At 39.2% G+C, this 135,779-nt stretch overlaps 2 protein-coding genes across 7 annotated transcripts in view; one reads left to right on the top strand and one right to left on the bottom strand.

The window, feature by feature from the left end:
• Window positions 1-26,914, bottom strand: part of chd6 (chromodomain helicase DNA binding protein 6) — a 107,331-nt gene extending 80,417 nt beyond the window's left edge. For 4 of the 6 annotated variants that reach the window (XM_044348034.1, XM_044348039.1, XM_044348040.1 and 1 more), the window contains exons 1-2: window positions 25,209-25,378; window positions 6,546-6,595 (exon numbers count right to left, since the gene is read on the bottom strand). In XM_044348034.1, coding sequence (XP_044203969.1) covers window positions 6,546-6,575 — 30 coding nt within the window. In that variant the 5' untranslated portion in view covers window positions 6,576-6,595; window positions 25,209-25,378. Of the gene's footprint in view, window positions 1-6,545; window positions 6,596-25,208; window positions 25,379-25,683; window positions 25,765-26,081 lie in introns of those variants that run through there. The other 2 variants (XM_044348036.1, XM_044348037.1) reach the window with 2 other exon arrangements.
• A 25,733-nt stretch (window positions 26,915-52,647) lies between these two features.
• ripor3 (RIPOR family member 3) lies at window positions 52,648-135,545 on the top strand. The gene is made up of 25 exons (XM_044349627.1): window positions 52,648-52,939; window positions 97,689-97,787; window positions 101,509-101,664; window positions 103,144-103,222; window positions 103,392-103,415; window positions 104,254-104,307; window positions 105,437-105,586; window positions 113,209-113,272; window positions 113,370-113,413; window positions 114,570-114,695; window positions 114,911-115,056; window positions 117,254-117,380; window positions 118,082-118,242; window positions 118,409-118,675; window positions 121,327-121,423; window positions 125,379-125,645; window positions 125,753-125,898; window positions 125,988-126,153; window positions 126,768-126,897; window positions 127,136-127,300; window positions 127,654-127,818; window positions 131,410-131,612; window positions 132,830-132,913; window positions 133,018-133,108; window positions 133,206-135,545. Exons 2-25 carry the CDS (start codon window positions 97,690-97,692, stop codon window positions 133,304-133,306), a joined length of 3,111 nt encoding a protein of 1,036 aa, XP_044205562.1. The 5' UTR covers window positions 52,648-52,939; window position 97,689; the 3' UTR covers window positions 133,307-135,545.
• Window positions 135,546-135,779: the final 234 nt, after the last annotated feature.

The raw sequence follows: 135,779 nt of genomic DNA, 5'->3' as shown, positions 1-135,779 counted from the left end.
GAGATGATTTGCATGTAATGCTGATGTCTTAGGGGGGGGGGGGGGATACGGTGCATGCACGTCTATGCTTCTGATGCATATTGTACGTTTTTCTATGTATTTTTATGCTCGCTGCAGCACATGTTGCCCACTTGGGACAAATAATAAAACTCGAAGTTGAACAAATCCCTTTTATCTCTCCATCTAGCAAAAAGCCATATGAAAAAATCCCAGATTAAACTGGAAAACAAGAGATGTATGGGCTCCACCGAATGGCCTGAGAAAAAGGAATTCCAGCTCAGAGGAGTTCTACATTCCTGTTGTTCCCTATTGGAAAAAAAAAAAAAAAAAAAAAAAAAGATGGAAGGAAAAGAGGAGGAGGAGGAGGAGGAGGGGAGAGAAAGAGCGTTTCAGCTGTTTGGGTGAGTAGAGCAAAGATGATCAAAGTGACTGAATCTGGGCCTCAGACAGACAAAAGAATCCAGTCTTTGTGTCTGCTTTACCTTGAAGTGTAGAAATCCCAGTTTCACACAGCGTTTGCTGATTCATAGATTGTGGTGGGAAAAAAAAAAAAAAAAAAAAATATTCAAGGGGGGAAGGAAAAAAAAAAAAACAAAAAAAAAAACTGCTATCTCAGTGTAGAGAACAGTTCCCTTTGTGTGTGTTCATCACAGTACGCTGGTGGGAACGCTGCCGTTACTCATACAGGTCGTTAGAGCTTTTAGATTAATTAGCGCCGAAACAATGAATCAATTACTTGATTAGTCCATTGACAGAAAAATGACCGTCAACGATTTTGACAATAGTCGTTTATCAAGGAAAAAAAAACGCCATAAATGTGTCAGTTCCAGCTTTTAAAACGTGAGGTTTTGCAGATTCTCTTTTTTTATATCATTGTAAACTGAATTTTGGGACAAACAAGCATTTTTGAAGACTTGCAAACAGCATCTCTTCTCTCTCTCTCTCTCTCTCATCCTCTTCTTCCTCTCGTATTTTAAAAAACGGAGAATATCAACTTCTTTCAGTCTTTGCTGTTGCTTAACCGAGATGTGTGTCAACTTCTTAAACAGAACTGCAGAAGGACGCAAAATAAATTTGATTGTAAGCTGACAATCATGTTGTATCGTATTATTAGACACCACCTTGACTTTTCAGGAATTCTTCACTATTTTCTAACATTTTATAGACCAAACGATTGATTCATCATATAAATAATCATTGAAAATAACAATTTCAGCCCCGCAATTAATTGAAAATAAAATAGTTGATAATTCTAAGCACCTGTAAGTCCGATTTTTCCTTGTATATAAGCCTTCTATAATCACCCGCCACAAAAAACTAGATTTCATGTAAGAGGAAATCGTTCCCTTTTGTCAAAAGGAGGAGCCTGAACCTCTTAAGCTTCCACACACACACACACACACACACACACACACACACACACAGAGGGATTTTCCCCTGACATTTTCAAGCACTGAAAAGGGGGGAAAAAAAAAAAGTACAAAAAGCTTCTTTCAGATCAAGCATATCATACTGCATAGACAATATTCATCTACACAACACATGTTTCCTGAATGCAGCACCGCAAATCCAGCACAATATACCTAACCACTCTGTCAATTATGTCAATCACAGAGCAAAAAAACGGTCACACAGACTTCAGAGAAAAGTGACAAATAGTCACCTCAAAGGAGACAAGGAAGTAACTAATGTCTGTTATTTGTACAGAGTAGTTCCTCCCTGTGATCACCTGTCGGATCGCTATTCAATAAAATGTTTCCTCTATCACCTCTATAGCAACCTGTCGCCACGGAGTACAACATCTCTATCTCCTCCTTTTGTTGTCATTCTTCCATCATGGTGGTACCGGCCTCCTCCAAAACTCCTACCAGACATACGATGACGTTATCGCTCTGTTGTTTTAAGATGCGGCGGGCAGATAACCAGATAACTTGATGGCCACTTGAAAATGTAGATGAGATACCAGACACTCCATCATCTGCATCATCACCTCCCCGCCGATGCAAACTGTTAAAACCTTCTCCACGCTCCAAAAAAAAAATACAGGCCGGATTATTTAAGGATGCAAGCCAGCGGGTTCTTTCTGCCCTGACATGCTCTTTTATAACTCCATCTTAAACACCATGTTTTGATGTGGTGCTGTAGGCTTATAATCGTTTAAACTGTGGCTGCGCTGCAACCGAACTTTCCCCTTCTGGGATAATAAAGCTCATGTGACTGAGGGAAAATGATCAATACAACCAGTATGATAGTGAAGTACGAGATCACGAAGACTAATTTCACCTGAAGAGTCACTGATTAAGCAGTTCAACCTTCTCAAGTCTCTGCAAATCAAATCAACACTCATTAAAAATGCAGCCACCGACAACATTTCAACACCTAAAACAGAAACCTTAAATGTATCTGCTAGTGTTTCCCAGTAAATACCTGCAGCCCGACACGGTTTCATAAAGAACTGAAATAGGGATGCACCATATTGGATTTTTTTGCCAACAACATCCTGTCAGCCAAGGTGTTTCCTATCTGTGCAGCCGAACTTAGCAGCTCTTCGAGAGACTGTTTCTCCCTGACGGTCCCGGTGTTTCCTCCGCAGGCTGCACTTCACTCAGCTGCCCGTCAGACCCGCTGCTTCTTCCCACTTTAACTTGAATAACAAACCGGGGGCTCGGTGCTCCGGTTGGATCCACATGGAGAGCCGGGGCTAACGTTAGCTGAGAGGCTAGCGGAGCGTTAGCAGCAGCATGGCCGGAGGGAAGCACAGCCAGCTAGCCTCCGCTATTTTTACTCTTTTCATAATAACATAAAATATCTCTAACGTCGTGTTTTGCGCTGTTGCTTCAGCGATGTTGAAGCTCGTGGTGCTGGGGACTTTGTTGTCAGGTTTGTCTGCAGGTGAGTTGTTTATGTGAAATGACTGAGGAGTGTTTTCACTCAGCTGTTCATACGGGTAGCTTTAGCTACTAGCAGCCGCTACTACCTATAGGCATGCTAAGCTAACCATCACGGCTCCAAGTTAACACAAAGCTGCAACTTCAGTACGTCATATTTCACCGATAAGGAGAGTAATTACTGAGAGAAAGCCTATTTTAACCTGGTAAAAAAAAGACTACAAAACAGTTAAATATTATCTGTTTTCAAGCATCGGTTTGCAATGCAAGACGACAGCATGACCAACTATAAATGTTAAAGTCTTATCTTAATGTTATCGAAGAGCAAAACTAGGAAACAAACGGCTCTTTTCTGTTTCTGTGCTCCGGTGCAGAGTGAAGCGAAGTCGGCTGGACTCATTTTGAACCAGACGGCGGTGCAGCCCGCTGTGGTCGGTTCCTTGGCCGCTCACATTGGCCTCAGCCCGGGTTTCCAGAGTGACTGACAGGCTGCGCAGCCTCTGAGCTGACAGCATGTTCAGTGACACCCTGGAAGTCTCAGTAATTGCAATTAAAACAACTGATATCTCTGAGCACAAAACATTAAATACAAATATATTCAGTTTATTATCATGTTTGACACAAAAAAGTTTAAAATCCTTATATTTGAGAAGCTGCAACAAATACATTTTTCCCTTAAAAAAATATTATTTGTTTAGGAAAATAGTTTCTGACTGATTTTCTGTCAATCAACTAATCGATTAATCATTGCAGCTTTAATTTTTTGACCTGCTGTTTTCTGCTGTTATATTTGCTGCGTCATCACCATTCATCTATACAACCAATGTGTTTATGATTAAACTGTTTACAAGAGCACAAAGTTCTTCATAGATCTAGCCTCTCAAAGTGCATCAGATTGATGCTTTTAACTTTAAAATGTACAAAAACTTTCTTCCGGGGGAGGAGAACGCCCCCCCCCCCCCCCCCCCCCCAGACCAGCATAGAGGGTCCGAGGTCCACCCACCACAGTCTCACAGAGTCCTGTGGGAAACGCTGGCTAAACTAACTGGATCTGATGAGCTTAAAAACACTTTTAACAAGGACAATCATGAAAAAATGTGTTTTAAAAGGCTGAAGGAGTATTTACACAGTCTGCACAAACTCACAATCATGAAAAAAGAGTTTTCAACTATTTGTTTGTCTTGAAAATGAAGGACATCATAAGCAGCATCGGTGGTTTTCTTTTTGTCTATTTTTTTCCACTGTAATCACAATGTTTAGTTTATATTAATGTTTGTGTGTTTAATCATTTTGACAATATAAAGTCATTAAGAAGAGAGCTTCAAAATCAAATTACACATTACAGCTTTTAGAGATCCAGCGTGTTCCTCATGAAACTTCACCGCGGCCGGACTTTAAAATTTATGACGATCTGTCGACTTTCTATCTGTAACTGCGGTCGGAGCAGGAATCCTCTTCATCGTGCTACAACACTGAGCTTTCACCTTCATAAAAAAAAAAAAAAAAAAACTGCTGAGATTGTAAAAGAAATCTCACAAAATGTCACAAGTGTGCAACGTCTTTGAAGTCATGCACCACAGCAATAAATAAAAAATCATGTGCTCCATTTGTACAAATGTGCCGTTTGTTAAGGAGAGAGAGATGTTGTGCATTAGAAAAACATGTCCTGGATGTTCTTTGTGGGTTTTTTTGTTCTTGTCTGCTAAAGAAACGTACGAGAAAAGGTTTCTGAAACAAATAAAAAAAAACAACACCGGCACTCGTGGATCTATCTACTTGTTTTTTTACTGTCTGTCCACAATTAAACAAAAAAAAAAAACACAAGAAGAAGAAGATAGATCCGTTTGTTTTGTTTGTTTTCATCTCTACAAGACATTAAAACCTACAATCTGTCATTTATCTGTTATTCTATATTAACCGACCGGATCACTGCGCCACATATGTGAACTATAAATATATAAGATGATGATAATGAGGGGGCACGACCATGTTTTGCTGTTGTGACAGTGCTAACACTGTGTCACTGCAGTACGGAGGCCTCGTGCCTCAGCTGAGAGACTGCTGTGTCACCTCGCACTAACAGAAACTCTGAGTCATCACTCCGCTCAGCTTGACTCATAAATATTACAAAACAGTGAGACATCATCCCGGCGCAAACCGAGGAATATTAAAATATCTCCGACAGAGAGAGAAATTATACGACGAGTAAAGACCTGGAAAATGTTAACGGAGGCTTTTCAGGGTTGCACCCTCTCTGTCGGTCGAGAGACACGCTGACCCTACGAGCTACGGACGTCCCGAGTCCATCCTAAAGACGACGATGATGTCACAGCCGAGCCTTTCGTTACTCTTCAGCCTGCTGCTCTACTTTACCACAGCTTACGGTGCAGCTTTTCCCCTCGTATATGAAACGTGGAAAAGAGAGTGAAAAATGAGCACAGCGGGGTGAGTGGTTGGTAAAATATATGGATTAAAGTCTGATTCTGACTCTCTCTTCCTCACTGGAAAAATCACTTTCTACAGTTAAAATGATCAGCTGTCGCAAATTAATGTTAAAATTGAACTTAACTGTTGTCAGTTTTTGTATGTCTGTAATCAGACAAAGATCATTTATGAAGGATGATCCTCCACTCTGTAACGATAGCGAGTGTTTTTGTAGTTCCCACAACTCTAAACGGGATCGCGTCGCTTCAATTTGACAAGTCTCCAGTTCAACTTCCTTTCATATCAGATCAATAATTTAATATGTGCTAGATACATATTAAATCAACACTGTAAATCTTCTGCTGCTATGAACATGTAAATATCAGATCAGATTCTGTGTCGGCAGATATTAAAGGTAATCCTTACTAAAAAAGGACAAGATGGGTTTTTTGTGTGAATTTTTGAGGGTATTACACCGTGCATGAATTTTACACTGAGAATTCATGCAGTTAAAAGTAAATGTAGTACATGAAAGGAGCAAATCAGGACTGATTAAAGACTCCAACATTAGACTCTGGGTGATTGGTTATAAAGTATTAACAAAATACTTCTTGTAAACGTAATAAATCAAAAATGCAGCTAAACGTTTGCCTTTTTTTTTGAAGATGAACTACATGATAACTCCTGGCAGGTGAGTTCCGCCTTTTTCCTTCCATCAATATACAATTATTCACTTTTTTTTTTTTGCCATCTGTGAATCAATTCAGAATCACAGAAGAGGACAACTTCCTCTGCTACTCTCTCACGTGTACGGCCGAGCTGAACGCCACGAATACCTTTGAGTAGGGACTGTCGGCGCGTCTCACCTGCCTCTGGTCTTTCAGAGCAGGTATATAAAGACTTCAGACGTGTACAGACATGTCTTTACAAACCGTTTAGTTTGAAGCACACCGAGACCTTCACTCAAGTGCTCTGTTGCCATCATAAAACAGTCGACAGCGTTCGTCATATCGATGTAGATCACGAGCCTCCACTCGTGTGTGTAAACGTACAACAACAGGATCTGATGTTAAGCTGCGTTAGAGAATAAAAAGCCTTGTGAATATGTCTCATTGAAGCTTAAAAATCATGTTGTGTTTGGTCTCCTGTGTGTACAGAGGTTTTTAAATGACCTACTTTTCCTTGTGTGCATGTGAATATGTGTGTGTGTGTGTGTGTGAATACAATACAAACCTGCTGCTTGTCCTTCTTGTGTATTTTCATCTTCTATCCCTTCACTGCATCTGTTAAAACACAAAACAACATCATTCATATTACTTCAGGAAACGCACCCAAAACAAATAAAACCTTATTTTACCCTCCGATGATTCAGCCGTACTTCTTCACATCACACATAAAATAAATACCCACCAGTATGAAGCACTGAAATCCCCCCCAAAAAAACAGAATTATGCATATGTATCCTTGAAAATGCAGATTACAACTTTATCCTTTCTAAACCATATTAGGAGAATGTTTTACTGAGCCAAATATTTCCCAGCAACAACCTTCTTCACATTCCAGTTACACACAATTACTTCTGGAAGCAACAGTCTTCTGCTGTCGGTGCCTTGCTAAAGGACATTAAGGCAGCGGCGACGACTTGTTTGACCGACCTTCCACTCTCCCTGCTTACAACGCCGCTGTCATCGAGGGGGCTTAAACCGGTGTTAAAAAGGACAAATCTGTTGTTTAACCGACCAATAGATGAAGAGGATTTCGCTTCACAAGGTTCAGCTTGAGATTTAACATTAAAAAACGGGATATTTTCAATTATTTGCACTGACTGAAAAATGAAAACTATCTGTTGGTTGTTCTCTGGGGGCAGCCACAGTGGGGGATTATTAGCACAGAAGCAGATTCAAGGTGAACTTAGGGTTTGTGGAGACGGACATTTACGAGACATTTACACCATGTGGTCTAAAAGAGCGCCGACCGCATTTAAAACACATGAGTTTGAATTAACTGGAGTAAAGGTTTTCCTGTCTTACCTCCCTCAGGGCTTTAAGAAATCTGATTCTAACCTCTACTGGGTTTATTTACTTGTACTTGAACGCAGCGGCGTCTCATCTAATCTGTAGTTTCATATTTCAGCTGGACTGCGGTGTGATTCTAACGTCAGGTGGAGTAAACGCAGCATAAATCTACAAAAACAACCTGCCGTAGTGACGCCGCCGAGCCTCGTCGGGTAGTCGGACGTCTCTGAATATATATACGTTGAGAACAGGTCAGACTGTGGGACAAGCAACTGGTTCCACAAGGATATCAATCCATTGACACTTCTCACCTCTCTGCCTTAAAGGCGAATACCAGTGACATCACGTCAGCCCCGAAACATCCTGAAAGCATTTCAAGGGTTTCAGTTCAGTGTGTTATACGGATATATTAAGCAACGACAGAGAATACAACTGAAAATAGTTTCCTGCACAACAAAGACAGAAAAAAAAAAACTTGCAGGTAAAGGAAGCTGAAACAGAATCACATGTAGGAGCTGCAGCCAACGATTATTCTCATGATCAATTTATCTGCAGATTAACTTCTCAATTAAATCACTGCATCTATAGAAATGTTGTGAAAAACGTTACAATTTCAATTTACTTCCACATAAATAAACAAAACCCACATGGAAAAACACCGGATCATATTTGAGAAGCTGGAACAAGAGAATATTTTGTGTTTTTGCTTGAAAAATTACTTAATTATCAATATATTCCATTTATTTTTGGTCAACAGATTACTTATTTCAGATCTAGTCATGTGACCCCTCTCATCCTAACATACAAACCTCAGCATTACAGAAAAATTAACATTGAGTATATTAAAGCAAATTCAGCTTATTAAAGCTACTAACTGGGCTGATCCTGGATGTTAATTAGGTTTGCAACAGATAATTTCTGGATATTATCGTGATAGATTAGCAGTTTTATCTATATAATGTCAGAAAATGGTGAAAAATGCTGATTATTGTTTCATTAAGACCGAGATGACGTCTTCACCGACAGTCCACAACACAAAAATATTCAGTTTTATATCACAGAAGATTAAAAAAAAACACATTTGAGAAGTTGGAAGTTGGGGATTTTTGGCAATTTTTGCTTAAAAAAAAAAAAATGGTTCAGTGATTCAACCAATTATCAAAATAGTTGACGATTAATTTTCTGCTGATCTATTAGTCGTTGAAGCTCTAACGTTATCAGATTGAAGATATTGTTATAATTCTTCTCACATCTCACCAGCACATGCAGCAGTGTGCAGCGCTATAAATAATAATAATATTTTACCTCTAACAGAACTTTTCTTACAGAGGTAAAAACTGCAGCTGCTATGACACAGATCTGATGTTTTCTAATCAGTGAGCAGAAAAAAAATCTGCATGGAGTCACATGTTTCCTCTAGTTTGTATCTGGACCACAAGGGTGTGAGGTACAAAAATCACATCCCTGGGCATGTGACCTACATGCAACTTACATTTGGACACTGAATATTAGAATCCGTCTGCACCACAGGAACGATGGGTAGAAGGTACAAACATAGAAATTTGTAGTTTACACATGCATATTAGCATAAGTTGTTTTTTGGAAAAATATGTGGGTTACATCCTTAAAATAGATATAATCATCCAAAACTCTAAAAGGAAAAAAAAAATGAGTTGCAGACGGAAATTTAGCTGTGAAAACCAGTGATGGATTACACATGTACAACCAGGAAGTTGTTTCATTAACACTCAATAGACTCGACTTGGACTGACATGTCTTCAGCTTATAGATCATCTGTGTTTTCTGCAGTTAGTTTCCAAACATACAGTATCTCATAAAGCCTGGTTTCATTGGATGCTGCCAAAGTTGCTTCCAACAAGTTCTCTACGACATAAACAGGAACACGAAGCACTTTCAGCTCTTCCAACAGCAGGTTCGGAGGTGCTGATCTTGCAGTCTAACAGTACAGACAGTACAGGTTCAGTACTGGTGCGGTGGAAACAACTAAATATCTCCAGTTCACTCTACGCTGTACATGATACAGTGTGTGTGTGTGTGTGTGTGTGTGTGTTGTCACAGAGTCGGGGTGGAACCGATTCATTCCGTTCATTTCTTTCTAGGGAAGATGAGGAACGAGTGTTGCCTATAACTTCACAACGTCTTCCAGATATCAACGCTTATTACGCAACTCCCTTTGCTTGAAAAATGCAAATATCACGGCTTTGCAGGGAGAGAGAACGTCTTAAAGAGCGCAAACTCAAACAAATAACGAGACGGGTTGTGTTGCTTTTCCTTGTACCGTCAATTAATCCAGACAGATGTTGATTTTCCAGCTGTTTAAACAAGCTCTGCAGGTTTTTTTCCCCCTCTAATCTAAATCTCCCCCCCCCTCAACCATTTCAGTCAAACTGGAAAAAAAAAAAAAAAAAGACACACTGCTCACAACGCATTAGCACAGAAAGTGCTGAGAGGAGCAGAAAACAATCATCAGAAATCAGGTGTGTGTGTGTGTACAGTTTAATACGCCGTTAATGCAAACTCGACACTTCCTGCAGCATCTTTACGGTAAAAGAGAAGCAGCTGCGGTCACTAGAGGACGGGGGGGGGAGGACGGGGGGGGGGGGCTGTGAAATTATCAAAATAAGATCACAAATCTGCACTCACTTTTATGTGACGATTCTGCGGTGTTTGTGTCAAATGAAAACTGAGCTGCATCAACAAATAAGGAACCATGCACAGGAAGTGAGGGGAGGGACCCCGGTCTAAATAAATCCAGACAGAGCAGTAAAATATGGGGTTGTTTTTTTTTTTAGGCAGAATAAAGACGTATCGGATACTTAGTTCTGACCAAAACACTAGACTTTTGCATCATCTGTTGTTTGGATCTGAACTCCAAGACGATGATGACAGTCAGAAGCATATATGTTGCTTAGCAACCGCCTAAAACGTCACAAAAAAAAGCCAAGAAAACTCTAAAATCTACATCTCCTGACCACTTAAACAGCCAGCAAAACATTTAAAAGACTACAGAGGCTTTTTACTACATGAGCCACAGACTTGGCTCCGGTCACCGCTTCACAAAAGAAAAGAATAAAAGGCTTCAGTAAGACAAACACACTCAGAGCCTCCCCGCAACTGTTGTGCTTCCTGCTCCGGTGTTACATTATTGTTAAGTGTGGAGGAGCGGCAACGGCAGCGGTCGAGGCAGAAATGTGAAAAATGCAAATCGTTTTGGAGGCCGAAAGCAGATTTATGGTCAAGGTGAACTATGGAATCATACATGAGCCTGATAGTTTGTTGTTTTTTTTAATCTGTAATGATTTCATGAGGAGTCTGCAGACTGTGAGGATCCTTGAGGGTCTTAACAGGACTGAAGTAGACTCTTAATAAGTCTGAAGGTGGAGAAAATTTTCTAATAATGGATCAAACACTGAAATCAGTCTTCTTTTATAAACAGGAGCAGAAGCTACATCCAGCTACAGGTGAAATGTCTGTAAACAAACACACTGGAAAACTTTCTTAAAAAATGTTTTAAATGGTGCAAAACAGCCTCAGCTTATTGTTCTTAAATGTAGCATTTTATGCAGTTACATATGAGCAAACAGTTTATTTAGAAAATAAAAAAAGCATTACCTTTACCAAAGGGCTGATAATTATTTATAGTTTGTTCTGTCTGCGTAAATTAATAAACTAGTCAAAGGTTTGGAAACAATTCTGAGTGAAAAAAGAAAATCATGATCAGTTTTGACCAGAATCTTGTCCTACTAGCTTAATTTAATTGGGTTTTAATGAATTTTTTATTGCTTTTCTGGCAGCAAATCACATTTTAACCAATCAGGTGAGCAATTCTGAAGGTTTGGATGAATTTAAAAACGATCGATGTGAGCGATGTCTTTTCATTTTTCTGGATTTGAACGGGTGATAGCAGCAGCTTCACTTTGCTTGATGGAAAGAGCAGGTGTGTGCTCCTGCTCCATATATTTTGTACACTCAGTACATGACATTCAGTAGAATCGCCCTCTGCCTGCTTAGCACATGGATGATAAAACGGTAGGTTAGTAGTCCGTGGCAGCAAAACAGTCACAGACACTCCCACCACCTGTCTCGTTGGTACCATCAAAGATTACCGCTGGATCTGCACACAAGTTCAGCTCTGACTCATAACCGCCATCTTTTTTTTAAAAAAGTGTGGCACTTAGCTAATCCTTACATCAAACACTGTCTTATGTCAATATAGGATTTGATTGCAGGTGAAGAAGACAGTCTGTGTGGTTATTGTGCAAATTCATTTTCTCCTGCACACCTGGTAGGATAACTAACACAGAAGTGGAGCACAAATACTTCTTTTTAGAGCATTTTTAGGGTACCTGCATGACTGTCAAGCTCATCAGTGAACCAATTTTCATTTTAATTTAACAACGCTCCATTTTACCAACCGATATATCCCGACAGGTGTTCACCTAGCAGCAAATTCATGACAGCTTGGACATGTGCGGTTTTAAATATCTGGCATTTGACACACAGGAAGTGATTTGATAGTTCTAGCATCAGCGTTTTACTTTGAAATTTAGAAAAGCTGTTGCTGGCATGATGGATGATAAAAAAAAAAAAAAAAAGAGCGTTACCACTAGAAACGTAAGCCTCAACACAGAAACCGTAGCTAAAGCCGTCAGATTACCACCCACGCTGCAGGTGATCTCTGGGAAATGTAGTGCAGAGACACCAAAGCGATACACGCACATGTAAAGTGACTGAAACAAGCTGGTAAGTCTGATCAGTTAAGTGCTTTGAGGTAATATGGGACACCTCGCACCCCCCCCCCCCACGCCCCGAGGCCCACCGACACCCACGCTACTGTAGTAGAGTACGCTCGCCGCTCTACCCTGAGGGGCGGGGCCTGTGTGATGTCTGTCATGTGCGGGGGGGGCGCGGACGAGTCATGCGGAGGGCACGCGGTACTGTGAAAACATCACTATCCAGCATCATGCCCTCGTTACTTCATCTCCTGTTGCCATAGAGATTCTAAATGAGATTGTGCAGCTTGTCAATCAAGTGTTCTGTTGTGTAAATGAGCACAAAGTGATTCTCAACCACAAATCTGTTTTATGGTTTTATTCCACTACTGCTCTATTATTATTATTAGTAGCAGTTGACATAAGTTGAACCCTTTAGTCAAACCTTTGCTTGTGACTTTGTTCACTGCTTGTACAAACTTGCTTTTATGTCTTTTGTTTGTCTTGACTGTGATACATTTTATTTAATGAAAGCTAATGAAGTTACTACTCAGTAACTTAGTTATGATAATATCAAGTAAGTAAGTGCTTTAGTTGCAACTGCAGTTTGTTATGTTTGTCTAGATCAGTTTAGTCTCCTCCACATGTGATTCAAGTCATTTTTAAGTGTGAAAGATTATCACTGTTTCTACATGTGATACACACACACAATACTGCATTAAACTACTGCAACACTTATTAATATGTAAACTGGGTGATATGAACAAAATAAAGGTCAAAATATTTATAATGCTGATGTGCTGAGTCAACATTTACATAACTCTACATTCAGTGCAAGAAAACTACACATGGCACATTTAAAGTATTATAATCAATACTGATCATAATAATATCTGAGCTGATAATATGTTGGTTGTGGCTTGTAGTGATGAACCTCTGCAGCTCCTCTCAACTTTACGGAGCTTTATAGTGAGTTTTAGCTCATTGTTTATCTGTCTGGCTGAAACTTCACTGTTTTGGTTCTCTCTCAGCGCTCTAATAGCGTCGTTTTAGGTCGCAGCAGGCAGCTGTTTTCAGAGGAAAAAGCTCTAAAAATCCACTATACACTACCTGCTCAGCACCAAACAACAAACAGACACAGTTAACTGTAGACTAGCTGGTGAACATGGTGGAGCATTTAGCAGCTTAAGAGCCAGATATTTCCCTCAGGAGTCGGTAGAGAGTTAAAACAGAGCTAAAAGAGAGTGAATATTGGACTTACACTCACCAAACACAACTTTAAATGAATGATAATGTGTTCACTAGTGGACATAAAGTCAGTTAATGCAGATTTAAGTATTTAATAATCACATTGTATAAAGTTAAATTGATCTTCATGTCATTGAACGCAACATTTTCTGTATTTAACTTTTTTATTAATTAAATTATCCGATTATTTTCCAAACATTTAAGTAATAAGACCTCATGGCGTGACATTTATTACATGTAACGTTAACTCATCATCCCTTTGTGTTAAGTAAACATTTTAGAAACAAGAACCACAATAATTCAGTAGAAGAACTGTGTCACACTGCGTTTATCTGTAGAGACGATAAACACAAATATTGAATTTCTGCTTTACCCCGCAGGAAACTCAACCATCTCCAGCGACACCAGACGTTCAAAATAAATGGCTTCATTATCTTCAATTTTGATCTGTTTCAATTGTAGGAAAAATAAAAAAAAAACAGTTTAGGATGAAACACATTTAAGCTGCTTTACTTTACTGCATGTCAACAACTCTTACTGTCACTCCTCGCTTAAAAAGGCCAGCGATCTAGTACAGTTAAAAGGCCACAAAAATGACCTTTAAAAATGACAAGGAGATGGTTTCATGGTAGATTCACCTCTATATACACACCTAGCCTCCCTTTTCCACTTCACACTTTGCATCACGTGTCTCCTACAGGTGTCACATCAAATCCCACCGGAGCTTTTTATATCCTTTGAAAAGATAAAATACATTTTGACTCAAACCTTTCAACAGGTGATACAACTTAACCTCCTCGTCAATTTAACAATAGACAGTGAGCAAAAATACACCTTGATGTATAAACAGAAGAAGAGCAAGAAAAGAGAAATGGCGAGGTGAAAGAGGTGTGGACTTCCTGTTCTCCGTTTTAAACCATCCAATAAAATGAAAGCAGCAAAAAAAAGCCTTTTTTTTCTCCAAGTTTTGTGTTAAGTTGTTTTATCCCTACACACCTGTCACCCATGAATATTAATGCAAGGGTATGCTGTTTTCAGAATTGAAACAACCCGTCTGCTCCTCGCTCATTTTGCAGCCTTGTGAGGCAGAACTTGTGCACATAAACACATAAAACACACAAACGCATAAACACACACACACACACACACCAGATTGCATGTGTACAAAAAGAAAGGGAGGCCACATCTGAATGGAAACTAATTTCTTCGTTGGCAAAAGAACAGAAAAAGTCAAATGAGAGGATTTACCCTTTTATATTATTGCAAATTAAATGTCTTGAGTTTTGGACTGTTAGTCATAGAGAGCTTAAGTCATGACGTCATTCGATGCAATCTCTCATTCAGTGTTTCTTTCATCACTCTTTCTGAAAAAAAAAAAAAAAAAAGAAGTGTAGCCGGCAAACATCTAGGGCTTATGGGAGATGGTGTTCGTTAAAGACCGCTAAAGAAACATAAATACTGGATAAACAACGATATTAGATTGTTCTTTGTCCTAATCTGAACATATGAAGCGAGCCACCTGAGGTTTTTCCTACTTCTGGAGCCGAATCCAGAAGTTCCGGTTTGACTTTGGCTCTGTATGAGGCTGGGCAATTAAATCGGAAAATAACCAAAACCAACATTATGACTCTATTCAACCTTATTTTAGTCATATTGATATGCTCCATAAAGTCATTCCTTCATACGTAGTATCCACCTGCAGTTCATAGCGATGTAATTAACCAGACGTGTCCAGTGAAGAAACGACTCAAGTGTTGGAGAAATGCAGCGGGGGAGGGGGGGGGGGGGGGGGAGTGCAGAGGAGAACAAGCTGGTACAGGGGAAAAAGAAGAAGAAAAAAAAAAAAGATGTTTTGTCGGTTATAAGGGCACACTTTAGTTTCAGTCAACACCATACAGGACAACACGAAGTTAAACAGAAATACAGTCAGAGAGTTCTTTGGGAGCGTTCAGTGTGGAGTGTGTGAGGAGCTCAACAGCACGGTATGCTGTTATATGAAGTATTAGTATCTTTTTTTTTTTTGTGAAAATCAAGGTATGTTAGTCTGATTATGTGCCGGTCGAAAGGAGCAGCAGTACCTGACGAACACGGAAAACACTTTAAATCGTGTTGTGACAGGAAACAACGTTGGCTTTGACTTGGAGTCTGGCTGGACGCGCCTTTAGACCGTATGATTGGTCTAAAGGCGCTTAAGGCGATTTAAACTCTCCTGCGGTGACCCAGGAGAGTTTAAACATATAACCGCGACAAAATGTTCAAACAGGTGTGTTTTTAACTACTGAGCATCAGCGCCAACCAACTGAGGTCAGCTCACCCCAAACCCAGCCCCATTATGAGGGCTGGGAGCCAGGTTAGCTTGTTAGCCTGGATGCTAGCTGCGGGAGGCTCCATGAACTCAGCGCATGAGATGCTAACCGAACAACTAATCAATTAATCAAGAAAATAACCGTTAGTTACCACTCTAGTTAGAAGTAAATGTTCAGTATGAGCTACAGTTTGTCAGAAAATAAAATGCTACAATTCTTTAACAACCAAGCGAAATTCAGAGTTTAACACGTTGACATATTCAGCTGCTGTTACGCAAAACTAGCAACGTTAGCTACAGTGTGGACCTGAACCTGTAACGCAGCCTCCTCTGCGCTTCCTGACCGAAGCTTGTTTCAGACGCAGCAGTCAGTTACACAAGTGTTAAAATAATAAATAACAAAACAACTTCACAGTAAAAGAGCCCGCAAATAATATAATGAGACAACAGAAGTCATAAAAGTGTTTATTAAATCTATGTATTACTTTTTTTTGACATTCGCAAGCAATGTTAAACAGAGCCATATTTGACTCTGAATTTCCTCTTTTAGCAAACAAATATCTAAAAATGTTGTTAACTACTGAATATGGAAGTCATAATTCAGGGTTTATTTTAGTACAAATAATAAATAAGAGCTGCACTGTGTGGATGGAGAATCTTGTGTATTTAATAAGATATCATCTGATTAATTATTACAGAGAGAAATGTGACAATTAATCGTAATATTGCTCAATCATGAGTTCTTACAAATTGTGATTTTTACTATTTCCTGGTGTTATAAAAGCCAATTAATTGACAAAACAATAAGTAGTGAAAACAATAAAAATAACTCAGATGCAGATATATTTGAGTTATTCTTATACTGTAAACATCCTTTTTGCAGTTTCAGTATCACAAGTGGAATCATTTCTAGAGTAAAAAACACCTCCAGATTTTATTTTTATGACCTGGAAAAAGTAGGTGTGCTACACAGCAGACTTTTGCTCAGCAGCCGCAGACAGAAACCCTCAGCGGAGAGACCCGTTCTCTTTTTCAATGACCTTATTCCCTTCGCTCAACCACTTGCCCTTGCACAGAAGAGCAGAGGAGCCCTAACTGTTGCTGCGTCTGAGAATCATCAGGAGACGACTCGCTTGAGGGACGAGGAGGAGCAGCCGGCTGTGCTAAATCAGAACCAAATTCAGCGCTCTTTTCCTAAACGTGTGTGTGTGTGTGTGTGTGTGTGTGTTAGCGTGAACAAAGAGGGGGGAATGCATCTTTAAAATGGAACACAGCTCCTCCTCGCTCCTTCCCGGCTTCAGCCGTACGACGCTCCCACGAGGGAGCAAACAAAAGGAGCGGACGGCGTTGTCAGTGGGAGTCTGGCCCGGGGGGGTTACGACACACTGAAACTCAGCATTCTCATAGTAATTAAATAAATCACTAATCACCTCAACTTCTGCAGGATCTCCTGATGACACACTTTCCTCTTGTTCCCCCCCCCCTTCATGCCCAGGATCTAGCTGACCTAGTCCGCTGCTACTGTGACATTGACATATTTACACTATTGCGTGCTATATTTAAGCCCACAACTGAATCCTCCAGCTTTTTCCACTCGCTGAATCACATCACCACACTGAAACCAGTGCTTAAGTTACAGCATTTTTAGGGAAAGACTTGCAGCTGACAGTGAAGACCTACATACAGTTATACTGTACGTGTATATTTCAAAATGTTTGGATTCAGAACTATAAAGTTTAACATTGCTTTGCACAAGAAGGTCCGTTGTGTATAACGGGGCTGCAACGAATGATTATTTTCATTATCAATTAATCATTTAGTCTATAAATTGTCAAAAAGTAATAAAAATCATTTCCCGGGGGCCAAGATAACGTCTTCAAATATCCTGTTTTGTCCGACCAAGAGTCCAAAACCCAAAGATATTCAGTTTATAATGACATAAAACAGAGAAACGCCAAAAATCCTCACATTTGAAACACTGTAAAATGTGACTAATCGATTAAAATCAACTAATCATTTCAGCTCCAGTCTATAATTAGCACCTCATCACCACTTCTTACCTCCTTCCCGCCTTTTGTTCCCTTTGACAGGGTCAAAAAATGTATATTTTCTATAATGAATTGATTAAATTAAAAGTAAAATACATCACAATTTCCAAATCAATCAAATCAGTGAAGGTTTGGCCTTTTTCCTTGATAAATGACTGAAACAACTAATCAATTATCAAAACTTAAGTCCATCCTATCAATGAATAAACTGATCTTTTCAGTGATAATGCCCTTTTGCAGTTTTTTTGGGGATTACCAAGTAAACACACACTTTCCCCTCACAGAAGATACTCACTGATTCATTAATGTCTTTCATTTTCTGTCATCTGCACACTGACTTTTCAAGATTATTTTCAAGTACCTCACAGTTTAATTGCTCCTCTTATTTGGTTCAATTATCATGACAAAGATTAAACAGAAGACGACCGACATGACGACCTCCGACAGTTTTTCTAACAGCTATACGCACACGTTTTGTGGGAAAGCTTTATAAAGAACAGTTGATATCACCATTAACGTGAAGAAGAAGAAGTAAGTGTACTACGCTGGAGCACAGCCGTCTGCTCAGCCTAAAAACACAAAGCGAGACGACAGCTTTCCATCCCCCCACTAATTGAGATTCTGATTGACACTAATTGAGATACTAAACTGAGACTCACCCAATCTGCTTAAATCACATTTCTCCTGTCTCCACCGTGAGAAGCGACAAACCGAAACTACATAGAAATAACACAGAAACCGTCTACCGAAACAGCAGAGAATGTGAACTCCGAGAGAATGCTGAGACGACCAATATTGAATAGTTTTCCTCTCTCATCCCACTGGTTTCCTTTAGTAGGAAACATAACAAAACATCTCAGACTGGCTGGGTGAAAATGTGTTGTGGGAACAGCAGGGGTACTCAAATACAAGTCTTAGGAGGTCCACTTAAAGTCAAGATGAAATGAAAACTGACTTTTTAACCCTTTTAGATCACATCTCCAGTCATACTGTGCACTTATTTAACAATATATACCAAGAAAAATACAAAAAAAATCAATTTCTTTGTATTTTTCTATCAAAATCCAGTCATGTTTTCTTCCTGTAGAACAAAATATGACGTGCATTTACGTAGGCTTAAACCAACCAATAACATCATGACATCCACCCATCAATCAATCTTCAACTTTTAGCAGCACAGACCTAAGATTGATTGATTGACACGCCAACTCCTCAACGTTCAAATCATAATCCTCCCAACGTTACGTCCTGCCTGTCTATCCCGTTTCACTCAGAAATACATCACGATACGGAAGTTAGATACTATCGAAATGTTGTTTCACCTGGACTTTAATACATTTCCACCACATTAAAAAGGTCCAGTAAAGTTGCATTACATGATGGTATTTCAGTATAAAAATTCTAACTTCTGTATTAAAAGGGAGACCTGACATCTTCATTGTGTAACCAAGTCCTTAAACTTGGGCATATAAAAAGGTGTGATGGCCAAGAGGAGACTGAGTTTTTCACTGTATTCATGATTGAAAATGTTTGGTTTTACATTTATTCTGCTGGAGTCTTGACATCATGACTTCAACTAGTTCAGTTTTGTGGTTCTTTTCTCTGTTTGGAGGATAATACTGTTCAAAACGGGGTATCTTCGGTGTCATAGTGGCGTTTTTTGTTCCCACTCTTTATTATGACCACTGTGTGATTGCAAATCAAGCACAATCAAATGCATGTTTTTCACTCTCAATCTTTCTCTTTTTTTTTGTATCGGCTGGTTTTGAATGAGACATTTTACTTCATCAACCGGAGCTCCTACATTCCACAACATCCTTGTTAACTGTGGCGACAGCCAGGCTGAATGATGGCAGCTGAGGTGAAGTGACAGTGATGTGTCACTCAAAAGCTGTCCGTGTCGGGTTGAGGTTACATTTTGGTCCTGGTCCTGATTAAATTGTTATTTGGTCCAGATATGGACCAGAGTCTGCTTATTGAGTATCTATGTCTAGATATTAAAGTCACCGTCACCTGTCTCTGCCTATACTTGCAGCTGACAGGCTGAATTATGGACAAAGTGGGTAAACAGTCCCAAAAGCTCCAGATTCACTGCATGTCAATTGTTATTTGAGGTGTAAATTTGTACCAATAAATCAACTAAGGCTCATCCTGCATTATTACCCAACATTGTGTCATATAATCTAGTTTTAAGACTTTAATTGTTTTTGTTTCACATTGTCCGTATTCCCAAATAAAACCACATTTATTCAAATAACCACAAACTAATTTACACATAGAAATCTTGCAGCCAGGTTCAGCAGAAGCCTCAGAGCTCAATTTTGTTTCAGGCCCCCAAAAAGTTAAGACCGGCCATGGCAGCTGGAAATCAAACCTGTGAACCTGTGATGAGGCCTATGAGGAAAAGCATGATACAGTAATTTTTGCAATTATCAGGAGTCAAGCCAGAACAACATTGAGATAAAAGCTAAAAAGATATATTTTATACACTTTAAATTGGGATTTTTTAACTTTACATAACATCACCACATATATGCACCTGTTCTTATGTCTAAATGCTTAATAAACCTGTTTTTTTTAACTTCCATATAAATAAAGGTTTTTAGTATCAAAACATTAGCTCCATTTGGAAAGAATGCATGACTCAAGCAATGATTACACTTATTTTAGACAAACTAGGGCAGCTGTTCAATTTTCTGGTTGATTTAACAAGACACTTTGATTCAATACTCAACCATAAATACAGGGTTGCTTTATATTTAATGTAAAGATGTGGGATGACAACCTGAGAAAACCAGGCACGTGACGCTATCGTATGCCTCTTGACGGGAGTTTGGATCATCTTCTTGACATTCTAAAAACATAAAGTTGTAATATGACTATAGCAATTTGGAAAGTTACAGAGTCTGTTATGTTGCTGTTTTTGGAGTCTTTCTTGTGCGATATAGCTGGAGCCAACAAATTCTAAATTGACGTTTGCTTCATAAATTGGCATTCGGTTCTGGCTTTGAACTCATCATACGAGGATTAACTTCAGCGTCAGTTTAAAACGGTCAAATTTATTAGTCACCTGCTCTTACTTCATATGCTCCTTTTCAATGCCAAAGTGCTTCAAAAACAGCAGATGCATCGAGATGTAGCTTTTTTTTTATTCCCTACAAACAATTATTTTGGACGGGTTTCTTCACTCGTTTTAAAATTAGACGCAAAAAAAATCCATGAGACACTAAGTCATTTACTGCATAAAAAACAAACCTGCAACCAAAACGTAATTAATATTAAGTTGTATTAAATTATTTATTAGACAGATGTAATAGTTTGCTGTTAAGATGACTTATGAAAAAGCCGACTTCATTAACTTTCATTTTCTATAAAGCGGTAACATTGTCTGCATAGTTTACAACGGTGGACTTGGACTTTCCCACATTTTGCAGTGTTACAACCTGGAATTCAAATTGATTTTATTGGCCTTTTTACCATTTGATTAACACAGCATGCAAAGTGCTTTGAAGGTGCAAAATACTTCTTGTTGTGACACAAACAATAATTAAGACAAAAAAGCAGACATCTGTTGGATGCACAAGTATTCAACCCCTCACCCCCCCCCACCCCCACCCCCGCCCCCCTGAGTCAATACTTGGTAGAACCACATTTCACTGCAATTACAGCAGCAACTCTTTTAGGGTATGTCTCTACCAGCTTTGCACATCTACAGACTGCATTTTTTTTTGACTATTCTTCTTGGCAAAATAGCTCAAGCTCAGTCAGATTGGATGGAGACCGTCTGAACAGCAATTTTCGAGTCTCGCCGCAGATTCTCAATTGGATTAAAGTCTGGGCTTTGACTGGGCTCTTCTAAGACATAAACATTCTTTGCCTTAAACCAATCCAGTATAGCTCTGGTTGTATGCTTAGTATCATTGTCCTGCTGGAAGGTGAACCTGCATCCCAGTCTCAAGTCCCTTGCAGACAGCAACAGGTTTTCTTCTTTTTTTTAATATATATTTTTTTAATATTTGGCTCCATCCCTCTTGCCTCAATCCTGACCAGTTTCCCAGTACCTGCTGATGAAAAGCATCCAACAGCGTGATGCTGCCACCGCCGTGTTTCTCTGTGGGGATGGTGTGTTCAGGGTGATGTGAGGTGTTGGGTTTCTACCACACACAGCGTTTTGCACTAAGGCCAAAAAGTTCAATTTTGGTCTCATCTGACCGGAGTACCTTTTTTTTTTTTTTCCACATGATTACTGTGTCTCCCGCATGGCTTGTGGCAAACTCTGAACGGGATTTCTTATGGCTTTCTTTCAGCTACGGCTTTCTTCTCACCAATCTTCCATAAAGGCCCGATTTGTGGAGTGCATAACTAATAGTTGTCCTGTGTACAGATTCTCCCACCTGAGCTGTGGATCTTTTCCAGCTCCTCCAGAGTTACCATTGGCCTCTCGGCTGCTTCTCTGATCAACGCTCTCCTTGCCCGCTCCGTCAGTTTAGGTAGACAACCTTCTCTTGGTAGATTTGCATGTTCTTTCCATTATCCAATGATGGATTTAATGGTGCTCTGTGAGCCTGCTTTGTACTTCTCCACAACTTCATCCTGACCTGCTTTGCGAGCTTCTTGGTCTTCGTGATGCTGTTTGTTCATGTAATGTTCTCTAACAAACTTTGAGGCCTTCACGGAATAGGTGTATTTATTTGAGATTCAACTAAACACAGATGGACTCCATTTAACTAATTATGTGACTTCTGAAGGCAACTGGTTGCACCTGATCTTATTTAGGGGGTTTCACAGCAAAAGAGGTGAATACATGTGCACTCAACACTTTTCAGATTTTTATTTGTAAATCATTTTAAAAAGCATGTCATATTTCCCCCCCCTAGTTCAAAATGATGGACTATTTTGTGTTGCACATACAACCCAATAAAATCCATTTTAATTTGTGGTTGTAACATAACAAAATGTGGAAGTTACTTAAATTAAAATGCAGGAAACATGTCATACTTTAGGGAGCATTTCTCTACAACAGCTGGGTCCTTGAAAACGTCCCCCATAAGATGATGCAGGTCATACTTTCACCTGAAGTTAAAACCTTAATTAAAAGTTGTTTATTCTAAAGTTTTTGTAAAATAACAAAAAAATAGAAATGTGTGCTATCCATGGCTTTAATTGTTATCTGTTCAAAAACGGTTATTAATTGTCACATATGTACATACATAAAACAGACCAAATACTGATCAAATGAGCTCATAAGCTGGTAAAGGTGAGCTGTAACAGAAAGGTCACATGTTCACTCGCTCTGCGTTGCCTCTATGATCTCTTATGTTTTCTCCACAAACAGAAGCAGAAAACATCTGCCACAGTGTTTATCCTGCATCACTATTAGCATTATACCGCAGACGACTTGATTTTTGAATGAATGTAACGAGTAGAACTAACTTGGCGTGCTGTAACATACACAAAAATACACTACTGTCCCGTCTTCTGTTTCTACTGTCAGCTGTCTCAACAACCGGGGGCAAAAGTTGTTGTTTTTCTGTCACCCAAGCAACTTCTCTTGGTGATGATGTCAAAGTGCAGCAGAAGTTTTGCAAGCAGGCAGTAAAACGTAAAGCTAACACTATGAGTGAACGAGCAGGCATACAGACAGACAGACGGATCCAGATTAGAGGCTTCATATTACATAATTTTCGCTGTGGGAGGACACAGGACAAAACGGGGGGGTGAACATGCAAACACAACATGAGGATGCAAAGCCAGACGAGGCGCTTCATTCATTCATTCATTCATTCATTGGTGTTTAAAGGCTGAGCTGCCTGATGATGAAACTTTGCAGCAGAGACGTCCTGCTTGTTTGGTCCATAAAATGTCAAAAAATGGTGAAATATGTCAATCATTGTTTCCCAAAGCCAGACATGGCGTCCTCAAATGTCTTGCTTTGTCCTGACCAACAATCCATAAACCAAAGATATTCAGTTTACTGTCATGGAGGACAGTAAAATAAAGAAACCAGAAAGTATTCACATCTGTGAAGCTGGAATCAGAGACTTTAAATTACTCAAAACGATTAACTGATTATCAAAATAGCTGGTGATTAATTTAATAGTTGCCAACTCATTAATTAATCAACTATTTGTTGCAGCTCTACCTGAAACCACACAGATCTTCACAGCTAGTCTTGAAAATCGAACCAGCGTCCTTTCACCTTGTCACAAATCTATCTACCAAATGAGAACAAATAACACATCATTCTCACTGGCAGCTGCTAATTATTCTACCAAATACAAAGGTTTCTCATGAAAAAAAAAAAAAATCAGTGGAGTGGAGGGCAACTCCCTTTCCAATACCATCTTGACAGGTAGGGACAAAACGTCCTTTGTCCACGCTCGCAGCAGAGTTAATTGAAATTGCACGTTCACATTTGGTGCAATTATCCATTAAGTCAGACCACAGAGACTAACAGAGGTAGACATAGGTTAGCTCCTGGCGCACCCTTTGTCTGTTACCCAGGGGTGTTATACCTGGGCAGGTGAAGGTGTGACTCCAAGTACGTGCATGACTCACTATATACCTGCACATATGAGAGAATTTGGACTACTATTCCTTAAAAAATTACTCAAAATGATTAATTGATGATCAAAATAGTTGCTGATTGATGTGATACTTGTCAACTCTACTTGAAACCACACAGATCTTCCCAGGTAGTCTTGAAAATTGTACCTGCGTCCTTTCATCTTGTCACAAATCTATAAAACTGCTACCGAATGAGAAGAAATAAAACCCATTCTCATTGGCAGCTTCTAATTTTTATGCCAGATAAGAAGGTTTTTCATGATAAATGAGTGGAGGACAACTCCCTGTCCAATACCATCTTGACAGGTAGAGACAAAACATCCTTTGGCCGTGCTGGCAGCAAAGTTGATGGATACTGCATGTTCATATTTGGTGCAATTATCCATTAAGTCAGATCACAATGATTGGGGTTAGCTCTTGGTGCACCCTTTGTCTTGGGTGTTACACCTGGCCAGGTGAATGTGTTGTCCGTTCATCCACACACAATCACTTCATGACTCACTATACACCTGCACACACACCAGACTGCTGTATCTACAAATGTTTCAGGAGGCTAGCAGGCTAACAACGTAGCTTACACCTTCTTTTGAGGCTTTGGCTGTAATTAATGCTAGCAGACGCAGGGGCTAACACTCAGCTAGCTTATGTATAGCCAGCCACTGGATTGCCACAAGTTGGGAGATCAAGCTAGGAGGAGGAAAAAAAAAAGAAGTTCCCGGCGAGCAAAAACGGCGACTTGTGATGAAAAACACTAAACACACACTACACACACCGACAGAGAGAAAGGAGACACTGTGTCCTATTTCATGTTAGCACCCGTGGCTACCGAGCTAGCCTTCCCCGCTAGCTGTGTAATGTCACTGCATCGCTGTTGTAAATACATTATAACAGCCCCGCTCCTTACACGTGTGGACAGCCTCTAAAAACTCCTTCTCGGGGACATCTCTCCGCCGAAAAACCCTCCCCGGCGGACAGCTCACCTGCTCCGGACACCGGACACACGCTCTCACCGGCGACACATCCTCCAGGTTAGCCCGAAAAACACTGGCGCTTTTTATTTCCAAGGACACAAAATCGCCATGACAGTTTAGAAAAATGCATAAAAAATTAGCAGGCAGGGGAGGGAGGGGAGAGGAGAGAGAGAGAGAGAGAGAAAGAGAGAGAGAGAGAGCGAGAGAGGGAGAGAGAGAGAGATGGGGAGGGGAGGAGGAGGAGGAGGAGGAGGAGGAGGAACTCCGTGCAATATCTATTTAATCCACATAAAGCTATAGCAGCCCCGCGGAGTTCATTCAGTCTGGATGCCGGAGTCCTGCACTGTTTTGCCACCACAGTCCAGTCTAGACACCACACACACACACACACACACCTACCTATCCCCTGCACACACACACGCGCGCACACACACACACATGCACAAAGCCGAGCCGCATCCAAAAGTTAAAGGACGCTTCTTACCTAAAATGGCCACTGCAGCAGCCAAAACACAAACAGCTTTTTTATTTGGTGGAAGTTTCAGCAGCGGCGGCGGTGTGGCTGCTGCAGCCAGCCTAACCTTACCATTTGGATCCAGTAGCAGCTCAGCATTTCAGATTTTTCCATTGGCTGCAGCCTAGCGCAGCTGGCTCCATGCATATTTCCATTGGCCCTGCAGCTGTCAAGCAAGCAAAACGAGCGAGTCTGACCCGGGTTTGTCTGAGAGCTACAGCGGCAGCCCCAGGCAACACCATTGTGTATTGTGTACGGGTTTTTTTCTCTCTCTGTCCCTTCCTGGTGATTCGCATTGATGTGAGCCTCACGCACATTGCCTGTTGTTTATTCTAGGTGGTGGTGTTGTTCTGTTGTTGTGTCCTTACCGCAGACTTGCAGGGAAATCCTTCTCGTACCGGGGGAAGCTTCCCACCGCACCGCCCGGCTGGCTCCTGCTGTCATTGTAGGAAGGAAAAGGAGAAAAAAAACAAGAGGGGAGCGTTCAGTTTTCAACCCCCCCGATGCAACAAAACGAAGGGGTTTACATTTCTCCTCTGCTGGCTGCATCCACCAATCATGTCGCTTTTTTACTGCTCCATCATTACCGGGTTTGAAGGGCGGAAGAAAAGAAATGAGACATTCCACGTCTTTTGCAGATCAGGTTCCGTTTCCCGGATGTGCAGTTTGTTTGCAGGACTTAAAATTGCTTTTTATGAGCTGTCTGTTAAGCATGCAGTGTCCTCTTGTTTTTTTAGAGGCGTCTTTTGGGCTGTAAGACTGATGGGGAGTGCTGCTTTTTGTGGGGTGCCTTCTTTTTCCAACTTCACCTGATGTGTGTGGAGCTTCAGCTTGGTCCTTCTGTCACTGCTGTCCCCTTGTTATTAGGAGGAGTGAAAGCTGTTAAAGTCACATTTTTATACAAAATACACCTCTTTTGAGACTAATGTATCCACCTCTAACAAATTGAGACAACACAGATGTACCATTTATCCAAATTAAATTCTAGTGCTGTTCAGGTTACAGGATGGGTTCACTTTTTCTCAAGATTCAGATGCTTCATTGTCCTTTCAATTTACATAAAATAGAAATTTGTCTTTGGCACTGGCATATGAGACAAAACACACCGTACACACAACAATACAAAATAATTGTACATTAAAGGGGACCTATTATGCTTTTCCTTATTTTCAGTTATATATATATAATGTTACAGTGTTGGATATTCATATTAAATGTGGTCAAAGTGTCAAATAATGAGGTAAACATGAGTAGAAGTAATCCCTGTGAGCAAAAAGCATCAGTTTCAGACTGCCCTGAATGTTCGGTTTCCAACTTTTTTTCTACTTTCAGCCCGAGCTGACATTGGCTTGTGACAGATTTCTCTATATGGTCATCTGCTTCTCACACAGCACGCCAGTTCACTGCTCTGCTCCACTAACATTATGGTGTTTTTCCATTGTTTTGGGGGTAGTCATGCCAAGCCATGACTAGAGTTGAGCTCTGTGAGTGCTTTTCCATTAAACAGCAAGGCAAAGTAAAATAAGTAGTTTACCTGTTGGAGGTGTGCTGGTTTTCTGCAGCTCTTCAATAAACATCATCATCACTATTCCTCCCTGCATTATTTCTAACTGATCCACTGAACAAAGAGTTCCAAATATCTCCATATGTTCATGTGTCAAAGCCAATTTGGTCAGGAATATATTTAATTTCCTGTAAATTCTTAACAATAAAATTCTCCCATTATTTAGTCATTTAAAAACTTTTAATATGAAGAAGTAAAGCAGGAAATGTTGGGTTTTCATCAGCAGTAACTTAACATAACTGATAGGGCTGACCCTTGGCAAGCCTCCAAAAAGCTGGCCAATCAGAACAGAGTGGGCTCATCGGGAGAGGGGCCTTAAAGAGACAGGAGCTAAAACTGCTTGTTTCAGACAGAGACTGAACTGAAGGGCTGCATAAAGGGCCAGTATAAGATAAATTAGTTTTTTTGAACTGTGAATCATGAAAAGCTATTCTAGTGGAGTCCCTGAATAAAAATATAGAGCTGGAAATGAGCATAATAGGCCACCTTTAAGGTAAGGTGGACTTTTAAAGTGACTTAGTGGCAAGTGGCAGTAATAAAAGTGATGAATGGATTGTTCACCCACTGGCATGCGAGGCTGTCATAAATAACCATCGCAGCAATGCATAATACACAGTTGTACTTCACACCAAATAAGGTGACAGTGTTGGTTGCAGAATGTCCTGAAGAGCAGCCTTAAAAAATCTTTAAACAAGAGGAAGGTTAGGGGAAAGGGTTTAAAAAAAAGTGTGTGTGGGTGGAGAGGTTGGTGGGGGAGCAGGGGAGTTTCAAGGGGCCTATTTAAACAGGCTCTTATTGAGGATGGTCACAGCTGATGGAATAAAGGATTTCTTATAACCGTTCTTCCTGGCCATTGGGACTTTCAGGACTTTTTCAGGCAAGGTTTGATGGCAGCAACTGAAATGCTGAGTGGAGGGGATGGGTAGGATTGCCTTTTTGGTTGTGGATTGAGAAAATAAATCCAGAAGTTGGAGCTGTTTGTCTCCAATGATCTTGCTGGCCTGGTTGACAACTTGTGTCAGTTTGTTCTTTTGTTTTCCTGAGTGGTTTCCATACCATGAAACAATGTTAAATGGGGGAACACTCTCAGTAAGTGATTTGTAGACCATGGACAGGATCTGCTGGCAGCTGTTAAAGCTCCTCAGTTTCCTGAGAAGAGTGAGGCGCTGTCTTGCTCTCTTGTAGATGCAGTCAACACTGTCCTGAAAGGTCAGTTTATTGTCTACTACTGTTGAAGTGGGTGACCTGCTCCACTTCCTGGCCCTTCATACTGATTGGCTTGTAAGTAGGACCTGCACTGCTTACTCTCCTATTTCCTCCTAGACATAGCTCCTTGGTCGTGGTGACATTAAGGTCCAAGAAGCTGTCGTCAAACCAGGAGGCCAAGCTGTTGATGTACTGGCAGTCAGAGGCGCTGTTCATAACCTGCTGGAAGGCAACGAGGGTCATATCATCCACATACTTGATAAGGGTGAGGTCACTGCTCTTACACTGCCCTTCATTTGTGTATATTGAGAACAGTAGGGGAGATAGTACACATCCCTGAGGGACTCCTGTATTCAGGACAAGGCAGTTAGAAAGGGTGTTGTTGACCAGACTACTGCTGACATTCAGGTCACACAGGCACTTTAAGAGGAGGTGGGGCTGGACTATATTAAAAGCAGAGGAAAAGTCCTTAAAAACAATACAGACATGAGTGTTGGCTTTTTCTAGATGACTCTATCAAAGAGAATGAGTTTAGCCTCTTCAACACCTTGATTAGTTTGGTTGGCAAATTGCACGGGGTCCATAAACTTAGCTGTTTGAGATGAGAAATCTTTACACATTAGACACTCTGTAGTAGAGGTGTGAGAGTGATGGAACCGAAGTCATTAAGAGATTTGGCATGAGGTGTTATTGGTACGAGGATGATGGTCGCTGTCTTCCAGGCCTGGTGGACAAAGTTTGAGCTGAGGAATATTTGGAACAGTTGGGTGAAAATAAGTCCCAGTCGAGCCACACATTCCTTTAGAACCTTCCGCTTGAGTCTGGGCCAGGAGCCTTGGGGGGTTAACCCTTTGAAACACAGAGATAACCTCCCTCTCCTGTAGGATCATAGGGTATGGGGTCCAGTGCAGACAGCCTCACACTCATCACTGAAGTCCTGTTTATCAAATCTGGAGAAAAATGAGTTCAGATTGTTTGACAGACTGAGGGTGTCTTCACACTTAGGGTCTGTTTTCTGCTGCCTGCCCATCTATATACTCTGTGCTTTTTTGATCAAGCGTCCTGTCTCCTTGTTTAGCTCTTTCATTTTTTGAGACTCACCCTGCAGGAGGGCCTTTTTCTTCAAGTTTAGGTGATGTTTCAGTTCCTTGTTAACCCATGGTTTATTTTTAGTGTAGATTCTGACTTCCTTTGTTTTAATTCAAGAGTTTGCACAAAAGTTTACATAGCTGATAATGGTGTCATTTAGTAGTTCATAATTGTTGAGGCAATCCTGGTCATTGAGAAATAAGCCCCACTCAACAGCCTTAAAGCAGCCCCTCAGTGCTTCCACTGAGTCATCTGTCCAGGCCTGAACATGCTGGACAGAGGGTTTAGTCCTCTTTAGTAACTGACAGTACTTTGGTAAAAGGTGGATAATTAGAGGAGGGCACGACCAAGGCACCGTCCAAATTACCAAAGCATTGATCCAGAGTTTTGTTCAGTCTCGTCAGGCATGTTACAAATTTTTCAAGATTTGGCAAGAGTGTGGCGACATTGCATCTGTTAAAACCTCCAAGTAGGAAGACCGGGTCATCGGCAGAATTACGCAGCGCCTTGTTATAAATGGAGGCTATGCAATCAGCTGCAAGTGCATAGTCTGGCCCAGACACAAGTCTGTCCTAAAACAACTGTCAGGTGCCCAAATGAACACTGACACATGTTTTTCTTGCTGTAATCATTCCTCCTGTTCATACTGACGATTAGAAGATCCTTTCATGATGCACTTACAATGTAAGTGATTTTTCTGTACAAAATGTATTTAAAAGTTTATTTGAAGCTAATATGAAGTTTCAGCTGTCCAAATTAATCAAATCAAGTCAATATTTTTAGTGCTTTTTAATCTTTTTAGTGCCAAATTCTCTATTTGTGTTACTGTACTTCCACTGCTGCTCAACAAGAAATTACTGTCTGTCAAAACACAAAGAAGGAAATTTCTTCTAACTTTGGAAGATATCCACTTTATCTGAATAAACTTTTGAATACAGTTTTTAGTATTACAAGTGGGAATGATAACAGCAAGAATAATGAACCTCTTTCAGTGTACAATTGGACACCTGACTGTTGTTTTCAGACAGACTTGAAAAACTGTGAAGCTATCTTTGACCATTTCTGCCCACAGACAGTGACGACAAAACTAAACCTTCCAGGCTTCTGTGGTCAAAAAACACTGGGAAACTGTGACCAGTACATTTTTCACCTCAGATTTGATTGTGTTCATGGTATAATGTGACAAAAAATATGAATGCACACAAGACTCCTATTAAGAAATATCAGGAATGTGACGGCTGCACCAGTCTTTCACTGGTGTTGCTAAACAAAATGGAAAATTAAGCCTCAAATTTCATTCTTGCTGGATTATTTGCTGGATCCGGAGTTGGCGACTTGCACAGAGTGACTGGCACCCTGGCCTGGTTCCTAGATTTCAGCATTTTGCAGAGCCATGCAATATCTTATGGTCTACACCAAGTTGGTCAGGCGTTCATCCTACAGCAAGATAATGATCCAAAACATACCTCAAGGCTGTCTGAACTACCTTAGAAGAAAAGAACAAGACGGTAGACTTCAAATCATGCAATGGCCGGCAAAGTCATCAAGCTAGTTTTGGATGACTGGACAGAAACCAAAGCAACCTACAAGTGAACCGCATCAGGAACAGTGTTGGGAAGAACTTTCCAAACAGTCTTTGATTTCAATTTTAGAAAGCATGCAATGAGTGTGTCTGCAGAAGGTGGCTACCATGATGAGTCAAAAGTTTAGACTCAGTTTTGTTAAAAAGATTTTTACTCCAATTGTTTATTTGTTCTATGCTTTAATTTTAGAGTACATCGTACATTATTCAATAAACAGACCTTACTGTTATGAATTTAGACAGATATAGTTAATCACTGTCATATAACTTCAATTTATTAAAAAACAATATGAAGGGCTGACATTTGATATTGCAGATATTGATTAGTGAGATTTAGTAACGGTGTACTCCGCATACATACCAGTAACAACTAAATTGCTGACACAGACAGCTCAGATCAGCCAGTTCAGAGTCTGGTAGATCTTTAGAAAAAAGGAGTAAGAGGGAGGAGGTGAGAGTGACAGAAAACAAAAGGGAGTATATTGAGAAATATGGCAACTACTACTGAATTTGACACCTGAATTTTGAAGACTGGTTTTAGTCTAGTAGTGGTATGAATTTGTTTGTCCTCAACTGTCACTCAACGTTCTCACATTCACTCATCGTTGGCGCCAAAACCCTGAAGAAGTTAAGTGGGTATAAAATATAGATGGATTGAGGATCTTTTTCCTTTTTTAGTGTATATTTTTATAACCATTCAAATGTCTTTTAAATTGCTAATGTAAATTTAATGGTTAACCCTAACAACTGGAAAAAAGTAATCTTATATAAGGCGTTTATGTTTGCTGAGAAGCATGGCAATATTTAAGTGCAAGATTTCACTGTTTCACTGAGTGTGATGAGACATTAGTAAAAACAAGATAACGGTATGAACTGCAAGTAAAGATGCTGTAAGATAGAAATGTAGTTAACAAACCAGATGTGTAAAAACCACACCTGTTGAAAATTCTAGATTATCTGGGAAATTCTGGCCATTGTAAGTGAATGAGAAACTACAGTAGTACCACTTAAGTGCCACAGCATGAGACAAAAAAATCCCCCAAATCCCCAACTGCTCTGTTACCTGAGAGAGTGTGAAATGACCACTTTGACCAGGGGTTGACAATAAAAAAAAGAAAAGAGACAGATGAAAACAGTTGTAAGGCTGAAAATGTTTAATACTTTATTTGTATATTCCCTTTTTAAAAAATAAAAATAAAGGGCAATCTAATCAAATGAACAAATCAATCAATAAATAAAAAGTGGTTTTAAGCAAAAGTTGTGAACTCATGACACCACAACCGCCCCCCAAATTATACAATTACACATATCAATATAGGCATTAACACATATATACATATACATATTTTTTTTCCATAAGTTATAGATGCAGGCATTGTGCATCAAGATGAATATTAGGTACATTTTATAAAGCCCACAGCTGAAATAAGTACATTTTTAGAAGCAGTTACATTGTGACCCCACCATCCATATGGGTAAAAAGTAATAAGGTTAACTGATGAGCATACAAATGTACATTTAAGGCATGTAGCTGATTCTCATATCCAGAGTAACAATAAGGCAGGTAGGAGCTCAGTGTGCTGCTTTAGGACAAACTGCAGCGACAGGAATCAAATAAGTGACCTTTCAAAACCACAAGGATACCTTCATTATACACTACGCATTTGAAAAAGCATGTTGGACCATATTTGCTCATGACAGTGTGCTGGGTCTTTGTATTACAGAGATGCTGTAACTGTGTTAACCCTCAGCCGGACCAGCATGTTTTTTGAGGTTCATTAGACGAAAGGTCATGGTTTGTATCCGACTGAGAATATGATGAATATTCCTGTAGGCAGTTTTGAAAATCATCCAATAAAGCAAAAGTAAGTTGAATGGCACGATTTAGATGGCTAGAAGTCTACAGTCTGAGGAGCCCTGGTGGCCCAGAGGGCTTATTATGAGCGGGTTTGCGTCAGGTATCAAGCATGGAGAGATTTCTTACATCACTCCCAATCTCTGTAGTTTATTAGGCTGCAATTAGGCTGTAATTGTTATCACGTATCAGAAAATAAAACAGTTGGATCCATGAAAAATGGATTCCCAGCTTTACTTGTCTAAGATTCTTAGCACAAGTAGGATAAAAATAAACACTGGCCAAAGCGTGGCGCCAGAGAAATCACCATGGTTTATCCGCTGCATAGAAAATGAAATTAATCAATGTCAGTTCAGCTCATGGACTGTTTATAATATACATTATTTAGCCTACCTTTACATACAGTCCATGGTTCAGCTGTGCTTTGAGCCTTAGCATGCTAATGTGCTAACAGTAGGACCTACAATAAGCATGTTAGCATACACGTCAGCAATATTGGATGTTAACATGATTAGTAATGAAACACTTGAGGTATAATTTATTAGGGGTGTGCTCGAATACAAATACGTTATTCAGAAAAGCACAAATAGTGGGGGGTTTTTACGAATATTTGTTTCATACAAATATTTTAAAAATTATTCGATTTGGGGAAGAAAAAAAAACACAGTTATAGTCGCTACCTCAGTGTCTCTCCTCTGCTCCGTTGTTACGTCTATCAGCAGGTCTCAATGAGAGGAGTCACATCCACCTGTTACATGACGCATATTTCATAATTTGGACATCACTTTAATTTTCATCTTTAATTTTCTAAAATTATAAGCTGAATAAAAATAAAAACAGGATTTTTAAGCCTCTTTCCACTTTTATTCAAATACAAATACAAATAATTTTGCTGCCTCAACAAATACAGATACAAATACAAATACTGGGCTCTCTGCACATCCCTATTATTTATACAGCAAGTTGCTGTCGTGGCTGCCGCAGCTCCCTCCCGTCCTACCAGCATGTACACCACAGGCTGCTGCGATCCACCAGTGCAATCTCATCACGCTGCTAAACAGAAACAGAGCAGAACAGGACATGATGAGCAAAACATTGTTTTGCTAACTAATAACATAAATGTTCTTTATTGTCTCAAACCGGATGATCAGACTTTGAAGCTGATGTTGCTCTGATACTGTTTCTCTCCATAGATCTCTGTTCTCTGCTGGTGAGGAAGTGAATAATTCAGGAAACTCAGATACCCTATGAGTAAAATCAGCTCCTGTATCGTTTCCCAAATGTGTTCCCCTTGCTGTGGTTTCTGTGGTTGTCATGGTTACACAGCGAGTTGTGGCGGAAACACCTTTAGCGTGTTAACTTGAGACTGACTAATTAACAAGTTGTTTTTAGAGTAAATAACATGGCATATTAGGTAATGTGCTAATGTTATGTGTTAGTATATTAGCATGCTATGTTAGCATTTTTCTTAAAATACAGATGAGCTGAGAGTCGGTCATTAGTTTTAGAGGTTTCCTGTCATGAACGGAAGTGTTTGACAAATTAGTGGTGCCACATCAGGGGATCAATAAAAGCTGTGTGTTCAGAGGCAACAGCATACTGTAGCTACAGAGTCTATGCATGTTAATTCCTCACATCAAGTAACGCTAAAATCATCAGGATTCATCCTCTGGGAACCATGAATGTCTATACAAAATTTAATAGCAATCCATCCAATAGATGTTTGTCTTTGGCAGGTGGATAAAGATATTTACTTAGCACCCAGGTGTGATAGCATATTTGAAACTTTAAATAGCAAAGATCACTGATAAATAATATGCTCTAAGTTCATATAACTATATTTCTGAGTTACTACAAATCTGAGAAATTTCACCCAAGTCTGTTTAATCCTTTTCAGGACTCAACAAAGACTTATTTTCTAGGAGTTCATTTTTTTTATCCCCGTTTTCAATATTTTACTGTGATTTCATGTTCATATGCACTTTGACAACTGTGCCCTTTGTCAAGCACTACATAAATACAATTACTCTAATTGTTATTATTACAATAACATAATAAAACTCAGATTTTCAAAGACTTGCATCTGTTATTTGATTCACACAGACTGCTTCCACTGTGTTTATACACTTTTGCAGATCTGAGAGGCCTCATTAGGGAAAATGTTTTTTCCCCCCCTCGATTTCATTATATGGTCATTTCAAAGAATAACATAATCAGACGATCACACATCTAAATTCCCCGGGTAATGATGGAAATTAGTTTGACTTTTTGATGAAACAAAGACAAAAACACCACAGATTCTAACACCGTGATGGCGTTTTTATGATCTGCAGCTTTGTCTTGCATTATATCATGAGCCTACATTTTATATGACATAAAAGTCATACATCTACATCTACTTTTATAACATGATTATGTCACAGCCCGGCTCTTGACTGTGGCGAAAAAGGGAAGTTACATGGGTAATTCAATATTACAAAAGTACATTTATTTAAAACAAAGTACTCAAAACAATAAAAAATAACAAATGAGTAGGATAAGTCAGTAATGCAGGGAGTGGATGAGTGAGTATGTGATGTGTGGGTGTTGAATGGTGAACAAAGGGAAAAGAATCAAAAAGCAACACAGGAGTTTTTAGGTGAGAGAAGAGAAAGTCTGAACTGTCAGCTTCTCTGGTTTTATACATGAGGAACACCTGGTCCAGGTGTGTCCCATCCTGCTAATCAGGAACCTGCTCCTGCAGACAGAGAACACACAGTGAGGTTTTTGTTCACTTTCACAGCATGCGACCTGAAATTAAAGCAGAGATTTTGAGGTTTTTAGTATTTAATGGTAATGTGAGAACACTTAAAAACAAATGCCATCTCAGGTTTAAACATACCCAGATATAGAACTGGTTTATAACAAGTTTTATAGACCAAAAAAAAAAAAAAAAAGCTTTTTATGTTAGATTTTACAATAAATGAATTGCTGTGTTTTTACATTCATTGCAAATACAGGTTATATGTGTATTGGGTAGTTAGAAAGTCAAACCACATCAACAGATAATCCAAAGCACAACACACAAAATCAACTAATAGAAAAATATAAATATAGTAAATGAAATGACCTAGACAGAGTAGCTGATGATTCTCCTCCTTTACTTTAGTGCACTGTAGATCTAGTTGTAGTGGTTGTACTGGATTCCCTTCTAGTGTAAATGTATCTGACTTCATGTACAGTATGTGTAGAGCAAAGTGGTGCTGAAATGTGTTCAACAGACCTTCATACATTTCATGAAAAAAAAAAATGCATTTGCAGTCGTATCTGATTTAAATGCGTTTTACTTCGCTCTCAGAGTTTTAACAAAGCATCTTATTGAGCTGCTGAGTTGACTGAACCTTCAGAAATAAAAAAAATGTAACAAACAATATTATGAGAGCATATTGCTGCCACCATGACAAAAAAAACATTTGCTCCTGACCGCCGTCTTTATTCAATTTCAGTATTTCAAGGATTCAGCACCCAGCTTTTTGATTGTGAGTTGAGCGCGTTGTGTTAAATATCTCAGTTATAACGTTATAATGAGAAAATGTCTCATTTTACAAGAGAACTTTCTTGTTTGACTGAGTTTAAACGACAAAAGGTTTCTCATTGTAACGTAAAAATGTATTTCTTTATTACGAAATTACAAAAGTAGCGTGTCATGATGAAAAGGTTTTTATCATTATAACAAAAAGGTTTTCTTGTCATATGGAGGAATTGATAAAATAATGTTTTGTCATGGTGGCAGCAATATGCTAACAACTATCTCTTAGTGAATACAGTGTAAGAACTCAGATCACATCAATGATAATACATATCTGTGAAAACGTTTCAATACATTTGACTAGAAGTGTGGCAGATTCCTGAATAATTAAGAAGTAATTCATTTCGAAATTGTTATGTCACCACAAGTCTTTATCGGCCCTTTTCATGGTATTTGAGTTTTAATCATGAGAAAGAGGAGAGCACTCAGGTGAATTAATAAAATTGGGAGCTATTTTATGATATAACATTATGTAAATTCAAGGTCGGCTTACTACACAAGCTGAGAGCTGCCATGTTACGATGAGTTTTTTTTTTTGTTTTTTACAATCCTGTTACCTCAAGATCACAAGTCTTTTCCTGATCTTGGAATAACAGCCATTTATGATAATGAAATTACTTTCTCCTTGAAAACAAAAGGTTGTTTTCTGAACTTGATGTCACCTAACTTTGTCAAAACAAACGGTCATCTTCTTGAGATGAAGAGATCTTAACAAAATGACCTTTTTTTTCCCGTCGTGATATGTAGTAAACAAGTTTATCTCGTCATTAGTTAATTAGCTGGACTTCCATAAAAAACATATTTTTAAAGACTGCGACAAACTTTCACGACTTTAGTAGCTGTTGACAGCTAAATGCTAACATTGCTAGACTGAACTTAATGTTCAAGGTCAGCTAGGCTAATTAGCTTAGCATGGGTGACTTGCTTGTTTCTTTTACTATTCCATTAGTGTTTTCTTTTTTTACAGTGTGTTTTCTAACTGGGCTTCTGTTTGTTCTTTTCACCTTCACACTCCGACACCCAATGAAACACAACGAGATGAGAATTAAAGTCCCTCACACATGAATGTAAAGTCTGCACTATTTTTTTTAGAATTTACCACAGTCTTATCAGTGTAATTCAGCACTTCCTGTGTTCTGCATCTTGAAAGAATCAGTAGAAACTGCACTTCTGTTTTTTTGTGCGGTTTAGTCAGGTGGAAAATACCGTAGCCCAGCATGCAGTTTAATAAACTCAAGTTAAGGATATAATCGCTAATATCTTCTTATTTTATAGTCTTATCTTAACTGTGATGTACTGTATGTACAACCTTTTGTTAACATTTTAGGAAGTATTTTTTTCTATTGCATATTATTATCAAATAGCCCTGGTAATGTATGAGCTTCTGATTGAAATAAATAAACTGGAGTAATTGGTGCAACAGACTGTCTGTATCTGATGCTTTTTATGTGCTCCAGTAAAAATAGACCACACCATACCAAAATAAACATCACCCCTCTGACCAGAGAGCTGAGAGCTTTAACAGGCACTGATGTTAAAACCTACACCATGTGCAAAATATCACCTCCGTCAGATGATGGACAACCACTGTCAACAACTTCCTCTTAGACACGTATAAACAGAAAACACACAACAAAGGACCTACAACTGAACTCCAACCCATTTATAGAAAGAATTTGATTATTTCCATTCGTGAAATGCTTTTCTTGACTGATTCAGAGACTGCTGGAAAACCTGAGTCATTGTGTTTTGTGCGTGCCGCAGAAACTTAAAAACTTTTGAATGTTTACGGATCACGGAAAAAATGCTGTTTTCTGAATTTAAATATCAATTTATCCGAGTTAAGAGGTAGGACGCTGAAAAAAAAAAAAAAATAGGGGTGAGGTTTGCTATGAATAAGGGTGAGGTTTGCTATTCCAGATAAGCTGTGAGGTGCAGTCACAGTGCAGCAAATGTTTCAGGCAGACAGCCATCCATGCATACATAATTAGTGTGCCAGCCATTGTAGATGTTTACCTGACTCTGTCTATCCTGCATTTTCTAAATGATGTCTCTTCTGGGGGTTGGAGGGATGAGAGCAGCGCTGCATCATGCATGTAAAAACTGGGATATCTGTTATGGCTGAATGTGGATGTGAATATCAACCACAGTGTTGCTGGTTTTTGCTGCTGTATTTGATCATATCAGGTATCATAAAAGCTCAACATCCTGAAATAATATCCATTAATCACACTGGAACATCCACTGCAGCCTATCGTTTATTAAATGTTTTAGATAATAATAGATTCAAAACTCTGATCTATTAAAATATTACTCGCTAGACTGTTATTTGCACTATCTAATTGGTGAGAAAGGTACAAAATATGAATTTTACACATGCAGTTTGGTGTTAAATGCCAGACTAACACTAACGTAAGCATACTGTCAGAAAGAAAGGGTGAAAGTGATATATTATATTTATATTGATATAAAAAGAGTTCTTGCCCTTCAGTTATCATTATACACAGAGCATTTTTCTCCATTTCGGTCAAACACTTTCAAATTAAGCTAACAATCATCAGTCAGAGCCTCTCATTGGCTATTGGTCTTCCACACATGACATCATAGTCAAAATTGCAAATTATTTGGGACAATATTTCCAGAAATTAGGAAACGTCTTGGAATTGTTGGGAGACAAATCAGCCAGATTGTGCAGGAGGTATATAGACACTGAACAGTTAGCATTACCCATCCATTGCATGGTCACTTCTTTACTTCTCATAGTGATCAAACAACTCCACCTCAATCTAAATGGCTTCAATCAACCTTTAATCAACTCTGGGCCACGTTTATGCTCTTTTGTGCATGAATTACTGTAAATGACACACAGTTTAGTAGCCAATGTGTCCATTTACTCTTGAACCCCTAAACTTTAGGCACTAAATGTGTTGAAAGGACTGTATCTCACACACAGTTCCTTCAAGCTGAATGTGCTGAAGCACAGAGCCTGAAGAACAAATAATAATGTGTAACCGTCCAAAATTTCTTTTAAGTTTTGTTTTGGTTTCATGTCTCTCTGTCTAAATTGGATTAACATGAAACTTGGAAAATGAAACTGTTTGAGAAGGTTTACGTGATGATGTTTGACATTCACTGTCATCATCAAGACCTTTCAAGAGAAAAAGCCTTTCTGTTATCATTTTGTATGTAAATACAGCCAATCAGACAATATACATGTATGTATTGACAAATCTTTATGTTTAGGCTGTCAGACGACTCCATGAGAATAAAAAAGCGATTTGTTTGAGGCTCTTAAACGCACAATATGTCATTTCTGCCAGTAGGGGTCTCTCAATCAATGATGTTGTGAAGTAGCGTGAGATCATGGGAGTTGTTGTCTTCATTGTTAAACAACCAGCCTGTCCAAGTTAGGATTACTTCAGTATTCATCGTTCAGGATGTTTTTACTGGGAGCCGAATTATCCACAGAGGTCTCCTCCTCTCCAGAACAAACAGACCTGGGGATTAAAACAGGTCAAAACACTGAATAAAACAGTTTCACGTTAAAAATCAGTGTTTCTCTGACGCTGTTCGGTGGACACAGGACATCCAGGAGAGGCTGCTAGCCAAGCTGCTGCTAACGTTTGCTCAGCTTGTTTCTCTGATAACTTAAGATTCAGACATTCAGCAGGTTTTTACCAGGGGCCCAATTATCCACAGAGGTCTCCACCTCTCGAAAACAAACAGACACAGGGATTAAAACTAGTAAAAACACTGATTAAAGGAGTTTCACATAAAAAAATCAGTGTTTCTCCGGCGCTGTTTGACACAGAACGTCCAGGAGAGGCTGCTAGCCGCTAACTAGCTGCTAACGTTTGCTCAGCTTGTTTTTGGCGAACTGACTGTGACCTTGATTAAAATTACAGATTTCTCTGGGTTTGAATTGTTGAAAACATTTGGGATAATTGAAGTACAAAACTGAACAAAATATATAACAAAGGTTGAGTCATTTTTAGACATTTTAATGCGGAATAGTTACATATTATAGCTTTAATTCAACAGCTCAGGAATTACTGGTCTCTATGAGCCATAATCAAATCACTATTTTATACTCATGCAGTCATCTGACAAAATAATTGAAAATATGTCAATGAGAACACCTTAATCTTGTGTTTGGCTTTCCTGAAATGCACAATAAATAATCACAGAGAAGATGTACGGGACTATAAACGAACTGTTGTGAGCAAATAGAGCAACCGCGAGCATCATGTTTATCAAAATTAATTAGTCAATTCCATTTTGCACCAAAAGATGTAAGTTTCATCAGGTTGTTTACACACAAAAAGAGGCAGAAGAAACAATTTAGCCTTTGTTTTCCCTGTTGCAGTGTTTTAGAGTGGAAAGCCTATTGTAGACTAATACATTTAAAAACCTTTATATGCATTTCGGTGAAGACATCCCCTAAAATTCATCAATCGGTCAATCAAGGACCCAAACTACTAGCTATTGTTAGAAAGGATATGACAAATGTGATTGCAGCAGTTGTTTTTCAGGAATAAGTGCGAGTGGAGCTCTCTGTCTGGCACAAAGCTTTTCAACTGTGTTTCTAATCAGGCGAGCTGAATGCAGAGCCCACTGAGCGGGACGGGCTTTGGCTGAGGAAGAGTTAAATTATTCTGCATCTGTTCCATGCACCCCTGCAACCCCCACAGATCCTGCCTGTGCTCTCTCCTGCTTTTCCCCTCCCTGCCTCCCTCCCTCTCCCTCCTCTTCATCCCTCCTCCCCTCCTCCTCTTCGCCCTCCTTCCTTCCTCCCCTCGCTTGGCCCCGAGCCCAGAGAGTGCTGGAAGGAGGAACAGATTTTTTTTTTTGGTCTTGGTTTTTTTTTTTTCCTCCCTAAAATGCTCAGATCTTGTGATGATTTTTTTTTTTTTGTTACCAGATGTAAAGTGTTGATTTCCTTTTGTATTTCCTTCTTCTCTCGAAGGCAACTGACCACAACTTCCACCTTAACACCAGAGGAAATAAACTACAATATGAAGCAATTTCTGTGTGTTTTTTTTTTTTTTTCGTTTGTTGTGAAGGTTGTGAACTCATTGGCCTCCCCTTCCCACACTGCAGAGTATCACATCATTTCCTAATAATCTATCCTACGCTGGTAAACCTCTGCTCACCTTTTACATTCTCTGTTTCCTCTTACATCTGAAAACATCAACGCAGGTATTTCTCAGTTCTGCTGTGCTGAAAGTGAACAACCTCAGTGTTCAATCATAATACAAGTATGATATGATTTATTTATGGATTACAGACACAAAAACAAAATCCAAGGGATAACATGTAAAAGGATATGGCTGCTGATTTTCTATATTTTTGTTATTGTCAACAAATCTCATGTGTCTCATGTCTTATTCCTCTGTGCTGTAGCTTGTTGTGCTACATATCAAAACAGCTTGACTTTATGCTAAAATTATTTATAATGTATAATGTCGTACAAAGTCAAGAGGTTGTGATATGTAGCACAGTAAGCTAGCTTGTTCCTGCACATGCTCAGTGGCGTCTGCCTTACAAAGAACTACTCTCTGGAAACTGAAAACGTGATCGCTGTTATTAGTCTTTGGAGCCGTTTCTAAACAAACTAATGTGACCAAAACTCTTCGTAATGAAGGAACATGTCACCCAGTGCAGCGGTGTGGCTCACTGACATGTTTTTAATAGTTTTTGGACAACAGTGGAGGTCTACGGCACAGATATATATCAGGCTTTGGATACAATACTTGTTAGTAGATGAGTTCGTTGTTGGTTTGGCTCTGCACCTGAGATTTATTGACATAAAGAAAAATATAGAAAATCACCAACATGGTCCCAAGATGTTAAAAGACAAAGAAACACAAAGAAACACAAGACATTCAACATAAAACTGACAATAAAATCCTGAAATTCAAAAACACATCACCAAAAAAAGTAACTGATGGACCCAAAAAAGACTTGCAAATGATTATGAAGCAGCTCATTGAATGATAATAAACTGGACATACAAGAGGAAGATGAAAGAAATGAAATAAAAGAAAGAATGAAAAACTTTTGAAAAATAAACCAGTGAATAAAATCTGATAAATTGGATAAATCTGATCCAACACAATTTATGAACACAGAACATTAAGTTTAGAAAGGTCATATTTAAATAAACAAAAGGATTTGCAAATCAGTTGAACAATATTTTTTTTAAAACAAAAGTGAAAAAGCTTCTTTTTTTAAATTTGCACTTTATTTACAAGTTTGAACCCAGTTACCAGTTTCATTTTCAGTTTGTAGCCTCAATTAGTCTAAACATGAATGTAATAAGATCCTTTATTATGATCTTATGATATTAGTCATCTGTAAAGTCTTATTACTCCCAAAACAAAACATATAATCAATTTTATAACCAAGTTTTTGCAGGTTTCTTTAGGTTTTACAATACTGTATTTAGTCTCCTTCTCTTTTTAACATCTATATGGATGATCTGTCAATGCAGTTAAGAGGAAGTGGAAGAGAGTGTATGGTTGGTAATTCTCTCGTTAACCACCTCATTAACCACTCTTATTTTCTGTCCATGTAGCATCAAATATAATGAAAATAAGAGTAATATTATGAAAGTCAGAAGTAGGGAAGACAGAATATTAGTGTTTCCTCATTTCCTCATCCTCTGGCATTGTAATGAGGCTAAATATTTGGGCCGTTACGTAACCAACGATCTATCAGATGATAAGAACATTTACAGACAGTGTCGAAAGTTGTACGCACAAGCAAACATGTTGGCTTGTAAATTTCAGTGTGTGTTCAGTGACTGTGAAGACCTCTCTTTTTAAAGCTCTTTGTGCCCCCACTATATACTGCCCACCTGTGGCGTTGCTACAGAAAAGGCAGCATGCAGAGACTCACAGTGGGTTATAATGACGCCTCAGTGTGAGGCTGCTGCTTAAAGCTCCAAGAAGCTGCAGCGCAAGCCAAATGTTTGTTAATGTTGGTTGTACCTACCTGCTCTGCTGTAAGACCAAATATTATATATATATATATAGATGTATGTGCAGGTTGGGGTCTGATTCTGCTGACGGTATTATTTCAGCTTTAACCAACCCTGAGCTGAGTCCCGTCAGGTTCTCGTCTAGAATGTGGAAACATTGGCGTTCCAGCCTGAATGCAAATGTCTGATCATTGTGGAAAGGAATTCATTTTTTTCCCCCCTCCTTCTTCTTCTTTGTATTTTATTGTGCTACAGACCCCCCATGAATCCTTATTAACTAAACTATAAGCTGCCATAAACAGAACTTTCATATAAGTTTAAATCAAAGAAACAAAACATGCATAAATAATATAAATATAACCTTTATTTTCATGCTTCTTTTGATGTTTATAACACGCAGCATCACATCTTAATAAAGCTGCACAAGGTGGCAGCAAGAGGTAATGGTTTGACGATTTTGAACCCTCAAAAAATATACTTTAGTTTGATGTGTGGAAGCTGCACACAGCAGGTGGAGCTTTTTATTCTGCTCTGTAGTTTTAATTTTCACCTGCTGCTATGGAGCTGTGAGTATGTCCCGTCAAGCCTTTCTGTTGCAACCGAACTGTGATTTGGGGCTGAAACTCTTGTCTGATGCAGCTTCATTGAAGTCTAACACAAATACTGTATGTAGGGACCGAAACTAGGCCCACGGATGCTGTGAAAAACAATCACACACACATTTTTTTATGCGTGTTATTTGATTAAGTCATGTTTTGACTACATGTGTCAGAGCAGATTAGTGATATTTCAAAGGAGGTAGAGGGAAGCTGTGCCTCAGCAGGCTTCTGTAGACAATTGTTCCTCAATGTCTGTGTTGATTAGCATTAAAAATGAGATAGAAATTGCTGCTCTTCTTTGCTGTTCTCAAGTTTATAATTTCTGCTTCATCAGAGGGAATACTGCAGACACTAAAAATCAGGGTTCTTCATACAGTTACTCATCTCAACTTTATTTACATCTCATCTAAATAGAACAAAGCACTGCTGAAGTCTAGACTTCAGTTGCCCTGCATATGCTGTAGATAGAGCATGGTGCTAACATGCTAACACTGCAGTGAGCTCTAACTTTCACATCCACAATCTAAAAATGTACTCACGGTGCGGTGCATATATTTTTAGTTAGCTGCTTGGGCTACAAGCATCCCTCACATGTCTCATGTTATTTTAAGCATCATACCAGACTCAAAACCAAGACTCTATGGACACTTAGAGCACATGCACAATGGGAGTAATTATTTTTTGATTCTGTTTACATTATTTTATTATTTTATAAGTACATTTAATCTAAGACATTCACCTGCTTGATACGCTCCATTTGACAGGAATGTATGCATGATCTGCTTACTGATTATCATAATCAGATGTGCAATTTTAATGTTAGAGTCCATCATTCTTCACTGAATTATAAGTGTGCATGTAAACATACAAACTGTTGGTGCATGGCATGTTCTTCAGCTCAGCTGACCTCCTGAAGCTGAATATTTTGGACAGCACAGTTCTAATTTTACCATGAGGTTTCATGTCCCACACTGCAGATGTGTAAAATCTTGTAGACAATATAGAAAACAAACAGTTTGCATATAAAACACAGAACTGATTCTTAAAAAGAGGATTTCCCTGAATACAGGAAGGTTACAAATCAGTGCGTTAGGATGTTGTGCTTGTCTCTCATGTGTGAAACCACACTGACAGAGGCAGCTTGGCTGCTGCAGTTCCCCCTTGGCAGCCATGTTGGCTCCACAGTATGGTTCACGGCTGTTACTATAGTAACTGATGCTGATCTCCAGTGTTGGGCATCTCGCCCTGGCACTGCTGTGGAGGACACTGTAACATATTTGCAACAGGAGCAGCAAAACTAGATTAAGGAATAACTGTGTTCTCTGTGAAATCCCTATCACTGACCTGCTGAAAGCTGAGATCCATGGCTGATTTCATCTATTAAACATTTCAAACCATGAAATATGATTTTATTCTCATTCAGAGTTATCTGGCCATGTGAAAAGTTTTAATGTGATTTGTTGAGGTTTGGCTAAAGTTCAGCAGGGCTCGAGAGACTCGGTTTAAGCTTCTCAAAGCACCAAAAATCATGTTTTAAAAAACTGAAAAGCCTCATTCCATGCAAATAAAATAACATGAACTCTGCACAGTCTACAAAGAAAAATGCAGGTGATGTTTTGTTTTTTTTGTTACAGTTGTTTTGCACACGCTGTAGTACAATGTGTGATTAGGACATCTCAGTCTGTTCACAGTAGTATTATACATTATGGCTTTTGTCCAAAAACTGGCTGGAATCTGGCTGATAGATCACTGTGAAGATTCAATTCTTTACATTTTATTTCACAGCTTAGAAAATGACACAAAGAGACAGCACAGTGATGACAGCACAGACAGTCTGTACACCAGACATTGTCTCCTTTGGACCAAATCTCAAAAAGAAATCTGTGCACTGCTCTGTGTCTCCCCCTGAGGACCTTGACATGGAAAACTTTGAGCGTTAAAAGTGCAAGACTTTCTTTATTTAGTACACCGAATTAACAGCAGAGGGCATTGTGCTCATACAGTACAGAGGCACTCTTCTGTTCAGTTCATATAATTTCAGTTCAGTACAATGGGTTTCACAATATGTATTACTATATCAGCAGTCAAAGGTTGTGATGTCACGGTCATGACAGTGCCTCCAGTTTATCCGCTGTGTCTCATGTCCTCCCCTGTCTGCGTGTGTGTGTGTGTGTGTGTGTGTGTGTGTGTGTGTGTGTGTGTGTGTGTGTGTCTGTGATGTGGGCGTGGCACTTCTCTCACTCTCCCGGCTCCCTGCTTTCCGTCCAGCCTACACACCTGCTTCGATCCATACACCTGCAATCCATCAACTCATCTATCAGCAATATATCTTCATCCACTCATCGCCCGATCGTTGTTTCGCTGTGGTAGATCACGTCCCAGACCACTTTGAATTGTGCATTCAAAGCTTAGTCTCGTGTTGTTTTGCTCATTGAAATAACCTTGTCTCTCTGTACCACAGGATCACTGCATGACTGCCTGGTTTCCTGCTTATCTCTCTGCCTGCTGACCAGTCATGTGGTCGACCCATCTACTAGCTTCCAAGCTAGCTTCATCCAACCATGCTCACATCCTTGTCTTCGTCCTTGCTCTGCGCTGCTTCGCCGGCCACCAGCTTCCCCCTGCCAACATCCTCGGTCAATAAACCTCTTATTCATGTGTCCTGTGTTTTGGTTCCCCCCTGTCGATCGTAACAGAAGGATCTGGCTAACATCAACCCAGCGGACACAGACTCACTCCACCAAGCCCTTGCCAGCCAAAGTGCTCCAGTGGGCCAGCATGACCAAATTCTCTGGGATGTCATGGAGAACCTCAGGACTCTTTCAGCCCAGGTGACACGGATCGGGAACCAGGTGGTCATTGCCTCCATGCACCTCTCCCAGCCAGCCTCTCCTACTCCGCCAGCCCCCCTGTCCAGAGTATCTCATGTCCCAGCGCCAGAGCGTTACGCTGGAGATCTGGGGATGTGCAGGGCTTTTTATTCAGTGCCTTACTGTTATAATATATTATAGAATCATTTCATATTAGTGTTGGGTAGATTTGGTTGATCAAAGATGCCAGCAAAGCAACACAGTACATAAAATATACACAGCAGAAATGTCATATAAGTAGAACCACTGTGTTTAACTACATATGTTTAAAAGTTACAGTTACGGCTGAGAATGACAACAGAAATAAACAAGTTTGCTGATTTCAAATATCTCCGCAATTCAAATCAGCTGCCAGTTGTCTACCCAGAGGTGACTGTTGCTGTTAGTCATGGTCATTCAGTCTATAGTGAGGGTTGTTTCCTCTTTATGATTAAGCATTAATACAACTGCATTTCACAGACTTTCATGAAGAAGCAGCAGCAGCAGCAGTTTTCCCAAAACCCTGACCCTAACCTTAACCTAAACCTTATTCTAATTTTTAATTGTTAAACTAAATCTAAACCCTCAAGCAGCCCTTTTAAGGTATACTATACAGGATTTGTCGGTTGGTCAAAGTTGGCCCCTCCTCACTATAGCGAGAGAGTGAGAGAGAGAGAGAGCAGTAGTGGTTGAGCGAGCTAGAGAGTGAAGAGAGGGAGCTGTGCTGGTGAGAACAAAGCAGCATGAATCAGATAAATAAAACATTATTTTCTGATTGTTTCACAGCAGTTACATTCTAAAGTCCAGATAAACACACCCACACACCTCTGCACACCTCCTCACAACCCTGCAGGAAGGTGCCACATTACCGGGTTTTGTGTGTGATTGCAGAGCTTCATCCTGTCTGCTGTGGTGTCTCTGCTCTGCGTGTGTGTAGCTCGGTCAAGCAGACACACAGACCTGCATCTCTTTATACATCCATGACACAGAGACAGAGCAGAGCGGTGCAGAGGAGAGAGACGGAGACAATCATGTAACCTGGGGAGTACACACCCACTGCCCAAAGGTTGATGCCAAGAAACGTACCGAACACAGCAAAATAATAAGAAAATACAGGCAGAAGACAGAGTCTCTGTAGATACATACACCACCACACACTTCTTGTGGGTCATAAGTGATGATTGTATGAGTGTATATATTGTTTTTTTTAGCAAAATCCTGCATAGCATACATTTTAAATAACTCAAAGAGCATACATACATACATATACGCACAAACACACACACACACACACACACACACACATACAAAAATTCACAGTCAGCTGTTACGGTGAGTGTGCGGTGAGGGAGTGGAGGCCTCCGGATACACAGGATGCATTCGTCTCTTCCTCCTTATCGCTGCCTGCCATGTGTTTGTGTGTGTGTGTGTGTGTGTGTATGTGTGTGTGTGCGTGTGTGTGCGTGTGTGCTTATAAAATGAACGTGCCAGCTGAAGTAAATATCAGTGTACGTTTCTGTGTTAGCAGCCAACTCATGATGTATGTGGGTGTGTGTGGTATGTGCATTTGTATATGTGTGTGTTACTTAAGAGATCTAAACTATGACAAATATTTGTGTATTTCAAAACATGTGTGGGTGTGTTTGTAGGTGTGTGTGTGTGTGTGTGTGTGTCTATCTTGGCAGACCCTTCATATATATCGAACACTGGCAGCTGATTGACAAAACTGATCAGAAATTGAACTAACACACTCATGTTAGAGCCTTAATGTCGGTTTATTAAAGCATAAATCAATCATAAATGTACCTTTGCATGTTGTAGCACATTATCCACAAATCCTATGCAGCATATTAAGATGTTTTACTGACTATTTACTGGAGCATAGCGTATGTTTTTTTTGTTTTCTGACTTTATATTTCCTTCCTTTCCAAACACCTGACACCTTCCTGATATATTTTAATTTCATCCCAGTGAATAGTCTGTTGTCTGTTTTTCATCATAGCTATTGTTGTGTTATAATTCAACTGAGACCATTTTCAGAACAAAGTAGTGCCACCAAGGACGCCCTAACATCCGAGAACTGATAGTTTAAGAGAAGACAAACAATAACCAATCACATTTCTATGAAACAGTAAATGTCAGTTTGGTTGCTTTGCTCCCAGATCTCAGCAATTATTTTACTGATAATAATTTGTTGAAGACAGTGTTATCATAACTGAGATATATAATGACCAGAGATACAAAGATAAGATCAAAGTTGTAAAACAGTAAATTTTTTCACACTGCATTAGTGGACACAAATCACACAACTTTGAGAAAAAATAAGCTGTTCAGTGTGATAAATATTAATCAGGTTTTACATAAGTGCAATTTCTTAATCTTATGTCATCACTATGCAGTAAGCTAAAAGGGTGATGACAGCAAGTGTGAAACTGTGAAAATAGTACAGAAAGAAAAAAAAGATAGTGATTAAAATCGAAAAACTATGAGATTAAGAGACAGACCAAAGGTACTGTAAGAATGAATTAGTATCATAATAATATTTGCATAATAACAAGGAAACTGGATTCACAAAATAATAAATTAGCTGCTTAATTAGAATAAGAGAGTAAAATTCATAGCAATTAGGGTTAGGGGGTTAGGGGTTAGGGTTAGGGTTAGGGGGTTAGGGGTTAGGGTTAGGTGTTAGGCTTAGCTGTTGGCCCAACAGTAAATTAACAGTTAGCAACACATTAACCTCAGACAGCTAGTTTAATGGCTACCATGGTTAGCACTAAACCAATAGCAGGGAAACTAAATTAACAAATCACAAATCCTTCCAGGTATTCTGCATGTTGGAAATAAACTCGAAGAGCAGAATAACACGATGTCCATATATGGTACGTAGCCAAAGCAACACGTCAGCTGCAGCAGCTTTAGTCTGACAAACACATGTCTGCACAGGAGGCATTTTTCAGTCCTTTGTCTTCTATTTCTATTTTAATCAACACAGTTGTCTACTTTGGCTGCATATTGGCTCATGTTTCATATGTGCTTTATGCAGGTGACCGTACCCCGAAACGTATTTTCACGCTGCTTTCTTCTGTTTTAAATGTGTAAATACAGTGATTGTGTGTTGGGCTGAGCGCTGCAAAAACACACTCAATACTTTGCCTGAACGCATCCTATGTGGAAGGACTGAAGCTGCTGCTGCAGTTCAGCTAACATGCTGCTGAATGTTAAGACTTTTTAAAATCTATATCTGGATCAAGATCTGCATCACAACTAACACTACACATGGTCAAAACATGTAGGTCCATGTAGAGGACTAGACTTGTTTCTTTCAAATAATAAACTGTTCATGAGAAAATAATCATGGAACGTAAAGACATCCTTTAATCACTCCTTTGCCGACTTTGCTTGAAATTCAATTGAAATCTGTTAAGTTCTTGAGAACAAACATCAGACAACCAACCAAACAAAAAGGAACCTAAAACATTCTCAGCTCATTATAGTCCATTAAGTTGTCCCACATGACCCTTGGTGTCAACATCCCCACATCACAGTTCCCCCCCACCCCAGCAGGCCGATCTGGAGATTTTCACAAACACGACAACTTTGAGCTTAATTGAAGGTTCAAGGACTTCAGTCAGAGTACGAAGGCTTCTGAGGTTTTTCACACGGCGGCGGAGCAACGCCTCTGGACGGAGCAGATTTTAACAATCCTGCATACTTTACTTTATGTTCAAAGGCTGTGTATTTCTGTCTGATGGCGTCGGATGTGATAATAACAGAACAACACTCACATTTATAAGACAAAGCTACAAAAACAGAATATAATGAAGGCAAGGCAAGCAAGTCTATTTGCATTAGCACCTTTCTACAACAAAGTGCTTCACAGTATATAAGACAGTAAATAACTGTACTTTGCATCTTCTTAACGGTAACTGAAGGCTCACATAAGATTATATGAAAAATAGAAAATGCTTTTAACTGACCCAGTCCAAGTTATTAATTTTCTCCTTCTCTGAAAATTGCCAAAATTTCACTGAGGTGGAGGCAAGAATCTCAGAGAGGGATGTCTCAAAACCTGAGCGAATAAAAGTAACAAAGAAAACCGTCTGCATGACCGGATACAACACTGCCCCCTAGAAATTATGTTTGAGAAAATGTTCATTTGTAATCAGGATGAACTGAAGCTTTAATGTTTTGTTTAGTAAAATGTTGAATCACAGGAGAACACCAGTGAAAAAAACCACTTATAATCTCATATAACAAGACAAACGTGTCATGTTTCTTTGTTTATCACTCAGGAGATTATTCCATCAATCTACTGACGTATAAACCTTTTCCATTCACAACAAACCCCTCCACCAAACAATGACTTCAATATTTTTATGCTCACTTTTTCTATTTTTATCCACTAGAGTTAAAGGTTCGCTCCACTTTTGTGCACAACTGATAGACTTTCTCAAACATATACATCCAAACCTGTAGATCTGAAGAGTCTACTTTCAGTATGCAATGTTTATTTTCATAAATGCATGGCTATCAATCAGGACATGAAGCTGCAGTATTAGTGATGTATGTGGTCTGCGCCGGAGCCAAGTTCTTTAGTTTAAAGCCAATCTGCCAAACATGATACTCACCAAGCGGAGAGAGGGGGGGAAGGGGAGACTGAAAGAAAAAGAGAGGAAGGAAAGGAAAGGAAAGGAGGAGGAGGAGGAGGAGAGCTTCTGAAACATTTTCATTTACAACTCTGACAGACAGAAAGTAACAACATAGAGAAGAGAAAGAGTAGAAAGTAAAGAGGACTTAAAGAAGAGATATCTTAAGAGAGCAGAAAGAAAAACAGGGATTTAAAGGTAAACTTCACTATTTTTCATTTTCATTTTTCAACTTGGACCCCACTTTCCCATACTTTTGTGTCTAAGAGCCTGTCAGTAGCAAACACAACGTACATTGACAAGACTCTATTGCCCCCCGAGGATTACACTGCAGCCTGTTCAGCAGCTGCCGGCTGCAGCGTTTTCTGGACCAATTTCAAAAATTGTTGTCCCCCATTAGTCACTTAGACACAAAGAGATGGGAAAATAGGGTCCAGGATGAAAAAGTTTCCCCTTTAAATAGAGAAAAGGAAAGAAGAGAACGGGAAGATCTGGCAGGAAAAGAAAAAGAAAAGAAGGAAAATTACAGATCAGAGATGACAGAGAGAAGCAAAGAAGCATCTTGATGAGTAAAAAAAAAGAAGAGCAGAAGAAGAAGAGGAGGGGAAGAAAGGAGGAAAGAGTTGGAGGAAAGGAGGAGTGTATGGTGAAGGAGGAGAGGCAGAAAGGAAAAGATAAATAACTGAAAATAACAAGGGCTGAGAGCGCTGAAGGAAGGTGAGAGAAAGAAAGAAAACAGTGAGAAGAAAGAGGAGAGTAAAGTCAGTTTGTTAATTGAAACTGACAAAAGGAAAGGAGCAGATTGGAAGAGTGGGATGTACTGAAAGAGGAGGAGAGAAACAGTCAAAAAAAAATAATAAATGGGAGTGGAGAAGAGCTGAGGAGGAGAGAGAGAGAGAGAGAGAGAGAGAGAGAGAGAGACAGGAGAAGGAGGCAGAGCTGTGTGACAGAGGAAAGAGAGAGAGAGAGAGAGAGAGAGCAGGCGTGAGGACGAGTGAGGAGAGCTGAGAGAGAAGAAGAACTTGCGTTGTGTGTTTTCAGTCTCTCCCTCTCTCTCTCTCTCTCGAGCCGCTGCAACGCTGAACGCTATCAGGACCGAGCAGGCAGCTGCCAAACCCACTGACACACACACACACACACACACACACACTCACAAAAACACACACATTCACATACACAGAGAAAGCAAACGGAGGAGCTCCCCAGCAGTGTTGGATATGACTCGTCCAGTGGAGCAGTTTGGTGTGGAGTGACAGTTGGGAATAACTGGTTCTTCATCCAGTCAGGTAAGTTTAATATGCTTTTAATGGTTGTAATGGATCATTTGGAGATGTATTATGTGTGTTTAGTGTTTCTAAAGCTTTAATTCAGAATGCAAGTGAAGGTTTAGTGTCTTGTTTGAGGTCCATTTGGAAGGAAAAGCTTAAATGTTTACTTACATGAAGGAGATTTTGCATAAAGCCTCTTGAAACAGGCTGGAATAAAAGCTTGGAAAAGTTAAGTTTCACTGGTTGCCATGACATTTAGGAGCACACAGCTGACTGTTGACGTTCGTTTGAAGAGCTGCTAAGTGTGTGTGGAGGGGAAAATCCAAGTCTGAGTCGTGTTTTGAGACACAGCTGACCATCAGTTGTGTTGGTTTCACTCTCTTTCTTTCTCTCTCAGTCGTTACACAGAGCAGGGCCGGGATGCTAAGTCGCAGTAGTAGCTGCAAGTTGTTGAGAACTTTTTACTTTGGATCTTTAGTTTTATCAAAAACAGCAGCGACGTGATTGTTCTTGTAGAAACGTTGGCTGAACTCAGTTTACTTTGTGGTCCAGTGTTACAGAGTCTTCAGATGTTCATTCATTCAGTCTACTCAGGTTTGGAGACTGATACTGAGAGAGGTGAGTGAGAAAAGTCAAATTTATTTGCATAGCCCAATATCCCTAATCACAAATTTGCCTCAGGAGGCTTTACAACACACAACATCATCTGATCTTAGAAGTTTACATGCACTGAAATAAACTGATTGACTCTAAAACTCACATTTACACGTCTGATCATATTTTCAAACTAAGTCCGGCGTGTTTTATGTTTTTTTATGTGAGTGCTTTATGACCCTGCAGCTCACAGTTTCATCTGAACTTTAACGAAACTGTTGTTCCACATTTAGCTGCAGAAACCAACTTGTTTAGACTCATTTCAGTTTCAGTTTCACATTAAGTCAGACTTTGGATTGAATTATTTTTAATGAAAGTAATTATGGAAAAACTGAAGTATTTATCTAAATTACTTTACATAAAAGGGGAAAACCACCAACCACTCTGATTATCAATTAATCTGTCAACTTTTTTCTTGATTAATGCATTAATCATAATGAAAAAAACGGCCCCCACAAATTCCTGAAGTTCAAAGTGACGTCTTCAAATCGCAGTCCAAAACCTGAAGATACTGAGTTTTCATCACATCTGACAAAGAAAAGCAGCAAATCTTCACAATTATGAAGCTGGTAACAATGAATTTTTGGCATTACTGATTAATCTTCAGTTAACAACAGTTAATTAAGTTTCAGCTCTTATCTCGCTGCACTTCTGTTAGGAAACCTCTGAAGTCTTTATCTTTCACTATGTAAAAGACTATGACAACATTCACTACACAAACCAAGTTTCTCCTGCAGAAATCTAGCTGCGTTTAGTGTTTTTTAATCCTCTTCAGTATTCTGTCCTCTTTTGTCTCCTCTCTTCTGGTCTCATCTTCCTCTCCTCCCCTCTCCTTCATCATTTGCCCTCCTCCTCCTCCTTTTTTGCTCTCGGAGCCAGATGAGCGTCAGTTTCTCATGAACCCCCTCAGCGAGTGCAGCTCGAACTGACGAGCTGCCAGATAAAACATCAACAAAACAAGCCGGGTCAGGATCTGCTCGCTTGCCCCCCCCCCCCGCCCTCGCTCTGCCTCTTCCTCTCTCTCTCTCTCTGTCTCCATCTCTTCTCCTCTTCATCCCTTCAGTTTCTTTTCTCTTTATCTATTCCATCAACTTCAGCTCTTGCAGTGTATGTGTCTTTGTGGTGGTTTTCACTACATGGGTCATTAGATGGACCCCAGGAGTTCACTGGTTTAATTGTGGTTGAATTAAATGCTAACACTTGTCTCTGAGGAAAGTGTGTGTGTGTGTGTGTGTGTGTGTGTGGTGATGAGAACACTTTCAACAATAAGAAAGCTGGCAGAGTTGTCTTTGTTGTTCAGTGAAGTGTAAATCTGTTCCGCGTTTATCGGCTTCAATCGTAATCGGTTCAGACTTCTCAACAATGGCTTGATTAGCGGTGAGGATGCCGGCACGTTATAAATGGTTGTGACCATTGTGAGATTAATAGTGTTTGTCTTTGTGGTTTAATGAAGCATGCAGATGTTTGGTATTGTAGCATTCATGGTTTTATTGTCACTGTCGACCGGTGGCATGTGTGTGTGTGTGTGTGTGTGTGTGTGTGTGTGTGATCTGAAAATCACAGAGGAAGTGTCGTTTCCAATTAAATGAAGTGTGTTTTTGAAATGAAGGAGGGCACAGTGTGTTAAGTCCCATAAAACAGAGTCAAAAAGCATTTCATTGGTTTAGAGCTGCAACGATTAGTTGATTGACAGAAAATTCACTATTTTTGGTAACAGATTAATCATTTTGAATTATTCTCAAGTCATTCTCTGGTCCCATCTTCTCAAATGTGAATATTTTCTGGTTTCTTTGATCCTCTATGATAGAAAACTGAATATCTTTGGGTTGTGGACTGTTGTTCAGGATACAACAAGATATTTTAGGATGTATCTTGGGCTTCGGGAAACAGTGATCAACATTTTTCATCATTTTCTGACAATTTATAGACCAAACAACTAATCAAGGAAATAGCTGACAGACATAATCGATAATGAAAATAATCATTAGTTGCCGTATTAGTTTGGACACATAACACACTTTTCCACATATTGACGAGGAAAACTAACAAACAAAAGCACACAGATTCAAACCATAAACATATAACATAGACATCCAGAAACAAGGAAAGTGTCACATATAAAACTGAAGCATATCTCGTTTCCATAGTAGTTCTGACCTTCGCAGAATCAAGACGACAAAGATTGTTGAGCTGCGACATTAAAGAGCAACTTGCAGGTTGAATTTCTTTCTGGATTTACAGTTGTGTCCTGTGGACTGTTTCTGTACTACACTATCATTGCTTTGGTTTGGATTAGAGCTGCAACGATTAGTCGATTAATCCATTAATCGATAAGTCAGTCGACAGAGAACTAATTGGCAACTATTTTGGTAATCGATAAATCGCTTTGATTGCATTTTTTGACTATTGAAGAGGCCTTAGCCACTGTGATGTCACCCATTGGTTGGTAGGTTACTGTTTTGAAGCCTTGAGTTTGGCATTTTGGCCGTCGCCATCTTGGTTTTTTGGAGTCAAAAGTGAATATATTTGGACGAGAGGGTGGAGCTAACCCTAACGTTAGCGCTAGCTAGCTAGCTTGGTTGGCAAGGTGCATCCGTAATTCACGTTAACTATGATATTAATTGGGATGCTAATTTAGCTAGCGAAAAACAGGCTTAAAACCAAATATACTTAATATACTTAAAATCTACTTACCTGAAAAACTGAACAGACTCCTTAGAGGATCTTTTAGTACAACTGAATGCTGAACAAGACTATTTAGGCGATCAAAATGTTACAATTAACTTTTTTTTAATTAGCTAGTGGAGTCGTCCCCTGCTGGCCATTAGAGAGAAAGCAGGTTTAAGACACTTCCTCATTGGCTTCACTTTTCAGACCCAGAGCTACCAGGTTGATCTGACTATATAATTCTGACACATGTATGTGTTGGTCTCTAGTGGGCTCAAACATCTGAAAATAATCTGGTGCCATTAAGACATTTTATACACGACTTGCTGCAAGATACTGAACCCTGTTAGTACATGTTAACTATTGTAGTGATAATAAAAAATCATCTTTTGTACAATCGATTTTGTTCATATTGTTATTCACATCATCTCTTTATCTCTTTTACTTCTATTCCATACAGTCATTGTGCTTTGGACAAACATGAAATGTCATGTCAATAAATCCTGTTTTAACTGAATTAAACTGAACTATATTGGAGGAGGAGTGTTTGTGTGTTTTAAAGAAAGCTTTGCTAGGTGTAAAGGGGTAATTAAGAGTGCTACATGAAGCACTTCTACATCCAGAAATCTCTACCCAATTAATTAAGACACATTAGCATAATCACAGTAAACAAACAAGGGCAACCTCTTTGCTGTATTATATTTTAATGGGACTATGTTTGATTTGGAGGAATATCTTCCAGACTGCAAAAGTCGAGGGTAAACAGGGGTACAACTAACTAGTGACGACAGCATGATTCAGTAAAAACAAAGAGATTATATTTGTAACAGGAAGCTGCAGCTTTAACTGAAGCTGTTGTCTTAATATGAAGGAACAGCAGCATTAATGTTATTATTCTTTATTCGTAATTGTTTGTTTTGCAAGTTTTGCAAGTTTTTGCATGTGTCGACTGTGTGTGTGAGGTTCTGCATGAACCTGCATTTGTATCTGCAGTTGGTGAGACAGCTGTTGGATGAATCATCATTTTTGCAGAGGTGTCCTACATGCATTAATCTGAGGTGGTTAGTGATTGTATATGTGTGTGTGTGTGCGTGAGTGTCTGTGCATGTGCTGTAACGTGAGCATGTGTGAGTGTGTGCAGATTTACAGCCTCACTGATTTATAGCAACAAGATCATCCTGTCAACAAAGAGCTCTATTCCCTGATGCCTCTAACTCCATTTACTATGCTTAAACACACACACACACACACACACTGACACACACCTACGCTGCTTCCAATTAGTCACATGACATCATCCAACAACCACTTTACACATGCAAGCAGAGACACACGGAGAGCTTATCTAGCACTGTGCTCCGTGACCTCCGGGTCCACGAACCCTCTGGAGAAATGATGAACTGAAAGAAAAATCCTTTCCTGCTGCTTCACATGAGAACTTTCTGACACTGGATTATTTTAAGTGTTTGTTTCTGGGGAAAAACAAAAGTACCACAAAGCTGTTTAATTGCTAACAAATCAGTCAGTGTCGATTGAGGGCGGTCATCCAGAGCAACAGATGCGATGAAGAACGGTGACAGGTTAAATTCTTTCCACAAACATTTCTGGAGGCAATAAGAGCAAGTTTAGCCAAAAAGGACGATCTCTGAATCACTGCAGAGCTCCTGTTTTATCTCTGTTGTGGCTGGTTAGAGGTTCACTTGTGATTGTAAAGCAGCAGAAAACTGGAAGAGTGACAAAGAAATCAAAAACTGTATGCATAATGCATTACTCCTCTAGTTTGACTGTGTCGTTTAAAGATGTTTTATGTGGTGAAGACATTCCGCAGGTTATTTTGTAAAAGTGGAGCTATATTTTACGTGTATCTACTTTTCTTCAATCAGCTTTTTCTTCAGAGAACATGTCTGAATTCGTTGCCCTCTGCTGCGATACATACGTACAGACGGGTGTCGAGAACCTGCTCTGAATCTGTTGCTGTATACAATTTAAAAAACAACAAGAAATATTGAATTCATTACAGAGCATATGTTTCATATGTTACTGATTTTAGCACTCCTGGAACAACTTTTTTAAAATTTAGACCTGCTGTTAACATAACATAACAAAATCTGGCATCATCCAAAATTGTTTCATTTGCCTAAATCTGTTTGAATTTAATATGTAAATCAGCAATTATTCAAGCTTTAAAGATGTTTTTTTTCCTTTCATCATAGTTCTGTATCTTGGTTTCATTTCTTGCTCGAATAATATGCAAAGAATCTGCCAATTTTCCATAAAAATTTGAATTTGCATTGAATTTGGGGAAGAAGAAAGGAAGAAAAAGTGATGCAGTAGTAAAAGTGATAAAAACAGAAACCTCTGTATCTTTATAAGCGCTGCTTCAGTCGGAAGCAGGAAGACATTTCTTACAGTGTCTGCAGCCATGTTTCAAACATCATAATCAGTTTTTTTTTTTTTTGATCTGAAAAGGCATTTAACTACAGCAGTGTGGAAAAGGAAACTCACTTTCCAACTGACTCAGCAGAGCTTTAGTGGTTTGATGGTGCTTCTTCTTCCTCAGTGTCCTCTTAGCTCCAGCTGGTGACCCGGAAAGGTCAAAAGTCTCTCAGTGTCTGAAGATTTTGGCACTATACGTTCAGTTTTACTTAGTTTAACTGCAGTAAATATAGTTGTTAAAGCAACAAAGCAAATAGTTTTCTCATGCTGAACAAGTTGTGTTGGGTTATTGTTCATGAAATTCAAATTCAACACTCTGTTCCTGTTAATTTCACGGGAAAATCATCAGGGGAACCTCAGGGCTGATGTCCAGTGTTTGTATCATCGTCTCCTCAAGTTTCTCTTGTATAATGAATGATCTTTACTCATGTATTGACAAAAACAAACCAGTGGAAGATAGAGATTGGGGAACTGAGGGATATATATTTTGATGCATGAATAATCAAATGTAAAGACTTAATATTTGAAGGTCTAACTAATGTTGTTAAACTGTTCAACAATTTGGGAAAGAAGCTTATTCACTTTCTTCCCAACACTTGGATAAGGCCGATACAACTTTCTTACATATGAAGCTGCAACCAGGAGACAGTTAGCTCCAGTTTAGCAAGCAGCTAGCCTGGCTCTGTGTAAAGGTAACAAAATCAGCCTACCAGCACCCTTAAAGCTCAGTAATTTAAACTATGTATCTTGTTTATTCAATCCTTACAAGTTCTGACTTTACAGGGGGTTATGTGCCAGACTATTTCTATGCCAGGCAACCAGCTGAGACTCCAGGAAGTCACTGCGCCCGGCCAAGAAATAATTCAGTACATAATCCCCCCGCCTCCCCGTAAAACCACAACATGTAATTTTTACACTTTGGTTTTTCATATAAATTGTTACTCGTTGAGCTTTAAGCCAAGCAGACACTGTTTGGATTTAGGCCGATTTTAACACTTCTACCAGATCGGTTGTTGTTTCACATGAAGTTTGAGGTCATGACGCCTGAATAATTACCCAAACGATCTGGCTCTCAGACTATCTGGTGGATTTCTTGCAGTTTGAGCAGTTCCATGATCAGAATTCCCACAATTCAGCATAAAGTTACCTCAACGTGCTAGCGTGAGTACTGTAACAATAACAAACATGGTGCAGACAAGAGAATGCGTTGTGTGGACAGAATCTGCCTTTCTCTTTGTAAACAACAACTTTGAGGATGCGGCCATCTTGTTTGAGTAGAAGTCAATGGACAAACCTGTTCGGTCCCCCTGTGAGAGGCAGCAATGTGCAACAAGACATCTAGTCTAGTCTGCTGAAAATCCATATGAAGAACAAGAAAATTGTGTTCGGGGGCTCCATGTAAATGTTCAGTGTTGTTCAGTTTGAGCACTCATGTCGTGACCGGTCGATTGAATGTACAGTCTGATTGCAGTGTAAGCACAGAGGTTATAGGATTCAAATGTGTAGTGTGAGTTAACACAACGTACATTATAAGTAAAAACAATGCACATTGTCTGCCCGGCTTTAGAGGTGCTGCTAGACAGATTTTGTTATCTTTAGACAGAGCTAGGCTAGCAGTTTCCCCCTGTTTCCAGTCTTTATGCTAAGCTAAGCTAACTGGCTGTAGCTTCATATTTAGCGTGTAAACAAGCCTCTTTCCCAAAAGGCCAAACTATTCCTTTAAGATCTGTTACCATGCAGCCAACATCAACATTTCTTTGACTTCAGATTTCAATAAAAAATTGTTCGTATGCTTCAAAATGATGATTGACAATCATTCAAAAAGAATCTCAACCCTGGATGGTGTCCTACTGTAAGGTGACACAACCGTTTATAAAACAATACTCTGACTCCGGAAACCGCACAGTAGTCGACAAGCTCAGGCTCGACATAATAATCCACATAATCTCAAAATACCATAAATGGCCCCCTTTACACCTTGTATTAAATTGGGTTGCAATTGGATAGTGTTTGACCGTATGAAAGTACAGGTGTAAATGCACTCAAGACGCATTGAGGACAGATTGTGATCCGATCAGGCGAACTACCTCTAGATGTGCAAGAAAGCAGCAAGAAAGCAGCAAGAAAGCAGCAAGAAAGCTATGGATATTCAAGACATTCATGGATGGAGTCAAGATGAGACCAAGTGTCTGCTTCCAATTTGATCAGACGAAAGTATACAAGAGAAATTTCACGGATGATTTGGACCCACGCAAACGAGAGGAGGATGTCACGTTTGGTTGTTTGAGCTGGAAAGAGCGATCGCACACAGGAGACACATATTAATACCAGGTGTAAATGCAATCAGGTTAAATCATTTCTAGATACAATCTGGACACGAGACACATTTTAATGTAAGGTGTAAAGGGACTCTGTTGGCAAGGAAATGGTACCATTAGGCAATATTTTTAAAAAAACAGATGATTCTCCTCTCCAAGCCATCTGTATTTGCAGGTAAAGACCTCACTCAAAGCACCAAAATGTACTTTACATCAATGAGAAAAATTATACCTTCAAGAGTAGGAGTGATTTCTTTTTCAAATGGTTGGATATCAGATTTTTTTGGGGAAGTAAAATTTTCCATTGTTCCACGTCTGCTGGAGTGAAATATGTTTTTAGTTTTTTTAAGTGGGAGTGGAGACAGACAGAAATCTTTTTTCTATTAGAATACATAAAGGGACTTTTGTATCTGGCCTCTGAGGAACCTGAATGGAAGAACTCCACTCCCTTACTGGTTTAATCAGCTCAACTGGTCTATCAACTAGTCTTAGTCTGGCCTACAAGTATAAACAAATCTTTGTCCAGTGTCTGTAATATAATGCATTCATACAGTCCACCCATATTGATTAAAGTCAGAAGCACTTAATTCAACATTATTTTTGACGTACAAGGATTTGTTCTGGTGGCTTTGGAGCAACAACATGTCAAACAATCCTGTTTTGGGGGCTTTTAAGATATGTGGCAAGATTAGAATTTATTTATTTATTGATATTTATTAAGTCAGACTGAAATTAAATTGCTTTTTTTTTATCTACTACAGCTGTTGTGTAGTGGAACCAGAACGGTTGTCTTTCAAACTGAGCATATTTATTCTCCTCCAACATGCTGCAGTTTACAAAACGGGGAAAACAACGAAGCTCGCGCCCGACGTCTTGAGCGTTTTCTACTCTAAAACTAGTGACAACAACAGGCTAGCTAATTTCCCGGAAACCTTCAAAATAAAAGCATTTCCGTTTAACTCGTAAACCAGGCATTTATAGCGTATTCTCCGTATAAACACTGAATAATTACCATTTCCAGGTTTATCCTGATGTGTACATTTTTTACTGTAAATGCTGTAACTGTAAATAAATGTAAATACTGTAAAAAGTGCATTCTGTATTTTTAACATACAACTCAAACTAAACATGAATTGCCTATCTTCATCACTCGTCATGTGCGACACCACCAAAAAAAAAAAAAAAAATTTATATTTTAAATTCTTTGGTTTCATGATTGTGCTTCCTCATTTTACATTATTTTGATTTAATACTGTTCCGCCATCTGTTTACGTAGCTGGAGTCCTTATTTGGATACAGAAAGTCAAATTTTGAATAAAACAGCAACTTAAAGATCACTGTTAACTGATTGTGAAGCTGCAGTTTTGGCCTCTCTACACTGCTACCGACGACCGATTCTCCTCAACTCCAACAGCTACAACAAGAATATTACAACATATTACAACTTATTACTCTTGGATCAACCAGAGGGGTTTATAGGATCTGCCAAACCTTTCTGCTCTATTTTTAACATTGGAAAAAAATCTCCATCAATGAGTTTTACTTTGTCAGTCAGTGGACAGTAAAGTTTTGAGGTCAAGATCTTTAATACTCCTACAACATAAATTCATGTCACCTCATCCTAAATTGTTTCGTTTGCCTAAATTAACTATTGTGATTTCAAATTAAGAGCCTGCAAAAGTCATTTTAATGTTTCATATTAGGTTTAGGACTTCCTGTGCAGTCAGACACACACACTTGGCACATTGTTGGGTTTTTTAACTGTGCACAGCCACCGAGAGGTCCTGTCTGCCCTCTAACATATTTCCTGTCACAATTCACTGCACTATGCTGCCTAATAAAGCAAGAATGCAGTAAAAGTCCTAAAAATAAGTTCTCTTTTTATGATCCACAGCCATATATTTTTTTTTATTGTTTTTGCACACAGCAGGTAAGGGGAGGGGGAGGCTTTTCAGACAGACTACCACAGTTAATCTCAATTCTCAATTAGCTCTTTTATTTGCCAACAATTGTAAATGATTACTGGGTAATCAGTGATACTGAGGTATACAATTAAAGAGTCAAAAATTAGGGGTTTCATTTCAATTAAATGGTAATTAACTCTTTTGTAAGTGTTGTTGGGAACCTGAGCAGGGTGTATTATGTTATTCCACAGTCAATCATGTTTCTAGACTACTTGAAAAATATTTCATGTGTTTTCTGTCTCACTCCAGAATTAAAGTCTTCAGTCATCTAAAAACCCTGTTTGACCTATTGCCACTGCCCAGTGGGAAAATATTGGTTTAACAGAACCATTAGATGGACCTGACAGCTCGTTCAGTAAATCACAGTCCCCGCGAGTCCAATCTAACAACACGGAGCTCGACCTCATCAGTCTGCTTCACCGACGTCTTTAAACATCTTAACTATAGAATAAACTGCGGGGAAGGAGAAACTATTCTGTCACTTGGTTTCTTAAGTTTCACCAGCAACTTTCATTATTATATTATTATAAATAAACCTCTAAAAACAGCTGTTTTCTTCTTCTTCTTCACTTTACCCAACTGGATGTTTAAATATATATAGACTAAATATATTTTAGCAGATATGATTTTAAGCTTTCCAGTGTGCTGCTGATACCTAAAGCCCAATAAGACATGTTTCTAATTTTATGAGCGCGTATGTGCACTAATTTACATAAAACTTAAACAGTGGTGAATATACTTTGGTAACAAACCTGCAAAACCCATGAGACTTTTCTGAAATAATGGCTGCAGTGGTGAACAAGGTAGACTTTGTACTTCACCTTATACAGAGCAACACATTGAGCGTTATTGCTGTAATAAATCTGTCTTAGTTATTTGTGTACAATTTAGCAGAAATGAGCAGCGCTCCAGGTGGATAGATTAATACAATATGTCTTTATTCTAAATTAACTACAAGTACTGCGAACTTCATATTACTGCTGCACATTTTCCAAAGCTTACAATAAGTTTTTATATTGATTTCCTAATTTCCAGACAGACATTGGTTTCCTCTCAGTTTAGTAAACTGGGACACTGAGAAACGTGCTTGAGATTCAGTGGTTAATCTATCAGATTAAACAGTTAGTTACAGTTGCATTTACATACCTATCTGTCTATCTGATGCAGTTAAGAGCAATGACAGGTTTGAAAAGTTAAAGGATATTCAAGATCAGAGTTTGAGAGATCCAGGAAAAAAATATGTTCAGCACTAAAATTGACTCCTGGAAAACAAATAATGAGCAAATGGTTACATGTTGCACAACTGGAACATTTTAAACAGCCAGTTTTCAATGTCAGAGCTTCCATGAGTGCAGGAGGACGTATCGAGGTGTGAAGTCACCCGTCGTCACCCGAGTTGAAGCTTATGGTCGACGCCATATTTTCCATTTGGAGCCAGGAGCTTCCCAGTAACACACATACGCACAGACACGCATTTGAAGATGCAGCAGGGACGACAGGACTTCATACACGAGCCAAAGACGCAGCTTAAGTCACATTTTAGTCCACACTTTGAGGTCAAAACTCTGGAAAGTTCATCCAGGCTCCACAGTGATCTACTGGCCCCACGAGTCCAATCTGACAATACACACTGATGCAGCAACACTCCCAACGCCCACGACACTGGCAGCTACCCAAGGTCAAAGGTCAGACCCGTCTTCTGATCCGTGACAGGTCGGCAGTGTTCAAAACACAAACCAGTTACGAAATAGCTGTGAAAAGAAATGTGAAGGTCAATCTCTCGCTCACACTAAGAGGATTTAAAATACAGCATGTGTGTGTGTGTGTGTGTGTGTGTGTGCATATTACTGATGCTGTGTGAAAACCTCATATCTCTAAAGCATCAAACTTTAAGCAGAAACCGGAAATAATGTTGGTTTTTGATGCATTTTGAGTGCAGCTAATTTACTTTGAAGTTTCTCATGAATACAAATATCAACCACACTGTCCAACACCAACAATATGCTCATAATATATACATAATACCCCTTCGTGTGTATGTGCATGTATGTGTATGATTGGATGCAACGTTTTGCGTGTGCTCATGCTCATGTTTCGGTACGTGTTTGTTGGTTTGTTTTATCATTTTCTTGCATGCGGCCTGCTGCACTGACTGAGCCTCGGAGCCTCTCCTCTGTTTTCTACTGATAGAAGATAATGTCCTCCTCTGTGTCAGCCAGACGCACAAAAATACACAAAATACACAACACTCCTGAGCTGAAGCGGGGCCCGTTCCAAATAGCAGGTTTACTAAATTATAGAGCTCATCATCCCCCAAGAATAAAATTATTCTGAGCACCTCACGATTTGCATATATAACGTCAAGCCTTTTAATAACTGTAATCACAATCGTTCCCTCTCATATATCAATCATACTGAAGTTGCACTGAAGTGAGAATTTGAAAAATGTTGGCATTGGGTTTAAAAAAAACAACAACTTGTCATTGAATGTAATCCAGGGTTTTGCAGAATCGTTCATGCAGATGTTCTTGTCTCATTGAAATTATATTCAGTTCAATTCAAGTTTATTGTTATTATACAGGACAGAGAACATGAAAAGTGTCTTCAGACCATCCAAAAGGCAGATACGCAAACATAAAACGATATAAACATGTGCAACAGCAAAAGAAGGAAACACTATTTAACACTATAACATTATATACATGTACAGTGTGTTTAGGGGAAGAGAGTATTTACATGTACGTGTGTAAAGCAGACAGATAAGTGGCCTTTAGATATGAATAAACTTGCAGATTAAAACAGTTTTTCAGTCCTACATTTTAAGGGATTCCTGAGTTTATGATCCAGTAAACCTGCTTCTTGGAACAACAACATGAACATCTGTACGACTCAAATTTATTCATGTAAGCAAACTTTAATTCAACCAAATAAGTTCAAACTAATGTTTAATTCATATTCTTTTGACTGCATCAGTGTGATGTTTTGCCAAGTTACTCAGAGGGTTGAAACTTTCTTGTTTCCAACTTTATTTTAAAACCGTCTCCTGTGATCACACAGTGTTGACAACCAAAGAAATACGTTCTCTGTTTTCAGATTCTTCTTCTAATACAGCTGAGTTTTACTCTTGGTTGTCATTTCTGTGAATGAAAGTCGTCCATAAACAGAGCAGAAGATGTTCATCCAGTTGAAACAAGCAATATAGGAGAAGTTTGGTGGTTTTGGAACACTTGTACAAGGAAACCTGATGGAAAAACACAAGAGAGATTTAGGAAAAGAATATGAAAATGTTCTTACATGAGGCCTGTTGAATCCAAAGGGATAATAATGTTAAAGTGAGAACATTAATTTCCACCATGGCTCTAAGATATTAAGACAACAGCTTCATACACGTCCACCAGGAGCTTCTTATTATGGTGCAGGATCACTGCTTGCATTTGTTGCAAGAAGTCAGGCATGTTTCGAGCCACCCGCGTACTAAAACAGATTTGTAGCGGTCCTCGTCATAACTGTGGTTTTCCTAGAGCATCTGGTTTTTGCTCCACCTGCTGAGGAGAAAAGAAACCCAGTGAAACAGAAAAAAAACTTTCTCTCTTCGCTCAGGACGACAAATCACTGTTGATCCGTCTCAGGTTAAATGAAAAACAAGTGTTGTGTTTTAGTGCGGATTTTCACTTGAACCGGCTGAGACATCGATGAGCCAGGAAGCCCCCCGCAAGTGTCATTTGTTTGAGTAAAATGCTCGTGGCCTCGGGAGGCAGAACAAGAATTTCCATTTCACACATGGGTGAAATTCCAGATTGGCTCGGCTCACACCACAGGGCCCTTTCATTGGCCTACATTATGCCAAGTAAAGTCAATCATGTGAGAGGAAAAACACTGGCAAAAAGCTCTCCACATACACAGGATATAGCTTCATATTTATATTTTAGGCGTTCGGCCGACTACTTCTATCTGAGTGAGTTATGCAAACTGAAAACACAAGAATAAATCATCATATTCTCTTCCAAATGGCCTGATAACAAGGAGAACGAGTTGCAGAAATGCTACAAAGTGCAGTCATATATATATAATAATATGCGAGAGGAGAGCTTTTTAAGGATTCAGTCTTATGACATTTGGCAGATGGGGGTTTATCTACGGTAATATGAGTGCATACATTTTTAACTCTGGACCCCCACATGCGTGGCAGCACTGCGGATTTTGAGCCAGATTTTTCAAACCTTATCCTGCTGAGCCTTGTCTTTGTGAAGCGCTGCACGCTGTGCCACATATATGCATTCTCCTCATTTTCAGATATCAGGTTTCCTGCTCCGTAAGGGTGCCGGCCTCACTGATGCAAAGCAATATCTTGGCTGTGAGACAGAAATGCAGAAATTAAGACAACATTATACAGAGAGGGGAAGGGAGGTGGGAGGGGGGTTAAAGGAAGTTTGGAGAAGGGGGGCGTTTTAGTTTGAGTCTGAATATAAAATACGGAATTCCCAATTTCTGGAGATAATCACCTCCATGTGCAGGATATATGTTAGTTATAGGTTTGTGTATCCAACCTGTGATGTGACCCTCAGGCTGACAAAGGAATCTGATAAAGTGACTTCAGACACCTTCGACTTTCTCTCCTCAGCAGTTTAAAGTGTTTGACTTGCTGTAAGCTGTATTGTGTGTATTCTAACATTTAGGTGTAATGTGTTTTCTTTAGCATATGTGACTGCTTGTGGACTTGTTTCCTGTTTAAAAAATTACAATTCTGATTATGTGGGGGGAAACTAATGCTTATCATTTTAGTGCTTTAAAATAGTGAAGCATTAATTCAAATCAAAGCAACACGAACACTTGTGTCGATGTGTCAGTTGTGGCAAAAATGTTGGCGCTGATATTTGAGCTGATGCACAAAACTGTGTGTAGTTACTAAGGAATGAGTGAGTTATTAGGGAGGTATTAGAGTTATTAATGATTTATCAATTATCAGGTCGTTTTTTAACCCATTCCTCACTCGTTCCTTATGAACTACACAGTTTGTACTGTACTGTCTTAACCCTCCTGTTGTCTTTGGGTCAATTTTGACCCGGGAGGACAACAGGTGTAATTATGTGCTGTCAATGAATGGTTTCAAAACAGTATCCTGACTAAGAAATTATGAATTATTTTAACTATAGTTGAGATCAGAGGAAAATATGTTGATGGATTATAGCAGACTGGTATATGTAAAAGTTTAGTCAGGATACTGTTTTAAAACCATTTCAGTTTTTTTGATGACAGCACATAACGACGCCCCGGGTCAATTTTGACCCGGGAGGACAACAGGAGGGTTAAGGTACATTATGTTTCATTTTTAGTTCATTATCACTATCAGACTACAAACTGTAGCGTCACTGTCATACACTGTTTTGGGGCAAAGTGCGGGGAAATTTTGGTGAACAACAACGTCATGTGGCTGCACCTTTACCTGCCTGATTTACTTAAACAGCAGACAAAGAGAAGAGGCTGTTACTTAGGCAGCAAATAAACGAAAAAGGGGACAGACACAAGTTATCAAAAACAAGCAAACAAAAGCCCTCACAGTGTAGCAACTAGAGAATATAAGATTTAAAGACATACTTCTTTTGGACAAATAATGTATTGGCACCATTAACGTATGTTATTATCATTTTGCTTTTTTTGATGATTCATGCGGTTTCTTTGCAGAGGGTTGGGAACCAGTGACTGTAACTGATGAGACAAGCACGAATTGTTGCAGCTTGAACCTGCTGTAGAAGTTAACAATGTACAGAAAAGATACAGATTTCAGAATGAGCCACTGGTGAAACATTCAGAGAAAAAAAAACATTTATTTATAGGAGTCATGTGTAAATTATTGGTTTAATAACTCGCCACATCCCCACTGTTACAGTATTAGATCACTTCCTGTGAAGAAATCTAAAGGAGCGAGTGAAAATCAGGTTTGTGTCGTGTCACGGTTGTACCTGATGAGCCAATTGGACACCGACCGACCCCGCAATTAAATTACCTGACAACCAATTAGCCATGAAGCTCAAACTTTAATCAGCTGAGAGGAGAGATCGAGTCTCTGCCTGTTGAGCTACGATGGAGCTCCAGATCACTTTACTGACAGACTGCTGTGCTGAAACCAAACAACAGGCCAGTGTATGTGTGTAAGTGTGTGTGTGTGTGTGTGTGTGTGTGTGTGTGTGTGTGTGTGTGTGTGTGTGAATGTTTCTAAGTTTCTAAGTTGAATTTGTTCTTTGCGAGGTTGAACCCACTGGCCTCACTCCCTACAGGGCCACTGGGTATCAAATACAACACACACACACACATGCAGGTTCCCACTGTGTGATCTTTACTTTTGCAAACAGCGTGTGTGTGTGTGTGTGTGTGAGTGTGTGTGTGTGTGTTTGAGAGTGAGAGTGTGTAAAACAATTTCATAACAGAAAAAACTAGGTCAGAATGAAAATACAGTAATGTGGCAGGTGGATGAAGTGGAAACGGTACAAAATCTTTCTTTGTTAGATGCTCAGTTCAAATAAGGAAAGACTTCTTTTCCCAGGAAATAGATGTTGTGTGTTAAGACCAACGATAGCAAGATTACAAAAATACAGCCAGAACAAACAGGATGACAAAAACATAGATGGATTGATAACATTTATCAGGGGAGCAGCATCCGTTCAAATGAGAGCTTTTGCTAACATCAATATGAGTCGACACGCAGATATTTTATGCTACTTTCTGATTTATTATTTTAAAATCAATCAATTTTGTTGCCAACGAATCAATGACTAAGTGCATGTTGGCATATGAAAATAAAACATTAATGTAAAATCACATAAAGCAGAAAAGAGAAATGCAACAAATATCCATGCCTATCCCTTTCCATTTCCCTATCCACTGACAACAGTAAATCACATGTGTTTTAATATCTGTATCATTCAGTAATTATACATCTGAATGCAGGTTATAGTTAGGCTAAGAATAGCCATACCAATCAATGTTGGCACATGAAAATGTTTTTTCTTGTTCATACAACTTATAACAACCATAATTACAGATGGTGTTTAAATGTCTGAGTCATTAATTAGAGGCTACATTTGAATTAATGGTAGTTATAAAACGGTTATCCATTTTCCGGAATAGCTGGTTCAGATACTGTGTTTAGTCCAGCTGCCTTGATCAGCAGATTTAGAGTCCAGTACGCTACAGTAACTATGGAGAAAAGGAGAGAGAGAGAGGATGTGAGTGTCTGGTTCTACCGATGGACTTAAGCCACAGATGTACTCCAGAGCGGATGCGTACATGGACATCTGTGGACGCCACGGTGGCGTAGTAGTTCTGTTTATACTACTTTCTGGAGTCTGCTTGGAGGACACATTCCACATGTGCGCAGCTGATCAGCGTCTACAGGAAAACAGCATGTGGCCACGTGGTCACAACGGATTGGTGACGTGGATGTCCACACAGAGCCTACGCGTACACCCTCCGATGATGAAATTTATGTCACGCGGGGACCAGCTTCATTAAGATGTCCATCAGCTGATTGTGCAGTTTGGACAAAGTTCATCATCATTAAAAGCCTTCTCACATGGATACGTTGTCCCAAACATGCAAAGTATCTTAGATGCAAAAGCTGTCATCTTGGTGTAATTTGGTGTCAGTCATTGATAATTGATAGATTCCAAACCAACAGACGTGAATTTATCCTTCAACGCTACGCTATACTGCAGTTTGATCAGCTCCATTTGGAGTTTCTCAGGCACATCTGATGTGTTGATGGTGAACGGAGAGTGAAAGAGTGCAAAGTCCCTCTCCAGCTGAGTGAAGACAGTGAATCAACTCACATACAAGCCTTGACAGCATGTCCTTGTACGTATCCATATTCCTATTGATTGACAGGTGGAGAGTTCAGACGGGGGAAGTGGACTGGGTCATGCTGGGATAGCTGTGTCTCCCACAGAGCCAGTTTCATTTGGAAAGCACGAATGCCATCATAGTACTCAGCGATGAGTTTGTTGCAGCCCTGCATGTTCACATTCAACACATTCCACCGTAAACCAGTCTGGCTCTTCCAACTCTGCCACTGGTTTTCCTTTCTGTTCCATGAATTGTCCAATCTCCGTTTGAGCTCAGCTCAACCGGCGGACCCCGGTGTGGTAGAGCAGGCTGTGTGTGTTTAGCCTCTGTTGGTGGTGCGTTTATATTTCTGTTAGTTTATTCCAAACAAACCAGAAACATAAACTGCACAACTTCCTGTGGTTTGGCAGACTCTTCTTTAGAAAAAGCTACCTGATACCACATGAAAGACTGTTGAAAAACAGTAAAAAGGTTAAAGAGACTTCCTTGAATTGGTTTTTAGGTTAAATCACTGTTTCTAAATGGACATCTGCTATGAAGATTTTGCAGATAACTACTTTTATGAATGAAAGATAGTTACCTTTTCTGCCTCAGTCCAGTCTATTTAAATAATCTTCTAAATGAAATGAAATGACCTTAACAAACCCTAAAGCACACTTGCACATCATCTGGAGTATACATTACAGAAATATGGCGAGGCTTTACAGAGCATCCTGCACAATATGTATGTTTTTATGTCCCTGTATCATGAAGCAGCTGAGACTCAAGGGCAAGAAACTTGATCAAGACACCAGGTTCATTCTGTTTTTTCAGACTGTTGAACAAATGTCAGTACAACCGGGTACATAAATAGACAGTCGACAACACAAAGTACAGAAGCCTCTTGTTGTGCTCACAGGTAGAATAATTGAAGAAATTGTGATTTTAAAGTGACATAGATTAGATTGGAATTCAAATTAAATTAATATGTGAAGTAAAATTCAAACTTAAGGTTAAACAAGACTCATCTCAGTTTAACTGGTTGTCTAATTCGATCCTAGAAATAGCTTTCAGGCAGTAATTTAAAGTTGTGTGAATCCTAAACTGCAGTAACAGCTGTAGGACCCTCCAGTACGATAATAACCTCCAAAGTGCATCCTTCCTCATCTTCTGCTGAATCCATCAGACTCCGTGTCCACGAGTCAGTTTTGGATTTATAGAAGTTCATAGTCCAACAGATGTTTCGAGGATTAAGTGGCTACTGAAAAGCCCTTTTGAGTCATCAAGATTTTGCAAAAACATACTAAGCTGTCAGTGAAGCTACAAACACGCAACATTTAAAATGACTGGAATATGACTCTGGGACACAACTAATGTTTTTATGTCTGTGACTAATCTGTGAAATGCTGAAACAGGTAAGGTACAAAAAAAGAAGCTGTTTATGCAGTCTTTAGAAACAACGTCGCCAACATTTGGTCAGTCAGCAAAGACAAAAATATCCAAAAATGTAGCAGGCAGACAAACAAAAGAAACGAAAACAGGTTAAAATCATGAGGCAAGCAAAAAAGGGATGTTTTCCATTTAGCTAATTATACTTCCTTCTGTCTTTGCTCCTCTGTCCTCCAGCCTTTAACCTGGAAATCAATCAGGGTCTGCCATCATCGAGGATGTTCAGATCACTTAAATGTGCATCAGAGTGAGGAGAGAGGTTTATCCTGCAGATGTTTTTTACCAGACAGCAACACTCCTCCAATCCAAATCTGTCTATCGACTGGTCTGCTGATCTGATGAGACAGTAAAAGAGCTACTGAAATATTAATAATATAGCATGATTGTAATACTGTTGATTAGTTAATCCTCCTGTTGTCCTCGGGTCAATTTTGACCTGGGAGGACAACAGTATCCTAACTAAGAAATTATGAATTATTTTAACTATAGTTGAGATCAGAGGAAAATATGTTGATGGATTATAGCAGACTGGTATATGTAAAAGTTTAGTCAGGATACTGTTTTAAAACCATTTCAATTTTTTTGATGACAGCACATAATGACACCTGTTGTCCTCCCGGGTCAAAACTGACCCGAAGACAACAGGAGGGTTAAACTACCTGGAGAAACAAGAACAACAACACCAGATATAAAGTTATTCAAATACATTCATGAATAACAGAATTACATGTGTAGAATCTGACTCATGAATGAATTATAAAAACATTTTTTGCATCTTTGTTTACTTTTTCTACATGAGCCGAGCTTCTTATTTTATGTTCCAAGTGCATCTTGGATGTTATTTAGAACATTTATAGGTGTTTTTATTGTTCTCTCATATCCATTTGGTTCTTTCAGGATTAATTGTTTATATTTGCTATTTATATCAGTCATCAGGGATCCTCGCACCTCTTCCGTGCATCCTTTTCTTGTATGTGTTGGTAAGAGCTGAGGCATGAGGAAGAGATATACGTGAGAAGCCTTCTGCTTTCTGTTTGTTATCCAAACAGAAAGCAACCAAGACCTGCAATGTTTAGGCAGTTAGCAAAGGCAAAGAAAAAAGGGACACGCAAAATCCAAAAGCTGGTTGAGATCAAGAGCAAGCAGACGAAACAAGGACTGGAAAAGGCTGAGGCAAAAACACAATCTAGTACAGTGTGTGGGTTTGAAGTATATATATATAGATATTTGCAAACTCATGCAGCAGGATGGATGAGGTGTGGAAATGACAAAGAGTGCAGCTGGCAGGTATGAAAAATCAGCAGAAAAGTGTAAAAATCAACTAAGACGAAGCAATTTCCAACTTTCACTTTTAATAAAAAGACAAAAACTGAGAGCTTTGGGGATGAAGGATCACGAGTGAGTTTGCTAAACTCTGACTATTTTGAGTATGACTGTGTATGAGTGTAATTTATATGAATAAATTACACTCATAAATGAGAAGTTTTGATTTATACCAAATTACTCTTTGTTTTTGTCGTCTTTAAACAGCATATATATAGTTTTTTATTCTCTCCATTAAAACATTAACATCAGTTTGGAAATGAAGGTAGTTTCCAGTTCTGTGTTTGAAATTTTACCATTTTGTATTGGAGATGGTGCCTTTAAGTCAGTGCTGGTAGCACTGGTTTCATAAATACATCACAGCTTTAAGTTTTAACAAACTTCCACCCAGTAGTTCAGATAAATCATAGTCTGCTGTAAAAGGACCCTCAGGTATCATATAATATACATCTGCTGTCTTTCCAGGTTCTGTTGAATCTATTAGCGTCTTAAACCAACAATCGGATGCTTTAAGCATATGGACGTTTAAATCCTACAGACCAATTAGACTCGACACACTTAAGACAGTTATTTCTCTAGCAGAGAGTTTTCAGTACGGTACATTAGTTACAATGAGTGTCCTAAAACCACAAAGTGTCCAGTTCAGTCCCAGGATGTTTCTTAAAGTGTCCACAGTAAAGTGTGTTGAAGTGATCTGGAAAAAAGCCTGTAAATCTACGTCAGACTATTATATCTCAATATGATACACGCTGCAACTTTATGCTACCATTGTAGCATCTGTCTGTCCAGTGCACAGTGTTTAAAGCACAATACCTTGACAAGACAATAAGTTAATATCTAAAATACTGCAGAGGTTTAGATGATCTGGTTAGATGAAATGAATGAAAAATACAGTTTTACAGTCATTAAATAAACATTATAATATGTAGCGTTGCTGATTATTAGCAAAAATTTAATTTATTGCAGATATTCTGTGAAAACAACTGTTGATACAAAAGTCCTTCTTTAGGACATGTAGACACAAACACACATACTGTACATGCAGGAAAGAAAGAAAAGATAGAAAATAGCAAATCTATTGTGTCAGAAAAACACCATTGCTGGCAGAGTTTAGCAGGACTGTACTGGTGTCCAGATGAAGATAACTGTGTGGTCAGACACAAGGAGCAAAGGAAATGATGCAAATGATTGTTGTAAGGTTTAATCACTAATAATGATGATGATGCACGACTGACTGTTTTTGTCTGAGTAGAAAGAACAGAACAAGCCATGTGAGTTATATAACAAGATCAATTTAATAAATAATCAATCAGCACATTAACGCAGAGCAAAGAAACTGCTGGTTGTAGAAAATGTTTCACACCTTGACAGAAAGTAGCACAATCAATTTCCATTAAGGAAAGTGTTTTGTACGCATCCTATCGCCTCTGGTATTTTGTTTTTTCAGTATAATTACACAAACAAAGTCTTTTAGATGATGTTGCATTAAACATTAAAACCTTTCACTCCTATGAACGAGTGTTTCATCACAGAACTACGACAGAATAATAATCGGAATAGGAAAAACATTTCAACTTAGTTTTAATAAACCGAAGTGACATTTTGTTTTGACAGTCATCAGTTTTCAGTCATCGTGTATCCAGCTGACCCGACTGAACTCGGTCACTGTCAGTCTCAATCTGATTGGATGAGAGGAGGAGCTGATTTTTTTTGGTATATAGCCAAACTTTCTTGTACAATGGTACAAAAAGTAGGCCAGATTATTACACCCTATTTATAACCGTCCAATTAAATGGAAAGCTGGAAAACCGTCCGATCTGCCAACGCTGCCTGGTGTCTTCCTCCTTTTAACAGGGTTCTGTCAATCAGCCGGTTACAGGCCCTGCAGGTCCGGTTTAACTCTTCCCTCGCTGCTCTTCATAACAACCGTGTTGCATCTGTCATGAAAAGTGTGCGTGGATGTGTTTGAAGATAAGAGAAAGAGAGGAAAAGTGTGTAATTCTATGTAAGTCTGGAGTATTGGAGTGTGTGTGTGTGCAACTTGTTTGGGGCCCAGTATAAGTGATGTTGACAGCAGGGCTAATGAGTGGAGGACCGTGGAGAGATGGAGTGATTAGAAACCCAGAACTCCTCTCCTCTACATTTCCTCCTCCTCCTCCTCCTCATCCTCATCCTGTCCTCTTCATTTCCTCATCCTCCTGTCCCTCACAGGGAACCAAGAGACAACCTCAGAGAGACAAATTAGGCGAGCCAGAAACGAGAGAGACGTACATGCAGACGGAGTGATGTCTCTTTATCTGCCCAGTTATTTCTCTACAGAGATGGAAACTCACATCTGGGAGCGAGGGAACGAGATGGATGAGGAAAGAAGAGGAAAAATTTTGGGATTCCCTGTTTCTTTCCACTCAGCTGTGAAAATAAGAGACGGGGACTCAGACAAAGAGAGAGAGAGTGAAATAGACGAATGTGTCTCAGATTGGTCTTTTCCACTACGGGGACTTAAACACCCCGTAACTTAAGGTGCAGAGCCGTCGCTTCGGGGCGAGTTCCTGAACCTAAATTTCAGCACTTCTCAGGAGGTAGTACTAAATCCAAGCTCCAGGGGGAAGGAATGCAACAGCTGGGTGGTAACATGGAATACATTAATAATGCAGGACGTGTGCTTAGATAAGTTTAGATTGGTTTGTTTCAATAGAATACATTTACACTAACCGTGGAAGCAGACATGTTTGGAGTCACCGCCCCCCCCCCCCCTCCAACAGATGATGGCAGCCTGTGTGAATGTGGATGTTATTCAGTCTCTAAACACTAGTTTGACATGTATTAGGATCCAGGTTTTGTGTTGTTTCTGTATGTCAAACTCCATGATTTCTGTCATTGCAATCAGAAGAAATGCACCATTTCAATAAAAATCGAAGATACTGTAAAAGTGGAATTTCATCCAGGAAATGTAACACAAGCTAAGCCAAGAGATATGTGGGGTGGCGGCTCACTATCGCTCCACCTTTAGCGTTCCCTGGTCGGTCAGAACGGGATGGAAACATAAGGATTTAAAGGAGATTTATGGAAGCAAAATGGATTTAATGGAGCAGAGGCTTATGACTTTTAGTTTCCATTATTTCCATATGTTCAGTTTGTTGTTGGAACAACTGGACTGAATTCCGTTGAAAAGTTAAGTTCAGTAGATGATAATCTATATGTTAATGGCATTTGATGACTATATGTATAACTGGTTCTACAGGATCTCCTTGACCAACCCTGTCTCCTAGAAATTACATTCATATACAACTAAACTGTTTTCCCAACTGGGTTGACAAACAATAAAATGCTGCCTGGATTATGTTCACAGCTAATGTTTTTTTGAATGAATGAAGAGCTACATTCATATATTGCTCTGAAGTCACCACAGACCCAGGTTCACCTCCCGAGTCCTGCGTGTGGTTAGGTTTAGGCAACAAAATCACTTTGGTCAAGGTTAAATATTAATAAAAATGTTACGCTTCAAGTCACTGCAGACTTTTTATTTGTATTAGCTCTTCTCCTAACCTCAACCAAGCGCTGCCAGTGACTAAACATGCCCATAAAAAGTTTTGTATTTTTGTAGTTTCTACTAGCAGATATTTTACTGCAAGATCAAATATTTTGGTGAAACAAAAACGACTGTTTCACTCATACGTTTCTTGGCATCATACAGATTTCTTGGCAAAAGTGCTTAAAAGCACAAACCATCAGTCACATGAGTGACCTCTCCTGTTCTGACGTTTCTTCCATTTTTTTCCCTGTTAAAGGTTTTTTTTAGGGATTTTTTTCATATTTGAATGGAAGGTCTGATGATAGAGGATGTTGTATTGCTGTATAGATTGTAAAGCTCCTTGAGGCAAATTTGTGATATTGAGCTATACAAATAAACTGGACTTGACGAGGGAGAGCTAGTGGTTATGGGTCATTAAGTTACTGTAGTGGAAAAGAGCTAATAAGAGATATTCTGCTTTAGACAGAAGCTGATAGAAAAGCATGTGGAGAGACTGTAACCGCATATTGTAGTTTAATATACTGCTATATCTAGTGCATGACAATATTTCAGTTACTGCAGTTGTCCAAGGGTGTGGTGGGTAAATTTCATTTTTATTTTTAGTTTGTTTATTTATTTTTTATTTTTTTTGTCTCTTGCCGTTGTGGTTTTTCTCTCTTTGGTCATATGTATGTTCACAGGAGGAAGGCAGAACAGTCGCTGTAAGAGCAAGATGTAAAACTGTTTAAATTTGATTTATTCTCTCAATAAAAAACTGAATTTTTGAATATTTAATACCCCAGTGGGTCCGAACTCCCCACTCCTACTAGTTTTTTTTTATGTGATTTCCCAACACTTTTGATAAGTCTTTTAAATCATTCTTCTTTTCTGGATGCTGCTGCCCTGATGAAAGTCTAAAAGTTGGCCCGATGAACATAAACAGCCTGGATTTAAAGTGTAATCCACATCTGGATGCCAAAACTATCATTCACATTGCTCGCATAGTTCCTCACTCAGCTGTTTATTGATGAACATAATCAGATAAGGATTACATTCATCAACTTGCCACGCATGCATGTTTTGGAGCCGGCAGATGTTTTTCATCCTTTGTAGAGAGAAAGATGCATGTGAAAGTGTTTGTGCAAAGTTGGGAAGTACAGATGTTTGTATCTTTTTGTGGACTTAAAAAAAAGGCAGGCATGTGCATGTGTGTGTGTGAAGAGCTCAGATGTTTGTATCTCCTCAGGAAAACAGAGATGTACGCTGTGTGTGAAAGGGTTTATGTCAATAGATTTAAGAGATTAAGTTACTTTAGAGTCTTTTAATCTTTGCTCTGGCTCGGCCTAAACACACAGGAACCGTGGATATCACTACATAACACAATACACGGCAGGGAGATGGGGACAAAGGGTGGTCCACACAATGAGTTAAAACTAGAGAGAGAAGAGAAACAGAGCAAAAAAAAGAGATACAGACAAAGAGAGTGATGGAGACGGGGGGGGGGGGGGGGGGGGGGGGGGGGTGAAAGAGAGGCAGACAGGCAGAGATAAAGAAATCTGAGAAAATGGAAAAAGGAGAGGAGGGAGGAGGCACAGCAGTGATGTGAAAGATGGCTAGCTGAAACATGAAGCCAGAGAGATGACAACTGAAGAGGAGGACAACTCCTCTCACACATTCTCTATCCTCTCTGTCTCCTTTAATCAACATTTTTTTTTTCATTATTTCTAGTTGACGAACTGAATATTGCCTTTTCTCCTCTGTCGCTTTGCACCGTTTGCTTTATTCATGCAGTATGTATGAATAAAAGGGCAGGTACTTTCAAAAAAATACTTGACAGGTGATTGGATGAACCATCTGTCTGTCACATACAGATGGCGAGATCACGCGAGAATCCTCATAGGACGCTGATTGGTGGTTCGGACACAAGCGTATAACTTGAAGCCTGACGCGATGGATTCTCGCGTGATCTCCTGATGTTGCGAATCTAGCTGCCTCGCGAGGTAAGTTATCGCGACCTGAAAACCTAAATTTGCCTAGAACGAAAGAAACTTTTCTTAAATACTTGCAGTTCCTTAAAAGATCTTAATACTTCTCCCACATGTCTGTAACATTTAGTAATTCGGGTACACACAAAGGAAAAGTTTGACATTTTGGGGAAAATGCTTATCTGCTTTCTTAGAGGAGTTAGAGGAGAAGATTGAAACCACTCTCCAATTGCTTCCAGTAAAAACCTCAAAGGCAACCAGCTGTCTTCAACTTTTATTAGAAGTATGTTTAACTTGCTGCATAGTTGCGCATCTGCGCATTTAAAATTACACTACAGCCAGCAGCTCGTTACCCTAGCTTAGCACAAAACAGATTGCTTGGCCAGGACTAGAAACTCCCTCGAGTTTACATTAGTTGTCTGGCAACTGCTCCCAGCCAAGAGATAGTTTACTATATGATCTGTTGTACAATGGTGAAACATTAGTTTTTGTGTGGATTAAACAAACAAGACATAACATGTTAATTAATGAGATTTAGACGTGCTGTTAGGCAGATTTTGTTATCTTTGGACAGAGCTGGGTCGTGCTAAGCTAACCAGCTGCTGGTTGTAGCTTCATATTTAACGGACAGATATGAGATTGTATCGATCTTCTAAATCTAAATCTCTCTCAGAAAGTGAATCACCATATTTCCCAAAATGAACCAGTCCTTTGAGGAAATGTAAACATTTGTTTCCCCATATAAAAAGACAGAAATACAATGCAAAACTTATAAATTCCTGGATTTTTAGCTGAAATTTGACATTTCATATATTTTGAGTTCTCCCTTGGCTGCACTTTGCGAGTGATATGACAAAAGATCCTTTATTATTTATCATGTGTTTCCATCAACACAAGCATTTCAGCCCCCAAACCACCTTTATCTGCCTCCTCTTACCTCTTTCCTGACATGACCTTTCCTTCTCTCCTAATAAACACTTTGACAGAACAGTCTGTTGAAAGATGATGTTAACAGAACTCGAGTTCAGTGCTAATTCACTCACTTAAAACAACAACTGATCGAATGACTTGAAGAAGAAAAAAAAAAAAACTCAGCTGTGAGCGAAAACACAAGGGTATGATTTAAAACCTCTCAAGGTTATTAGTCATAGCAGATCATACCAATGTGATGTGTTATCACCAGTTATAAATCAAATGTTTTTAGATGTTTGGCTTGTCTAGCAGCCATTTCGGAAGGAAACCAACCATCATTTTGAGCTTCGGTCCAAGAATAAATACCACGTCGACTCTGTCATGTGTGACATATTTATTTCTTCCCTCTGCCCTCGACTTTTGACACGCAGATTGTGTTTGTATGTCAGACGTTTTGATGCCCCAGTTTAAAACTTAAAGGACCAGTGTGTAGAATTTAGTGGCATCTAGTGGAACGGACAGAAATATAATATTCATAAGTATGTTTTAATTAGTGTATAATCACCTGAAAATAAGAATCATTGTGTTTTCGTTGCCTTAGAATAAGCCCTTTATATCTACATAGGGAGCAGGTCCTCTTCCACAGAGGCCGCCATGTTTCTACAGTAGCTCAGAATGGACAAACCAAATACTGGTGTTTCACGGCTTCTGTAGGTTCTCCTACACGCTTGGAAGGGGCGATCTAGCAACCTCACTGCTAGATACCACTAAATCTTACACTCCTACACTTATTGTAGAATGATAGTTTAGTTCTCCCCCTCTGCTCCACAAACACTTTAATTACTCATATCAAGTTGTGACCATAACGCCTTGTAAAACAGTAAAAAAAATCAACAAAAACAGATAAACAATAGAGGGCAGTGATGCAACATTATTTTGGATAGAGAGTAAGAAATACGATGTCTGTCCACACCTCTGACTTTTCTCTTATTAAATCTGTTTGAACACAAGTAATAGTAAAAGCCTAAGTGCTGACTTGACTTAGTTTTTTCCAGTCCAGGAAGTTTGACATCTTTATACCAGACAGAAGACAAAAAGAGGTTGCAAGTCATAAAAATGTTGATACTGAATGAATGAGTAAAACTTTCAGTGACAACATATTTTTATCTGATCTTTTAATACAACATCCATTTGTGCTGACTAGCATACAATATTATTATTACATTGTTTTATGGTTATGTTTAGGCACTGGCAGCATTTAATTAAATGCGACCTATTCTGCTTTTTGTGATTTTCTGTGATTTATATCCTGTTACGATGCCCCATATCTATATTAAACACGGTAACATTCCGATATTTGAGGTGAACATATGTAAAAATGCTCCCTGTAAGACAAAGCCCAGGTTTCAGCCTGCTTGATCAATTTGTTCACATGTTTTTTCTTCTTACTTTCACAACAAGATGATGTCAGCTCGCCATGCAAGTCAATAAACAGCCGGTTATTCCATAGCCTTTGTTGCTGTTGTCCACTCTCATATTCCAGATCTGATTCAGGCAAGAACATGTACAGATGTATTTGAGAAGTTGCCATTTCAAGTAAAGAACAAGAAAAAGAAGTGAAATCTTACTACCACAGTTTGTATACGTAGCCTCTGGAGCCAGAGGAAGCTTCCTGAAGCTAACCAATCAGAACAGAGTGGGCTCATCGGGAGGAGGGTCTTAAAGAGACAGGAGCTAAAACGGCCTGTTTCAGACAGAGGCTGAACTGAGGGGCTGCATAAAGGGCTAGTATAAGATAAAAAAGGAGTTTTTTAATCTGTAAATCAACTTCAACTTCACTTTATTTAAATTGCACATCACGCAGAGAAATCATGCAAAGATATTCCAGTAGAGCCCCAGAATATAAATATAGGAAAATGGAAATGTGCATAATACCAGAAAGATGAGGGTCTTTGTTAAGTCTGCAGTAAAGTGAAGCACAAGACATTATGTGAATTATGTTTTAGCTCCTGTTTCTTTAATGAGTCCACTCTGGTTGATTAGGTTCTGGACGCTGCGTCTCAATAGACTTCTGGCAGCACCGGTGGCTAAATAAAGAAACAGTAGTAGTAGAATTTCACTTCTTTTTTTCGTTCTTTACTCTAAATACACACTTTTCAAATGCATCCGAAATATAAGAGTGGACAACGTGAACAACCCATGGAACAACCCCTAGCAACAACAGCTACGAAATGGACGGCCGTTTGTGGGCATGTGTGAACAGTCTGACATCATCACAAGGAGGAAGTAGAGGTAATATTGCAAATGAAGTGTTCAGAGCAGGCTGAAGCCCTGGCTTTTGACTTCCAGGGAACATTTTTACATATGTTCACCTCAGGTTTTGGACCTTTGACCATGTGTAATATAGACATCTGACATCTGACACCATAACAGTATATAACTAACAGAAAATCACAAAAAGAGCTAGAATCTTTTACTAAATTTAACACAAGTGCTTTTGTTGCCTAAATCTAACCACACACAGCACTCAGGATGCAAACCCTGGTCTCTGGTGTCAACGTCCAGCATTATTTTGTGTACCCACCATCCCCCTCCCTTCCACTTCAGTGCAGTACATAAATTTAACGCTTCATTCATTCGAAAAAAAAACATTGCCTGTAAACATAATCCAGGCAGCGATTATGTTTGTTAACGCAAAGTAATCAGGAAAACAATTTAGTCGTATATGGATGTAATTTGTTGGAGACAGGGTTGCTGTGCGTGTGTGTGTGTGTGTGCGTGTGTGTGTGTGTGTGTGTGTGTGTGTTTTTCTATCCAGAACAGCATAGTTCTTCACCCTGGGGGACATGAGTCATCTATGACCTCTGACCCCTCAGCAATGAGCCAATCAGGTTTCAGCTGGCACTGAGCCAAAAATGAGCTTCTTCTTTCTTTCTTTCAAATACTCTCTTTCTCTTGTCTTGCTGAAAAATCTCTCTGAATGGACGATTTATGGCGACTAAATGTACTTGCACAACTCTCAGCTAAGATAGATTTGTTCATTCACTGCTCTTAATTAGATAAAAGATATTGGATGGATTCGGAGTAATTTAAGGCATGGAAGAGAGAGAGAGAGAGAGAAAAAGAAAGGAAAGGAGACAAAGCAAAACCAAGAAGACAGAGGACACAATATAACAAAAAAACATGTTTTCACTAACAGAGAGATGCCAGAAATAAGACCCCAAACAAACACACTCACACACACACACACACCAGGACCCTGGAGATTGAGGATGTACATACAGAATGTGTTTGTCATGTTTCAATAAACAGAGATTCAAACTATTCCCCATATGGTCCGATTACACACACATATATACACCACATACACAGGGATTAGCAGTATTTATGTATGTAGCATAATGATGTTTTGTCTTTATATCATATTGGAAACTTAAACAATTTCAGATCCAGATGTCCTTGGTAACGGCTTTGCTGTCTGAATGCTTACGGTGGCTTTACAGAAGTCATGAGCAGAATGTGCTTTGTGTGCATTTTTCTGTTTATTCATAATTACCGTTTTCTAACTCAGCACTGTAATGACCATTTTTATGCTGATGACACCATCTTGTATGTCATCGGCCCTACCGCAAACCAGGCCTTCTCTAGGTTACAAGTCTGCTTTTGATGACCTCCAGACCTCTGATTGATTTTGTTTGAAACTAAAAAAAGACTAAATATGTGCATTTTACAAGAGCACAAACCGTTGATGTTCCCAAACCTATCCATGTTTTAAATGGAGGACTAACTAATTCTTAGGACTTTGGATGGACAGCAGATTTTCCTACAAAACCGTTTAAAAAATGTTGAACATCTTGCTCAAAAACTAAAAATTCAAATTGTTTTCTGGTACAAGAACAGAGCTTGCCTCTCCTTTTTTTTTTTTTTTTTTTTTTTAAAAAAGCACATTATACAGTCCACCATTCTGAATAAGGAGATATCCTGTATGCTAGTGCTGCCTCCATGACGCTTAAACCAGTATCTACCACAGTGCCATCTTGTATATATATATATATATATATATGTATATATATATAACCTCTTGTCTGGTCTCTCTTGTAAAAGAGTGAATAAATAAAGCTTAACAAACTGTATTGATTTGATATAAATTTATTGTGATTATTGTAGTTTGTGATTTTCATTACACACACAACAGTATTTTTATTGTTACCTTGATGATGATGATGATGATACATTGAACAGAATATTCATTTTGCATAAAGTTGATTTATATATTTTATTTCAGTCAATTTCACATATTACTTAAATTCCAAATTCATTCTCATTAAGATATTATAATTCTTTTAATTTATATATTGTAGTTTTGCCTTTGATTAAAGAGGCAGTAGAGAAGTGAAAGGAAACGGGTGGAGAGAGAGATGAGGTACGACATGCAACAAAGGTCCGCTGTCAGACTCAAACCACAGATGTGGCAGTTATGAGGGAAGCAACCGGTGCAAACCAAGGTGTTATAATTCTTAGTTCTCTCCTTGTGGAGAAGGGCAGACGATCTGTCAATGACTTGTACATCAGACCTGGGACCTCATTTATAAAACTGTGCGGAGGATTCACATCAAAAGGTTGCGTATGGACAAAAAGCAGAAACACAAAAAACAAAAAAACTCTGATTTATAACACAGTACACATGGACGTCCCACACCGATTTCCCTTTATAAATCACAATCAACTCAAAATTTGGTGCACGTGAGCAAGCTTCTTGTCCTACCCTTTTAATGCCCATAGTTAGCTATAAATAGTCAGTGAAATGCTCCTAATTAATATTAATCCTTGCTGACTGCATGATGACAATGATGGCAAATTCTGACAGAAAAGCTAAAAAAAAGAAATTTCACCGAGCGTGACATTAAAATTCTTGTTGGCGAGGTTGAAGCAAAAAGACATTGTTTGGTGGACACAGTGTGGGCATTACAAATGCCAAAAAGGCTTTTGAGTGGCAGCATGTGGTGGACGCACTGAATGCTGTTGGCTCAGAAGGTCGGACCCTCTCCAAAATAAAAATAAACGGTCTGACATAAAAGTAGAAACCAAGCCCCGCCGTCTCCACCGCACCTTATGTGTCTCCAAGGACAAGGAGTTAAAAGAAATGACTTGTTTTATGTGACATAAGCTGTACACTTAAAGATCTACTTAATAAATAGTGTTATTTTTTCCATACCTTGTGTTTTTACAAGCAACACATCACATACTCACACTGGTGCATGGCAGCAGCCTTTGGCTCAAATGCCTGGGGATAGGGGTCGGGGTCAGGGCCAACACAACCAACAGCATCAGGGGGGTAAAGCCACATTCTTTAGCTGCGCCGCATTATGTAGCATAGCAAACGCCCTCACAATTTCGCAAACCTTTATGGGCTTGTATAAAGGTTTTCTGCCTGTGGAATCGAGGCAACGCCATTTGCCCTTCAGACGCCTGATGGTGCACTCCACAAAAGCGCACGCCTGGCAATGGCGCAAATTGTAGTTTCTCTCCTCTGTGCTCTGTCAGTTGGAGAAAAGGGTGAGCGTTCACTGCTTGAGGGGATATCCACTGTTGTCTGCAAGGTTAGTGAATGGGTTTGGCACTGCAGAAGAGAAAAAATTGCAATTGATTTAGAATTTCTGAATTAATCATCTATACCTAGAAGCCAGCCATCACGCTCAGCTCCAGCTTCATGTCTGTGCCCAACACTGCTGTTTCTCTATATGAATAAGTCATGGGTTGACCCAGGCCACCGAGCCACTACATTAGTATTCTTTAGGGCATGTAACGGGTATAGGTTGGACCCAATAGCAGCACAAATGACACGGGTATAAACTTTGCAATCTTTATTTCACACGATGTTAGGGCAATATTAGCACGGTCAGAGAAACACAGTTTTTGAACCCCGATCTTCCACTCCCACAGCAGACAAAGACCAGGGAACAGGCAGGCAGAACTCAGAGTCAGGGACAGAAGGCTGGTGGGTTTACCGGGGCAGAGACGAGGGGCGATGGTCGAAGACAAGCTGATCAGAAACCGGGAAGGCAGTCCAGTGAAGATAGCAAGATGACTGAGCATAGTAGCGTAGACAATCTGACAAGGAGGGAGTGGGCCGAGGCAGCTTATATACTGGCTGATTGCAGATGATGAGCAGGTGGGAGCGCCAGGTGAAGGTGGTTGAACTAATGAGGGGTGTGGCAGAGCAGAGAGTGAGACTGAATGATTGGATGATTGGGTGATTCCCACAGCAACAGGTGAGGGGGAGAGCAGACTCTGACAGGGCATCGCTATGTTGTGATTGACAAGTATAGGCGTCACTATAACATTTTGGTCACCTAAAAGTCTTGTTCAGGGTTTGGTTTTCCTAAAAGACCCTCTAAGGAGTCGGATGTTCAGTTTTTTCAGTAAGTACATTGTGTTTTAAAGGTTTTAAGCCAGTTTTTTACTAGCGAAAATTAACATCAGCATTAGCATTATCACAGTTAAACATAGACTGTAAATGCACCATGCTAATCAAGCTAGCTGCTAGTGTTAGGGTCAGCTCCACCCACTTGTCTAAATATGGTCATGTCTCATCACTTCTGGCTCCAAAAATCCAAGATGACGGTGGTCCACAATGCCAAACTCAAGGCTTCAATACGCAAGTCCACAAAGCAATGGGTGACATCACGGTGGCTCCATTATTTCTATACAGTCTATGACCCACAGTCACATGACCCAAGACCCGTGGTTAGAAATTGAACAATCAGAATGCAATGAATTGTCCATTAAAGATCTACTATTTCTCTCAACAAAAAATACAAAAACATACCTGCTACAGGAACACAATCATTGCCACAACTCTGGAAGCTTGGTGGAGAATCAATAAGATCACACACCCTCACCATGTAAATTCACCTCAATTTGGAGCAACCCAGACTTCATGATCAACAAGCATACCTTCTCTTTTAATTCATGGAAAATCAAAGGAATTACTCACTTAGAACACCTGTTTGAAAAATATCATATTAACGCTCCATAAATTAACCCAGAAGTTTGTTCTCACTCAAGAACATTTTCTACAATATCCACAATTCAAGAACACAAACACAAAAAAAAACTGGTATCACACACAATGACTTGCAACCACCACCATTAGTAAAAGACCTATTTACAATATCAACCAAAGACTCCACCATAACCATCCCCACCACAGACTGGGGAAAAGATTAATCAATTCATATTGATGCCACCTTCGGGAAACGAATTTGCAATAACATCTTCTTGATTATCAGTAACCTCAGACTACAGCTTGTTCAATTTAAGACATACACAGAACACACATAACGCAACACAGGATGCACTTAATGGGTTTTACAGACACTGACATATGTCCCCAGTGCACTCTCAACACCAGACAACTACAACTACTTTCACTCTGTATGTCTTTGCACACCAACTCAAAATTTCTGGAATAACATAATAACCATTTACCAAATCTTGGGTCACAGGTTTTCACTTTCCCCTTCCCTCTGCCTCTTAGGAGACCTCATACCCATCTCACACAAATACTACAATGCCTTACTTATCATCTTGACCATTGCAAAAAAGACAGTATTGCTCAACTGGAAACACAGACACAAAATAACAAGGTCACGATGGCTTGATTTGTTGGCAGAACATCTCTCAATGGAAGAAATCACTGCATCTAATAAAAACCAAACAGCTGAATTTCATGACACCTGGGCCTCCTTTCTGAAAACTCTGAATCTGTTGACCGTTTAAGGAAACCTTATGTTGAGATGCATCAAACCAATTATACCTCCTAACACGTCTGGCATAACACAGCTTAAGTTTGGCTGAGACATCCCTGACCTGTCAGCCAATTCCCTTTGACAAGTACTGGTTGCCAGAAATCTGAGGGTTGTCAGGATTTGAAGTGGGACTGGCACGTCTTGGTTTCTGCGGGTGCTTCTCTGTAAAGTTGGGCCCAGTACATCACAGAGATCCAAGGGAACAGCTCTTGGAAATCAGAACCGGCTCATAAGGCACTCATCATCACTGGCCAGTAAATCTTGCTGGTCTCTGAAAATTCGTTCTCTCCGAAGTTTTCCATTCGCCAAGTCTTCCAACAGTGCCAAAGCAGCCATTGTGCGTCATTATGCATTGTAATTGTATGCCTTTTTATACCCACACATTTGAAAAAGCTAACACCTTCAGATGTGTGAATTACTCTGATTTTAATTGACAATGAAAGGGCCACTAGCTCATTGACAGCTCTGTGCAACAAACATGTGACAGCAATATATGAAACTATGCTCTCGTATCCGCCCGACTGAGGCATCGAAAACAGCATCAGTTTAAACGCACTGTTCACCTTATTGTTTATGAGAATACATTTCATAATATGTAAGTATTGTTTTATAACTACAGATCCAATTAAATATGATTCCTGATTAAACTGTATAACATATTTGAGGGGTTCTTTCGCAAAAACAGATATCTGCGTTTTTGTTGTTTTTGTATTTGTTCACTCCATCAACCAAACAGGGGCTTGTGTATTCATTTAAAGAAAAGCTTTTATCTGTTTTTGCAAATTAATTCTTCATATACAATAATGAGAGGTAATATTTTGATGTATTTTACACAATGGTATCGATTTCAAACTGATTCTCGAGTTTCTTCTTCCTTCTGCCATCAGAGTCACAGTTTCTCATTTCTCCGGTTTATGTGCCTACCCATGGGTCAAAGTTTCCTTGGAGGACCGCACGTTCTCCCGTCAAGTTTGTTTTTTATTAATCCCAAAGTTTGCTTAGAAAGTGGCGTACACCTTCTTTAGTGTCTATGCAACGTGAGACCCCTGGACCACTGGCGAATTTTGTACCTTGAAGAAAAATGTAAGTGTGAGAAAATCGATGAATGCAACAAATTCTTAAAAGCAAGAATCTGTTCTTGCACGAGTCCTGTTGACTTGTCAGGAGTTCTCTGGTTCGGAGGGGTTTGAATCTGCTGTCACTTACAAACCTGTTTGTTTGATGTCTCCGACCCCACTGCGACTGAGGGAAGGAACTGATCATTGCAGAGTCAAAACCAGGCAAACATGGAAGTTAAATGACGCTAATTACGCCGAGTTGGAGGGGAGAGATTACCGAAGAGACCGCTGAAACCACATTTAAAACACACTGATACCACACCCAGAGAAAGAGAGCAGAGAGAGAAAGAAGAAAATCATTTCCTTCTGCTTGACTTTTACATGGAATTTTAAACTTTGTGTGTGTGTGAATGTAAACATTTAAGTGTTTGACGTGTGTCTGCTTGTGTGTGTGTTTACCACCACAAATGATGTATGGGCCTCTTGTGAGGGTCTGCTGCATGATCACAGCTTTGCGGCCAGACACACATACACACATATATAGGCCCCAACCTCCTACCTCCTCACCACATGGGACCCCGTAAATCACTTGCAGGTCAAGGCTAATTTTTTAAGACCGGGGGGCCAGATGTATAATCGATGCATACACACAAAAAAAAACATGCATACATGTTTTTGATGTGATGAGGTGGGAATATAAGGTGAGAGATGGAATCTTTTGGTAAAACATTGTTTAGGTTGATAACCAGCTGCACTGATTGTGTGATTTTTTGCATTTACACATCGATTACACAGCGATTAACAAACATAATGTTGATTAATCATTTCTGTTTGATTCATTTTATCATTCTTTTAATTTACATGAGAGTCAAAGTTTTATTTGTTGTTAATAGTCTTTTTTATTGACACACCTTGTAAAGTCAGTTTAGATATGAGAGCTATAAACATTACGTTTGATTACATTTCTGAGATAGTTTACAGCTCCATATAATGAATTAATGATACAAACGCTATAAAGAGCCGCACAGCCGCATGTAATGACAGCTGTTCTTCTGTTAGAGAACCTCACCGGCGCAACACAAACTGTGAAACTGCACGTCTTCTTTCCCGTTTGTTTCATTGACAGATTAGTGAAGCAGTTGGCGAACTGATATGAAAACAGCTGGCTAAAGGCTTGTCTTCATCCATTTATGGATATTTGTGGAAATGGGGCTCGTGCACATGCACTGAGCTCCACAATCACTGAGATTTAGAAAACACAACCAAGAGTAACACGGCTTTATAAATCTGACAAAAAGAATGAGTATGCATATCTCTGTGTTTGTGCGTACACAGTTTTTTTGTTTGCGCAGCTATCCCTAGTGGGACATTGCATTGACTTCCATTCATTATGGACAGCCTAACCCAAACCATAGCCCTAACTAATTCATGCCTAACCTGTTGTGGAAATTTTCTCTCGAGAAAGAAGCACATGGAGACGTAAAGAAAGCATTAAACATTGTTACTTGTTGAAGCAGTTGTAAACACTGTACAATCCATCACATCATCAGTAACAATTATACAAATGTCCAAACACAAACAAAAATACAATCTTCTTGTATTTTTGGAGAGAAAGCATGTTGTTCAGCTGGCCCTTTCCCTAAAGCCAGCCCTTTCTCTAAAGATTGTGAACTCAAACTAGACAGCTTTATACCTCTCCAGAAGCAAAGCTAAAAACAGTCTGGTCCCTAAATGGACACTTCCACAAACCATTACACCTTCTTACAAACAAGTATGGTCTCTAAAACAGTAGGCTTAAGACAAATATCTCTAGCTAACCCCAGAGGTCAGCAAGCAACCCTCAGATAGAAACAGGTTCAAGAGTTCAACTAGCCTAGGAGTAGGATTTCTTCACCAACATGTGTCCCCAAAATGACGATGACATTACATCACATTCAGTTGATAACAAACATTGACCCCTTAGTTTGAAAACATTTGTAACATATATACAAAAGATTTATAAAATGATAACCTACTATTCAATTTTCTTTCACAAACCCTAACCTTGACCAAACTTCAATTCACACCTAATCTTATTTAGGACCTCAGAAAAGATGTTTTGCCTCATTGGGACCAGGCTTTGATCCTCATGAGGACTACTGGTCCCAACAAGGTTGGTATTTATACCAGAAAACGTCTCGAAGAAGAAATGCGTGCACAAACATACAGTAGGGTCCAAAAGTCTGAAACCATTTTCACAGGGGAGAGTGGTCTCAGACTTTTGGACCCTCCTATACTCACAAACACACACCGTCCTCATCCTCCCTGAATTCTTCATCACTCTTGGAATGTGCCTCCCTCATTTTTACATTTGAATCACCTCCCAAATGTGATTTATTTCTGAAACATTTAAACATTTTCTGGCAGTTTTTATATATGCTCATTGTTCAGTTGCGTTCACACAAGTGGCTCTAAGTCATTTTTAATCACAGTGAAACAAGAAGCTGCAGATTGTCATCCCAACAAAATGCTGCACCAGCTGCAGTCAGCAGCCGCACACCTCCAGCCAACAAGCATATAATCAATCATCAATGAAATCAGCTGGCGGGGTGCAGGTTTAAATGAAAACAGCAGGATCTAAAATCATGACCAAAACATAATCTACAAGTTGTTTTATTGGCCAACACATAGTGGAGCACTTAGCAGCTAAAGAATCAGATATATCCCTCAGGAGTTGGTAGAGAGCAAACAGAACTAAAAGAGAGTGAATGTTGGACTTACATTCACCAGGCGGACAGAAACATGCCTCCAAATGAATGATAATGTTGCCACGTAACCGCTGGATGTTGAAATAAACAACTGTTTTCCAACAAGTTCAACATATCAACTTAAAAAGGTGACGATATGTCAATTTTATTTTCACAACATTTTTCTGCTGCTCTCAAGTGGACAAAAGATCATTTATCGCAGGTTTAAGAAGAAGACTTGGACTCTGAAATCACAGGAAAATGTTTCTGCTTTTATCACATCATTCTTCTGTAATTCTAAAAACTATTTACTATAACAGCAAAGAACATGTAATCTGAAATCATGCTGCTTGTGGTTTATGATTTAAGTAGCATTGGCTTGAGGCTGAAGCCAGTGCAGAAGTCCCTGAAAATGCCAATGTTGGTGGCTAGATGCTCTAATTGACTCCCATTCAAACAGCGTCAACATATCTCTAGAAATACTAAGTCAAATCATTTTCTTTTAACAAGTCATTATAGCCTCAATCTCTAAATTAAGGCCCTCTAATAAGTGTGCTAGTGGTCATTTTGGGAAATTATTGCTCCGTTAATAAGATTTGAAGACTTATAGTAGCTTTGATGTCTGCCGTGTGGGTGTTGATTGACAGCTGCGATTGACAGTTGGCTCAACTACTGCTCTCCCCGACTCTAGGACTCACATTGAGTCAGACTATTGTTGCAATATTTCACTAAGTTTAATGTTACTTGATTACGATACCTGCCCTGTTAGCACAATTTAGCTAAAGTAGTTAATGGTAGCCCAAGTGTGCAGCGCTCACTGTTCCAGTAAGCTAGCATTAGCTTAGCACACTCCTTATTTGGAAGGTTCTGGCTCCAATGGAAAAAATGGCGCCAAACATGAGATGCTACTCTGTCCTTCAAACCAGCTCCAAACCAACAGGTGACATCACACCTTGCTACGTCCATCTTTATATTAACCGGCTTATTTCTTAGACAAACTAGTAAATTTAAGAATGGTTTGACACTTTCTGACTAACGAGTTCATTCTCCATTCATGAACCTTGCTCAGATCTTATATTTCTTTCTCCCTCTTTCCTCTGTTTCCCTACAGTCAGATGTGACTTCTCACCATGTTTCTGCTCTATTTCTCTTTTTCCAGCAGACTCTCTCTCTCTCAGTGTAAACAGAGGAGGTCTCAAGCAGCTTCAGCTGTGCGGCTGTGTGTGACCCAGAGCTCCTTTAAACAGCTCATTTACAGGAGTAGAGGGTGTGTCAGGATTTTAAACATTGTTAAAGGAGATCTGGGACATTTCATGTGTGTGCGTTGCTCTGCTTGTTCTCCACAGATGTTTAGGATGTTTAGGGAGCCTTAATAATGTACTGTATATTTTTTTTTTCAAAGTATTACTTGTCTGTCTGCAGTTTTACTCATTTTTCCCATTTCCATAACACCCAATCTATCGTTCTTTCTTGTTTACTCATTACACTGATTGTTACTTCCTTTTAAAATCCAGCTAACAAGCACAACTCTCCCTCCTCCTCTCTGAAAGTCTGTTTGTCTCCCTGCTTCATGGTCACGTGTGGCGGTGATTCGGTGGTTCAGAGGAAATCCCTAAATTCCTCTGAACAAACACAAAGTTAGAGAAAAAGTTGGAACACGTCTTGTGTTTTTTTTCATGCAACATGAGAGCAGGAGGACTCATCAGCTCTCAACAACTTGAATTTAAAGAGCAGTTTCTTTCTGCTAATCAGAAGTAGGACTCAAACATGCAGACATTCATCTGTGTGTAGTAAAACAAGACAAATACATGATGTGGTTTTAAAGCTTTTTCCAGGTGATTTTTGTGCGCTGATATATTTTAAAAATGTTGTGTGTACAACCAGAGACTGTAACTGAGCAGACAGGTGTTGATGGATGTAACTGAGACAGCAGAAATAGACTTTATGCTTGTTTGAAGGCGCGATGTGTTTTACATTCCTCACATCACTTGTTACAGTTGGTTAATGTGGCACTCAGCCAAGACTGAACTGTGTTATTCTGCTGCACTCAGCTGAATACAGCTGAGCTGATCCCTCCAAGTTTGTCATTTATTAAAGCCTATACTCAGCAAAAAAAGTAGTTCAAAGTTTTTTCCTACCAATGCCTCTGAAGTAAATTCTTCTCAGGTTTATAAAGCACATGAATCTAAATCTCTTGGTAGTCAAATGCCTCTTATACACACACAAACACACATAAATATATACTGCCCACAACATTTAAATAACAAAAACTCCACAATTTAAGCCGACCTTTCAAGACATGGAAGACTGAATGATAAATTAATTCAGTTAAGTGAAAATGGTGAATTGGCCATTTTGATGAAAAAGCTCAAAAGACTGAGTGAAATTTGAGTTTGAAGAGATTCTCCCAGACAGTCAGTGGTGAAGAAGTCAAAGTAGCAGCACCACAATGTAGAAGTACACACATCACATCAGTGTTAGAGCAGCATGGTACTGTTGTAGCTGCTCCAGGTGGAGCTAGTTTGAACTACTTTATATATATAGTTCGGTAGTTCAGTTCAGAGATTCCCAACCTCGGGATCGGGCCTCTCCAAAGGGTCTGTGGCTCAGGATGTAGAGCGGGTCTTCCACTAACCACAGGGTTGGTGGTTAGATCCCCGGCTCTTCCTGCCAATGTGTCCAAGTGTCCTTGAGCAAGACGCAATTCATTGTTTGTTTGATAATTTGACCAGTTTGAAATGTGTCTTTGGTGGAACTGTTAACAACTGACCATTGATTTGATCTTTAACAATAATTTAAAATGCATTGTATTGTTTGAACTGTAAAATCTTAATCTATAAAGTATTGGTACAGTGGTCAAATAAATATAAAATTTATTATTTTTGCCTATCCTATACAATCCATAAGATAACCCAGAATATCAGCAGTACGAAAGAAAGACAAAAAAATGTGCATATATATATATAAGACTCTTGATTCTGAGTAAATGCACTCTTACTTTCCATCACATCAGACAGTTGATAGAATTTATTTAGGGAGACAAATCGTAATAGGACACGGTCAAGGTTGATATGTCTCCTGTGTCTCCCAATAAAATTACACCTATAGCCTTGAAAAGTAAAACGTACATTTCTCAGAGCTTTTGGCAGAGCTTCCTCATCTAAAACCTTTTTTTTTATATCAATCATATTTCATCTTAAGTATGTATGTTGTTGTCATGGGACTCTTTGACCCTGAAATACCAAAACCTTTTACTCCTGACTTCCTCTACTGGGAGACATGTAGGTGGAGGGTAACGAGCAACAAAGGCTTGTGTACTATAGTATAGTAGGCGCTTACTTGGCCAACTTTGGTTCAAAATCATCAGACCTGGTTTCTCCATCCCCATGTGTTATGTGTGGTTACTAGGCGACTGCTTGTTGGTTTTGGCATCAGGGGCCAGAGTATTTTACATTCTGGGTCAGGACTCCAAACTGGGTTACCCTGAGCTACTTTCACTGGCAGCATATTTCTGACATGTTATTGGTTCAAATCTTATTTATGAGGGCTCTGAGTGTGGATGAGGTGCACAGGAAACAAAAAGGAAGAAATACTGGCCAAGACAATCACTAAAACTGCACATTCATGACATTTAGCTACATATCATCATCATCATCAGTTCCTAAATAAGATGCTGAGTTAGAGTTTGGACTATTGATCCTTTTTTTTTTCCATATTAGATATTCAGGAATAGTAAACTACCATTACAAAGTCTTCAACAGTGACTCATTCTGAACTCATTTAGAAAAAAACCACTGACGACCGTGTTAAGAATAGTGTTGTTGTTGTTGTTGTTGTTGTTTTAACTCCAACCAACCTCATACTTCACAGGAACCACATGAGAGGCTCGGAGCAGATGGCATTCAGACTGTGTTTGCGTGTATGTGAGAACATATTTTTACTATAGGATGATACACACAGTGTTTTTCTGTGGAATTGCAGCGCATTTATCTGTGTATGCAAACTACCCATGATGAGATTTATTTTAATACCGCCTGCTCCTCATCGCTGATTGACATTTTTATTTTCTACCGCAATTTTTTCTCTTCACTGTCTTAAAGGAAAAGCTTTTGTGGCCACATTTTTATAGAATAATTCAATTTTGTCTGAATCACAACTACAGTCAGAGCTGTCATGCCTGTTCAACTTGAGCATTGGTCGTTTTTCTTGCATCAGTATTGTGCTCTTTTCTGATTCATTCTAGTGAGACCAGGGCGAGTCCTGGCTATGTTTGGTGCCCCAGGCGAGATTTTAGATTGGAGCTCCGCCAAAAAAGTGCAACTATAGCAACACCAGCCCAGACAAAGTCCTCTAGACAAAAAAAGCAAGTGAGCGTCAAGGCGGTGGTGGCTGTTGGGCGAAAACTGACCGACCAGTAAGGCTTTGAGAATCAAACCAAATGAAAACCATGCAAGTCAATGGGGAGAAAGAGAGGAAAATGTTAAGAAGGGAGAAAAAGGGTGTATTTCCAAAAGCTGTATACAAGCGAACCTGTTGGTAAGAAAACAGAAAAAAAAGAACATGTCCCACTCATTTGGTGCCCCAGACTGAGGAAGACTTTGTATATTTGCAATTGGAACTGCCATCTAGAAACTGAATTATTGTTTGGTTTGGACACTGGGCCCTGAGTTGCATCTATGTTGGCTCTTAAAAAAGAGACACACACACCTGAGAGCCTCTCGTTGAGAGCCGCTAGCCCAGCGACAACGCAGGTATCACACAGAAACTTTTAGAAAAAGGCCATGAATGTGCTTCTAGTGACTGTCCTCACTTTGCTGTGGTCTTTCAGTGTCCCCAAAACCCCCCACATGACAAGCCACACCTCATATTTGGCTCCTACTCCTCCGCTACATTTTTAAAATAGTCTGGGAAGGAGGGCTCTGCCAGACTTTTTGAGGGTGTATTTACTCTTTAAAGAGGCCAAACGAAGCCTGTTGTGAGTGTGACACATGAACACTTTACCCTCAAATGACACTCTGCCGTCTGAGGCACCCGGCTTGATGTGATATGAAATCAAACTATTAAAAAGAGTGATTATGATTTGATAAAGTCAAGACCCAAGGGATGTTACATGTTTGTGTACACGTTCATGGTTGTATGCACATGAATGTAGTTAGCGTGACTCTTTTGTCTGAGGCTTTGTTTTTTTCTTGGTGTGTCCCAGAGATGCTGGAACTCTGTTTCCTGTCTGGGGGAATAACTGAAGTTGTGTTTGAGGTTTACTGTGTGTGCGTGTGAGAGTTTTTAATCTTGTTCTTTAACATTTGTGAGCAATTTTGCATTTTAGACCTTGAGAGTGAAGACTTTTTGTCTGGTTTGGGTTTACAACCTGTTTTCAGGGTAAACTTAGGCGTGTGGTTGTAATGGTTAAGGTTGGGCATCATGGTTATTATATCAGTGAGGATCCTCACATGTAGTAGATGTACAAATGTCTGTGTGTGTTAGTAAATGAGTTCAAACCGCTAACAACAATAATAAATTATAAAAAGGCATGAAATTTAAACACAAAACTACTAATATTCATTAGCTACTCTTACCTCTTCACATACCACCACCACTCAACTACAGTTGCAATCATTGTCAGAAACTAATCATTTTTCAAAGCGTTTTCTGACCAGTTTTTTGCTTGTCATTGTTCTTGCGCAGCCACAACTCTGTCTGATCAGGAACTCGGGGGTCCGGAGAGGATATTGTTAAAGAATCTTGTGAGAACAAGATCTTTGGAAATATTGAGGCAGCCATTTGAAATCGGTTTATGTTTGAAAATGCTGGTTTGGGTGGAAAAAACTTGAGACTTGTGAAATTTCATCGGTTTGGAAATAGTGTGGTTGAATTTCCCTGTCTTGTAAAAGTCATGGAGGTCTGGCGAAACAGATCCATCAACAGATCAATCACTTGTAGCATCATCTATGACTCAGCTGGGAGTGTGTGTGTGTGTGTGTGTGGCTGGGTGCAGTTAATTGGGATCGAAGGGGAAATAATAATTGGGAATTTTAAAGGGTGGGAACTTTTATTTCCTTGCAACGCCCCGCAGATATGATTAAAGTGTTGCTCGGTACTCCTTCAACTCTTCTCTCTCTTTCTGCGTCTCCTCAGGATGTCGGTGAAGCTGCGATTCGACTCTCCCTCGGATGGAGGTTTGATCCACAGGAGCCGTTCCTTCACCGGTTTCAGCTCTCTGACTGGACGACGACGGTGAGTGACAGACTGTTACGGCCAATGAGAACGCAAGTAAAAACCAACCGGTCAGTAGAGATAGAGAGATTTAATAATGACTAACAAAGATGAAGAAATCATGTCTTTGTATTTCATTTATGTCCTCCGCAGGATGTCCAACCTTTCTGCTGACTGGTTGATTTTACTGACAGTAAAACAGATCAAATAAACATTGAAAAGTGTGGTTTAAGCTTATACACGTACTGCGGTTTACTGTCTTAATTTGATTATAGGCAGTCAGTTTATAATAATACACGCACATCTTTCTTGTCCAAGTGCTGTCCAAGAAAAATATAGTTACTCTGTGGACTCACAATATTCTTCTTTATTACACATCAAAATATATTTTTTTCTTGTATCTGGCTTGGAGATGTGCTCTAACTCTGGGCTTGTAGCCACATCACTAGAAGGGACAAAGACTATTTATTCCATGACACACACCTGAGTCAGTTTGATGCCTCTGTTACCTGACGAAGAGCCAATCTGGATTTGAAACGTTGTACTGTTATTGATTAGATTGTAGACAATAGAAATACAAGTATATGCACAAGTATATTTTACACTTCTCAAGCTACTGTTGTATATTGTGCTGCCAAATAGGGGTGTGCCCGAATACAAATACGTTATTCGGCAAAGCACAAATAGTGAGGTTTTTTTTACGAATACTTGTTTCATACAAATATTTCAAAAATTATTTGTTTTCAGGAAGAAAAATTAACCATGTCATATACCAGCATGCAGGTCGGTTACATCGCTATCTCAGTGTCTCTCCTCTGCTCCGCTGTGATGTCTATCAGCAGGTCTTAATGAGGGGAGTCACATCCACCTGCTACATGACGCATATTTCCTAATTTGGACATCACTCCCAGAGTTGGGAGTGTTCCCCAAGAGATAAAGCTGAGCTACTGACTCACACTTCATGAACACTTATTGTAACTCTTAAATTTTCTAAATAAAAACAAAAACAGGATTTTTAAGCCTCTGTCTACTTTTATACGAATACAAATACAAATAATTTTGCTGCCTCAACAAATACAGATACAAATACAAATACTGGGCTCTCTGCATATCCCTGCTGCCAAATGCCAGTTTACTCACCGCAGCAGGTGGTCTGGTTCTTTAATGACATCCACACAGCTGGGAAAGTTTGTGGTAAACCCAAAAAGACACATCCTAAAGTTAAAAAGAAAACACTAAAAATCATATGGCATTATTTAACCATTTCAGGCGATGGTGTACTGGTATGTTGAGCTGGGTCTCACGAATATGTTGCTTGCTAAAGTTCAGTTTGGCCAACCAGCACACATCACATTGATTGAAGATAAATGTGGCACCTCGTTTAGTTGCCTGTGTAAACACACCAAATTCAATTGTGTTTGCAGTGTAATCTGAGCTAAAAACAGGTAATTAAATGAGGAAAATGTTGATTTAGTATTAGGATTTGGTTAAGATCATTTAAGAAAGTTTAGACTCCTTTTTTTGGGTCTAATTAGTAAAAATGCAAAAATAAATCTAATGCACGCTCTGCCCAAAAAACAGTAGGTAGCATGGTGTTCTTTTATAATGTGTTGTGATTTTACTTTACGTTTGGACATTTAGTGCTGTCTACATTTATTCAAGGTATGTTTTAAACACTCAGTAGATTTTCAAGAGGTCAAAACACATCTTCTACAATATCAAACAAACTTTAAATGAACTGCTGTCTAAATAAAACAAAAGTATGTAAGGCGATAAATTTTTGAGGGATTACGTCCCAGAGGAGACTCTCATTTATTCCCGTATCTGTCAGGATGACAGGAAACATAAAGCAGGAATAAACAGAAACTTTGACCAAAATCTGGGCTCATGTTGACAGTAATAGATCATCCGTCTGTGGAAAATGTTTTTCCACAATGTAAAACAATAAAGGAGAAAAAAATAAAATCTGTTTTCGTCCTTTAAGATTTAGAGCTAAACTGTTTGATGGCATGTGGAGGGAAATCCCTTCACCCTCAGACGAGCCTGTTCCTCATTGACGGGCAGACAGTGAACGCACCACAGACTTTAAATGTAAGATGTTATTTCTAATCGAAGGAGGAACAAACACACAGATGTCAACCGTCGGTCCCTCGAGAGCGATGGAGAACAAAATGTCACTTTAGGAGACGCGGAGCTGGAATGTACTTCCTGTATGTGTGTGTGTGTGTGAGAGAGAAAGAAAAAAAAACAAAACGTAAATATTCAAACACACATTCACACTGTCTCTAGTCATCTGAGCATCTTGTGAGTCCCCGTCCTGACAGCACAATGCTTTGTGGTCTCTCGTGATTCTTAATATGGAGGTTTGATGTTGACAGGAACCCAACACAACTCAGCTGTAAACCACACCACACACACACACCGCACCACACACACTGACAGAGGCGACAAATATCACACATCATGAACACACTTTTATAGCCATAATATAGTCCGTAATTACAGAAATATGGCTGATACACCAGTTTATAGATGTATGTTTGAACACTGACATTCTGTGTGTTACTGTCTCCACACAAAGTACCTGCTTAACCCTTTAACATCCACCCTTCATTTGAAAGGTAACATCTTCTAGTTTCTGGAAATGTGCTTGTTTAACATGTGGCTAAAACAAAACCAAAACTACATCAGTTCAAATATGACTCAAAAGAGTTGTTTTTGGTCCTCGTCTATAATGAGTCATATGTGAATAACAATAACTAGGACAAGCTTTACGCCAGAACTATGCAGACATATCACCACATACCTTCTACATCTTATCAACCATAAAATCCCAGATCTCTAGACCTAACCTTAAATGATCTAGGGAACTTTTAGTTTGTGGTGTCACTGGTGTCCCCGAACCTCTCCGAAACATCTACAAGTGGCCAAATAGTGTCAATTGCTCATTACTATGTGATGCTAAGCTGCTTACAACTGGCTTCAGTGGATGTTAAGAGGTTAAAAATGGTTGAATACTTTTTTTTTAATCTTATTTCATCGCATCTGAGAATCTCAGCCTGATCTGACATTACTATAAATACTTCTTCTAAGGAATTGTCCTTATAAAAAAAATGTTTTCGCTGTCAGTTACATTAATTCATTAAATTAAACAAAAGGCTATGTGACTAAAAAAGTGGTTTCACTTCAGAGACATGAGCAAAGGAGGAAGTCAGATGTCGTTTTTCTAGAGCGACAAAGTACGTGTAGGAAGAACGTTGGAGTGAATAAATGGATCAACCGAAGACTTAAACACTGGAGATTGCCACCAACACTCAACAGGCATTGTTTTTTACCATGACCACAGTCGTCCACCAAACATTCCCAGGCATGGTTATTATTGTAACCATGACAACAAAGACCAAAGTCTACAAATACGACAAAGTTGTAATTTTAACCCAAACCATTTCCTAACCCTAACCAGACCATACTGTTGTCAAACCATAAAACTGATTTATTTTTCCAACAGTGATTTGAAACTATTTTGGAGGCCAGAAGCAAATGATGATGTTCTCCTGCCGATATGAGGCATAAGATCAGAAAATGCTTATATTTGTTGTTCAGGAGAGCAGTTACAAATGACATATTTTGTTGTTTAATATGAAATGCCTTGAAGAAAATCTTCAATTGAATTCTGAAACTGAAACTTGCTTTTTTGCTGATGGATCACTATCTCATTCTGTCTGTGTATCTGTGTTTTTAGGCAGTCCTCTGTTCGGACCTCTCTTCGCTCCAAAGCCATAGCCGGAGGTAAATCTCCCAGGATGCAGCTGTCTCCCAGCAGAGGAGGAGGAGCTATCTGGTCTATGCAGCCGGAGGAGGTCGACAGGGTCTTCCAGGCGCTACGCAAAGGACTCAAGTACGTACACAACTGTACAGTATACAGAATACAGTATACAGATAACTGCGACTGTCTCCCTCTCAACACTAAGATGACTTACTTTAGAAAACTTTAGAACTCTTAAATTTTAGTTCATAAGCTAATGTTCAAACATACAGTTCAACAACTTAATTTTGGGATAGGATGCTCTTTTCTGGGTTTTGGGGGGGTTTTTTGTCATGGAATTTGGTACAGACATTCATGTTCCCCAGAGGATGAATCATTCTGACTTCGGAGTTTTTGTTTAGTGCCACCATAAGGTTCACATTTTAGTTTTTTAGTGAAATATACCGACAACTATTGAATGGATTGCCATGAAAGTTAGTACACACATTCACAGGATGAATCATAATAACTTAAATTTAACTTTTCCTCTAGTGCCGTCATCAGGTCAAAATACTTTGATTTATGACCAAAACTAATAACATTCCCATCAGCTTCAGCAGCACTTTTGTATTTTGTTCTAATTAGCAAATGTGAGCATGATAACACAGTAAACTAACGTGGTGACAATCACAATACCTGCAAACATCAGTTTGTTAGCATTGTCACATGTTGCCATGCTAGCATTAGCATTTAGCTCAAAGCACCGCTGTGCTTTAAGAGCTCAGTGAGCTGTTAGTGCTGCTGTAGACTCCTAATCTCGTTTTCCATTATAAACATTGTTGTGTGCGAGTAAACATTATTTGCATTTACCAAACTAACAAGAGATGAGTGTAGTTGCCTTGATTGACTGATGAAGTATCAATTTCTGTAATATTTAACGCTAAGTCAGAAAAACATGAGAAAGTTGTAATAACCACTTCGGTGTTGACAAGAGTGGTTTTTACAAGCTGGAAACTGGTAAATATGGTGAAAACATGTTTACCCCACTGGGTCCTGAGTGTAGCATAGACTGTATAAAAATATGGACGTAGTTACCGTGACGTCAACCGTTGGTTTCTGAAGAGCGGTTTTGAAACTCAAAGCGAGCTGTTCCAGCCGTCGCCATCTTGGCAGTGTATGACTCTGCCCAACTTCCAGCCAATCAAAAATGGGCAAAGAGGCGGGCCGAATGGCTGAAACAAGCCACCTAGCGGCTGGCGGACCTGTCACTCAAAGCAGCCATGTCCTTCATTATGCAGAACTTTACGGCTTAATAACATTTAAACGGGTTGTACGGGCTGTACAGTTGTCATGAAAGGGGAAATTAGTAATTAGTTTTTCGTACCAGGCTGTAAACATGTTTATTTCTGCTGTAAAGTTGGGCATTTTAACATGGGGGTCTATGGGGATTGACTCGCTTTTGGAGCCTCAAGTGGCCGTTCAAGGAACTGCAGTTTTTGGCACTTCCACATTGGCTTCATTTTACAGCCCCGGAGGTTGCCGCTTGGAGTGTAGCTGCCTGCTGCAGCTCTGCTTCAAATGTTTCATGATTTCACTATGAATTTCACATGATGCTGACGTAACTGTCTGCAGGGAGTATCTGGAGGGTCACCAGGCAGAGATGGACTTCCTGTCTTCACAGCAGAGAGAAACCAAGAGAAACTCCAGACTGGTGAGGAGCGAGAGGAAGAAACTGAGTGTGTGAGCGTGTGTTGGTGGGTGGGTTCTGTGCAAAATATGTATGTATGGGTGTGGGGATAGTTTGATTTGTTTTGTGGGTGGTTATGGTGACAGCGACAATGATGATGATGATGATAATGATGTTTTTGCTCTGTTTCCAGGCCTTTCTGTATGATCTGGAGAAGGTAATCTTTGCACCAGAGCCACAGACACGTTTCTCTCTGGAGATCCACATTTTCAACCAATTTTTCTTTTAGTCAAACCAAAACATATTTTAAGTGTTTTCACATAGCTCAATGTCACACCGATGCCATACCAGCACTGTGCAAAAGTTTTAGGCACTTTGGATGTTTGCGTTCTTATCCATAATGCAACACCATCAGGGAGGCGTCTGATCGGTCCCAGATTTATTCTGCAGCGTGACAATGAGCCCAAACATCCAGCCAGAGTCATAAAGAACAACCTTCAGTGACAAAGTCAAATGAGACGCCTCAATCCACAGAAGAACTGTGGAAACGTCTCCAAGATGCAGGAACAACCGACCTGCCGAGTACCTGAAACACTGTGGGCAGGTGAACCGAGGAGAACTGAGGTTTCTTCCATCTGCTCAACTTTGTATCAAGTTAATTGGATTTAAATTAATTGTTAAATAAAAACTATTCATGAATTCATTATTTTTAAGCATCCTGACTTTACCTTTAGTGCCTAAAATGTTTGCACAGCGCTGACTGAGTAGAAATGGCACCATGATGCCAAAAACTACAAACACTGAATGCGTCGTATCTCATTTCATTTCACGTATGTGTTGTTGTTATCATTTAATCAAATATGGACCTGCTATGTGCTTAAAATAAGTTATCTTATCTCCCAGCCAGGAAGTGGTTTCACTTCACTTTAGTACAGCATAAAAATCGCCTTGAAGAGACTTTAAACTTTTAAAGCTCAACTAAATAAAGACTTACATGTATACAGATAGGTAAACACTGAAAAAAAGTATTCATATCATATGTTTTGCTTTCACAGGAGATCAGAGCGGTGGAGAGATACATAAGAAGATTAGAATTTCAAATCAGCAAGGTAAAAAAAAGTTGTTTTGTTTGTTTTTTACATGTTTGCCTCAACTCTCTGCTTTAGGGTTTGATCTTGAGTTTAGATGATGGCGATCAAGTGATGAAGGGACAGTTATTCATGTATTCATTCAAATAGAGAACTTTAAACAGTTTTGAATAGATTAAATCTCATCTAATCTTAATCTATTTATTTAAATGAGGAGGAAATTTGATTTGAGTGCTTAAACAGCCACAGTCCATGCAAAGTACAGCCTACAGTGTCTCCACCGGAGCTGAGTTTCATGTAAATAAAGACAAGACAAGTTTATTTACATGGCGCATTTCAGCTACAGGGCAATTCAAAGTGCTTTACATAAAACATTAAAAGCATTGAGACAAAGTGCAGAAGAAACACCAAGAAAGGACGTTTAAATACGACCAAAAACAGTCATTGAAGAGCCAAAAGAATAGAAAACAAAACCTAGCTAAAACAGAACAAGACAGGTATAAAATACAAGAGTAAAAGTTACAGCGCAGTGTAAGAAATGAATAATTATTTGGTTTAATCAAAGGCAAACAGAAAAGTCTTCAGCTGTCATTTAAAAGAATTGAGAGTTGCAGCAGACCTGCAGTTTTCTGGGAGTTTGTTCCAGATATGTGGAGCATAAAAATAAAAACTGAACGCTGCTTCTCCATGTTTAGTTTTTAACTCTGGGGACAGAAAGCAGACCTGATCCCAGACCACCTGAGAGGTCTGGATGGTTCATAACGTAGCAGCGGATCAGAATATTTTGGCCCTAAACCATTCAGTGTTTTATAAACCAACAGCAAAGCCGAGAGAAACAGGAAGCCAGTGTAAAGATCTGAGAACTGGAGTGATGTGATCCACTTTGAGGACTCGAGCAGCAGCGTCTGATCGATTTTTCAGGGAGACCGTTACAGTTGTCGAGTTTACCGAAGATAAATGCTTGTTGCAAATGCAAGTTTTTCCAAATCCTGCTGAGACACAAGTCCTTTAAGTCTTGATATATTCTTCAGGTGATAGTAGGCTGACTTTGTAACTGTCTTAATGCGGCTGTAAAGAAATAGATTATTGTTTGACTGTATTTTTCTCAGTCTGAACACACAACATCTTTGTCTGTCTGTTGTTTCTGCAGGTGGAGGAGCTGTATGAGACGTATTGTATCCAGTGGAAGTTGTGTCAGGGAGCGGTCAACATGAAGAGAGCCTTCTCGCTGTCCCCGTCTACCCGAGCCTCCAGAGAGAGTCTGCTGGAGCTCAACCGCAACCACAAACACAGCCTGCAGGTACTGCTCAGACCAGAGAGTGTGTGTGTGCGCGTGTGTGTGTGTGTGTGTGTGATTTCAGTTATGACTGCAGAGCATGTTTGAAGTAATTTTGGATATTCCCAGTACGTTTATGATTTTCTGGAAATTTTCTGAGAAATCTGCAGGTATTTAATGAGTCATTTTTACAGAGGCGGTGGTGCAATTTGGTACAAATTATAAGAAAAGTGGAAAAAGGTGGTTTAGTTGTTTTTTTAATGAAACAACCTAATATGCTGATAGATCGTTTAACACACAAAACTACACTGAAAAGTATGTTTTTTATTTAAAGAACTGTATTATACAGAGCCTGGGAGGGGCCATACTCTCATCTGACGTACTTGGATCTTGGTCTTAGAAATGTGGATATACTTTAAGAACAACACATATTAAATGTTTTCTACAGGTTATATGATAAAGGATCTTTTTATAAAGGAAATTTTTCACCTTAAACACTTTCATGCCTCATGCAGATGTCATCCAGTTCATGAAAACTCAGCTTCAGGGTTGTGGATTTGGATGTATAACTGTATATATACTGTATATATGTTATGTATTATGGGAAATTGAACTGACAAGCGTTACACGGACCGTTGTGGAGCCCTTCCTGGCTGCCGCGGATCCAGTTTGGATCAGTACCTGAGGTCACGGGGGAAATGTCTTCTTCGTTGCTTTCTTCACATTTCCAACTGACTGAATGTGTTTGGTGACTTCTACAAGAGAGGAAAAGGCAAAATAGTTAGAGTGAGAGTACAAATGATTGATTTTTAGTTTTTTTCTCCTCTGTGGCCCCTCCCAGCCTCCGTAGTATTATCTGTTTATGTTCACAGACAATAAACTTTATTTATTCAGCACTTTTCAAAACCAAGTTACGAAGTATTTTATATGGTTGATTATATAAAAAAGAGGCAAATAAAATCAGACAATCAAAATATTGAGTATAAAACCCAATAACAACATAACACAAAAACAACAATAATAAAGATAAATAAGACATGTTGTGAATAAAACAGTTCACTAGCATTAATAAAAAGCTTTTTTATAAAAGGTAAAAGTGATTTAAAAGATGCTGGTTCATACAAACCTTTCAAATCAAGCACACAGCATATATTACAGGAGGAATACAGTATATAACATGTGTTTCTCGTGCACTTCTGGTGCTGTTAAAATGTATCTCAGGTGTTTGACATTAATCACCGTCATGCCGTGATGTGTTGATGTGTGCAGCAGACGAGAGGTCACAGAGGGCTGAAACACAACTGAACACAGTTGCACATGACGTCATCCGACGTATGATGAACGACCAGAAGTCAGCGGACAACATCCTGTTTCTGTCCGGCGTCCTCTGTTTACAATCATTTTATTTCCACTCTAATGTTTTAGCCCCAGTTTCAATATTTCATTACAAACATTAGCAAGGAAATGATGCTACTTTTTTTTACATTTTAACATAATTTTCTCAATTTCTTGTTGATGATTATATGCTAAAACACTTTTCAAACAAAAACACTCAGATTCATGTCAGAAATTACCTCCTTTCATGTGGCATCTGTGTAACATGCAGGAGTAATTAACAGCTGAACACCGTCTACTGCAGGTCAGAGCTGCTGCAAACAACTTCCAGAGCCTGAAACAGAGCTGAAGGTTATTTTACTTTTATTAAAGCTCAGTCAAACTGTTCGTGTTGTTACTGTGAGCGAGTGTATTTATATTAGTGTGAAGCAGGGGGGATATTTAGAAAGAACGTTAGATAAATCTTCCCTGGAAGAACAGAGACTAAATATAGAGAGGAGTGCTGTATGTGGGCTGTAACTGTTTGGGCAATGTTACTGTAATGAACAATCTAATCTGAGACATCATCTAATGCATTTTGTCTTGTGAAAAGACGATCCTTCAGCACAGGTTATGATGTTGGTGCGGTCGCAGTGATTTTTCATCTTGGATTTGTCTCATATGAAGGATTTTAAAGGCCTGAAGACATAAAACTTTTCAGTATTTCACAAGAGAGAAAAAAAAAACAATTTTCTTTAACAGATTTTTTTTTCTTTATCCATTTAATCATCTAGTGGCCCCTCAGATTTATCTTTGGACCCCCTTAAGAAGTCCCAGCCTCCAGATTGGGAATCACAGCATCACCTAATGCATAGAAATGATAATAATACTACTAATAATAATAATGATAATAATAATAATAATAATAATAATAATAAACACAAGGAATCGTGCAAATTGGTAATTTTTTAATTTAATGTTCTGTGTTTATTTTTCCTGCAAACCAGCAACTGTTATTTTCAGTCTGAACACACCTTAAAGATGTCAATAGGACTTTTATGTATTAGAAAAATGCTCAACCTGATCAATAATAATCACAGAAAAGATCAATATTTTATTGGAAGTTATAGCCTCTGAATGACATCGGATAGAGACTGTGAACGTTCGCACAGAAAATGAGTTAATAGTGTAACAATTCATCCACTGGAATAAACAGCAGCTGTTCCATATAAAAACTTTATGACGGTATTTTGTTAATACTGAAAAATTGAACAATTTCATCACCGCAGCGAACAGATTCTTGTGTTCTGAGTTATCATGGAGAGATTCAGTAATTGAAACATATCAAGGCCAGAAGTGGCTGCCACTTAAACATCATCTCCTCAGAGCAGAAGGCCAACGCTCGCCTCTAATGGTCATAATGCTGCCAAATGAAATAATGTGGTGTGTGAGTGATGGTCCCAGAGGGATTCTTCTGTTTGCAGCCGCAGGCTAAGGGTCATTAACAGACAACTGAGGACTCATTCATACCCGCTGTCTGTCTGTCTGAGACATTTCTTCTTTTTCTCAGAACCAACCAAGACTTTTAAAACACATTTATGTCTATTTATGTTTTTTTATTTGCTTTCACCTCCTCACTATTTTTCTGAATTTTCCCCTCAGTGTTTTGACAACTCTCAACTTTACTCATCAAGTACAATTTTTTAAGTTTTCCTCCTACTCAGATCTATTTTCTGGTTTTTTTTCCCTCACACACATAGACAAACATAAACTAAGACAAAGAACGCAGTCTGTCACATGTTCATTCAGAAGGAAGGAGCTTCACGAGTAAACAGGACGTCCGCTGAGCCTTTCAGTCAGAGGGAGGTCAACACCTCGGCCTGTAACGCTGCCATCTGTGTGTGTCTCTAAAAACTGTTTTTGTGTTCTTGGGTTGTTAAAAATCAGAATGAAGACGTTTCAAGAATGCTGAGATCTCTGGTCAGTCCATAAGAGGAACCATTTTCTAGGAAAATCAATAGTCATTTTTTGATACATTATCTAGATTAAATAAGTGTTTACATGCATATAAAGGGGTCCTGTAGAGTTTTCTTGCAAAGAAATAAAAGTTATGTTGATATTGAGTGTAACTTACCAGAAAGCAGGGACCCACTCATAATAAAACTGCTCTACAGCAGCTTTAAGTACCTTTAAGAAAGCGCGTTACTGTCACCTTCAGCCGATGTGAAGAAGTGATTAACGGCATACGTGTGCGCTCACTCTGAAATACTTGTTCGTGGAAGTGTTCGCTCTTAGAAAACACTTCTAAGAATGATCGTCATCAGGAAACGAGGGCCCTTGTTCCTTAAAGGAAGTCTCTTTGCATAATGTCGGTCAGAGATTAGAGAAGTCTGGTTAACACGGACAAACTTCTGCTGTAGAGCACATGTATGTGGTTTCTGTACATGCGACCAGGCATGACAGAGACAGACAAAGCGGTGCATCGTTGTATCCTGAATAAATTAATTCAAACTCTTATAAAAACTGACACAAAATGTAAAAAGCACTACTAATAATTAACTTTATTTGTGTAAAGTAGCACTTTTTGAAAGATAGTTTAAAAAGGGCTTTAGAGAAGAATCTGAAAAATGCAGAAATGCTTGTAGAAAGTGGTTTTTTTTTTATAGAGATATAAAGGAAGTCACTGGGGTAGCATGACGAATTTCACAAATGCACGTTCTGCCTTTGCTTTCAGACAGGAACGGGGGGGAAATGCTTGCAAAGTGTTTGTTTTGTGGAGCGTAGCAGGTGGACCTAAACGCAGGAGACTTCAGCCTGAGCAAAGCTGAAAAATAACTTCTTTATTTTAAGGCTCGAGCAGGCGAAAACAAAGCCGGCAGATCAGAACAAAACAGAATACAGAACAAGACTTAACAAAGGATCCAATAAAACCAAACTGAAAAGCAGGACTTAATATACTAACTGAACTAATGAGGAGATGAGGTGCAGGTGGGGAGAAGGGCAAAGAAACTCACGTGAGGAGAATGAGGAGATGAAGAGGAGAACGGGAAAGAAGCTGATTGAACACAGGAGGAAAAAAAAAACACAAACTGGCAAACTGGAAACCAAAAAACCCAGCATACACATAAAATCATACTTAGCAAACAAATAAACTTCAGCATTACATCGCCAACCTGTGAACCTTAAAAACTAGAAACATTCTTTGCTGTTGACATAAACATGTGGAGTGTTTCTGCATATTAAAGCTGCATGTCACAACAAAAATAGCACTGAAAGACTGTTTGCTTGTCGCTCTGAGTTTCACCTCACTTTTGCACTTTTCTATGAGGGCGAGTGCGTAGCAAGCAACAGTCCTCAGTCACATTTCCTTAAGAAAACAACTAGTGTGAAAGCAAACTTCAATTTCCTGTACAAGGGCCTTCTCACACTAAGTCCAGTTCAACAAACAGGGGAGAAAGTCCAAGGGCATCTGGTGCACTGGTGGAAGGGACGCAGAGTCAGACTGGGACAGAACCAGAACAGTGTTAAAGGATCTAAAGGTTGAGTAGCTGCTGGAAGTCTAAATAAGTCTTTTTTTATCCACAACAGCGACGGTTATTAGTGAAATTCAGACGCTGTATGGAAATCCTGCACTCTCTCACTACAGAACCTGGTAGGGGTGTGCCCGAATACAAATACGTTATTCGGCAAAGCACAAATAGTTGGTTTTGTATGAATATTTGTTTCATACAAATATTTTTTTTAATTATTTGTATTCGAGAAGAAAAAAAAAAACATGTCAAATTCCAGCATGCAGGTTGGTTACATCGTTATCTCAGTTTGTTACGTCTATCAGCAGGTCTCAGTGAGGGGAGTCACATCCACCTGCTACATGACGCACATTTCCTAATTTGGGTTCCTCAGAGATAAAGCTGAACTACTGACACATGTGAAGTGCTCTCAAGGGACTCTCCATAACCTGTTGTTCCTCTTCTCCTTTCCATGAAGTTAGGTTGTAAAAAAATAGGCAATAAATGAAAAGTGCAAAGAAATAATCGCCTTTGAAATGCTTCCCTACATGTTACACGCTGTTCTGTCTGCAATGAGGTGGACCTCCTTCATAAGGTAGTTTATTCATGAACACTTATTATAACACTTTAATTTTCTAAAATTAAAAGCGTAATAAAAACAAAAACAAAATTTTTAAGCCTCTTTCCACTTTTATGCAAATACAAATACAAATAATTTTGCTGCTTCAACAAATACAGATACAAATATAAATACTGGTCCCTCTGCACATCCCTAGAACCTGGTCTCTCTTCAGTCCTGAGCAGCTGCAGGTCAACACAGGTTTTAAAGTGACCGGGTTACTGGATTGACAACAAATCAAAATCTGATTTATTGTTTTAACTTGATTTCTCTCAGAAATCTGATTTCTTTTATGTAAATTATAGATGTTGTTTTTAACCATGTTGGGATTGTGATGACAGGTATAAACTGTTTTCCTTCTTGAGAAAGCGGATAAAATACCATTAAAGTGGGTCAATATCCATTCAAACATGTCCATAATACAAGTAAACATTGGATATACAAATCATGACACACACACTCCTCTGAACGTTACCGCAATCATTTGAGCCTTGTTTTGTTGCGCTTTGGTGAATTTACCATCTGTGCTTAAATGTAGCTTGACTCTGTGTTTAGACTCAGTGTTACAAACTCTCCAAGAGTCATAAATTGGCCACTTGGTTCTCAGTTTTGGCCTCGAGCATGAAGCTGGTCTGCAGCGTGTGGCGAACAGCCGTGACCTCCCGAAATGTCAGCCCACACAGGAGGAGGCATCGGTCTGCTCCGCACATGCTGATTCATCTGCTGTCGTAAACTCTAAAGGCTCTTTCTGAGGAATTCATTATTATAATACGTTTCACTTTTGATCATTCGCGTGACTTCCGATAAAATCCATTCAATGACCCGTAGACTCATTTATGATAAAAGTAAGATGTGATATGAAACTTAATGGTTATTATGAAAGATTATTTGCTTTTATTTTTAACCTGGGAGACAAACATGTTGCATTTTATTCTGCTCATTTCTTTTTATCAAGCACCCTGTTAAGTTTCCAATGTGTGGTTCTAAAATAAGTTCCAGTAAGGGAGAAAATAACTAGTGTGTATGATGTGATGTCCGACTACTTTGGAAATCAAAAGTGTTTATAGTTGTTCCAAAAGGCAGCACTTGGCAGCACAATCGGCCATCATGGAGAGCGGGGGGTGGAGGGGGGGGGGGGGGGGGGGGGGGGGGGGTTGTGGGGGAGGACGATGATCATGGATAATTTAATGGTGCACATCTTCAAACAGTTTCTCTTGAAAAGCATTCATAGTGTCGCAATCAGTCGTACACATAATAAGCGCCAGAAACAGTGCAATAAATTGTGTAATAGTATAATGAGTAACAAACAAAAACAAAAGACAAGATGAGAAGTTCAAATTCCGGCTTCTTTCTCACCAGTGGGTGCTGAATATCAGATTGTCGGTTTTGGAAAGTTAAGAAATTGACCCCATAATTCCAGTGTCGGAAAGGTGTGGAGGGAGGGGGTTTCCGAAGCCGGCAAGCAGTTCTGGAAAAGCATAGTGGTAGTTTAACATGGTTAGCTTTCCTTTAAACCTGCACGATGCAGAATTTACATTGTAAAATGACAGCAAATAAGAAATGTCAGCACCATTTTCCAAAATGCATTTCTCACGTCTCTTTAGTCATTGCAGAAAAATCCCTTTAGTTCTTAGTAAACGATGAATGAAAAAGAACAAAACAGGAGTGAGTATGCAGTCTTTCCAGAAAATGACTGAAACTCCGTTTAATTTGAAGACGAAGGCATTCTCTTTTACTGATGACACGTTAGCTGATTTCCAGGTTATGAGGCCTTCAAACTTTTAAAAAGTTCAAACTGCTTCCTGTCTGTCATTTCTGCTGCCAGAGTGTGAAGCTGCCCAGTGCGGCTTCGACGGATGGAAAGCATTACAAGCATTCCTCAGTAGCTTACGGCTCATTGTGCAAACTTGTTTAAATGCAGTACGCTACCAGTAAAAAAAACACCTGTTTTTGTTTTCAATTGAGAGTCACCACAACAAGAACCAACAGTCAGCAAGCTTTTAGCGTGAGAAAAAGAATATCTGTTGCAGTAAAATGTCCCCGAGAAAAACTTCTGACCTCAATGTGGAAAAAAAAAAATACACAGAAAGCATTACAGAAAAAGTGCTTGGTTGACAAAAATAATAACTCTTAAGGCACCCTGCTAAAGATTTATTTACTCTTTCACAAATTCCACTCTAATCCATTTTTTTTTCTCTCGGCAGGACATGTCAGTGATGGAAGGAGAATTAGAAATCCTCCTCGGAGAGCTACACATCAAAATGAAAGGTACACACACACACACACACACAGAGTCTCAGAGCAGTTTACAGGTTATCAGTGTCACGTTATCTTCCAAATATTTAACATGTGTTTGTACTTGCAGGTCTGATCGGCTTCGCTCGACTCTGCCCTGGAGACCAATACGAGGTGAGCTTTTCTAGTGAAAGACATTCATCACACATTTCAGCATCTTTTGAGCCCGGCGGTCTCACATGCTTCAACACAATGAGTAGACACCTTAACATGCAAATAAAACGAAAAGAAGTAGCTATAAACTACGGAAAATCTGGTTTTCCCACGTTTTGGTTTCATCCACTGGGATTTCTCACAGCATTGAAAAATGACATTTGACAAATTCAGCAGTAACATGTCTGTTTAGAAACAATGATGATCTATAGACCTCACTGTGAATCAGTGAGAACCAGTAAGGTGTGTTGATTATCCTGATTAACCTGCAGCATCGTTTCTGGGAAGTTACTTGTGATTCAGCGTTTGGACTCAAAGAAAAGTCTCAGTCTGTGGGTAGTCAAGCACATGAGAAAACTAGATCACACATGTTTCTTCAGCAAAGTTTATGTGTCAAACATTTGACTCTGATGAAAATCCATGTTAGTACCTGGTTTTGGAAAGTTACAGAAATTGACCCCACAATTCCAGTGTCGGAAAGGTGTGAAGGGAGGGGGCTGAAAAGCATAGTGGCAGCTTAACATGGTTAGTTTTCCTGTAAAACCTTCACAATGCAGAATTTACATTGTAAAATCACAGAAAATAAGAAATGTCAGCACCATTTTCCAAAATGCATTTCTTATGTCTGTTTAGTCATTGCAGAAAAATCCCTTTAGTTCTTTATAAACGACGAGTGCAAAAGGACAAAACAGCAGAGAGTGTGCAATCTTTCCAGAAAATGATTCCACTTAATTTTAAGACAAATGCATTCTCTTTTACTGACGACACATTTGCTGATTTCCAGGTTATGACACCTTCAGACTTACAGAAGTTCAAACTGTTTAAAGTGTTTTCTCCTGGGTTCAAGTACGGAGTGTTGTTGTTAAAAAAAAAAAGTTTTTTGTGCAATTTAGGTGAACTGGCCCTTTAAATGTAACCGTCATCGTTTTGTAACTTCAACAAATGTATCATAAGTATGTTGGAACTGAGTAAATACAGTTTCATTTTACTGAAAGCATATGACATGCAGTATTTTCATGTTCTTGATCTCTTTAACCCTCGACCTTAACATAACTTACCGATGTGTTGTGTGAGTTATGGTCGGTGATGTCATGTCTCGATGATGTCATGTGACCAGGTGGTGGTACGGCTGGGCCGCCAGCGTTGGAGGATCAGAGGCAGGATCGAATCAGACGACACACAGTCCTGGGACGAAGAGGAGATGGTCTTCCTCCCACACATACACCACAACTTTGAGATCAAGGTTAGAAGAGGAATATTTTTACTGATTTCAATGGGAACTTTAATTAAAGTCAGAGTACCCATAATTCCTTGCGTTTGTGGCAGTACACCAAAGTTTTCTCCTGTGACTTTTATTACGCTGACCTAATATCCTCTCCTTCTTTCCAAAAATTTTTGTCTCAACTGCACTGGAAGTGATTTGCGTAGATGTCTAATCCATCAGATTTCATCTTTCAGGTAATGGAAGCCAAGGGTTTGGGTTGGCTGCTGGTTGGCATGGTAACGTGTGCGAGCGCAGACTTCTTTGTGGTGAGGCCGCAGCTGATGTTGGTGGACGTCACGGAGCTGGGAACCATCAAACTGCAGCTGGAAGTCACCTGGAAGTAAGAACACGCAAACACATAAACACAAACACATAAGAATGACATAGAAAGACGGAAATAACAGACTACGTGATGACATAAAAATAACATCATAATGTAAAGGCGCGGTGGCATTTCCTCCAATGAGAATGAAATCAAAGATATTCCCAAAAAGAAAAGCACAATAACTGGATGATATGACGGGGGAATAGGTGTGGACAGCTGTGCAAGAAAATTAAATTTGTAGCGTAAAAATATAAGAATGTCTTTTCTGAACTTGTGTCTTGACCTGTGAAGTGTCCCGTATCCCTGCTGCCTGTGTGAGTATCATATTAACCGATGAATCACATGAATGACAAGTGCAGCTGGTCCACAATCCAATCAAACAGCCACCAGAAAATTTCACATTTTCTACCTAAACATACAAGAAAAATGGAGAGTGATGACATGACGGAGTGAACGGCTACTGTTGGAAAACAAAACGAATGAAAACACACAAAAAATACAAAGGAACATAAAGAAGCACAAAACATTTAACATAAACTAAATGATGAAACTGTGAAATCCACAAACACATCACTACAATTTAAATAAAAAATAGTAACATCCACATCAAAATACCAATTTCATGGCACAAATGTCAGTGAAGATTTCATTATAAACCCTGTTCCATAAGTAAATCCTAACCTGACCTCTATAAGCATCTTTCATTTTCATTTTCTGGCTACATTATTTACTTGAAGGACTTTACATGAATGCACACTGGCCCTGCTGTTATAGTTGTGTATGGACCTTTGTATTGTACCTGTGATGCAGCTTCTGTTGCTCTACTCTGAGCTGTTCTGGCAGAAGTCCCACCTTCTGAATTCCTCACAACTAACATGAGTTTGAGGGGGATGCATTCAGCAAATACCAAACAAGATTATTTTGCATCACCTGCAGTTTGTTCCTAAATTTAGCTGTGAAACGACCGCACAAAGCAGGACAAGCGGAATCCAAATGACACTGCATCGAGGATGAAAAGCCTTGTTTTGTTCTTCACTGAAATCTCAAACATCGTCCTTACAATACTGTCTTAAAAAACAAGGCCAAACACCAAACAACGAGATGTAAACAACAACAACAAATGATGTGTTGCAATATTTGAAATTCACGTCCTGCAGAATCTATTCTTATTGTTCTCTTCATTCGCTGCCTCTCTCCTCGCTGTACCTCTAACCTGAGCCAGCTGTCGCTGAGCAGCTGATTGAAAACAGAGTGTACACCAAATACACACACACACGCTCAGACACACACACATAGCAACACACGCACCCACACACTGCTGTGCCCTTGCACCATGACAGATCACATTTCAGGGTTTAGAGAAGCCAGGTGGAGGACTTTTCATGGATTCTCCTCAGAGAGATGGAAACTCGCACAAGGCTGCCGAATTCACACACACACACACGCACACACACACACACACACACACACACACACACACAGTATGTAATTCTGTAGAGCCCCTAAATGAGTCACATTTCAGTGATTTCCACCAGTGTTGCTGCCATATATGAACTTTATATCACCAACATGACAAATTGTGTTTAGCAATTACAGAATCCAGCTGTGGGCAGCAAGATGAGATGGGAAATGTGTTGTTTCAAGCTGGGATTGATGGGAGAAACGGATTTAAGTAAATGAAACCTCAGTGGAGACAAATATCAGTGGCTGCGCTGCAAAGTCCCCCAGGAGTGCATGTCTGAAACCAATGAATATGAAGCAGGATGTTGGCAACCTCCAACACAAGTGAAGTCAAGGCTCCCAAAAGACCAAAATGTCCTTTTACAGACACAGACTGATGATTGTACTCAATTGTCAATAAAATGAATAAACAGATCAATTCAGTGGACTCAGGGGCAATGGAAATTACACCGATCAGAACCATGAAACCACAAAATCTATGAATTTACATGCACTGTCACTAAGAAGTTGCAGTAAGTTTAGTTTTTTCACATGCTATATGCACACACCAGGATTTCCACAAAGGTCTTCAGAGTGAGGAAAGGTATTGAAATGTTGTGTTTGGAAAAGCATAAAAAGTTTAGAAAAGATATTCAAGATCAGTAGTATTTGCTGGTTTATTGTCAAATGGATGACATGTATTCAGTATGTTTGTGTGTAATGTTCATTTATATATGTGTGTCTAAATGTTTGTGTATATTTGCACCTGCAGTCCGTTTGACAGCACAGAGAAGATGCGTCCGCTGTCTGTCAGCAGGCAGTCGGTTTCCAGCAGAAAGAGTTCAGTTTACAGCTGGACGGCACCGAGCACCCCCTCCTTCACCGAGAAATACTTTATAGTGAGTATATACACACACACACACACTCAAGAAGACACTGCATTGAGTTAAATTCCCTTGGGACTTACCTAATCTTAACTATAACCACTACATGCCTTAACATTAACATTAAACCAAATCTTAACCCTAAAATTTAATGATTTACGTCATGAGGACATGAATTTTGTCCCAAAAAGGGCGCCGAGTTCCCACAGTGTGATCGTGTATGCAGCATAATTTCCCTACAACACACAAATACATGCACTCACACACACACACAAGAATAAATAGTGACAGGGTGGTTTGTAGCAGCTGAACAGAGAAGTACAGTCATTGCCAAGCACAAACATACATAGAGTATATACACAGATTTATGCATATACACCTACACTCATGCATGCTCTTTCATAACACACTATACTGCAATGCACATGTATTAGTAGCCATTATAACCATGGTGCATCTATGTGTTACTTTGCAACATCTCTTTTGGTGTAGCAACAGTGGATCAAAAATTAGCAGAACTAGTGTCAATGTGCATTTGATACTTTATGCTCTCTATAAATACTCTATGTATATGACTTCTATTTTTTTATTATTTCCACTTTGGCTAATTTCGATTTCCCTGAATCTCTTCATCAAGTGTCAGTCAGTTACAGCGAACCATTTTAAAGTTTGATATTTGCATCAATATGTGAGTCCCTCTTCTCTTTCCTCCTCAGTCGATGGTGCGTGAGCTGCGGGATCGAGAAGGTTCCCTCCCTTCACTGGTATCTAAAAGTCGTCATAACAGAGGAGGCGTGTCTCTGCTCAGCTACCTGTCCAACCCTTCGCACACCTCTATCACGTCACACCACAGCCCTCAAAGCCCTAATACCCCGAGGTAGGGAGTGCTGGTCGCTGGTTCTAATAACAAGTATGTTCTATAGTCTGATATAGCTTATGCTTCTGTGCCATAGAGCTCCATTGTTGTCCAAAAACGATGAAAAACATACTCCATCATAAATTAGTCGATCAAAATCAGTTTCATCTTTGTTTTTCCTCCACAGTCTCATGTGGACTCACAGCTACCCTTCCAGCCCCAGTCAAGGCACCAGTCTGGTAGGGAGCCAGACTCACCTGTCCCTGGGGGAGGAAGGATCCTCAGAGATCTCCACGGAGGAGAAGGAGGAGAGGAAGATGATGGATGAGAAGGAGGGGGAGGAGGAGGAGGAGGAGGAGGAGGAGGAGGAGGAGGACAACGAGGAGTGGGGAGAGTTTGATTCTCCATCCACACCAGCAGAGAGTAAAACATTTTCCCTGCCGGTTCTACAGAGGTGAGGATGACAGTTTAGATTGTGTCTATTATCTGCACTGGAATTGTAATTGTAAATCTGGGGCTGTATTCATAAAATATCATAAGACTAAAAGTAACCGAGTTAGGCGAGCTTTAGGAGAACTTTATGACTCCTCAGGTGTTGGAATAAGAGTAATTCACAAAGCATTTTAGTGCTGAAAGAAGCACCAAGGTCAGAAAAGTTAGAGCTACTCCAGACAACTCCCAAGTCACTAAGACCTGCTCACAAGGCGAAGGTAATGTGAAGGTAATGTAAAGGTACTGTGAAGGTAATGTGAAGGTAATGTGAGGGTAATGTAAAAGTAATGTGAGGGTAATGTGAAGGTAATGTGAGGGTAATGTGAGGATAATGTGAAGGTAATGTAAAGGTAATGTGAGGGTAATGTGAAGGTAATGTGAAGGTAATGTGAGGGTAATGTAAAGGTAATGTGAGGATAATGTGAAGGTAATGTGAGGATAATGTGAAGGTAATGTGAAGGTAATGTGAGGGTAATGTGAAGGTAATGTGAAGGTAATGTGAGGGTAATGTGAGGGTAATGTGAAGGTAATGTGAAGGTAATGTGAGGATAATGTAAAGGTAATGTGAGGGTAATGTGAAGGTAATGTAAAGGTAATGTGAGGGTAATGTGAAGGTAATGTGAAGGTAATGTGAGGGTAATGTGAAGGTAATGTGAGGATAATGTGAAGGTAATGTAAGGATAATGTGAAGGTAATGTGAAGGTAATGTGAAGGTAATGTGAAGGCAATGTAAGGATAATGTGAAGGTAATGTGAGGGTAATGTGAGGGTAATGTGAAGGTAATGTAAAGGTAATGTGAGGGTAATGTGAAGGTAATGTGAAGGCAATGTGAGGGTAATGTGAAGGTAATGTGAAGGTAATGTACAGGTAATGTGAGGGTAATGTGAGGTTAATGTGAGAGTAATGTAAAGGTAATGTGAAGGTAATGTGAGGGTAATGTGAGGTTAATGTGAGAGTAATGTGAAGGTAATGTGAAGGTAATGTGAAGGTAATGTGAAGGTAATGTGAGGGTAATGTAAAGGTAATGTGAGGGTAATGTGAAGGTTATGTGAGGGTAATGTGAAAGTAATGTGAGGGTCATATGAAGGTAATGTGAGGGTAATGTGAGGGTAATGTGAAGGTAATGTAAAGGTAATGTGAAGGTAATGTGAAGGTAATGTGAAGGTAATGTGAGGGTAATGTGAGGGTAATGTGAGGGTAATGTGAAGGTAATGTGAAGGTAATGTAAAGGTAATGTGAGGGTAATGTGAGGTTAATGTGAGAGTAATGTGAGGGTAATGTGAAGGTAATGTGAAGGTAATGTAAAGGTAATGTGAGGGTAATGTGAGGTTAATGTGAGAGTAATGTAAAGGTAATGTGAAGGTAATGTGAAGGTAATGTGAGGGTAATGTGAAGGTAATGTGAAGGTAATGTGAGGGTAATGTGAAGGTAATGTGAAGGTAATGTGAAGGTAATGTGAGGGTAATGTGAAGGTAATGTGAAGGTAATGTGAAGGTAATGTGAGGGTAATGTGAGGGTAATGTGAGGGTAATGTGAAGGTAATGTGAAAGTAATGTGAAGGTAATGTGAAGGTAATGTGAAGGTAATGTGAGAGTAATGTAAAGGTAATGTGAAGGTAATGTGAAGTTAATGTGAGGGTAAATTGAAGGTAATGTGAAGGTAATGTGAGGGTAATGTGAAGGTAATGTGAAGGTAATGTGAGGGTAATGTGAGGGTAATGGATTTTGTAAACATTCAGTGATAATGATAACTTTGTAAAGCATATTAGTATCATATCAGTGAACCAAAATATTAAAACAACTCAATAACACCAGAGATGATGGTTTACACATCTCTCCACTACATGGAAAAAATGCAGTTTGGAGCGCTGATGAACCTGGAAAATAACTGCCGTCTGTCAGAATGATTCATTAAGTCTAATATACACTCTTCAGGTTCTGTTTTATTTAACAGTTGAAGTGAACATTAAATAATCACCAACTGGGGACAAATGAATAAACTAGAAAATGCATTTCCTGTGGAAAATGCGTCATCAACATGGTGTTTGATGTCAGATACAGTCTGCTTGACAAGTCAATATTTTACTTTGTTTCACGGATGACATTTGTGTATAAAATATTTGTTTTGAGGCTAGTAACACAGGAAATACGGGAGGCAGACAAAAACTTTGAAATTGGAATTAACTACTGATTATCACCACTGCAGACAGTTTTTTCCTTTATGTTCCTGTCAGTTTGTTCATCTTATAACTGTGTTTGACAAATGTTGTCATGTGTTACATTCACATAATCATTTTTTATTTCACCAAAACACCTGCAGTTTGAGCACAGATCATTTGGCCTCTTTAAAGCTCTGTTATTTGTCTCATTTTGCTTGTTAAAACTCACAGATCAAAGTGTAACAATGTTTTATCTTTATGGACAAAACATGCTGTTAAATGTCCATTAATCAAAAAGGATCCACTTTTGTAGCAATGCTTACAATTGTTTTCACATTTTTTTGTGGGGGTTTTTACATTTTTCATATACCACCATACAAAATCCTGAAATAATAATACCGCTTTGACCTTTACTCTTTCTCACATGAATAAGGATGATATATTTGCTACTACAGGTCCAGCACTCCTGACATCCTGAGAAAAAACACAGCTGGAGAACCAGATGTTGAGACGCACAGAGCAGCCCTAGAACAGGACAGCGTCAGCGTGCAGGTAAAAAAAAATACCCCTGAAGGCTCCACTCGTCATGTACAGCTTTGAAGAAATTGAATTAAACACCTCATTAAAAACCTGATTCAAATTTAAAAAAAGCTAAAGAGAGGATCCTTCCCTGATGTGTGAGGAAGCATCTGTCTGATTAAAGCGTCATCGATTAAAGGGCAACACACACGCATCAAAACAAAACAGTTCTGGAGACGCACCAATTGTTTTACATGTATGTGAGGCCAAACTCAAGTTCAAGTTTATTTAATTGTCATTATAACCATATCCATAAAAACACAACACATGGCAGAATGAGAAGTCGTTCCTCAGAGAATCAGGTAATAATAATAAAAAACATACAATTAAATAAAACATGACAGAAAAACATATGTCAGTGCTTAAATATATACACACTCAGGTAGTGTCTTGCATCAACTTTTCAGAAGAGCAGCAATTTCCCAACACATCCAGTGACACCGCTGCTCCTGCTGTCTGCTGGTCCTGTGTGGATTTCACACATTATGTGTCGGGACACTGTGTGAGGCGGCCGCCGTTTGTTGCTCTTCAGACACTGATGCTTCCTTGTTAATGACTCTGACCTCTGACCTTGACGAACCTTGCCTTTAGTTTTTCTAGTTATATATTTACAGGTGGGCTTAGAAGTGGTTCAGTGGCCTATATGTGCTCATTGGCTTACATACCCTGGTAGAACTGGTGAAATATTGGCCATTTTTTGGAAAATATGACTGATCATGCTGAAAGCTTTTGTTTTATTTAGGGATAGTGGTCAGGTGAAGACATTTATTTTCACATAATTGTGTTTGCCCTTTTTAAATCATAATGATAACTGAAATCACCTAAATGGCCCTGATCAAAAGTTTTTTTTGTTTTTTTTTTAACCTTTTATTTGTGAAGATTTTCAAATTAAGTTACATTAAGTAAGTGACAAGGAGACATTGACAAGTAAATAAACAATAATGAGGAAATAAAGGATAAGAACCACCAGTGACACAGATATATATATATATATATATATATATATATATATATATATATATAAAGGGGGAGGGGGTCAACAGTCACAGTAATGCCATCTGCTCCACTGTACAGCTGTCCATATTATCAAAGAGGTACATGAGCAAGATAGGAGGGTAAAGAGAGTATCATTGGTCCTTCATGTGCTCCAGCACTGGACTCCATATCCTGGAGAACTTCAGAGTGTTACCAGAAAGTTCATATCTCAGTCTTTCCACATGCAGGATGCTTATGAGTTCCTTCAGCCAGGTCTCAAACGTGGGAACTAGATCAGACTTCCACAGTTTCAGGATACATCTCTTGGCAATCATCATACCATGAATCAAAGCAATACGTATGTTACAATCCAAATTTTTCAAAGTGTTGGAGTGTCCTAACAGAGCAGTTTCAGGGTCTGGTGTTATAATGATGTCACCCCTGATCAAAAGTTTACATACCCTTGAATGTTTGGACTGATAATAAACACACAAGTTGATACACACTGCTTTCAATGGCTATGAAGGGTAATTTTCCACACCTGTGACTTGTTTGATTGTAATTAATGTCTGTGTATAAATAGTCAATGAGTTTCTCAGCTCTTGAGACTCCTGCACATTTCATCCACTGGTACTAAGCCATGAGGAAAGCAAAAGAACTGTCAAAGGACCTGTGAGAAAATGTAGTTGAGCTTTATAAATCAGGAAAAGGATATAAAAAGATATCCAAAGATTTTAAAATGTCAATCAGTAGTGTTCAAGCTCTGATGAAGACGTGGAAAACTAAGTGTTCTGTTGATACCGAGCCACGGTCAGGTAGACCGACATAGATTTCAGCCACAATTGCCAGGAAAATTGTTCAGATTGCAAAGGAAAACCCACATACAACTCCAGCTGAAAGTCGCATGTGGCTGTTTCAAGATGCACAATAAGGAGATACTTGAACAAAAATGGGATGCACGGTCAAGCTGCCAGAAAAAAACCATTAGTGTCGCAACGCCACAAAACAGCCTGCTTACAATACGCCAAACAGCACCTAGACACGCCTCAAAACATCTGGAACAAAGTTATTTGGAGTGATGAGACCAAAATTGAGCTTTATGGTCACAACTATATACAATATGAATGATACACATCTTACAGATTCTGCCAGAGTATAACTGTATATATTTTACCTTGAAGGAGAAAACCTAAAAAGAGAAATGATTGATTTGGATTTTTTTAATGGCTTGTAGAATCTGCAAACTGCTCTCTGCTCTTTGTCAGATCTGATTGATGCCTGAATAAGAAAATAAAAGAAACAATGTGGGAGCAGAGAACAGGCTGCAGATCGATGCACGATGTTGGATATGTGTTTTTTTTTTCTCTCATAATAATAAGAAGCCAATATTGTCTGGTCTAAGAATATCTAATAATAACACATCTGGCACAATTTCAAATGTACCTACTATCTGCAGTGGAATTGTAATTATTGATGAGAATCAGTTAATTTGCAGCTAGAGTGATTATTTTCTTCTCTTGGTTGAAATCTCTTGTAGCTTGTCTCTAGTCTCTAGTTCTCTTCTCTTACTGTCACATCTTGTTAAATAAACAAAACAAAACAGCGGCACTCACTGATCCATCTACTTATGTTTTTTTAATTGTGGACAGAAACGCTCACGGCTGATGATTTCTTCACGCTGAAACGTCTCCATTTCTGTTGTTTCTGTCCATAATTAAAAAAAAACATAAGAAGATGGATCAGTGAGTGCCGATGTTTTGTTTTGTTTGTTTCATCTTTACCACAACGGTGCGCCCGATACTCTCTTAAGATTTGGAGCTGTGCGCACCGCTGCTTTTTACCACATCTCGTTAAATCCCTTCTTGTTTTAGTTTCTCGTTGTCTTTGCTCTTGTTTTCACATCTTTTGTCATCACTTCTCATCTCATCAAGTCCCATCTGGGGCCATATTTATCAAGCTTCTCAGAGTAGGATATCAATCCTAACAGGCCAAAAGTTCTCAGAGTGACACATTTTGGTCCTATTTTGTTCTTCCTACTTTTTATCAAATTTTTTAGAAAATCATTCCCATCTCAGCCAATGTTTAGGAGAGCTCCAGAGGAGTCCTCTAGGAGACGGTGCTCAGGCAGAGATAATCTGTGAGAGGAGAGATGTTTTATGAAAACTTGATGTGAATAAATGTATTGAAAGATCATTTTTACCAAAAAAAAAACAAAACAAACGGGGAGCATGCAGCTTTGCAACAGTGATATTGCACATGTGAGAGTGAACTAAATCCTATATTAACACATTCATGTCCCCCTGGCTGGATAGTGTAATAATTTCATTACAACTGGTATTTTTATAAGGTCTTAAGTCTTATTATGTACTTGAGCTGGAGATACACTGTTCACACGGTGCATTTCCCAACACTGTGTGACATTACAAAAATAATACTTTTCCCGTCATGTAGGGAACATAAGTTAACAGGAGGTGTAGTTAAAGGTGAATTGGACCGTGGAAGAGAAGATGTCATACAGTGGTGACCACAGAGCACAGTTTGCAACATGTGTCTGTGCAATATGTATAAGATGATGCAATATTATGGGAAAGGATGTGGTTGAATGGGGCTGATTTCACACAGTTGAGTCATTACTATTTCAATTTACTTAAGCGGCTGCTTAAGCTTTGTTTACAGTCTATGAAGTCTAAATAGTGTATATATCTATGTAAGACAACTACAACATGTCATCATAGTTTCTACGTTTTGGTTCTGAGTGTCGTTACACTCTCTCCTAACTGAGAGTCAGAGTAGGACGCTTCATAAATGAGTCTTAAGTCCTGCTCTGAGGTTTTCTGAGTATTTTTAGTCCTAAGTTAAGTAAGTTAACAGCGAGATGCCAGGGAGTGATTCTGAGAAGTTTGATAAATATCTCATCTCCTCTCCTCATTTATCTCTCTGACATTTCTTTCAGGACTCCCCAGAATGTCAGTCGTATTCGGCCCCGGCCTCCCCCTCACCACCCACTCCTCCGCCCCCAGCTGTAGCCCCCTCCTCGCCCACGGCAGCCGCTCCGGCCCCGGGGAGGCCGGGGGTGAGCGGCGCCCAGCGCAGGGCTCAGGCCCTCAGGCTGGGAGCCATGATAGCAGAGCTGGAGAAGACGTTTCGGAAACAGAGCTGCTCTGAGAAGGAGCTGAGAGCTCTGGACAACAAGATACTGCACCTGGCAACCATACTGAAGGTATCTGATGGATCTATACACATACAAACAAACAAGCACTCTGTGTGTTAGTGTTTGTATCTTCAGGCCCTTTAGCTTTATGAATGTGTGCACGTGTTCTCCTCCAGAACGACCTCTCCCTGTTGAGAAGCTCATCATCAGAGGAGACTCTGGCTGTCGAGGAAGTATTGGGCAGCTTTGACTTCCTGTCACATGACTTCAACGCAGATGACGACACTTCCTGTTTGGGCAGCATGAGGCTAAAAGACAGCGGGTGAGTTCACAGAATAATCAATGAAACGCTAAACATTCCTGTATTGTGAAACAACTCATCTCTCCTTTTTTTTTATTTTTATCCAACAGCATCAGTTCTCTCCAGCAGAGCACGCTGAGGAGTCTCGGCCTCCTCTCTCAGGACAGCCAATCAGCTTCTGAGGAGGAGCTGGTCATCACCCCTCTGACTTCTGGGAATTGGGGTCTTGACCAGGCTCTGGAGACTCACCTGGACATCTGCGGCATCCTGCTACAGGTGCAGTATGTTCCTGTAGGATGTCACGTCTGCAACACAACAGAATATTTTGTATTTATTTGAACTTTAATACAGTGTCACCCAAGATTTAAACGAGGAAACTGACATAAAACACCTTTTTATAAGAACACCAATTACAAAAATGTATATATATATATATATATATACACATATATATATATATGTCTCCCCCTTGTGCCAAGTCCTAGAACTTTCCTTCTTGTGCATATTCTGCACAATGTACACACTTTTCTCTTTTCTGTTTGATAACAATAATAATGATTTAAAATAAATGTTTTACGTGTCCTTCACATTGTGTGTTTTGTCTGTACAAAGCAAATCTCTAGGGGTGTTATTTTGCATCATGTGATCTTTTTCCTGTGCATACATCGCTTGTCTTCACATTAATGTTTGCCTGAGGAAGACCATGCAGGTCAAAACGTTGCGATAAATACTAATACTAAGAGGTTGCAGACGTCTCCTTTTCTTTTTTGCTGCTTCTTGTCCTGCATCCCACTAAGTTTGGGCGTGCAAACTATCCATCTTTTTTTGCTTTGCAACACGCAGGACAAACAGGGATCCACTGATCTAATGTGTTTGTAATGTTTCCTCAGATGATGAAAACGACTGACTTCAGCCCGTCTCGGAGGGATCTGCTGGAAGAAATGGCTCTCCAAGCTGAAGTCCTGGACAGAGTCAGCTGTTTGCTGCTAGAGAAGAATGACAACATCTCTGCCATTGACAGTTAGTGGAAGATTTATATATTGTCCACACTTAATACATGATAAGCATGAAATAATTCACAACAGGTTTTCCCAACTTATTTCTTTACACTTTGCACAAAACACTACAGAACTATCTTGTTTTTTATTGTTCTATTTTTATATGTTAAGCCTGTTCAGGTTCTCATGAGGTGTATGGATAAATTAAGGTGCAAATAAGATTTTTATTCTCCTCCTCTTCTTCTGCTCTTCCCCCTCAGTCCTCCCTAAAGCTCAGAGAAGGAGGGACACGCTGTTGTTTTGGGAGGAGTGTGTTAACGACAGCAGCTCGCCTTTCTGTTGCCACACCGACTGCTTCTCCAGGACGCTAAAGAAACGTTACACGCACAAGGTGAAGGCCAAGCAGCCCGGCCAATCAGAAAAAGGTACTAATGTTAATAAGCTCTTCATTCATTGTATGATACTTTTTATTCTCTCGACACATCTCATCTGCTTCTACTTTATTTTATAATTACCTACATTTCCCATGATGTGTTTCTGCAACTCAGATGATGAGCATTGACTTGTTGCATGTGCAGGGAGCCTGGTATGTGCAAGAGATGGAAAAAATACACCACCAAACTATAAAAGGCAAACATAAACTACTAAAGGCAGCGTTGAGGCAGTAATAGACGTTGGCTCCTGCACACTGATCAAACACTGCACCGACTAACTCGACCACAGGCGGTGTTTTTGCTCGCAGGCCGAGCTGAACGTGCTTTCTCTCCCTCCTCTGCAGTGTTTTCTCAGCTGCTGCAGCAGGTCCAGACAGCCTGCCGGGTGGTGCCCAGCCCTCGGCCCGTCTGCAGCCCAGAGAGAGTCACCCTCTTCCAGCTGTCGGTGTATCTGAAACGCTGGAGCATCCAGGAGCTGGGAGAACACATCTCACGCCTCTCCAAAGAAGGTACGGCTATACATTTAAAACTGAGATTTTACATCTGAATTATATGAGGACATAGTGTTAAAATGTCATATATTTTACTTTTATCTTTTCTTATCTTATATTTTTATAAAAGGGCATTAAAGGGTCAGATCATCCATATTAAAAAAAACTAAAAAGTGATATCTTTTGCAGTATCTTGTGCAGTCTTGTTGATTTCTTCCTCCACCCCAATACAATGGAGGTGTTTGCAATTTTGATTGTGCTGCTCAAAGCATGAACACTTTTCAAAGGGACTATTTCTTTGGCAGAAAGTAGTTCCACTGAAATGTCATTTTTTTTAATGCTGTGAGCACCACAAACTAAATCCCATCCACGTACATTGTATTGAGGTGGAGGCAGAAATCTCAAAACCAGGACAAATAAAACCATAAATATCTACTTTATTAGACCTTTAGAGCTAAGTATGAAAATATGTTTTTGTAATTAGGGTGAACTGAACCAAACTGGTGGACAAAACAACGTCAGTTAAACCGCTGCTGCTGTGTAACTGTGACAATAGTGGTTGCTATAGCAACTAAATGTTCAACCGTAACCAACTGTTGGCGGGAGATGAGCCGACATGAAGAAAAAACTTTGCAAAGGAAGTGTTCACAGCAGGTTGAAGCCCTGATTTTTGACTTGCAGGCAGCATTTTTACATACGTTCACCTCACGTTTTGGAACTTTGACCACGTTTAACATCCGACATCATAACAGGATATAAATAACAGAAAATCACAAGCATAACACGTCCCCTTTAATATCTGGTCACTTGTTCACTTTTAATTTCTGGGTAATTTTTGAGTAAATTCTAACAACTATGGTGTCACGTTTTGTTTACAACTTCATCAACAGTGTTTTGAGGTCATTACTGCTCTGATTCACGCCCATGGATTCTTCTGTGATAGCAGCTGAGGCTCGTGGGTATTGTAGTATTCTTGGCTGTCCAACATGCCAAAAAAATACTTGAAACCGGAGATCGTAGTATAAACCTAGTAGATCGTCACATTATCCAGGAGAGATCTGAGTTTCTATGTTCAGTAATATTGAGGAGACGGTTTAAAGAAACTAACAAAAAAGTTAGAAAAGCAGAGAAAAACAAAAATACTCAAATATCCGGTGTGAAAGAAGCAAAACTGTTTTTAAAAAAATGGCAGTCATAGTAAGAAGCTGATTGAGAAAATATGTTTTCTGGGCATTTAATGATTATAGACCAGCAAACAACACTGAACACACTGTATTAATTTAAAACTAAATCCATATTTATTTGTTTCTACTGTACTGAGTTCACAGGTGAAAGGTGACTCCTCCAGAGTTTGTGTATAAAGATATGTGCATGTACAGTGTGTGTGTGTGTTTTCTGCTGGTATCTGTTGAGTATTTGAGGAATGATATTCTGTTATAGTTCTACTAGAGAGCTTTAGGACCCGAGAACGTTCCAGAAATTCCAGCAAACTCGAGGCATCTGGTAGCTTGACATCGCCAGACCAATAAAACATGGTCTCACAGATTCGTCTGGTTCCCAGACTAGGCATCTGGATCATCTGTCTACATCACTGCCAACAGGTCACACCAAACAAACTGCGTGTGTGTGTGTGTGTGTGTAGCTGTAGAGGCTGCATCTCTGCTTAAAGGATTTCATAAGAGCCACATGATTCATCTTATTGCCGAGATATGATCAGATATGAACACCCTTCCTTCCTTCCTTCCTTCTTTCTTTCCTTCCTTCCTTCCTTCCTTCCTTCCTTCCTCTGGTTCCTCTCTGATGCTGACGTCTGCTGTTTATTAAACTGTTAAACCACATTTTGGTTTGCATAGCACGTCGCTTCTAAAACTGCTGGAACAACAACATCACAGCGTTTCTGTGAAGAAGTCGATCTGAGACGAATAAAAGCTGAAATAAATCTTGGCACTTGTTTTGACTCACTTTTAAGACCAAGCGGGGTGGAGTTAACAGCCCAGTGTAAGAGAGAGAGAGAGAGAGAGAGAGAGAGAGAGAGAGAGACTGCCAGAAAGGTTAGATCAGATTAAATTTACTTTTCTGAGATTTTCTGTAGAGATTTTCATTATCTTGAGTCTTAGGACATTAAAAACACAGGTAGATGATCGGCAAAGGACAAAAAAAGCAGCCCCACCTCCCAGATTAATCAATAATGATAATCTTTTGCTGCAGCTCTAATCAGATTATATATTCTCAATTAAATTATTAGTTGTTCAGTCTGTACGGTGACAGGAATCAGCTAAAAATTAAAAAAATTATGATTGCACTGTGTATGAGTGTTACTATTTTATCTAGATCTTGATAAATTGTTCCTGTTTTGTGCTGCAACATCAGCAGACTTATCAGTTTGAGGTTAAAGGAAGTTCAGCGTTATATTTATAAAGAGGAAAATGTAGAAATTAAAATTGGTTGGAGACAGAGTGAGACGTGTCATCTAGGGGTCAGTTGGACAGGATGTCTCCTGGACAGGAGGACTGTAAACAGACATGAAGTTATTTATAAGTCTGTATTTTGATAGATTAAGAAAAGAACTGTAACGCCCACTTCAGGTGTATAAAACCCTGTTGTAGGCGCTCCTCTTTGTAACCTCATCCTGTGTGTTGCACTGTGAAACACTTATACAAGACAATTAATTCTGTTAAATTTCGTTCTCTATTGTTTAATGGTCATTAAGAAGAAAGTTTTTTCACTTTTCTATGAGTCCAAAGTGACGTGTCTGAATGTCACTTTGGACTTTAAGCATTTTTGGTTGGAAAATAACTCAAATGATTAATTCATAACAACAACAGCTGCCAAATAATTTTCTGACAATCGATTAATCAATTACTCGACTATTTGCTTCAACCCAAACTCACATGTTCTCAAAAGCACTCAGAGTGTTTGTGAAACCTCCTTAATGATATAATTCATGCACAATATTTCATTTAGACATGTTTTTTTTTTTTCTAAAACAACAAATCATTTCTCAAGCAGAGTTTTTGACAGGTTTCAAGGATGATTTACACACTTACTGCTCATCATATCATTTGAAAAGCTGAAAATCTCAAACTTTGAGACCATAAATAACTCATTTGAAAAAACTAGACAAACGATTTGTGCCCAAGTTCACTGTGACTTATCGATCTCACTGTATTTCAGCCTGAATTCTTTCTAAATGTGCAACATCTGTCAGTCTGGATGTTTAAACTCATATTTGGTGACCCGTCAGATTCTGTCACCTGCAGTGTTGAAAGTAGAGCTCAGATCTTTAAGTAAAAATATAAATGCCACAATGTAAAAATACTTCATTACAGGTAAAAATCCTACATAAGTAAAAGTATAGAAGTATTACCAGCTAAATTTACTCAAAGTACTAAAGTAAAAGTACTAATTTTGCAGAAAATCTGTGACAAGAAGCCTCAGATGAAAAAAGGAATTTTGAATATCTACGATGCAAACTTCGTCTGCTGGTAAAGACCATAGAATATGATTGAAAGCTCCAGATCAGCTACTAAATGGACCTTGTGACGAGACTGTTCTCTCAACTAAATTAGGTGTGTTACTCATTCGTCGGTCATTCGTTATGTGTTTCAGAGTACATCCTGTCTGCCCTGAGGAGCCCTAAAAGGAGGCGGGGTTTAAATAAACTAAGGGGGCGGAGCATCTCGGAGCTCCTCCCGCTGGCGTGCACGCTGCAGACTCTGGCCGCCCTGCAGATCGACTCCAACCACAAAGTCTGCAAAGCTGCTGCCAACTGCCTCTGCAGAGCTGCAGGCTGCAAGGCCTTCAGGAGCAAAGTACATAAACATTAAACTGTCAGTGTTTTAACATTAATAAGACTCTACAGCCATGCTAGCAGCTTTATAAGGCTTTGAGCTAAATGCTAATGTTTACAATGAACGCTCACAGTAAAAAACTTACCATGCTGATGTTAAGCAGATGTAATGTTTACCATGTTTACCGGTTAGCATGTTAGCATGGTAGCACAAACACAAAATACAGGTGAGGCTGATGGTAATGTCATTAGTTTTTCAGGTATCTGGTCATAAATCAAAGTATTGGACATATTAAATTTTGGATGAAAACCTACTGAATCCTACAGACTGCAGAAGGGTCCGACTACAGACCTCATGTCTGTGGACTACAGGTCTGTGAGCCAATGGGAAGAGAGTAGGGTCCCCATACATGAGGTCTGTCACTTCCTAATTTGCCACAGAAGTATACGAGCAAACTTATTTTACGGTTAATTTAAATGCTTTTTGTTCAGAATAAGAAGCGAACAGTAAAAAATCTGCTACATGTGAAATAAAAATCCAAGAAAGCCACACACAGTGAAATGTTCAGGTTTTACTGGGCAGATATAAATGTAAAAACATCACCAGCACTTTATGTAACAGGTTGTATTTTTTCTGAATTTTTTTCACACTTAACACATAACAAGAACGAATATTTAGCTACTTTTTATGTGACAAAAACATGACTTGAGCAGAGAAATGTGACCCATTTGCAAATCTAGTCAAATAAAACTTGATGCACCTCACGTCTGGGGACCCTACTCTCTTCTGATTGGCTCCCAGACCTGCCGTCTCCAGAGGTGACATCTGCATTTGAACCCTCTTGACCTTGACCTGACCTTAGTGATCCTCTGACTTTTCCTCGAGCACCATCGTCAGATCAAATAATCTGTCCAGTATTTTGTTTAATGACCAATTACTTAGACAAAACTAATGACATTCCCATCAGTCTCAGCTGTTTGTGCATAATGTTAATTACTAAAAGTTAGCACACTAATGAGTAAAGTAAACATTATACCTGCTAATCATCAGCATGTTAGCGTTGTCATTGCCGAGCTGCTAGCGTGGCTGTAGACTCATAGATATCTCTGACACACAGCAGCTCAGGTATATCTGCAAATTACAGCTTCCCTCTGTGGGTTTAACAGTAAGTGCAATGATGCAGCTACAACAACAATAATATCACATCTCTCTCATTTCTCTCTAACCTTCCTCTCCAGGCGGTAGTTTACTACACGGAGAGTCTGAAGAGCACTAATGCTCAAACCCAACAAGGCTCCTGTCTGGCTCTTAAATGTCTCAGGGTGAGCAACACGTATTACACAAACTCTCAGCAGACACAGAAATACTCACGGAAATATCACCTGGTACTCTATCAAGTTTTGATATGTGTGTGTGTTCTTGCCAGGCGACAGAGAGCGTGGACCACATAGCAGATCTGTGGAGATCAGCGGATGAAGATCTTCGCAGCGCTGCCAGAGAGACTGTCCTCTCTTTTGGTACAAACATTCATTAATCTACAGTTTTTTTAAAAATGTATTCATAATTCAGCTGTTCAGTTTAAGGTATTTTATTCTTTTTCTTCTTCATCTGCAGGTAAAAAGGGGTACCTGGCCTTCCAGCGGATGGACCAGCTGTACACTGAGATGCAGGAGGAGGCTTACCAGAACCAAGAGACTGAGATTACGATCCTATAAGTAAACAAGTCTGGACCTAAAAGAAGCTTGTGGGTCTTGTATTTTTCTGGTTTGGACCCAACATGAAGAGTCTCAGTGATCCTCCTGAGCGTCGGGGCGAGAGACTAAAATTAAACCCAGTTTGTGTGTTTGAGTTGGATAAAGTTTATACGCCGGGAAGAGGCATCTACCTTCACAAGAAACGATACCAAAGTGCAGACGAAGATGTTAAAGATGACTTCAGCTTTCTCTGGATGGATCGCTCACTCGCTGATGTTTAGGGACCGTTTGGATTTTATTCATCCTGCGGACAGAGAAGTGACTGTACCTGATAAGTGAATTTATGTTGGGTGGTAAAAATGCCGACATGCAGGATCTCCTAGGGATCTCCAGTGTAGTACCTCTTAGTTATTTAAAGGACGGGTTCACAATTTTTCAAGTCTGTCTTTAAACAAGTAAGGAGCCCAAATAAACAGTGAAACATGTTTTTCTTGCCATAATGATCATCCACAGTCCTCCTTCTGTATAAAAATGTATTTAAAAGTTTATCTGAAGCTAATATGAAGCTTCCAAATGAGTCAAATCAAGTAGATATATTTCAACATTACAGTCTTTTTAGTGCCAAAGTCCCTCTTTTTGTTACTATACTTCCACCACAGTTGTTTTAAGACACACTTGAAAAACTGTGAATTTATCCTTTAACTCTAATGTGATGTCTTGTGCAGCCTTGCTTTCAATAAGGTCAACAAATCCTCATGTTTGTTTTATTACAAAAGTGAAGGACAAATATTATTATTATCTCACATAATGGAGTGAAAGTGTGTGTTTGAGAGAAATATCACACAAAAACATTCAACTCTGAGGGACCAAATAAATCCTTAATAACAGCCACAAACAGTGATTCAAACCTCATAGAGGAGAAGTCCACAAATCTACCTGCAGCAGCTTTACTTTTCTCTCCGAGTTGTATTTACTTTCCTTTTTTTTGTTGTTGTTGTTTTTTTTCATCGGTTCCTGGACGTTTAGTGGAAGGAACATAAAATGGCTGCTGAAACGTTTCCGCAAACAGGAGCTGTGACATTCAGGGACACCGAGGGATTATCGTACAAACAACTCTGGCAGGCAGCCAAACAGCTTTTTATGAGGGTTTTTTTTTTTTACGCTTCTCTACTAAATCTGTTCTTGAGGATAAAATAGTAATATTTGTGAGTGAGTTAGTTTCCTGCTTTTGCAGATGATACGGATGATGCAGCTCTTCTGGATGTGATCTATGAACGTGTGGATTTGAAGTGTTGCCGTTTGCATCTGCATCGATTTAACTTGGATGTGACAATCAGCCGACATGTATGACACACTCTTATTACTGCTTGGTGAAGAATTTCTAGGAAACACATGTAACACTTTACTTTAAGTGTCTCTATTTAGCATTTAGAAGCACATATAAATGGTTTTAACACGTCATAATGTGGTTGTAAACAGAGATAAGTGTTTGTATAAGTGTCTTGTTTGCATCCATAAGTGGAGGCTGCTGTATAAATATATGAATATAATTAAAAAACACAGCTGTAATAATATAAAATATGTCTTCATAGAAGAAGTTCAAATACTCTACATTAGTAAACACTTAAAAATGTTCTTATATCTACTTATAACTACATTATAGTGTGTTATAAACCATTTATTAAATGTTTATATACTTCTTATAAATGCTAAATTGTGTGACTTTAAGTTCAGTGTTATTAACGCATGAATTAATGCAGGATGTGTCATAAATTCCTGTCGCTCATCATTAAAAAAAATGATCAAGTTACTATGAGTTTATCTGATTAGTTAGTTCACTTAATGGATCATCAGTTAATGAATTCACTTCATACAATAATTTATATGCCACCAACGTAGCTGTAATGATGAGAAGCCATGATTTACTCTCAATAGTCACTTTATTGATCGGGCCCATCATATACGGCCCCTTCTGTTAGCTTTAAAGCAACGATTAGCTATTAATCAGCTAATCAGTAATCAGCAACTATTTTGATAATCAATAATCATTGTAGTCGTTTTTTTTTTTAAAAGCAGAAATGCCAAATATTTGCTAGTTGCAGCTTCTCAAATTTGAAGCTTTTCTGTATTTCCGCCCTGAAGTCAAAGCAGTCGGTGCTGAAACTTTGCTGTGGAAGCACATGACCGAAGTCACATGACATAAATCCTGTGACGTCTCATGAAGTTGAGTGTGGTCAACATCAAACTGGAAGTTGACCCCCCAAAAAAGCAAGAGGTGAGAGAAAAGACGTATGCTTCAGCTTGATTTTAATGTGAGGGTATAAAATTTGAATGATTAATATATTGTACATATAAGTTATATATAAACATGTATGATGTAATAGTGTACCAAAATAAACATATATTGTTTTGGATTTATGTTTACATTTTTTTAAATCAGGACATTTTCTCAGTGTCTCGACATGTTTCAGGTAAATTGGAACCACAGAGATGC

The sequence above is a fragment of the Thunnus albacares genome, chromosome 4, assembly GCF_914725855.1.
Source record: "Thunnus albacares chromosome 4, fThuAlb1.1, whole genome shotgun sequence".
Lineage (NCBI taxonomy): Eukaryota > Metazoa > Chordata > Actinopteri > Scombriformes > Scombridae > Thunnus > Thunnus albacares.
This window is presented reverse-complemented; position numbering and strand designations above follow the sequence as displayed.

Coding starts and splice junctions, on each gene's coding strand:
- ripor3 (XM_044349627.1), top strand. CDS start 97,690: ATGTCGGTGAAGCTGCGATTCGACTCTCCCTCGGATGGAGGTTTGATC. Junction 118,676..121,326: donor TCCCTGCCGGTTCTACAGAG/GTGAGGATGACA, acceptor TTGCTACTACAG/GTCCAGCACTCCTGACATCC. Junction 127,819..131,409: donor CTCACGCCTCTCCAAAGAAG/GTACGGCTATAC, acceptor TATGTGTTTCAG/AGTACATCCTGTCTGCCCTG.